The 104,964-nt window shown below is 32.1% G+C and overlaps 10 protein-coding genes and 1 long non-coding RNA gene across 23 annotated transcripts; 7 read left to right on the forward strand and 4 right to left on the reverse strand.

Moving 5' to 3' along the window:
• The first annotated feature begins 3,715 nt into the window (after window positions 1-3,715).
• LOC108476411 (ARM REPEAT PROTEIN INTERACTING WITH ABF2-like) lies at window positions 3,716-10,252 on the forward strand. The gene is made up of 19 exons (XM_017778627.2): window positions 3,716-4,125; window positions 4,812-4,969; window positions 5,461-5,633; window positions 5,719-5,839; window positions 5,923-5,997; window positions 6,098-6,192; window positions 6,334-6,409; window positions 6,630-6,737; window positions 7,334-7,462; window positions 7,557-7,625; window positions 7,788-7,847; window positions 8,012-8,135; window positions 8,256-8,395; window positions 8,646-8,709; window positions 8,825-8,904; window positions 9,096-9,160; window positions 9,262-9,379; window positions 9,481-9,605; window positions 9,889-10,252. The coding sequence occupies exons 1-19, from the start codon at window positions 3,882-3,884 to the stop codon at window positions 9,980-9,982; spliced, it is 2,118 nt and encodes a 705-aa protein (XP_017634116.1). The 5' UTR covers window positions 3,716-3,881; the 3' UTR covers window positions 9,983-10,252.
• A 1,288-nt stretch (window positions 10,253-11,540) lies between these two features.
• LOC108476265 (protein phosphatase 2C 70-like) lies at window positions 11,541-20,025 on the reverse strand. Of its 4 annotated transcripts, none has more exons than XM_017778428.2 (14): window positions 19,518-19,615; window positions 18,579-18,629; window positions 17,569-17,758; window positions 17,266-17,469; window positions 16,992-17,167; window positions 16,738-16,896; window positions 15,886-16,029; window positions 15,736-15,797; window positions 15,221-15,356; window positions 14,605-14,699; window positions 13,598-13,713; window positions 13,371-13,500; window positions 12,355-12,409; window positions 11,541-11,943 (listed from the first exon to the last, which is right to left on the reverse strand). In XM_017778428.2, exons 2-14 carry the CDS (start codon window positions 18,579-18,581, stop codon window positions 11,782-11,784), a joined length of 1,632 nt encoding a protein of 543 aa, XP_017633917.1. In that variant the 5' UTR covers window positions 18,582-18,629; window positions 19,518-19,615; the 3' UTR covers window positions 11,541-11,781. The 4 variants fall into 4 exon arrangements, with proteins under 4 accessions (XP_017633917.1, XP_017633916.1, XP_017633915.1 ...); XM_017778427.2 differs by having other exon boundaries at window positions 18,579-18,646; window positions 19,518-19,598; XM_017778426.2 differs by lacking the exon at window positions 18,579-18,629 and having other exon boundaries at window positions 19,518-20,024.
• LOC128290442 (uncharacterized) lies at window positions 11,816-12,406 on the forward strand. Its single transcript, XR_008280291.1, has 2 exons — window positions 11,816-11,967; window positions 12,061-12,406. It is a non-coding gene; the product is annotated as an uncharacterized LOC128290442 (long non-coding RNA).
• A 2,698-nt stretch (window positions 20,026-22,723) lies between the features above and the next one.
• On the forward strand, window positions 22,724-25,384 carry LOC108474687 (peroxisomal adenine nucleotide carrier 1-like). 2 transcript variants are annotated; one of them, XM_017776683.2, is made up of 5 exons: window positions 22,724-23,129; window positions 23,394-23,625; window positions 24,316-24,462; window positions 24,643-24,803; window positions 24,879-25,384. In XM_017776683.2, exons 1-5 carry the CDS (start codon window positions 22,987-22,989, stop codon window positions 25,159-25,161), a joined length of 966 nt encoding a protein of 321 aa, XP_017632172.1. In that variant the 5' UTR covers window positions 22,724-22,986; the 3' UTR covers window positions 25,162-25,384. The 2 variants fall into 2 exon arrangements, with proteins under 2 accessions (XP_017632172.1, XP_052881978.1); XM_053026018.1 differs by having other exon boundaries at window positions 22,725-23,129; window positions 23,517-23,625.
• Window positions 25,385-26,024: 640 nt separating this feature from the next.
• LOC108475433 (uncharacterized GPI-anchored protein At3g06035-like) lies at window positions 26,025-28,446 on the reverse strand. Its single transcript, XM_017777393.2, has 2 exons — window positions 28,202-28,446; window positions 26,025-26,833 (listed from the first exon to the last, which is right to left on the reverse strand). Exons 1-2 carry the CDS (start codon window positions 28,281-28,283, stop codon window positions 26,313-26,315), a joined length of 603 nt encoding a protein of 200 aa, XP_017632882.1. The 5' UTR covers window positions 28,284-28,446; the 3' UTR covers window positions 26,025-26,312.
• A 21,804-nt stretch (window positions 28,447-50,250) lies between these two features.
• Window positions 50,251-54,227, reverse strand: LOC108474398 (protein trichome birefringence-like 10). Its single transcript, XM_017776309.2, has 4 exons — window positions 53,174-54,227; window positions 51,951-52,340; window positions 51,013-51,171; window positions 50,251-50,907 (listed from the first exon to the last, which is right to left on the reverse strand). The coding sequence occupies exons 1-4, from the start codon at window positions 53,614-53,616 to the stop codon at window positions 50,541-50,543; spliced, it is 1,359 nt and encodes a 452-aa protein (XP_017631798.1). The 5' UTR covers window positions 53,617-54,227; the 3' UTR covers window positions 50,251-50,540.
• A 10,811-nt stretch (window positions 54,228-65,038) lies between these two features.
• Window positions 65,039-68,822, forward strand: LOC108476080 (ATP-dependent (S)-NAD(P)H-hydrate dehydratase). 4 transcript variants are annotated; one of them, XM_017778150.2, is made up of 12 exons: window positions 65,039-65,225; window positions 65,360-65,630; window positions 65,781-65,857; window positions 65,951-66,060; window positions 66,144-66,267; window positions 66,993-67,055; window positions 67,158-67,321; window positions 67,888-67,949; window positions 68,067-68,133; window positions 68,209-68,274; window positions 68,368-68,496; window positions 68,574-68,822. In XM_017778150.2, exons 2-12 carry the CDS (start codon window positions 65,399-65,401, stop codon window positions 68,599-68,601), a joined length of 1,122 nt encoding a protein of 373 aa, XP_017633639.1. In that variant the 5' UTR covers window positions 65,039-65,225; window positions 65,360-65,398; the 3' UTR covers window positions 68,602-68,822. The 4 variants fall into 4 exon arrangements, with proteins under 4 accessions (XP_017633639.1, XP_017633640.1, XP_017633642.1 ...); XM_017778151.2 differs by having other exon boundaries at window positions 65,382-65,630; XM_017778153.2 differs by having other exon boundaries at window positions 65,442-65,630.
• A 286-nt stretch (window positions 68,823-69,108) lies between these two features.
• Window positions 69,109-71,620, reverse strand: LOC108476081 (nuclear transcription factor Y subunit C-3-like). Of its 2 annotated transcripts, none has more exons than XM_053026019.1 (2): window positions 71,462-71,620; window positions 69,109-70,160 (listed from the first exon to the last, which is right to left on the reverse strand). In XM_053026019.1, exon 2 carries the CDS (start codon window positions 70,131-70,133, stop codon window positions 69,357-69,359), a length of 777 nt encoding a protein of 258 aa, XP_052881979.1. In that variant the 5' UTR covers window positions 70,134-70,160; window positions 71,462-71,620; the 3' UTR covers window positions 69,109-69,356. The 2 variants fall into 2 exon arrangements, with proteins under 2 accessions (XP_052881979.1, XP_017633644.1); XM_017778155.2 differs by having other exon boundaries at window positions 69,109-70,142; window positions 71,462-71,616.
• A 5,057-nt stretch (window positions 71,621-76,677) lies between these two features.
• Window positions 76,678-83,857, forward strand: LOC108474533 (stem-specific protein TSJT1). Its single transcript, XM_017776486.2, has 5 exons — window positions 76,678-77,015; window positions 81,069-81,309; window positions 82,133-82,253; window positions 82,339-82,448; window positions 83,573-83,857. The coding sequence occupies exons 1-5, from the start codon at window positions 76,813-76,815 to the stop codon at window positions 83,624-83,626; spliced, it is 729 nt and encodes a 242-aa protein (XP_017631975.1). The 5' UTR covers window positions 76,678-76,812; the 3' UTR covers window positions 83,627-83,857.
• Window positions 83,858-85,044: 1,187 nt separating this feature from the next.
• Window positions 85,045-87,923, forward strand: LOC108475331 (uncharacterized). 3 transcript variants are annotated; one of them, XR_008280292.1, is made up of 5 exons: window positions 85,054-85,439; window positions 85,553-85,621; window positions 86,466-86,572; window positions 86,654-86,818; window positions 87,622-87,923. XR_008280292.1 is itself a non-coding variant. In XM_053026023.1 (4 exons), exons 1-4 carry the CDS (start codon window positions 85,136-85,138, stop codon window positions 86,680-86,682), a joined length of 495 nt encoding a protein of 164 aa, XP_052881983.1. In that variant the 5' UTR covers window positions 85,045-85,135; the 3' UTR covers window positions 86,683-87,200. The 3 variants fall into 3 exon arrangements, 2 of the variants coding, with proteins under 2 accessions (XP_052881983.1, XP_052881982.1); XM_053026023.1 differs by lacking the exon at window positions 87,622-87,923 and having other exon boundaries at window positions 85,045-85,439; window positions 86,668-87,200; XM_053026022.1 differs by lacking the exon at window positions 87,622-87,923 and having other exon boundaries at window positions 85,056-85,439; window positions 86,654-87,200.
• A 1,043-nt stretch (window positions 87,924-88,966) lies between these two features.
• Window positions 88,967-93,980, forward strand: LOC108474557 (DUF21 domain-containing protein At4g14240-like). Of its 3 annotated transcripts, XM_017776522.2 has the most exons (13): window positions 89,105-89,498; window positions 89,629-89,705; window positions 90,677-90,760; window positions 90,846-90,959; window positions 91,186-91,269; window positions 91,365-91,436; window positions 91,598-91,665; window positions 91,894-91,981; window positions 92,087-92,160; window positions 92,739-93,096; window positions 93,346-93,392; window positions 93,487-93,568; window positions 93,665-93,980. In XM_017776522.2, the coding sequence occupies exons 1-13, from the start codon at window positions 89,237-89,239 to the stop codon at window positions 93,713-93,715; spliced, it is 1,461 nt and encodes a 486-aa protein (XP_017632011.1). In that variant the 5' UTR covers window positions 89,105-89,236; the 3' UTR covers window positions 93,716-93,980. The 3 variants fall into 3 exon arrangements, with proteins under 3 accessions (XP_052881980.1, XP_017632011.1, XP_052881981.1); XM_053026020.1 differs by having other exon boundaries at window positions 88,967-89,498; window positions 91,894-92,160; XM_053026021.1 differs by lacking the exons at window positions 89,105-89,498; window positions 89,629-89,705 and adding an exon at window positions 89,888-90,110 and having other exon boundaries at window positions 91,894-92,160.
• The last annotated feature ends 10,984 nt before the right edge of the window (window positions 93,981-104,964 follow it).

Here is a 104,964-nt window from a genome sequence, read left to right on the forward strand (position 1 = left end):
CTAACACGTTAATCTAACTATTCAAATACAAACTACGATTAACCCCTTACAATATTCGCCAACCACACCTACAGATCATAGTAAGCTTATAAGAAATCAATAAGCAACTCATTAACAAATTTTTGTCAATGTTTACCACATAATCATAATTTCACTGCAAGCTGTCTTCCTGAGCAACAGTCACTAAATCATTTATAACTGGAGCTACGAAACTCCAAATCAAGTGCCGTTAATTTTCCCTGAAAATAGACTCATATATCTTATATCCATAAAATTTTCAGAATTTTTGGTTTGGCCAATCAATACCAGATTTTTCTCAAAATTTCGCATGTTTCACTGTTTGACTAATCTGACCACTCTTCATTACGAATCAAATTTCTCATTGTACAGAATTCAAAATATGTTCTCGTTTATTTCATTTGAAACTAGACTCAACAAGCTTTAATTACATAATTTATTCAGCTTCTAATTCATCTCCCACAATTTATGGTGATTTTCCAAAGTCACGTTACTGCTGCTGTCCCAAGCAGATTTATTACCAAATTCACTCTTTCACGCATAACTTGCATGCATGTTATTTAAACATGTATATCACCAATCAATCATCACATATCTATGATTTTACTTAAGTATAATCTCCATTTCATCATTTTAAAGCACAACATGTTAGCCGATTTTTTCCCTTAGCATCGAAGGCACATGCATGCTCATTTGTTTGGCTCAACTTCACCTATCTTCCATTTTTCATCAAAAGAACATGAAACAACAACTATTTCCTTCATTTTAATTCATGACTAAATGCTCACAACACAACTAAAAACCAAAATATGCTTCAAGAGTTAAGGTAGAATCAAGAAGAACTCATGAACCTCAAAATAAAAGCAAACTACCAAGAACTTACCTTCAATTTTTCTTCCCCAAGTGACCGAACATTCAAGAGCTTTCTCTTCTCCTTTCTCTTCTCTAACTTTAGGCTATGATGAACAAAGATGGACAAAACTTTGTTCTTTTCATCCCTTTTTTTTAATAAAATTTCATATTTCATCCATTTAATTCTTTAATACAAAAGACATGAAATTCCCATCATGGAACATTTACCTAACCCATTATCATGGAACATTTACCTAACCCATTATCAATTTGTATCAATTTGTACCATAAATTATGGATATCAAGTGCACATTTTGTCTACAACAACATGATGACCAGCCACTACATGTAAAATGGGAGGTTTGTCATACAAATCCTCCTATTTTGCACTCCTATTTATTTGGCCACTTCAATTTAGCCTATAACATTTTCAAACATTTTCACATAGGTCCTATTTCATAATTTCACCCCCTTTTTCTTATGGAACAAAAATTAACTAAAATTGCCGGGTTCTATCTTAAGCTTGGGCCTTCTAGAGGCCCACTAACATAATTAAACCTATGCCAATATGAAGAGTTTGATCAAAATGAAGCTGATTTTATTTGTAACATTCCACTGGCCAGGGACCTTATCCCGGCACTATGTTAACTACAAGCTTCTTATTGGCTAAAGATCAAGCTATGGATGGCATGGACATGTATGAAGAAAGCTGTGAAACACAAATTGTGCCTAACAAAGTTAAAGCTTTTTGGGTGAAAAGCTTGTTATGGGAACCTTCCTATTGCTGCAAAAGCTATCCTCATTGTTGCTTAAAGTGGACAGTTCTTGGAAAGGTATGGTTCGAACAGAATGTGACCTCTATTGTTGACTGGTTTAAAGAGGTTGCCCAAGTTTTAAACCAATGAAATGTTTGATACTTTCATTATTTTTAATATGGGTATGGGAGTGTGATGGTAAAATGTAAAGTGAGATCTAGAGCTAGTAAAACAAGTCGAGCTTGAAAGTTTGTTAATGTCAATTTGAGTCTGAAAATGTTTAAACTTAAGAAAATTTAAGTTCGAAAAAACTCGAGATCAAGAAAGCCCAAGCCTGAGTTGATTCTAACTTGAAAAAAGTTCAATTTAAATCTGACCGTTTGCTAACTCTAATGAGATCAAGGTCCTATAGCAGACTAGACCTGTTCATAGACTTGAAGGCCCTTTCGAAATTTGAAAAGATTTGAAAAAAAATATTAGGCTTGAAAAATGTGATTGAACAAAAAAAAATGCCTATTTAAAATGTGGGACGAACTCGGGTTTAAACATTTAAGGCCCCAATCTTTTTTAATTTATAATATTTTATATTATGTTATATATTATATAATTTATAACACATAAAAATTAAATCTATAGTAATATATAATACTATATAATGTAAATATTAAAAAATGTTAAGACAATTTAATTATAAAATTTAATAAATAAACACTACATAAAATTATTAAATATTAAATTAAAATAATACAAGCCATTTGAGTTTTAGCTAGATTGGCATGGGCTCGAGTGCGTTGAAGTGCATTATTATCTTATTTATGGGTTGAGGAGTGACTATAAGTTTAGTTCTAAGCATTATATTAAAAAGAGCAGATATAAGTAAAATTTATAATAATATTATTCAAAAAAAATTTAAAAAATACAAACATATTTTTAATTAAAAAATATTGTCGTTTAAGTAAAAGTTTAGGCTCATATTCCGGGTCGAGCTAGGTTTGAGCAAGTATAAAATATGTTAAAATCAAGTTTAGGCTCGGCCCTACCGACCTTAATAGCAAGCTTCATCATATAGATTAATACATAACTTATAATTAGAATTGATGAAACGACTCTAATCGAGATGAATTAAGATTAAAGTTCAAAATTTGAACCTAAATCTTTTCAATAATATAATGTATCTTACTATTACATTTAACATTAATTAATTTTTCACAATTTAATTATAAATTATTATTGAATAAATGAAAGTTATTTCAAATTTTCTTTTAATGTATGAAACATAGTCAATTCAAAATTCGATGACTATTTTCTAAAAGAAAAAGAGAAAAAGAGAGCCCGATGTTTATTCTAATAGGGGCAAAAAAAGTTCAATCAAGGCAAGAAATAGGGAAATATCGTGCCCGGCCGGTTTTAGATACTACTTTAATATTTTCTTCAAATTACAATTTTGATCCTTCTATTATCTTAAAAATTAAAATTTAATCTTATAATTTAGTTTTACATAGTTTAATCTCATTTTTTTATAAAATATCATGAGTTAGAGTAAACCTTTTCTTTTCTAAGTTGATGAATTAACATGAATTTAAAAAAAAAAATTAACTTTGACCAATGTTTTTATAATTGGTCTAGTAGTTGAATTGATCCGAGCAGTTGGTCCAGTTTGATTAAATAAATTATTAAAAAATTCATTAAAATAAAAATATTAGAAATAGAAAAATATAGTTCAATCGCGATTCAATTGGTTTTTAGACCAATTCACTTGATCCATACTGGTTTAAAAGTCAATCGATTCAACCTCCTCTGAACTAGTGTATCGACCTATTCCTGATCGATTGATTGATCGATCTGGTTATAACAACCTTGATTTCAACATAAAATAAATAGTCCATGTTTGGGATTATGAGTTGGAAAGGATTTTTCTAAAAGAATCATGACCATATGTTAACGAGGTATTAATTATTCGGATTAATTAATTACATTATATAAATAGATAAACTGAATTATAATAAAATAAAATACAAAAGATGAATCCCAAATTTATAGTATAGTATAAGGACCAAAACTAAAAATTTACCTTCCTTTTCTTTAAGAAGACAAGACCATAACGGAAAGAAAAGGAAAGGAAGGAAAAAAAAAAAAAAAAGCTCCGCTCTTTTTTTGCTAAATCTCCAAAATACCCCTGATCCACACTGTTTCTTTTCAAATCACTGGTCTCATTTCCGATAATAAACCTTTTCCTCTCTTTGGTTTTCCTTCTTGATGGAGCTTCAGAGGTGCGAGGAACAGGGCCTGCAAGAACGAAAGGGGCAAAAACGGAAACTGGAGGAAGAAATTCAAGAGGATAGAGATGCTACTCCGCTACCTACCGGCGACGCCCGCCGTGCTCTCTTGGCCGAAGTCACCGCTCAGGTTAAGGTCCTCGACTGCGCCTTCTCCTGGCACGAATCCGATCGCGCCGCCGTCAAGCGTGCCACTCACGTGCTCGCTGAGCTCGCAAAGAACGGTAAATATTTTTGAAATCTCCAGCTTCCGATCTCAGTCTTATTTACACCTTTTTTTAATTTTGTTCTGTTTTTCACTTTTTTTTTTGAATTTTTGGTATTAGATATGACTAGTAAAAATGTAGGATATTCGGTACTATCCGATCTTTTTTTATTTTTGGAAATTCGGATAATGGAATAATTTTTTTTAATTCGAATAGAAGATTTACGTTTTAGATTCCGATTTATAAAATACGAAAAAAAAATTATAATTGCGGAGAAGTTCGAGCCTTGTCAAGTAGTCTTTATTACTAAAAATTTAAGCTAGTAATCCAATATTACAAATTGTAATGATAACATTTACTTAAAGTTAAATTGTCAAGCGTAATGAAACATAATAATGTTTTAATAGATACTTAATCCGGAATTATTTTTATTATTTATCTTTTGTATCTTAGAAGTAGACTGTTGTTAATTATGAGTGAATTTGAACTTCAAATTTCTTTATTGTTTGATTTTATCTTTTAACTGCTTTCTATATTCAAACAGATAATGCTATCTAAATCGGATCTGGATAGTAATACTAATATTTTCTATCATAATGGGATTCGCATACAGATGCTCTAATAGTAAACATCCGAACAGCTGCCATCCCTTTTCAGGATGATTGGTAATAAATGTTTTCTTCTTTTAATATTCTCTTTTGCAGAGGAAGTTGTTAATGTGATAGTTGAAGGTGGTGCGATTCCAGCTCTAGTTAAGCATCTGCAAGCACCTTTGTCTGATGAAGGTGACCTAAGCTTGAAGCCTTTTGAACACGAGGTTGAAAAAGGAAGTGCTTTCGCTTTGGGACTTCTTGCTGTAAAGGTGATTTTATTGAATATTTATATTTTTACAAAAGTAGTCATTATTTATATAGTTTAGTATTTATTGTAGTTAAAGACTTAAAGTTTTGAATTATATATTGGAAATTTTCTTCTTTCATGGTAAGCATGATTTTTTTTTTAATTTCTTGTTAGTAGCATTAGTAAATATATGAAGTTTTCTGTAAAATGTTATTTTGGTTAAAAAGTATGTTACATAAGCTGATTTTAAACTTCCAGAAAGTTTGAGGTGTGAAAAGAAAATGATTCTGGTGCATAGAGACGGCATCTGTTCATGCTATTATTATGCAGAAAATACTATCTAGATTTATTGATTTTATTGCTAAGCCACCAAAGCTTGGTTATGTATTTAGTCTTGTAATTTTCTTTGGTTTTACATGATTTATGTTATGCTAGTGACGCAAATGCAAATAAATTTAGCATTCACTATTGTTAATCACTGAATCTGCTATTTATTACCTTTGCTGGTAACAGCCAGAACATCAGCAACTTATAGTTGATTCTGGGGCCTTGTCGCATCTTGTGAATTTGTTGAGGCGATACAAGGATAGTTCTACTTCTCGTGCTGTTATCAGTGTCATTAGAAGAGCGGCTGATGCTATCACCAACCTTGCTCATGAGAATAGCAGCATTAAAACCCGTGTCAGGTTTGCTAAAATTGTGCTGTTTTTATTTCAAGTTATTTGTTTAACTTCATGTTTATTCCAATAACTATCTTGATTTGTTTGACAGGATGGAAGGTGGAATTCCACCTCTTGTTGAGTTGCTTGAATTTACTGACACAAAGGTGCAAAGAGCAGCTGCTGGGGCATTACGAACCCTGGCATTCAAAAATGATGAAAACAAGAATCAGGTAACTGACCTGCCTTTGGAAGTTGAATTTGATAAAATTGCCTTCAATGTTTAGTTAATGGAGTGAATACTATGGCTTTGCAGATCGTTGAATGCAATGCTCTTCCTACTCTCATCTCGATGCTGAGATCAGATGATGCTGCCATACACTATGAAGCGGTAGAATTTTATTGAAACACAAGATAATTTTGCAAATTCCACTGGGTTTTAGTAATTTTTACCAGCTGTAGCGTTAAAAAAAAATCTCGTCACCTTGTAGGTTGGTGTGATTGGCAATCTGGTGCATTCATCACCAAACATAAAAAGGGAAGTTCTCGCTGCTGGGGCTTTGCAACCTGTCATTGGTTTGCTTACGTATGTTACTATGCTTCAGTTTTTTACTTTTCTTTTACTTGTTATAGCATGAGTTTTTAGTTGTTACTTTTGGGCTCTTCTCTTGTGTTGCAGTTTATCAAGGTTCTCCCTTATTAATTAATTTGTTTTGTTGGAAAACAGCTCCTGCTGCTCAGAAAGCCAAAGAGAGGCTGCTTTGCTACTTGGGCAATTTGCCGCAACCGATTCTGATTGCAAGGTGAAGAGTGGATTTTCTTTTATACTTTACTAGGTTTAAGATACTTCTTCCTTGTTGACTCTGAAATTACTTTCCAAACATTTGAAAGAATTTTGCTTTTCATATAATTTCTGCTGTCCTTGTAGTGATTAAGAGGAGCAGTGATCCCTATGTTTACTTAATTTCCCTTGACCATTACTTTTTCATTGTTGCTTCTTTTTGACATGCGCTCTGATTGCAGGTTCATATTGTACAAAGGGGTGCTGTCAGACCCTTGATTGAAATGCTTCACTCTCCTGATATACAGCTCAAAGAGATGTCAGCCTTTGCTTTGGGGAGGTTGGCACAGGTTATTATTGTTATTTTCTTGGCCGTATCATTTCAAGTTTTTATCAATGCTGTAAATGATGTGTAATGGGCTTTATCTTCATACCCTGCTGATCTTTGTCCTTTTTCCCGAGCTAGTAATTTATTTACTCCAAATATTTACTTTTTTATAAAAAAGACTGAAGTTAATTTTACTTAAAGGATGTTTCCCTGTTTTGAAAAAACTAGTTTACACAAAATTGGTTCCATCAAATGGACTGCTTGTTCTCTTGATTTTGCGGTTGTTATAAGTTGTGCGATGATCATGGCTTTGCAGGAAAATAGCCCATCATCTCAATCCTTGTTTTCCACCGAATTAACTATCCTGCATCTCAAACGTTTCAGGATATGTTTTGCATCTTCCCAAAAGGCACAATCTGATTTGTTTTCTCCATGGTTTTTCTTGTTTAGGCGGTTTCTTTTACACTCAGTGAGGCCTTTTCTAGATGTGTAGGTTTAAAATTTCCAATAATTGTTGTCCTATGCTGCCGAGAAACTTAGTACTCAACTAAAGTTCTTGTTTCTATAAACTGGAACTAGCAGATAGCTCAATCACTAAAAAACAATTTTTGGTGTCAGGACACGCACAATCAAGCTGGTATTGCACATATGGGTGGTTTGGTTCCTTTGTTGAAGCTTCTAGATTCAAAGAATGGATCTTTGCAACACAATGCTGCATTTGCTCTTTATGGTCTTGCAGATAATGAGGTATGGTACCTTGTTATAGTTGTGACCTGGGAAATTTGTTCTTCTTTTTCTTTTTTGGAGTAACACTGTTTTATTATATTTTTATTTGCCATAGGATAATGTATCCGACTTTATTAGGGTGGGTGGTGTCCAACGGCTGCAAGATGGAGAATTTATTGTTCAAGTATGTCAACCCTCTCAGATATTGCCTCATACTATCCCCTTAGTTTTCATGCTGCTAATTACTTAATTGCTGCATTATATCCACAAGAGCTCAAAACTTTCCCTTCCCACTCTGTGTTTTTATTCGTTTTAACTGATTAAATATTGGAAATGGTATTGTTAGGCAACAAAAGACTGTGTAGCCAAGACGTTGAAAAGACTAGAGGAGAAGATTCATGGGCGAGTAAGCATTTTCATTCCTTTAACATCCTTTACCCTTATTTATTTAGTATATTTTCTGTTTGGGCTGTTGAATGACCTAGCTCTTTGTTGCTCTTTTATGTTTTAGGTCTCATTAAATGTGTATCTTTACTCTCTGATGTTTTTGGTTTTAATTATCTTTTGTAGGTTTTGAATCATTTGCTGTATCTGATGCGCGTAGCCGAGAAGCCTGTCCAAAGACGAGTGGCTTTTGCTCTAGCTCATCTTTGTTCTCCTGATGATCAGAGAACTATATTCATTGATAATAATGGTCATATCCTTTTACCCTTCTTCCGTTATCCCAAAATCATTCATTCATATTGCATTAATGGAGCACACATGTTGTGTTTTTGTTGCTTCGGGAGGTTGATTATTCTCTATTTTCATGCAGGACTTGAGTTGCTTCTTGGGCTTCTTGGTTCTACGAACCCTAAACAGCAACTTGATGGTGCTGTAGCTCTGTACAAGTTGGCCAACAAAGCTATGACGCTTTCTCCTATGGATGCTGCTCCCCCTTCTCCAACACCACAGGCAAGTTTGAAAAAGTTGGTTAATATAGTCCCATGCATTTCGAAATGTACTCAGGAACCAAATGAAAAACCAATAATCGTGATTATAAGAGTTCTTTTTACAGATTTTTTTCGATGTTTGTTTATGTGATCATTTCAAACTGCAGAAATGGAATGAAAGCTTTCTGTTAATTAGTTCAGATGTAGGGGAATACTTTATGCTTTTGGAAGTTATATATTAAGCTTCTGTTATATCATATGATTTAATGCAGGTCTATTTGGGGGAGCAATACGTCAACAATGCTACATTATCTGATGTTACTTTCCTAGTTGAAGGTTGTTTAACAATCCGCTTGCTTAAAGCTTTGATACTTGCTATGGAGAAACATTCAATGGTGGAAGAAATACAGCTTTTGTTTTAATTAAGATTTTTTCCTCTTTTCTTTTGCAGGTAGGCGGTTCTATGCGCACAGAATCTGCCTTCTTGCTTCTTCAGATGCATTTCGTGCTATGTTTGATGGTGGTTATCGGGTGAGTTCCCTTCTGTGGTGTTTTAATGTTCCAGTTGGTTGTCCTTCCTCTTCCAGATCGGTGCCTAGGGTTTCTCACCCCCTTGGTGTTCGGGTTAAAATTATGTTCTTATTTTGTTCTTTGTTAAAAGTATTAGTACTCTAATTCTAAGTTTAGCTTTGAACTTAAAATGTAGCTGGCTTATTTTGCAGGAAAAAGATGCACGGGATATTGAAATTCCAAACATTAGATGGGAGGTTTTTGAGTTGATGATGCGGTATTACAAATTCTTCGATCTGGATATATAAACAGTGGATTTACTTCATTTTGTTTATTTTGATCATCATTTTATGTAGTTGACTTCGTTTCTTTGTACAGATTTATATACACTGGATCAGTAGATGTTTCATTGGATATTGCACAAGATCTGCTCGGAGCTGCTGATCAATATCTTTTGGAAGGGCTTAAGCGACTCTGTGAGTACACCATTGCACAGGTAAGCTAAAAATAAGGTTGTCTATATATAGATATTTCGAATTCTTTTGCTGCTTTGAAATCTGGAATTGATGTTTGATTACATCTATGCTTGGGTTGAAGGATGTAACCCTGGACAACGTTTCTAGCATGTACGAACTCTCCGAAGCTTTTCATGCTATATCACTGAGGCACACTTGCATTTTGTTTATCTTGGAGCATTTCTCTCAATTGAGCGACAGACCCGGGTATGTATTTCAGCCACATCTCTGCATTTAGCAGTACAAAGAACATCATACAGTATTTAACTACTTGTTTTAGTCATCATACAGTATTTAACTACTTGTTTTAGTCATCCGTGTGCGTGATAATTCCTTGATAAATTCTTTCAGTCAGTGTAGTACCATCATACAGAATTTGGGCTATTTGAAGTAGGTTTGACCGTCATGTTGGTATTGATTTTGTGTTTTTGCATATTAAAATCTATGACCGACAGCTGAAAGTTTTCACTCATGCTAAATATTATCGCAGGCACTCACATCTGATCCAGCGTATAGTTCCAGAGATCCGCAATTACTTCGCGAAAGCGCTTACGAATCCTAACCCACATAACCAGCGGCTGTAGAAGGCTGGTTTTTAACTCATCTCTAACAAGATACGTTGATGTACAGAAATGTAGTAGATGTTGTTGATGTGGAGCCAATTGAAGGTTCTCTAATTCGTTTCTTTGTAGCACGGTTCGTAATCGTTACCGATGCCCGAGTTGTTTCGTGGTGTTTGTAGAAAACAAGGTGTAAGTTTCTCGTTTTAATTCATTGTCTTGTCTGCATTTAGATGTTTACACGAACAAAAACCTGTATCACGATTTGTTAGTTATTGGACTTTGCTTTATTAACTTCTGTGTATATCCTTACGTCGAATCTGATCGGAACTAGGGCATATATTGTTTCATAAACTAACAAGATCTGTAGCTTTAAAGGTTTACACACAGTATCTTTGAGGATCACTTTCAAAAGATAGGTGTAATGATATGGTCTACAAAAGTTAGAACCTAAGGTTATGTTATATGGTTTACAAAAGTATGATTGGATGCATATATGAATCTTGTTTTGGAGGGTCGATTCTTGATCGGGCCTCCAACAACTGAAGGTATTGTCTTTTGGGAATTGTCTTCTTATTCTGTTGAGAGCTGGTATGTGGTAAACGATTGTCTTGAGGGTCTAGTTCACAGAGTTGGGAGTGCCTTGACTGTGCATGGGTGTACAGTCACTCACCAAGGGGAAGTGGTACCACCTTCCCCAAAAGGTGACCTATATGATATAGGTTATGGGTTCAAACCCTATCAAGGGTAAGGCGCTCAAGCCCCCTTGATGGGTGATGGTATGCCTATGTGCAGCCGATGCACTCTTGGCTCTGTGAACCAAGTTTTTAAGGTAGCCGCTCTCAGCACACTAACTATCGATCAAGTACGCGACTATTTTGTGATTTTTTAGAATTGAGTGATCAAAAAAGAAAATTTATTAATTGTTAGTGACCATTTTGTATAGTTGTGTGATAAAAGAAAGTTGAAATATAGCCTACTCAAAAACCTTTACGTGGTGTTAAAAATGGGTAAACTACACCTATGATAACTAAACTATTAGTAATCTTATTTTTAGTCTCTTAACTTCAGAAAGTTACATAATGATTATTGAATAATTCAAAATTTTTATTTAAATCATTAAACTATTCAAAATTTGTAAATCATTGAGATGTTAAGTTTTTATTTTTAAAGACCAAGTAGTTAATTTCAAATAACAATTCAACGATCAGTATAATTGAGTAATTCCCATTGACAAGTAAAGCATATTTTAGACGAATCAAACCGTCTTTGAGAAAAAAATTATTTGAATTTTAATTTGTAAATACATAATGTTTAAAATTATTTGATAAAAAATTAAACCATAGAAGATAACTTTCAATTGATGGGTGCAAACGAAAAAGACCAACTTATTGTAAACTCAACTATGAGATATTTTTATAATTTCATAAGTGAGAGAGCAATTAAAAGTCGCACCAAATTAATAGAATGCTTAAATACAAATACTAAATTGCATACCATATAAATGCGTCAAATATATCTCAATTATTAATACCATTCATTGACAAGACGTGCCATATGAGACCCGCAAGTGAAAAGAATATGTTGAAATGTTGTCAAGTTCCGTTGATTAAATGCTGCACTCTTTTTGAGTTCTTCAATACAAAGCAACCTTTCAGTTATATACATTAGAAAGAAAAAAAAAAGTACATTCCATTAAAGCAGCCATCATATAATGGCTAAGGCCTAAAAGGAAGGGCGATAGCAAAATAGAAAATACATTAGGAAATAAAATTAATAAAAAAATTTCACACTAAAAGAAAGAAGGGGCTTGAAAATCACATTTAGGGACGGACTTTACAAGAAGAAACTGTGGAACTGGAGTCAAAATCTATGAAAATAATAGAGGTGTTGTCCTTTGTGCGCTGAGTTCTAGCCTCATTCAACATGACTTCAGCAATCTTCTCTGCCAAATTCTCCGTTTCTGTCGAATGTCTCTCCCTCGCCTACACAGTCAATTATAAGATCAGGTTAAAATATAAATTTGTTGTTTCGGTTTCGGGTCATTCAGGTTCGGTTATCGGTTTTTCAGGTCAAGTCATTTCTAATACGGGTAATTTCAGTTTTGAGTTGTTTCAGTCTCAGGTCATTCAGATTTGCCTATTGATTTTCCAGAGCTAGTAATTTCAGGTTTTGGCACTCAAGATTGGGTATTTCGGGTATGAATCATTCCGACTTCAGATTATTTCAGATTCAAGTAATCTTTGGTTTGAATCTTTTCTGGATTCAGGTTGGGCAGGTTCAAGTTGCTGACTTTGTACGGTTAAATCGGGTAGGAAGATTCGGGTTAATCAAGTTGGGACCACAAGTCTAGAAACTGTATATTGTATCTAATGTTACAATAATAACAATAATACCTGTACAACTAACTGAATTGCCTTCTTAAAGCTAACAACATCCCACAATCCATCACTGCAATCAGTGCACAAATCAGATCCACATTTCAACTATGTCAAACAAAATGTCCAAATAATAAAAAAGAGTCCAAACAAGAAAAACACGAGAAGGCTGGTTAGGAAAGGTAAATAAAACAAAAAGGTGTTAATGACAAGCTACAATGGATCATATTATGCGAGCTAAACCCAAAAATGTAGATAAAACATGGCTTTAGTGACAGACTATATTTACCCGGACTCGGAAGTTAATGTCTGTTGAGGGGAGGTCGACTTCTTCCAGAGAAATCTTCAAAGTGTCATCTATCGAAAGCCGACAGCTAAATCAAATGTTACCATGCTCCTCTCAAGCACTTGGACTCTCACTAGAGTCGAGAGATAAAACCCCGACTAGGGACAGCACCAAACCATTGAAGGGTTAGTCGGCTCCCAACAAATGACATCTAAAAGACATTTCCGGAAGGAGATGGCCTCTACTCAACAAATGCTTCCCTCAAGACGACCTATAAGCTATAGGTTGGGGGTTCAAACCCTACCATAGGCAAACGTCCACATTTCCTTTGGTAGGTGACTATGCACTGATTTTGACAAGGTGTCCTGCTGTATGAACCTATCACCTCAGGCACTAGGGCTTTCTAGAGTCGGGAGACAACGCCAACTAGGGGACAATACCGACCCGTAGAGAGGTCCACTGGCTCCCAACGGATGACAATTAAAAAACTCCAAAACGAGTTGGCCTCCCCTCAACAATGTCTAATATGGATATCCTTTTGATATAGGTATGCTCAAAATATTTTTATGGGTTTTTCATAGATTTGGAAGATCAATCCCTCTATCCTAATGTACAAATCTATGTCAGACACAAATGCTTTAGGAAAAATGAAGAGTCCAGATAAAGTAGATGACAAAATACCACTAAAACAATGGCAATACATTTTAGCGTACAAAAATTCCCAACAGTGACAGATAAATAGAATCACCTTGCCAGTAGTGCAAATGCGCCACTTGATTTTTTGAGATGCACGACTTGACTTATATAAGGCTCGGAACTAAAGCGAGAATCTTGCTGTTTCACAAATTTGTCTCCAAGCATCCTAGCGAGGTTCAAACCTGAAATGGAATGGTCAAATATGCAAATGATGTACCTTAATTTTGCGATGCTGCTGAATCCTGACCGAAATGGCTAGATGCTGAAATTTGCACTTACCACATAACCGTGTTTCCCCATCTTTTAATGGTTCCCCTATTCCTTCAATTCGAAGTCTTTCAGAACAACTCGTTACTTTATGGTCTTCAGTCATCTTAATCTGTTTACCGTCCATGCTGTCATTAAAATTGTATTGGGTCATAAGTACAATAACAGAAGCTATCATCATAATAACCATTTTGTTTTTAAATAGACGATGAGAAGATAAGAAAATTATACCAAAAAATAGAAAAAGGGACAGAATTCTGCACAAGGTAAGACAGAAATAAGATAGATTGACAGTACAAGAAGCATCCGGCAAAGCAATCAAACTACAATTGTCACTATTATCAGTACTTCAATATAAAGGCATGGTTAGATGAATCGGAGACTAGAATGACAGCACTTAAGGTATGTTTGTTTGAGTGGAAAAGAAGGATGAAAACGGGGAATGAAAAAAAAGAAAAGAAAATATACTTTGAATGTCTTTGGTAGGAATAAAAAGTGAGAGAAAATAAAATAAAAGAGATAATTATTTTCTATCATTTTTCCAATTGAAATGATAAGAGGCAAGAAAATGAGAGATGTAAGTTAGTTCAAAATTATACATTTTTCCAAAGTTCCATTTCTTTCCTCTTATTTTTCAACTCTACCAAGCAATGAATGAAAAAATATACTTTTTCTTTCTATTTTCCCATTTTTCCTACCAAACACACACCAATGGAAAGAAAACATATATTTTCTACCTTTCTATTTTTCTACTCCAATTTTCCATATTTTCCATTTTCTTTCTATTCTACCTAGCAAAACCTTAGCACAAGTAGCTTCTAACATATGCCAATAGCTGTCTTTATGAATTGCTGAAAGCAACCCATCCTGTATTTTTAACTTTCAAATCACAATATTCCTAAGAATAGCAGACAACTAATTCAGAGTGAACCCATATTTTACACAATGGAATTTGATCGTAAAATAACAGTCACCTTACAGCTCCTACGACTTGGAATAATAAGAATAGAAACACTTACTTTATAAAACATGCAGAATCTCCAACATTTGCACATTGTGCAAAAAAGTTTTCATCAGCATCAGCCCAAACCAGAAGCAGTGTCGCTGTACAGCCCTGCAAGTAAAAAACTATGATGATAGACAAAAAAAACCAATTTCAACGAAGGCAGAAAAAAAGGTCCATAATTGAAAATAAACAATTAAATCTAGTGAAGACCAAAAGGCCATGAAAAGTCCAAAGAAGTGAAAATGCAATAGCTAGAATATTTATATTATTATTCAACAATAAAGAGTTCTAGCATAGTACAAACCATTACAAAAAGGGAAAGGATAAATACAACATACAAAGGCGTTCTATGCTACATGCACTCTTCATTTTCCTTAAAATATCTAGGTCTGGTGCCTGCGTTCGACACATTTGGACATGAGTATAGACTATCATCTTCCAAGTAAATGGAAAAACTTCAAAAAAGTTTAAGTACACTTGTGTTGGACACATACCCATATCAGATACCCCCGTTGTCCAGGTTAACATAGAGGATATTAAGGTGCATTCCGATGCACTATGAGAGATTAGCCAATGAAAGGGCAAACAGAACCGCAAAGTAAATAAGATAAAACAGGGGAAGGAAAAACCTCATAATAGTTATTCATAGAAGCTTCTGTCTGAGAGAATGCATCTCTGAGAACATCAGAGGCATCTTGTTCTGACACAACCCTCTCTCTTTTTACAGAGTCCGTTAAAATGGTAGCAACCATCTCAGGCAGAATCCTAGACATCAAATTCTTCAAATTTTAGTAAAATAGTTCCTTAAAAATCAAAATAATGGCTAACAAAAGGCAGAATTACTAGTATTTTGTCCTATCAGAAACCTTAGATCTGAAATTCAAAGCTTCAAACTACAGGAGAAGAGCAATTCAGGCATTCAGTATGGAACTTGCCAATTTAGAAGAAGTACGAGACAACACAGAAGAACATGTATATACATGTATCAAAGAGTACAAAAGAAAAACAAACTCTAAAAAATATGAGGACAACATTAATTTTGTATAGCCATAACACTCCATCTGTGGATACGGTGGGAAAACAAGCACATTACTAGTCACAAACCCTGGCAAGAACACACTCAAGATGAGAACAGAAGACTAACTTGCTTGCAGATTTAGCTGCACCAACGCCACCATGTCCATCACAGATACCAAAAACTCCAAACTGCAATATCAGCACAAAGAAAATATCGAATTCTGTTGCTTCTGGTAGAAGCAGAAAAATATCAACTAAAATATCAAAAATTGAAAACCTGATTAATGCCAGGAAGAGGCCAATGATAATAGCAAACATCTTCCATTGGAAGCTTCTTTCCTCCTCGACGTAATGACATAGGGTCTGAAGTTATACCAACTCCAAAAGGGACCAGACGCTCATTGTGGGATGAAATATGGACCTGTTACAGGAGAAAAATAAAAAAGCAATCAGTAAAAATAGCTTCAAATCCAATATGCCATGCATTACAAACAAAAATGGTCATATTATATGCACTGACTGCATAAAAGAAATTACTTAAACAACAAAAGAATCCATCAGAAAACTCAAGCAGTTAAGTGAACAATCATATCCACAATCCCATTACCATAAATGATCTTCTCTTATTGATTGGACAACAATCTATCTATCATAACTGATTTGCACCATTGCTGTTCAGTTCCTCAATTTATCTTAGCAACATAGAAGAATAGTTATGGAACATAAGCAGATGAGAGTTCCTTGGGAATAAATAAAAAATTTTCAACAAATAGAATTAAAAAAAAAGTTAAGTATTTTTAGAATGTCAAATGTATATATTGCTTGTGGCATTTGACACGATTTCTTAAAAGGTACTTAACATTAGTGAGATGATCCTGAGTACAAAAAGGAAAGAAAGGAAGTCATTTCCAAACTCATGTTCCCAGATTACGACAATCTCGTCAAACTGCTAAAATAAAATTTTACTAGTTTGCAAATACTCCAATATCCTGAAGAAGTGAATAAAGAGAAGATCTTGTTCATGCAAACTCCAATACATATAGATATATTACAATTTATCTAGAAAAGTTGACATTTTTAAAAGCAAAAGTGCCAGAACTACAAGTAAATTGAAAAGCAGTTGGCTTACATAAATGTTTGAGGTTGTGCCAACTGTTATTGTGTCTCCACTTGCAAGTTCCACTGGGTCACCCCATAGCCTACTTCCAGGATCAGGATGATGAATTGGACGAGAATTCAACAGTGTTCCATTCAGACTACCCATGTCCACCAGCTCCCATCTCAATTTCTATAAAGTTTGTACACATTTAAAACACTTAGTGAACCATACATACATAATGCAACAAAATGCAAATCATGTCATTCAACTTATAAGGAGTTTACATTTAAATTCCAAGTTATCATTGCATGCTTTCCAGAAACCTCATAATCCTTTAATAATAAATAACTTGGAGGAACTCTTCCAAGGGTCAATGGTAGCCTTGCAGTGCTTGTTGACAGTACAGAACAATGAAGTCCACAAGAAGGACCCGAGACAACCTGAAGAGAGAGGCAACTTCCTGCACTTCTAACAGAAAGATATAATTACATGCTTCACATATTCAGTCTAATAGAAATAGACCAACATATTAATCTCCTTATAGAAAAGGAAAATTACTTTGATCACTGATAGCGTCAGTGTTGGGCACAGACTCTTGTGGTCTATCATTTTCCGTGCCAAATCTCAAGTTTTGACTTTGGTTTTCTGGTCTACCATGTGTTTGCAGTTCAACTAAGTGCTCTGTCACCACTCGACGCTTTAGTGTCTGACCAACCAAAATACCATCTAAAGGATCAGATACATCTCCAACCACGCTATCACCTGTACAGAGCAAAACATTAGCATTCGTGGTTGCCTAAGCCGAATAGTCATAAGTATAAAGAGAAAATTAACAAAAGATGGAGGCATAAAAGTTAATACCCAGAGCCAAACGGCGAGATGCAGAGGAAAGCCGTTGTTTGTGAACAAGTCCCTGAGTACGAGGTGGCCGCAGAAGAGCTGCATTTAGGTGACACTCTCCATCTAAATCATAGTTTCTTGTCAAATCATTGCTTTGATCTTGAGCCAGATCTACATCATTTGATACAAGAGGTCTCTCCAACTCACCAACCTGGAATAAATGTAAACTGTCAAATATATGACGACCATAAGAGTTTCAAACAGAAACAAACCATAAAAGTTTCTGGGTTTTTCCTTTTTTTTTGGGGGGGGGGGGGTGTGGACTAAACGGAAAGAAAATAATAACCATACACAAATGTTATCACAAGTTTCAGATTTAGATAAAGAAAAACTCAGCAAGTTTAAAGAAAGATCCCAAGTCTTCCTTCCATAACATGCAGTTTGTGTTTGGATTGATAGGAGAAAAGTTAAAGAGAAACAGAGAGAAATCAACTAAAGTGAAATTTAATTTCAATAAAGTTGTGTTTTGATATATGACAGAAGAAATGAAGAAGATGATGAGTAAATTATATGATATCAGGATTGTTGCTCCATCTTTTACTTAAATAAGAGGATATAATTGGAAAATCAGTCTATTGGCTGGTTGGTTTCATTACTTCCAATCCAAATTTCTCACTTACTGAGAGTTCAAAAACGAATTATAAGATAAATTGTAAATGAAAATGAAATTAACCACTTTTCTCTTCTTGCAAGCTTTTGCATCCAAGCAATAGAATTCAACAAAGGACTTGATGGAAAGTGTGGAATGTCACTTCTTAAAACTAATGTTTGATAAAAAATTTATTCCTTCCATTGAAAAGGAAAAACACAAATCCTAAACTACCATAATGGATCCATAAATATTTCTAAAAATGATAACTTAAAAAGTACCCTAAGGATAGGCATTTATTCTTAGCAAATACGCATTAAGTGGTCAGTTATTGTCAACAAACTCAGAATGAATGTCATGGATCTCTGAGCATATTACCTACCATATTAAATCCACCAAATTACTTGCCATAACTGATATTCATTGTTGAAATCTACAATTTCAAAACAGCTGGTGAAAAAGAGTACATATCAAACGTCATATCCAGTACTCAAGAATCAAATTGACATTTCAAACAACTAATATAAAACAGATAACATTTTACACATCAATCATCTTTTGATCCACTTGAAAAGTGGATACTCCTCTAACATCAATATAAAATCTACGAACAGGCTGCATTGATTCATTGCACACAAAGTAGCTAACATATGAATCAACCTAATAATCTTCTAGAAAATCAATCTCAAAATCAACGTGCAAGAAAAAAAAACTGTAACCACCAGAAATTATCAAATATGTACTAACAAATAAGACCTCAAAAAAAAAAAAAATACAGCTCTACCTAAGCTCAAAAGGAATGATCCGCAATCTCGAATTTACAATCATACAAAAACAATGCTGATGAAATAACTAATGAGATTTCTCTTAAGATCTAAAGAAAACTTTGCGTCAGAAAAAATGAAATAAATCTTTTGATCCGCTTGAAAACCATATACTTCTCTAACATCAATATAAAATCTCGAATAGGCCGCATTGATTCATTGCACATGAAACAGCTAATATACGAATCAACCTAATGATTTTCCAGCAAATCAGTCTCGAAATCAACTTTTTTTTTAAAAAAAAATTGTAACTACCAGAAATCATCAAAAATGCATATTAACAAATAAGACCTCAAAGAAAAATACAAATCCAGTTCCACCTAAGCTCAAAAGGCGATGATCCGCAATCTCGAATTTACAATCATTAAAAATGAAATAGATTTCTCTTACGATCCAAATAAATAACACTTCGCGTCATAAAATATTAACAAAAAAGAAAAAAAAAAGAAGGGAAGATGATATTGAGGATGGAAATGAACGAAGAGAAGGAGGTGTACCTTGATAGCGCGACAGCGAGAGGGGTAGGAGAAGAAGCGCCATGGTTTGAAGACGAAGACGACGACGACGATGATGATGATGATAAGGATCAACATAAGGAGAAGAAGGGTGAAAACGACAATGCTTTGTAGCATCGCCATCGTCGTCTCGCGCTCTCTCTCGTCATAGATTTCGGATTGGGCTTCCCTCTTGGCGTGAACCTCGCTTTGAATTGGTCGCCTCCTACCTCACTGCCTCCAATTTCTTTTTTCTTTAATTGTGTTTTTTCCCCTGAACGTCTGTGATAAAAATTTATCCAATTGATATATTTTATGAATTATTTATCAATATGGTTTTTCTTCCCCCACAAACGTTTGTATTTGGATAGGGCTGGCTTTTTTTTTTCTTTTTTTTTTTTTTATGTTCGGGTCTGTGCAAAAAAGTAGTTAATATTTTAGATTGATCTGAGATAGCGGTGGAATTTCAACACTGTTAAGCTTGAGCTCAATATTTTACTTGAGTTCGATTCAATATATATTTTTAAGTTTGAACTCGATTAATTTCATTTACAATTTTTATACTTAAACTTAAATTTAAGTTTTAATTCTAAAATTAAGCATAAAGTTAATTATATATATTAAGCGTATTAATATAATTTAACAATATAAAAATATAAAAAGGTGACTCAATCGATAATTAGAACTTGAGTTTAACTCAATAATTAATTGAAAATTATTACATCTAATAATCTATTATACAAAAATAAATGTGAAATTAATTTGATAAGCTTGCAAGATCATTTAATATGAAACCGATTTTGATTTATTGGTATGAGACAATATCACATAACGAAAATTGTCCACTTTTCACTACCTAAATTCTTCATAACGTAGGGAAACATGAATATTAATGGGTTTGGTTTTTAATCCATTATGGGCTAACCCAATTTAATATTTTCAATTTTATTGAGTTGAGTTCGAGTTTTTTTAAGTTAAATTTAATTAGTTTATATATACCGATGTCTTATTTATATTTTTTATTGAGTTTCGTTATAAAATGTGAGTGTAAATATTTTATCTAATATCGACTCAAACTTAACCCGACTCATTACCATATCTAATTGTGATTCCTTTGCTATTTTTCTAAAAGCACAAAGTTAAGATACAAGTGTTTGTTCTCTCTTAGCATGTTTTCCCATCGAGGCGTTAGTTGCCTAGGTGTCTAGTGGCTAATGTACTATTGAGTTTTGGTCTAATTACTTTTGTGTAAATGAAACACTCATGTTCGTAAGTTATTTAAGATTTATTCTAAAAAATTTAAATTTAATTCGATAATTATTGAGTTGAGATTAAATTATCAATTGAGTCAAATTCAAGCCTACTAATATTTAACTTGCACAATTCACGACTCTTATCAAATTTTTTATATTTTATATTATTAAATTACGATATTATCCTTAATATATTATTAACCTTAAATACAAAATTGACAAACAAGTTCAATTTAGCTCAAACTTAAAATAAATGTTTGATTGAATATAAGCAAAATTGAGTAAAATTTGACTCATATTTTAGATTTAATTAACTTTAAAGAATAGTGAGTTTACTATTATATTTAGAAGTGCTTGTTAAACCAAAAGCAACCATAATTATAATATATAAAAAATTGAAAAGGTTGGCTTTTGGCTTGTGATCATTTATTTATATTAATTACAAATTATAAATATAATATATATTCAAATTAAATTTACAAATAATTTATATTAATTATTTAAAATATATTTAAAATTATATTAATATATCACAAATTGTAATATAACTTAAACTACATATTTGTTAACGAGTTAAAATATATTATAAGTTTTTGTATTTTTAATAAATTTAAAATATAATATCTATACTTTTATTTTTAAGATTTTTTTTAGATTTTAAAATTTAAGTACAATTGCTAAATAATGTTTTATCTTGATTTTGTTATAATGTTATAACTAATATTTATTTTTGTTTTTATCATATTTATATTAAATTTAGATCGATAAAAATAAAACAATCAAATAAAATTAAATTTAAAATTTTACTGATAAAATTATTTTGTTCAATTCAAATTTATTATAATATCTTAAAAAGTATAAAAATTAAATTAAAAATTAAATTTCAAATTTAAGGAAAATACTATTTTAACCATGTCCATATCAAAATAATATCTGTACTATAATCTAGTGGCAGTATCACCCCCCATACACACCAAAAGGGACCGAAGAAGATGGCGTAAGCCAAGAGGCCATACTGTTTATTTACTTTTTGTAAATTTAGATTTTAAATTTTATATATATATTTAGAAATTTATTCTATTTACTTTTTATATTTTAAAATTCAGGTCTAATCATAAGATTATTAAAATTATTTTATTAAATTTAAAATTATTATAATGTTATTTTTAAGTTAAATGGCTATTAAGTAATTATTTCTTTTATTTCAAAATGTCACACCAATAAATTTAAGAAAAAAATCGACAATATTAAAAATTAGATCTAAATTTTGAAAATTAAAGAGATAAATTCCTAAAAATAAATTTATAGGGACTAAATTCAAAAGTTATGAAAATTCTAAAGACTTGTGCCATATTTTGACCTTTTCTATTAAGCAGAATCAAAGATAGGAGATAAATGAAAAGTGGTCAAATTCTGCTATTAGTTCCTATACTTTGCACAAACTATGGATTTAATTTTTGTATTTTAGTGTGATATGTTTTACTCTCTCTAGTTTTGGAATTAGTCAATTTTAATCTTTATACTTTACGAATTTCAATATTTTAGTTCTGACCCACAATAGCGGCTAAATTCATTTAGTTAAATTCTTCTATTAATCTTATACTATATGTAAAGTTGTAGATTTCTCATATTTTTCAATTGGACCGAACTTAGTCCCTACAATTTTTGAATCTCAAAATTTCATTATTGACACAAACGACAACTATTAAATCTATTAACTAACTTTTTCTTAAAGTATTACGTAGATAACATAATATTACACAGTGAATAATATATTCGCCACCTCAACATTTGGAAGTAATCTAACTTATTGAATTTAACCTATATCGTTTAGTCAGACTCGACTTTCAAAATTCGAAAAGTATAAAAATTAAAAATGATCAAATTAAAGTATAAAGACTAAATCTACAATTTATATATAATACAAGGACTGATAACAAAATTTAACCTTGGTAAGCAGAATCAAAGTTAGGAGAAAAAAGACACACACACACAAAAAAAAGGCATAAAAAATTAGCCTCCATTTCTCCTTTCATTTTCCCAAAACTTCCTTCTCAACATCTTTCTTTCTTTTACAATTGAACAACTTGGAACTCTGTATAAATCCATATCCATCTTCCCAAAATCTTGAGTTTCATACTCTCTTTTTTTTTTTTTCTCCAATTGAAAAAGAAAAGAGCTGTACAAATTTTGATGCTAAGAAGATAGAGCTAAAAACGATGGCGTTTGATCTAGAATCTTTGGCAGAGGCAACATCAGGAGCCATTGGAGCTCTTGTCAGCACCTCCATTTTATACCCACTTGATACTTGTAAAACCAAGTATCAAGCTGAAGTTAGAGCTCACCATCAACAAAAATACAGGTCCATTGTTTTAGATTTTTTTTTTGTTTTCGGGTCCCACCTGAAAATTTTTGGATATTTTAATTTACTACCTTTTTTTTTAATGATTGTTTGGGATTTTATTGGAAGACTAAATGATTTAGGATTTGGAAGTTTAATTTTTTGAGAAATTTTTTTATTTGGGTTTGACTTGTTTTCAGTAATTTAATCATAATTTGTTGCAGTTCTAGAATTAAAGAGCTGCTTTGATTTGGTGTTTTGATATATATGCATTGATTCATACAGGAACACTGCTGATGTTTTGTGGGAAGCTATAGCTAACGGTCAATTTCTTTCATTGTACCAAGGTCTTGGGACCAAAAATTTGCAGTCTTTTATTTCACAGTTCATCTATTTTTATGGATATAGCTTCTTTAAAAGGCTGTACTTGAAGAAAACTGGAAACAAGACTATTGGGACTAAAGCAAATTTGATTGTTGGTGTTGCTGCTGGGGCATGTACTGTTATAATTACACAGGTACTGATGTTTTGATTGTTGTGTATATGTGTATATATAGGCATATGTATATATGTATGATCAGAACATTACTTGGGAGTTTGGTTTGCATGTGAGCCATTTAAGAACTTTGTATTCACTAATAGAACTGTGATAACCATGTAATGAATCTTGTTCAGTTATTAGATGGAATTATATATTAAAACCATTGCTTTCTTTTGGAAACCGGAAGTCGAAACTTGTTTGTTTAGCTACCAATGAGGCCTGGTTGTGGTGGCAAAGATTGAGGCCTTGAGTGCCCAAGTTCGAGTGCCACCTTGTGAAAATTATGTGTAAGCTAACTAGCTAGTTAGTTTGAGTTGAATTAAGTTATTCAGTTCAGTGCTTGCAATGATTGATTCTTATCAGAATTGTTGATATAATTAGTTAGTTGTAACTTCGAAAAGGGCGAAAATAGTCTTGTTTGTTTAGCTAGAAAAAGGACTTAATCCTTGAAAAAATCAATCCATTCACATTTCTTGAATTCAAAAGGAAAAGGATACATAGCTATCATCCATAATAGATTCTTTAGCTACAATGTATGGGAATTCGTATTTCCATGCAAGCTTCCTTATCCTCCTTGTATGTTTTATGGTTCCCTTATTATGCCTAATGAACATCCCAATTTTGTGTTACTATTGGATATTGGGATCTAACTTTAATATACACCAGCCCTTGGATACAGCATCCTCGAGAATGCAGACAAGCAAATTCGGGAAATCCAAAGGACTTTGGAAGTTGCTTTCGGAGAGCTCTTTGAGTGAAGCATTTGATGCTCTTGGCATATCTCTTCTCCTCACTACAAATCCATCCATTCAGGTACTTGACCATGCCTTCTGCAATATAGGGTTGTATTAATAGCAAGTATATTGAGTGTAGTTCTATTGTAAACCGATTTCAAGATCCCAAATATCGTATCGTTTTAGCATCATTTTGTTTTCAGTTGATGGGAAAAATTAGGATATGACATTACAATGTCTTAAACTTAATTTTCTGCAGTATACTGCATTTGATCAATTGAAACAAAGGCTACTTAAGAGGCAGCTAAAGGAGAAAACCAGTAGAAACTCATCCCCCGAAGCTCTTTCAGCTTTCTCTGCATTTGTACTCGGTGCAGTCGCAAAGTGTATCGCAACTTTCGTGACTTATCCTGCTATAAGGTACTTTGTCAATTCTATCTGGGATCCTCTAGCATGACGTCGAACTGGATAATGTAGACCTCCTTTCCTTGGCAGGTGTAAGATCACGATTCAGGCTGCAGACTTGGACGACAACAATGAAACTGAGGAAGCTGAATCAAAAAAACAAAAGACGGTTTCGGGGGCACTCTATACAATATGGAAAAGGGAAGGGCTGCTCGGTTTTTACAAAGGAATAGAAGCACAAATCTTGAAGACCGTTCTAAGCTCGGCATTGCTTCTAATGATAAAGGAGAAGATCTCAAAGACCACATGGGTCTTATTGCTTGCACTTAGAAGGTATCTTTTCATGACCCAAACTAGATTAAAGAGTGCTTAATGAAACTTTTTTAAAGATTCATGTTTCAACAACAATAAGTTGTTCTAAACAGTACAATTGTTTAAAGATTGTAAGCAGCCTGGAAGTAAACTTCGTTTTCTAGATAGCTTCAACTTGGATTATTTTCGATTTTACGATCAATTGTCAAGTTATATACCTACGTTCGAGTACCATCTATGTAAACCATGTTTAATCGTGAGTTGAATTGTTTGTACGAATTAAATATTCAATTTAGAGCTTATATACCTATGTTCGAGTACCATCTATGCAAACCATGTTTAATGGTGAGTCGAGTTAGTTTTACGAATTAATTATTCAGCTTGAGCTTCCTTGTGCATCCAAGGATAGCTTTTAGTGCAAGTAATTATAACTTTTAAATTCATAATCAAGAATTTGAGGGTATCTAAGTAAAAGTACCATAGAGGCCCTTATACTAGAAGTTAGATTGTATTTTGTCATCTCTTCTCAAAAAATGAGAAAATTAATACATGTACGTTAAATATAAGAGAAAATTTATGATTCTATTAAAAATTAGTCTTTGTATGACAATATGCAATATACGTAGCATGCCGCATGTCACTGTCTTATTGTTTCGTCAGCCATGTTAATTTTTAATAGTACAAATGAGTGAAAATTTTAATTGAAATTACTAGTTTGCTCTTTGATTCAGGGTGCAGAGATTAATTTGCCCATTTTTTGCGTAGTGGGTAAAATGAAATCTAATTCTAGTACAAGAGCCTCTATGAGACTTTTACCTAGTATATGAGTATCCCACATCTAATGATGATGATTTTGTGAAAAGTTTTTTGTTAATAATTTTTTTTTCGGATGTAAAATTGAAATAAGATTCGAATGAAAAATGATTGTCAAAACTTTGTACGAACTTGAAATAACTTGAAAATATCGTAAAACACGTACAAACCTGAAATGTCTCAAACTTAATATGCTTAAGGTCGGACACGAAATAATCCAAGGTCTAAAATATCTCATTATTTTTAACCAGACAAAACCCACACCGAAAACAATAAGAAATTACCTATCTAACCCGGAATCATATGAAAATTTTCCCAAAAAGGGAAAAAAATAATCCAAGCTTATTATTAGTACATGAAAACATATGATTTTTGTGTAGTCTTTAAAGGATTAGCTGCTCATAACATGTAGAAAGCAGCCATGAGGAGCAATAGAAGGTGATAAATTATGATTATCTCGGAAACTGAATTGGCCGCACTAGTAGTAGCAGTAGTAGTAGCCGTAGCGTAGTTTCCTTCAGCTGTATTGGTTGTTAGGACAACAACTATCCAGTCTCCTTCGGAACCGATCCCGATTCCTGTATACTTGGTTTCATTGAGGTTTTCGGAGTATTGAGACTGCGTAAAATTAGTGAGCACAAGACTAGGAGCCAGGTTCGGAACACAAGCAGGCATTACTGCTCCGTCCCTTGTGACAGAAACATTCAAATGGCATTTGGCTAAAATGTTTGGATAGTTGGCAAACTGTGGTTCGGTGCCTGGGACTGTGTTGGCGCCTGTGGAGTTTGTGCAAGGTTGGTTCTTGAATTCTTCGGCTAGTTCATCGGCAAGGCACTCGGCGTTCTCATTTGTTGTTAGGCTTGTCAAGTTTAACGAAGCTCGGTAACTATTGATGCCTTTAAGAAGATCATCTTCCTCATCTGTTGATTGTCGAGACGAAATCTGATGATTAGATACGTATTGCAGATGCTAACAAAGTAAATGCAAGACAGTGCAACTCATGAAGTTACTCAAAAATCGAACCGATTAATCCATAACAAGGCGAGTCATGTTACAGTATACGAGAAAAACATTTCTTATATCAACATGATTCATTCAACTTCACAAACACTTTCCTCATGAACATCATCTTAGAATGGGGGAACTAGTAACTGTTTTCTGCAGTCAGAGAGTAACACGAAAACTTCTAGTTCCAAGAGAGAACTGAAGGACTGGCAATCTCAAACCCAGATTCTAGCAATATGGCAACACACAACATACATTTACACGAATCAAGAGATAGTAACTGAGAGAATAATAATAGCAGAACCGACCTTCCGAAGACCCTGACATACACATCAATTATGGCAAAACAAAAACAAGTTCAATCTAGGAGATCTGCTCAAGATCCTTCGAGTGGGGGCCTATATGAACCACAATTTGCTAGTTCATGTTAGCCTATTTCAGATTAGGAGCTCTCTTCAACAAGCTCCATATACATATATCGTAAATCAAAGGTTCATTACAAGATAAGAACCATAACAAGGGCAAGACATTATCGATAGAAGTAGGTTTTCCCGTGAACCGCCGGAAATACAATCCGTAACTCTTTAACAGACTTCAGTTTCAGACAAAACAGGAGAGCTATAAAGATGATGCCGATAATTACCTTGCGGTTGTTCTCATTAGCTAGATTTTCTCACTGACCGGACATACCCAAAACGGCATTACACTTTAAGTTCAAACCAAGCTTTGAATGTAAATACTTGAACCTATTACCTCAAATCTTCTTTTAAGGGACTGAAATAACACTAAGTATGAACTTCCACAAGTTGCTAAGCCAGTAAATTTCCAACAAAGTTCTAATGCCGGATCTATTCAATGTCGATATAGATCAAGTTTTTCATGTAACTTTATGTTCTAATCCGACCAAGAACAAGAAACAAGTAACGATGACAAGCAGGATGAATTGCAACTATCCATGTTCTTCAAACAACAAAAGACCAACAAAGAAAGGCTATAACAGAACACCAATTGAAACACATTTAGGTAAATAATTAGACAAAAAAAAAACCTACAAGATGCATCCAAATGGGTTCATAAATATGGATTTGCAAGCAGAACATATAAGAAAAAATGGGAAAAAAAAGAAGCTAATACCTGCATTGAATAACCACTTAAGAAGAGTAAAATTTACACAGATTTCAGAGAAATTAACAAGGTCAATGGTCAAACAACACTGCTTAAGCAACAAAGCAAAGCACCCAGATCCAGAAAGTTAAAAGAAGCAAAAAAAGAAGAAAGGTTACCATTGTCACAGAAAACAGGGGAGATGATGAAGAGAATGGAAAGGAGCAATGGGAAGAAAAAAGAGATCTTTGAAAATGCCATTGCTTGATGATGATGGTGAGGATGGTGAGATATTTGAGATGGGAAGTTTTTGTCTGAAAGGAGAGTGTGTCTGAGGTGGAAGCTTTGTCTGAAAGACGAGGTATGACCAAGAGGGACCGACACAGAGATCACAACAGAGTTTTCAGACCTTAGCCTTTCCTTTTGGGGTAAACTACACTCCAACCACTAAACTATTAATAAGTTTACGATTTGGTCATTCAATTTCAAACGGGTACAAAATCATCATTGAACTATTTGAAAATTTTCAATTAAATTATTAAACTATTTGAATATTTTTATTTTAGTCACTAGGTTGTTAAGTTTTTTTTTTTCAAAATCTGGCTAGTGAGCTCCAAGAGACGATTTATCAATAGAATCGATTTGATAGTTAGTGTCAGAAATCAGATAAGAAAGTTGTTTAAATTTCAGTCTGCATATTTGTGACTTTTAAAGATGTTTTATTAAAAAAATTAGTTAAATTGTAAGAAAAAAAATAAGGAAGAAGAACTTTCGATTGATGCAAGCGATGTGAATAAAGAAGCCATATAACAATAATTTTAACAACTCAATGACTTAAAATGAAAGTTTTAAATAATTTAGTGACCATTTTGTAATTTTTTAAACTTTAATGATCAACACATAAACTTATTAATAATTTAGTGATCTTAAATGTAATTAAAAAACCATATATTTATTTAAAAAGATCACATGGGCAGTACTTTAATTTCATTTGTTAGAGATTTACAACAACCTATGAAATAATTCTTTTTAACATTTATTTAATAACTGTAATGTGATTCATTCAAAGGGGTATTCTTCGATCCAATACATATAATGTAACATTCTGAAATAGGGCCTAAACGGAACAGTGGTTGCGAAACCACAAATTTAGGGTAAAAAATATATATATATATATATATTATTATTTTGAGGTTCATGGTATGATTACATGATTGTGTGAAAATTTCGTGATAAAATTCTATGCATAAAGTGCTTAAATTGAGGTTAGGGACTAAATCGAATAATTTGCAAAACTTGCATTCTAGAAGTTTTAGTATGAAATTATTTTGGAATATTAATTAGGAGATCTTAAATGGTAATTTGACCAATTTTAAGTTCATGGACAAAATTAGGACATGGAATGAATTTTTGAAAGTTTAGTAAGGAGGGCATTTTGGTCATTTGGTTATTAACATTAATAAAAGGTGAAAAGATGATAAAATTGTATCATCTTCTTCAAGTTACCAGCAGAACCTTACCTCTCTCCATAGCTGGGGTTTATTCAACTTTCAAGCTTCATAGTAAGTGATTCCAAGCCCGCTTTTAATGATCTTTACGTTTTGAAGTCCCTAGCTCGATAAAGCTTATGCTAGCAATAATTTAAGTTAGGAATCAAATTTGGAAAAATACCCATAGGTGAAATTTGTGTATTTTGATGTTTTATGATGGAATATGAGGTTTTAAATTATGTTAGACAACTTGTGCTACTTGGTTTTAAGTGAAAACGAGTAAAAGGCTTAATCGGTAAAAATACCTAATAGTCATAAGTACATGTTAGTGTGTGAATTTGATGTTGCCATAGAAGGAAAATGATCAGCATGTCATAAAACATAAGAAAATAGGATGAAGTTTAATTTACGAGCCTTGGGGCAAAAGTGCAAATATGTGAAAGTTTAGGGCAAAATGTAATTTTTCCAAAGTTTGAGTAAAGGGTTGTTTTGATAAATGTTGATATTAAATAAGCTAAATTTGCTATTATAGATCAAGAAGAGCGAAATTCGAGAGTAGATCGGGAAAAGAAAAGTAAAGGACTAAATTGTAAAGTTTAGTCACATTTTGTATCGAGGTAAGTTTACAGTAAATAAATGCAATATTCTTTTATTTTACATTATTATTGTCAATTTCAGCATTTATATATTTATGTTATGAAAATATTTAAAGTCGAATTTAAGGTGAAGTGACAGAGGAAAAGTGTTAGAAAGCCCTGTTGAACCCTAGGAATGTTAGGATATTAGGGTTGACAGATGAACGAAATGAGCCATGTAAGTCCATATTAGAAATATGGCTTTGGAGACAGGATTGAGCCATGTAAGTCCATATTATATATGGCATTGGAGACAGAATAATTCATGTAAGTCCATGTCAAAGACATGGCATTGGCGAGATATTGATAGACAGAACGACCCTAGTATCCTTAGCATTCCAAGTGGTTCAACGGGTCAGGATACGAGTTAAATTACAGTGAATTAACAGCAAAGGAAAAGTAGATTATACTTATGAAAAGGAAAGGTCGTAAGAAAGAAGGTAAGGAATAAAGAAGAAGATAGAAATTGAGAAGTAAAGAAATTTATGATGTTAGATGATATTATGCATAATTATCCATTATGTTGAATGTTGTGATTTATTTGCTTGTAAGCTTACTAAGCCTAGTGCTTAATCTCTTTATTTTCTTCTTCTTATAGTACTTATCTAGCCACTCGGGATCGAAGGAAACGTCGGAGGCCGATCACACTATCAAAGAAATAACTTCAGATAATTAGACGTTTTGTTTTGTGTATGGCATGTATAGAAACTTAGCCACTTTTGGTATAATATGAACAATGAATGATGTGTAAATACTTGCTAGTGATTAGCTAATAAAATGGCCGATGATATGCATGTTTATTAATATGTATGATTGAATGGTGATTATCACATGAAAATTATGAAAATGTGAAAGTAACCTAAAAACAGATTCAAGTAACAGCAATGACGTAACTTTGAAAAATCACTAAAATTTTATAAACATAGTTTGAAGATGAATAATATATGAAATTAAAGCTTATTATGTCTATTTTCTTATGGAATAAGAAAAATAGGTAAAGGTATTATATTTCATGATATATCTGAGTTTTAGTGAAACAGGGTCAGAGCAATTTCTGGAACCCCTGTTTCAACTTTGAAATTCACCATAAATTTTACAAAACTAATTAGAAGGTATACTTTATATGGTTATAATCCTTGTTGAGTCTAGTTTTAAGAGAAACAAACGGCTTAGTGATATGAATTTTGTACAGGAAGAAACATGGTTCGTAGTAACAAGAGGTTAGTGCAGTCGAGTTTTGAAACAGGGAAACTTTAACTAATAAACTGTACTAATTGGCCAAGTCAAAATATATGAAAAAATTAGTAGATAGATATATGAGTCTAGTTTCAGGAAAAATTTACGGATCTTAATTTCGAGTTTCGAACTCAAGATATGAATTTTAGGCGACTCACGACGCAGAATGGCAGCACATTCGAAATGCTTAAATAAACAATTTAAACCTATTTAAGGGATAGAATAAGTTTAGTAATGCCTCGTGCTCGATTCTGGAAACAGTCTCGGGTAAGGAGTGTTACATTTATTGGTATCAGAGCAGGTTTAGTCGGTTCTCGGAACAGTTAGTGTGAGAAAAAGTCTAGCTATACATGCCATACTTGTATTTTGATAGTGTGACGACTCGACGATTTTTTTTTTTAAATATTTTGTTTTATAGTAATGGATCCCAAGCAGCCGGTGATGATGATGTAGAAAGTAATGCGCCTGCTTCCACAGAAGGGGCAGCGCCATCTGAGAATAGGCCAGTAATAGTTGATCAGGGAGGAGTGACTCGAGAAGCTCTCTTCCGAGCTTTGAATGATTTATTTGCCGAGTTCGTTCGTTTAATCCGGCAGCTAGACCTCCACCCCTCATGATTCTCGGGCTACCCATGTAGCTCAAGCTTCCCCAGTCACAGGTACAGTGGTAAGAGAAAAACCACCAGTTGATAGAATCAGGAAACAAGGGGCAGAAGAGTTCCGAGCAACAAAAGATGATGATGCAGAAAGAGCAAAATTTTGGTTAGAAAATACTATCAGAGTCTTTGACGAATTATCTTGTACACCCGAGGAATGTATGAAATGTGTAGTATCACTTCTTAGAGACTCAGCCTACTACTGGTGGAAGACACTTGTATCAGTTGTACCGAAAGAGAGGGTCACTTGGGATTTCTTTCAGGAAGAATTTCGTAAAAGTACATCAGTCAGAGGTTTATTGACCGAAGAGAAAGGAATTCTGAATTGAAACAAGGCAATATGATTTGGACCGATTATGAGCGTGAATTTGTCGTGCTCAAGAATATGCTCAAGAATGTGTGTCCACAGAGGCTATCCTGTGTAAAAGGTTTGAGGATGGGTTAAATGATGATATCCGACTGTCAGTGGGTGTCCTAGAAATAAAAGAGTTCGTTATTTTAGTTGAGAGAGCCTGTAAGGCAGAGGAGCTATTAAAAAGAAAAGGCAAAGTTGAGACAGAGACACAAGATACAAAGAAGAGACAGATGAGCGATCATTTCGTGCTACATCCAAGAGGCCCAGAGAGTTTTCTACCAGATCTAGCTTTTCTACAGGCAATCTAGTCGTAATAGAGGTAGCAGATTTAAGGATTCAAGGCTCGGACCACCTCGACTACGAGTGTAGGTAATGTCGACAGGTAGATCGTGGTGTCCACGGTGTGGTAGACTTCATTATGGTCCTTGTCGGGCGGCGAAAATGTTTGCTATAAATGTGGTGCTCCAGATCATTTTGTACGAGAATGTCCGTAAGTGGCTAGCCGAGAGGTAACACAGAGTGCTAGATCCTAAATGCTCCTACTAGAGGCGATCATCGAGGCAACCGGAGTAGGAGCAAGTAATGTGAGGTACCTCTAGAGATTCTACTGTGAGACCGGATGTTAGAGCCCTGCAAGGACTTATGCTATTCGTGCACGCCAAGAGGCATCCTCCCCGATGTGATTATCGGTACATTTTCTACATGATATTAATGTCATTGCTCGATTGATCCGGTTCAACTCATTCTTATGTTTGTATGAAATTGATGCCTAGTATAAGTATGCCTATAGAATCTACTGAATTTGTGATTAAAGTATCGAATCCATTAGGCAAGCATGTATTAGTAGATAAGGTATGTAGAAATTGTCCTTTAATGATTAGAGGCTACTGCTTTTCCTACCGATCTCATGCTATTGCCATTTGATGAGTTTGATGTGATTCTTGGTATGGATTGGTTGACTACACATGATGTGATAGTGAATTGTGGAAAGAAATTCATTGAGTTGAAGTGTGAAAATGGTGAAATTCTTCTAAGTTAATTCGTAAGAGTCGATAGTTCATTTCCTATAATTTCATTATGTCCGCCGTAAATACTTGAGAAAAGGGTATGAAGCTTATCTTGCTTTTGTGTTGAACACTAAAGATCCGAATTGAAAATTGAATCGATGCTCGTGGTATGTGAGTTTCCGATGTGTTTCCTAAGAACTACCGTGTTTGCCTCCTGTTAGAGAAGTTGAGTTTGGTATTGAGTTGATTCCGTGTACCACGCCCATTTCTATTGCTCCTTATAGAATGGCTCTATTGGAATTGAAAGAATTGAAAGCTCGATTGCGTGAATTAATGATAAAGGCTTTGTAAGACCCAGAGTTCACCATGGGTGCACCAGTGCTATTTGTGAAAAAAAAGACGGATCGATGAGATTGTGCATAGATTATCGGCAACTTAACAAGGTAACAATGAAAGAACAAGTATCCATTGCCTAGAATTGATGATTTGTTTGATCAACTGAAGGAGCTACTGTGTTTTCCAAGATAGATTTGAGATCCGGATACTATCGATTATGAGTTAAAGAGTCGATGTCCCAAGATCGCTTTCCGGACTAGGTATGGTCATCATGAGTTCCTTGTGATGCCATTTGGCTTGACTAATGCTCCTGCCATTTTATGGACTTAATGAACCGAATTTTTAGACCATACTTAGATAAGTTTGTAGTTGTGTTCATTGATGATATTTTGATTTATTCTCATGATGAGACCGAGCATGCGAGCATTTGAGAACGCTTTACAAATTCGAGAGATAATCGGTTGTATGCCAAGTTCAAGAAAAGTGAGTTCTTTTACGAAGTTGGTTTTCTTGGACATATTGTCTCGTGAAGGTATTAAGGTTGATACGAGTAAGATTTCAACCATTGTTGATTGGAAGCCTCTTAGAAATGTATCGGTTAGAAGTTTTCTTGGTCTTGCGGATATTATAGACGATTTGTGGAGGGATTTTCCATGATAGCTACCCGCTGATTTAGACCTGCTACGGAAGGATGTTAAGTTTGAATGGATGAGAAGTGCCAACAAAGTTTTGACAAGTTAAAGGCATTGTTGACTAAGCTCCTATCTTAGTACAAAGGAACCGGGTAAAGAGTTTGTGATTTACAATGATGCATCCTTGAATGGGCTCGGTTGTGTACTCATGCAGAAGGAAAGGTAATTGCTTATGCCTCTAGACAATTGAAGCCACATGAGAAAAATTATCCGACACATGATTTAGAGCTAGTGCTATTGTATTTGCATTGAAGATTTGGAGACATTATTTGTATGGTGAAAGGTGCTTGATATTTACCGATCATAAAAGCTTGAAATACTTGATGACTCAAAAGATTTGAATTTGAGGCAAAGAAGATGGTTGGAATTGCTTAAAGATTATGAGTTAGTGATTGATTATCACCCAGGTAAGGCAAATGTAGTTGCTGACGCTTTAAGCAGAAACTTTTATTTACATTGCGAGCTTTGAATACCAATTTAGCCATGTCGATGATGGTTCTATTTTAGCTGAATTTAGAGCTAAACCGATATTTCTTGAAGAGATTTGTGAAGCTCGTAAAGATGATAATGAGTTACAAGCTAAAAGAGTTCAATGTGAGTCGCATAGAATCGATTTCGGATTGGTTCGATGGTTGTTTGATGTTTAGAGACGAAATTTGTGTACCAAAGAATGATGAGCTTATTCGGAAGATTTTACAGAAGCACATAGCGCTTCTTTATCTATTCATCCAGCAAGACAAAAATGTATAATGATTTGAAGAAATTGTATTGGTGGGTAGGAATGAAAAGAGATATTTCGAGTTTGTTTCTAGATGCTTGATCTCGTCAACGTAAAGGTGAACATCGTACCTCGTGATTATTGCAACTTTGTGCTAGTTCCGGAATGGAAATGGGACAGAGTTACTATGGATTTTGTGACAGATTGCCGTTAACACTCGAAAAAGAAAGATGCAATATGGGTTGTGATTGATAAGCTAACTAAGTCGGCTCATTTTATCCCAATCCGTATGGATTATTCACTTGACAAGTTGGCCGAGTTATACATTTCGAGATAGTTGACTACATGGAGTGCCATTATCGATCATTTCGACAGAGATCCAAGATTTACTTCACGGTTCGGAAGAAGTTACAAGAGGCTTTAGGTACGAAGTTGAGTTTTAGTACGACTTTTCACCCTCGAATCGATGGTCACCGAGAGAGTTATTCGTGTACTTGAAGATATGCTTAGATGTTGTGTATTAGAATTTCAAGGTAGTTGGGAAAATACTTACCATTGGTAGAGTTTGCCTACAATAATAGTTATCATCAAGTTTGAAGATGGCACCTTATGAAGCTTTGTATGGACGTAAATGCCGCACACCTTTATATTGGATGAGCTTAAAGAAAGCCGATTTACGGGTTGATCTAGTTAAAGAAACGGAAGAAAAAGTGAAAGTTATCGAAATTGTTTAAAAGCGACTTCGACGAGTGCGTAAGTCGATGCGATTTAAAAAGAAAAGAGATCGAATATCAAGTTGATGACAAAGTTTTTTGAAAGTATCCCGTGGAAGAAAGTTCTCGATTTGGCAAGAAAGGCAAACTAAGTCCACGCTTTATTGGACCGCTTGAAGTGATTGAGAGAGTCGGACCATTAGCATATCGGTTAGCTTTACCGATTGAGTTAGAGAAGATTCATAATGTATTTCATGTGTCTATGCTACGTCGTTATCGCTCAGATCCGTCACATGTGATTTCTCAAACAGAGGTTGAGATTCACCAGACATGACTTACGGTGAAGAACCCAGAAAGATTCTAGCTCGAGAGGTAAAGCAATTAAGGAACAAAAGTATTGTACTTGTGAAAGTACTATGGAATAGACATGGGGTAGACGAGGCTACATGGGAACCCAAGAGGCTATGCTAAAACAGTACCCATATCTCTTCACGGTAAGATTTTCGGACGAAAATCCCTAAAGGGGGAGAAATGTAACATTCGAAATAGGGCCTAAATCTAATAAAGGTTGCGAAACCACAAATTTAGGGTAAAAAAAAATATATATATATATATATATTATTATTTTGAGGTTCATGGTATGATTACATGATTGTGTGAAAATTTCGTGATAAAATTCTATGCATAAAGTGCTTAAATTGAGGTTAGGGACTAAATCGAATAATTTGCAAAACTTGCATTCTAGAAGTTTTTAGTATGAAATTATTTTGGAATATTAATTAGGAGATCTTAAATGGTAATTTGACCAATTTTAAGTTCATGGACAAAATTAGGACATGGAAGGAATTTTTGAAAGTTTAGTAAGGAGGGGCATTTTGGTCATTTGGTTATTAACATTAATAAAAGGTGAAAAGATGATAAAATTGTATCATCTTCTTCAAGTTACCAGCAGAACCTTACCTCTCTCCATAGCTGGGGTTTATTCAACTTTCAAGCTTCATAGTAAGTGATTCCAAGCCCGCTTTTAATGATCTTTACGTTTTGAAGTCCCTAGCTCGATAAAGCTTATGCTAGCAATAATTTAAGTTAGGAATCAAATTTGGAAAAATACCCATAGGTGAAATTTGTGTATTTTGATGTTTTATGATGGAATATGAGGTTTTAAATTATGTTAGACAACTTGTGCTACTTGGTTTTAAGTGAAAACGAGTAAAAAGGCTTAATCGGTAAAATACCTAATAGTCATAAGTACATGTTAGTGTGTGAATTTGATGTTGCCATAGAAGGAAAAATGATCAGCATGTCATAAAACATAAGAAAATAGGATGAAGTTTAATTTACGAGCCTTGGGGCAAAAGTGCAAATATGTGAAAGTTTAGGGGCAAAATGTAATTTTTCCAAAGTTTGAGTAAAGGGTTGTTTTGATAAATGTTGATATTAAATAAGCTAAATTTGCTATTATAGATCAAGAAGAGCGAAATTCGAGAGTAGATCGGGAAAAGAAAAAGTAAAGGACTAAATTGTAAAGTTTAGTCACATTTTGTATCGAGGTAAGTTTACAGAAAATAAATGCAATATTCTTTTATTTTACATTATTATTGTCAATTTCAGCATTTATATATTTATGTTATGAAAATATTTAAAGTCGAATTTAAGGTGAAGTGACAGAGAAAAGTGTTAGAAAGCCCTGTTGAACCCTAGGAATGTTAGGATATTAGGGTTGACAGACGAACGAAATGAGCCATGTAAGTCCATATTAGAAATATGGCTTTGGAGACAGGATTGAGCCATGTAAGTCCATATTATATATGGCATTGGAGACAGAATAATTCATGTAAGTCCATGTCAAAGACATGGCATTGGCGAGATATTGATAGACAGAACGACCCTAGTATCCTTAGCATTCCGAGTGGTTCAACGGGTCAGGAAACGAGTTAAATTACAGTGAATTAACAGTAAAGGAAAAGTAGATTATACTTATGAAAAGGAAAGGTCGTAAGAAAGAAGGTAAGGGAATAAAGAAGAAGATAGAAATTGAGAAGTAAAGAAATTTATGATGTTAGATGATATTATGCATAATTATCCATTATGTTGAATGTTGTGATTTATTTGCTTGTAAGCTTACTAAGCCTAGTGCTTAATCTCTTTATTTTCTTCTTCTTATAGTACTTATCTAGCCACTCGGGATCAAGGAAACGTCGGAGGCCGATCACACTATCAAAGAAATAACTCGGTATAATTAGACGTTTTGTTTTGTGTATGGCATTTATAGAAACTTAGCCACTTTTGGTATAATATGAACAATGAATGATGTGTAAATACTTGCTAGTGATTAGCTAATAAAATGGCCGATGATATGCATGTTTATTAATATGTATGATTGAATGGTGATTATCACATGAAAATTATGAAAATGTGAAAGTAACCTAAAAACAGATTCAAGTAACAGCAATGACGTAACTTTGAAAAATCACTAAAATTTTATAAACATAGTTTGAAGATGAATAATATATGAAATTAAAGCTTATTATGTCTATTTTCTTATGGAATAAGAAAAATAGGTAAAGGTATTATATTTCATGATATATCTGAGTTTTAGTGAAACAGGGTCAGAGCAATTTCTGGAACCCCTGTTTCAACTTTGGAAATTCACCATAAATTTTACAAAACTAATTAGAAGGTATACTTTATATGGTTATAATCCTTGTTGAGTCTAGTTTTAAGAGAAACAAACGGCTTAGTGATATGAATTTTGTACAGGAAGAAACATGGTTCGTAGTAACAAGAGGTTAGTGCAGTCGAGTTTTGAAACAGGGGAAACTTTAACTAATAAACTGTACTAATTGGCCAAGTCAAAAATCTATGAAAAAAATTAGTAGATAGATATATGAGTCTAGTTTCAGGAAAAATTTACGGATCTTAATTTCGAGTTTCGGAACTCAAGATATGAATTTTTAGGCGACTACGACGCAGAATGGCAGCACATTCTGAAATGCTTAAATAAACAATTTAAACCTATTTAAGGGATAGAATAAGTTTAGTAATGCCTCGTGCTCGATTTTGGAAACAGTCTCGGGTAAGGAGTGTTACATTTATTGGTATCAGAGCAGGTTTAGTCGGTTCTCGGAATGCTTAGTGTGAGAAAAGTCTAGCTATACATGCCATACTTGTATTTTGATAGTGTGACGACTCACGATTTTTTTTAAATATTTTGTTTTATAGTAATGGATCCCAAGCAGCCGGTGATGATGATGTAGAAAGTAATGCTTTGCTTCCACGTAAGGCGGCGCCATCCGAGAATAGGCCAGAATAGTTGATCGGGGAGGAGTGACTCGAGAAGCTCTCTTCCGAGCTTTAAATGATTTATTTGCCGAGTTCGTTCAATGCGAATCCGGCAGCTAGACCTCCACCCCTCATGATTCTCGGGCTACCCATGTAGCTCAAGCTTCCCGATCACGAGTGCAAGTGGTAAGAGAAAACCACCATTGATAGAATCAGAAACAAGGGCGAAAGAGTTCCGAGCAACAAAAGATGATGATGCAGAAAGAGCGAAATTTTGGTTAGAAAATACTATCGAGTCTTTGACGAATTATCTTGTACACCGAGGAATGTATGAAATGTGTAGTATCACTTCTTAGAGACTCACCTACTACTGGTGGAAGACACTTGTATCGCTTGTACCGAAAGAGAGGGTCACTTGGGATTTCTTTCAGAAGAATTTCGTAAAAAGTACATCATCGAGGTTTATTGACCGTAAGAGAAAGGAATTCTCGAATTGAAACAAGGCAATATGACGGTGGACCGATTATGAGCGTGAATTTGTCGTGCTCAAAATATGCTCAAGAATGTGTGTCCACAGAGGCTATCCTGTGTAAAAGGTTTGAGGATGGGTTAAATGATGATATCCGACTGTCAGTGGGTGTCCTAGAAATAAAAGAGTTCGTTATTTTAGTTGAGAGAGCCTGTAAGGCAGAGGAGCTATTAAAAAGAAAAGGCAAAGTTGAGACAGAGACACAAGATACAAAGAAGAGACAGATGAGCAGATCATTTCAGGCTACATCCAAGAGGCCCAGAGAGTTTTCTACCAGATCTAGCTTTTCGGCAGGGCAATCTAGTCAGAATAGAGGTAGCGATTTAAGGATTCAAGGCTCGCACCACCTCGACTACGAGTGTAGGTAATGTCGATGAGGTAGATCGTGGTGTCCACGGTGTGGTAGACTTCATTATGGTCCTTGTCGGGCAAAGTAAAATGTTTGCTATAAATGTGGTGCTCCAGATCATTTTGTACGAGAATGTCCGAAGTGGCTAGCCGAGAGGTAACACAGAGTGCTAGATCCTAAATGCTCCTACTAGAGGCGATCATCGAGGCAACCGGGAGTAGGAGCAAGTAATGAGGTACCTCTAGAGATTCGTACCGTGAGACCGGATGTTAGAGCCCTGCAAGGACTTATGCTATTCGTGCACGCCAAGAGGCATCCTCCCGATGTGATTATTGGTACATTTTCTCTATATGATATTAATGTCATTGCTCGATTGATCCGGTTCAACTCATTCTTATGTTTGTATGAAATTGATGCCTAGTATAAGTATGCCTATAGAATCTCTGAATTTGTGATTAAAGTATCGAATCCATTAGGCAAGCATGTATTAGTAGATAAGGTATGTAGAAATTGTCCTTTAATGATTAGAGGCTACTGTTTTCCTACCGATCTCATGCTATTGCCATTTGATGAGTTTGATGTGATTCTTGGTATGGATTGGTTGACTACACATGATGTGATAGTGAATTGTGGAAAGAAATTCATTGAGTTGAAGTGTGAAAATGGTGAAATTCTTCGGTTAATTCGTAAGAGTCGATAGTTCATTTCCTATAATTTCGTTATGTCCGCCGTAAATACTTGAGAAAAGGGTATGAAGCTTATCTTGCTTTTGTGTTGAACACTAAAGATCCGAATTGAAAATTGAATCGATGTCTCGTGGTATGTGAGTTTCCGATGTGTTTAGGAAGAACTACCGTGTTTGCCTCCTGTTAGAGAAGTTGAGTTTGGTATTGAGTTGATTCCGGTACCACGCCCATTTCTATTGCTCCTTATAGAATGGCTCTATTGGAATTGAAAGAATTGAAAGCACGATTGCGAAATTAATGATAAAGCCTTTGTAAGACCCAAGAGTTCACCATGGGTGCACCAGTGCTATTTGTGAAAAAAAAGACGGATCGATGAGATTGTGCATAGATTATCGGCAACTTAACAAGGTAACAGAAAAGAACAAGTATCCATTGCCTAGAATTGATGATTTGTTTGATCAATCAAGGAGCTACTGTGTTTTCCAAGATAGATTTGAGATCCGGATACTATCGATTCTGAGTTAAAGAGTCGATGTCCCAAGATCGCTTCCGGACTAGGTATGGTCATCATAAGTTCCTTGTGATGCCATTTGGCTTGACTAATGCTCCTACCATTTTTATGGACTTAATGAACCGAATTTTTAGACCATACTTAGATAAGTTTGTAGTTGTGTTCATTGATGATATTTTGATTTATTCTCATGATGAGGCCGAGCATGCGAGCATTTGAGAACGCTTTACAAATTCGAGAGATAATCAGGTTGTATGCCAAGTTCAAAAAAAGTGAGTTCGTTACGAAGTTGGTTTTCTTGGACATATTGTCTCGGTGAAGGTATTAAGGTTGATACGAGTAAGATTTCAACCATTGTTGATTGGAAGCCTCTTAGAAATGTATCGGTTAGAAGTTTTCTTGGTCTTGCGGATATTATAGACGATTTGTGGAGGATTTTCCATGATAGCTACCCGCTGATTTAGACTGCTACGGAAGGATGTTAAGTTTGAATGGATGAGAAGTGCCAACAAAGTTTTGACAAGTTAAAGGCATTGTTGACGGAAGCTCCTATCTTAGTACAATTTGGACCGGGTAAAGAGTTTGTGATTTACTGATGATGCATCCTTGAATGGGCTCGGTTGTGTACTCATGCAGAAGGAAAGGTAATTGCTTATGCCTCTAGACAATTGAAGCCACATGAGAAAAATTATCCGACACATGATTTAGAGCTAGTCGCTATTGTATTTGCATTGAAGATTTGGAGACATTATTTGTATGGTGAAAGGTGCTGGGATATTTACCGATCATAAAAGCTTGAAATACTTGATGACTCAAAAGATTTGAATTTGAGGCAAAGAAGATGGTTGGAATTGCTTAAAGATTATGAGTTAGTGATTGATTATCACCCGTAAGGCAAATGTAGTTCTTGACGCTTTAAGCAGAAACTTTTATTTACATTGCGAGCTTTGAATACCAATTTAGCCATGTCGATGATGGTTCTATTTTAGCTGAATTTAGAGCTAAACCGGTATTTCTTGAAGAGATTTGTGAAGCTCGAAAAGATGATAATGAGTTACAAGCTAAAAGAGTTCAATGTGAGTCGCATAGAATCGATTTCGGATTGGTTCGATGGTTGTTTGATGTTTAGAGACGTAATTTGTGTACCAAAGAATGATGAGCTTATTCGAAAGATTTTACAGAAGCACATAGCAGTTCTTTATCTATTCATCCAGCGATACAAAATGTATAATGATTTGAAGAAATTGTATTGGTGGGTAGGAATGAAAAGAGATATTTCGAGTTTGTTTCTAGATGCTTGATCTCATCAATGGTAAAGGTGAACATCGGTACCCTCGGGATTATTGCAACTGTGCTAGTTCTTAATGGAAATGGGACGAGTTACTATGGATTTTGTGACAGGATTGCCGTTAACACCTGAAAAGAAAGATGCAATATGGGTTGTGATTGATAAGCTAACTAAGTCGGCTCATTTTATCCCAATCCGTATGGATTATTCACTTGACAAGTTGGCCGAGTTATACATTTCGTAGATAGTTGACTACATGGAGTGCCATTATCGATCATTTCGCATGAGATCCAAGATTTACTTCACGGTTCGGAAGAAGTTACAAGAGGCTTTAGGTACGAAGTTGAGTTTTAGTACGCTTTTCACCCTCGTAATCGATGGTCACGAGAGAGTTATTCGTACTTGAAGATATGCTTAGATGTTGTGTATTAGAATTTCAAGGTAGTTGGGAAAAATACTTACCATTGGTAGAGTTTGCCTACAATAATAGTTATCATCAAGTTTGAAGATGGCACCTTATGAAGCTTTGTATGGACGTAAATGGCGCACACCTTTATATTGAATGAGCTTAAAGAAAGCCGATTTACTGGGTTGATCTAGTTAAAGAAACGGAAGAAAAGTGAAAGTTATCGAAATTGTTTAAAAGCGACTTGACAAAAGCGTAAGTCGATGCGATTTAAAAAGAAAAGAGATCGAATATCAAGTTGGTGACAAAGTTTTTTGAAAGTATCCCGTGGAAGAAAGTTCTCGATTTGGCAAGAAAGGCAAACTAAGTCCACGTTTTATTGGACCGCTTGAAGTGATTGAGAGAGTCGGACCATTAGCATATCGGTTAGCTTTACCGATTGAGTTAGAGAAGATTCATAATGTATTTCATGTGTCTATGCTACGTCGTTATCGTTCAGATCCGTCACATGTGATTTCTCAAACAGAGGTTGAGATTCACCGACATGACTTACGGTGAAGAACCCAGAAAGATTCTAGCTCGAGAGGTAAAGCAATTAAGGAACAAAAGTATTGTACTTGTGAAAGTACTATGGAATAGACATGGGGTAGACGAGGCTACATGGGAACCCGAAGAGGATATGCTAAAACAGTACCCATATCTCTTCACGGTAAGATTTTCGGACGAAAATCCCTAAAGGGGGAGAAATGTAACATTCGAAATAGGGCCTAAACGGAATAAAGGGTTGCGAAACCACAAATTTAGGGTAAAAATATATATATATATATATTATTATTTTGAGGTTCATGGTATGATTACATGATTGTGTGAAAATTTCGTGATAAAATTCTATGCATAAAGTGCTTAAATTGAGGTTAGGGACTAAATCGAATAATTTGCAAAACTTGCATTCTAGAAGTTTTAGTATGAAATTATTTTGGAATATTAATTAGAGATCTTAAATGGTAATTTGACCAATTTTAAGTTCATGGACAAAATTAGGACATGGAAGGAATTTTGAAAGTTTAGTAAGGAGGGCATTTTGGTCATTTGGTTATTAACATTAATAAAAGGTGAAAAGATGATAAAATTGTATCATCTTCTTCAAGTTACCAGCAGAACCTTACCTCTCTCCATAGCTGGGGTTTATTCAACTTTCAAGCTTCATAGTAAGTGATTCCAAGCCCGCTTTTAATGATCTTTACGTTTTGAAGTCCCTAGCTCGATAAAGCTTATGCTAGCAATAATTTAAGTTAGGAATCAAATTTGGAAAAATACCCATAGGTGAAATTTGTGTATTTTGATGTTTTATGATGGAATATGAGGTTTTAAATTATGTTAGACAACTTGTGCTACTTGGTTTTAAGTGAAAACGAGTAAAAAGGCTTAATCGGTAAAAATACCTAATAGTCATAAGTACATGTTAGTGTGTGAATTTGATGTTGCCATAGAAGGAAAAATGATCAGCATGTCATAAAACATAAGAAAATAGGATGAAGTTTAATTTACGAGCCTTGGGGCAAAAGTGCAAATATGTGAAAGTTTAGGGGCAAAAATGTAATTTTTCCAAAGTTTGAGTAAAGGGTTGTTTTGATAAATGTTGATATTAAATAAGCTAAATTTGCTATTATAGATCAAGAAGAGCGAAATTCGAGAGTAGATCGGGAAAAGAAAAGTAAAGGACTAAATTGTAAAGTTTAGTCACATTTTGTATCGAGGTAAGTTTACAGTAAATAAATGCAATATTCTTTTATTTTACATTATTATTGTCAATTTCAGCATTTATATATTTATGTTATGAAAATATTTAAAGTCGAATTTAAGGTGAAGTGACAGAGGAAAAGTGTTAGAAAGCCCGGTTGAACCCTAGGAATGTTAGGATATTAGGGTTGATGAGACGTAACGAAATGAGCCATGTAAGTCCATATTAGAAATATGGCTTTGGAGACAGGATTGAGCCATGTAAGTCCATATTATATATGGCATTGGAGACAGAATAATTCATGTAAGTCCATGTCAAAGACATGGCATTGGCGAGATATTGATAGACAGAACGACCTAGTATCCTTAGCATTCCAAGTGGTTCAACGGGTCAGGATACGAGTTAAATTACAGTGAATTAACAGCAAAGGAAAAGTAGATTATACTTATGAAAAGGAAAGGTCGGTAAGAAAGAAGGTAAGGAATAAAGAAGAAGATAGAAATTGAGAAGTAAAGAAATTTATGATGTTAGATGATATTATGCATAATTATCCATTATGTTGAATGTTGTGATTTATTTGCTTGTAAGCTTACTAAGCCTAGTGCTTAATCTCTTTATTTTCTTCTTCTTATAGTACTTATCTAGCCACTGGGATCGAAGGAAACGTCGGAGGCCGATCACACTATCAAAGAAATAACTCGGTATAATTAGACGTTTTGTTTTGTGTATGGCATGTATAGAAACTTAGCCACTTTTGGTATAATATGAACAATGAATGATGTGTAAATACTTGCTAGTGATTAGCTAATAAAATGGCCGATGATATGCATGTTTATTAATATGTATGATTGAATGGTGATTATCACATGAAAATTATGAAAATGTGAAAGTAACCTAAAACAGATTCAAGTAACAGCAATGACGTAACTTTGAAAAATCACTAAAATTTTATAAACATAGTTTGAAGATGAATAATATATGAAATTAAAGCTTATTATGTCTATTTTCTTATGGAATAAGAAAAATAGGTAAAGGTATTATATTTCATGATATATCTGAGTTTTAGTGAAACAGGGTCAGAGCAATTTCTGGAACCCCTGTTTCAACTTTGAAATTCACCATAAATTTTACAAAACTAATTAGAAGGTATACTTTATATGGTTATAATCCTTGTTGAGTCTAGTTTTAAGAGAAACAAACGGCTTAGTGATATGAATTTTGTACAGGAAGAAACATGGTTCGTAGTAACAAGAGGTTAGTGCAGTCGAGTTTTGAAACAGGGAAACTTTAACTAATAAACTGTACTAATTGGCCAAGTCAAAATATATGAAAAAATTAGTAGATAGATATATGAGTCTAGTTTCAGGAAAAATTTACGGATCTTAATTTCGAGTTTCGAACTCAAGATATGAATTTTAGGCGACTCTGACGCAGAATGGCAGCACATTCGAAATGCTTAAATAAACAATTTAAACCTATTTAAGGGATAGAATAAGTTTAGTAATGCCTCGTGCTCGATTCTGGAAACAGTCTCGGGTAAGGAGTGTTACATATAATTGGGAAGGCTTGGTTTTGCTAGAGACATTGTTCCCTTCTTAAAACGCTCCAATCTGGAGGTGGATGAATCTAGAAAACCGACCATCTCATTTTGTCTCTCAACTTAAACGAGAGTTCGAGTGCTTAAGGTTAGTATGTGACGTTAGATGTCATTTAAAGATTTAAGAGTTCAAATCTTACTAAGGACGTGATGCACACGTCCTCTTGGTAGGTAGTCGTGCACCACACGTGACCTGATCTGATGAGGCACTCTTACTTTATGAACTTAGTCTCAAGTACTCAGGCTCTCATCAGAGCCGAGAAACAAAATTCTAACTCAACCTGTTGAACCCAGACATACAACAATTCAAAAACTGCTTTGAATAGAGTCAATCTCTCCCCAACGTTCCTCAATAACATCTTCTCTCCGTGTCATACTTCGAGGTTAATAAATTTACAAACTATGGCTTTTTGTTGGATGTTAATGCATAGGGATTCAACATTCAAAATAGCGGGTATTGGTAGCCATTTATCATCTCTAATCCAAGTCATAAAGTCATTCCTAATTCTTCATCTTGCACTATTCAAGAACGATTTTAACATTCCGAAGACTACTCTTAAATAAAAAGGGTTATAGCCCAACTTAAGACTCCATAAAAGAGTTGTTTAAGAAATAGTAAGCTTTTAGAACCTTGTAGTATAAAGAATTCATTTGATGGGTATGTCAGCTATCCTTATTTAGCAATTACCATAAGGTTGAATGGGTATGTTTCTCGAAATCCAATACCACTCATAACTTTTGGTTTGCAAACTTTATTCCATTTGAGCCAAGAGATGCTTTTACCCTTATCTTTGATTTGTCACCAATAACTATACGCCATCCTAGTAATCTCGACACAGAGTTTCAAGGAAGGGGAAGCATTGTACAGTATACACGAGGATAGCTTGTAAAACAACTTTTATAAAAATTTCTCTTCCATTGAAAGAAAGAAATTTGTCGAACCAACCTCAACTCTATCTCTAACTTTATTAATAAGATTTTTAAAGATATTTTTCTTTTCATGATCTGTTGGGAGTATGAGGTACATCTCTAAATTAAAAATTCTTTAGACCCGAACAGATTCTGAATCTCTTATCTTTCATGAGTTTTTTTTGTTTGAGTTAAAAAACAACATCAATTTCTCATTGTTGATTTTTTATCGTAAGTTATCCTCGTAAGTTTTTAACATACCCATGTGTTTTTCCTTACTAACCTTATATGTTGTAGCAAACCTTAGACTATCATCAGCAAAGAGTAAGTGATTGACCTACAAGCCATTTTGGCATGCTTGACTCTCCATTCATCCTTGAAATCATAATATTTCTTAAGCAAAGACAAGTAAAAAAAAAAAAAAATAGAAACAATGAGAGGGCATCTCCTTATTTGAGCCCTCACAAGCATGTGAAGCCTTCAGTAATGTTGTCGTTAAGGATAAAAGAGTAAGCTTTACTTATTTTGTATGTCATAAGCTTTACTCATTTCAAGCTTTAATAATATATATATTTTTCTTTTCTTCTTTGATTTAATAAAGTGTTTAAGTTCATAAGCTAACAATAACATTATCCATAATTATTCTTCTCTAGAAAAAAGTATTTTGATTTTCATTAATGCATCGTGAAAGAATTGATTTAAGTTTGTTGACAATAATCTCTGAAACAACTTTGTAAATCACGTTACAAAGATTAATAAATTTGAAGCAGGTTGTGTTACAAAGATTATCAACCTTTGGAATCAGAAAAATTAAGGTTTGATTGAATACTCACAAATTAAAGCCTCCAAAGTGTTCACATAATCATTTCCAATGAAATTTCAAAACTCATGATAAAACATAGCATACATAGGGGATCTATTTAAAGTCCCAAAGCGTTCACATAATCATTTCCAATAGAATTTTGAAATTTATGATAAAACGTAGCATACATAGGAGCGAAGCTAAAATATTTTAGAGACCGAAATTAAGTTATGTGTTTTTATGATAGCTAAAATATATCTCACTTATTATTAAGTCACATATTTATAACTTTCAAAATATTAAATCAAATTTTAACATTTTAAAAACTGAACTATAATTTTACTATAAATTAATTTATAAATTTTGAAGAGTTTTAAAATAAAATTCCTCATTTTAAGAAATCATAGCTCCTACCTACCTCTTTATTCGCCTCACCCAAGATAAAAATAAATTGAAGTAATATAATGTTTTCTTTTTAAGATAAGATAGAACATATTATTAAGCTTTTTTTTTCATAAAATTATTTTTCTATATCTATGAAAATTTAAATTTCTTTGTTTTTGCCTTTTGGAACTCTTGATTTTACATTAAACAGTAACAACAAACTTACATGGAACAAATTTTTAATATAAATTTTATGAATGAATACATTTTATTAATTTTATTAGTTTGTAAAAAATGTACAAAATGTATTAAATGACAAGAATTCACGTGGTACATATATAATAATAATAATGTATATATAAACAAAACAAAATAAGTAAATTACCAAAATCATTTAAAAGACAAAAGTTAAAAACTTCTTTTCCTTCAATGATTACAGGCAGGTTCCAGGTTGTTGATATATTGATGTGGTCGGTTCAAAATTATATTATATATTGTCTTTTTTTTTCATAAAGCCAAGTATAATTAATAAAAATTGTCCATGTTAGCTGAATTAAAATAGATATTATTATTAATACAAGGAAATATAAGTTTAAGTATATTAAAATATATTATTCTTTTATTTCAACAGGAAACTTCGTTTTTCAATTGGCCATTGCTTGAGTGGAGGCATTCATCGTTGAGGGGATGCGAGTTCTTCGATAAAAAGAGTGAGAAATATTTCTTGAAAAGGAGTTGAAAATTGATTGTGTAATCTCTGATATTATCTTGATCCGACGAGCAGACATGGATTTGAATATTTGAAGACAGAAAGGAGCTTTAAAATTTATCAAATAATAAATATATTATTTAACTCAAGTAAATTATGAGTAGAGTGACAAAATATTTGCATTTAAGTATAAAATTGGCATTTATTTCAAATTTAATTACTTGATAACACTTACATTTTACATTTCATAATAAATAAATATGTTATTTACTATGAAAAACTATCCACTAAATTCTTCAACGAAATATGTCTAAAAATTATTTATTTTATTTTATATATAATTAAAAATTCTATTATACGCGACGCATATGAAAATCAAAATTTATAGTATAGATATGTATTTAAAAATAACACATAGTAAATAATGAAACGTATGATTTGAAGCTAATTAATCATAATAATATATGAAATATATATTATATTAAAATAAAAAATATTAAATTATAAGAAAATAAAATTTAAACACATAAATACATGAGATAAACAATGCTAAATGCAATACAATAATTTATAATGGCTTTATCATTAATTGTAAATTAGTGTCGAATTGACTCGTAATACAAATTCAATCAACAACATTATTAATACTAAAAATCCTATCACACACGTATGAATGTGGAAACCATGTATTTAGAACACGTGTGTTAAAAACAATATACAATAAATAATTAAACATAAACACAAGTGTGTGTTAAGAAAATTGAAATACTTTACTTAAAAATTATTATTAGTGTAACGAAAAAGAATTTGTTTATAAATCCATTAAACACGAGTTTAATCTCTAGATATATTAATTTTAATTCTTTTATTTAAAAATTATAGTAAAAATTATAGTAAAGTATGAAAAGACAAAAAAAAACTATTAAAATAGAGTATATAAAATAAAAAATAATTATATAAAACTATAATTCCACGTCACTCTTACCATTTTCTTATTAAAAAATAAAAATAATATAAAATTACAGTTTGATACCATTATTCCTCTTACCCTGTATACTCTATTTACATCCTACTAAAAAGCTGTCACAATCATAAAATACCAAATATCACAGCCATCGCACACATATTTAGTGCTCACCAGCTATCAAATCACTAACATTTTTATTTATTTATTATACAAAATTAATACGAAAAAAAATTAAAAAGAAAAAATAATTACATTTTTTAATTATTTTTTCTTAGGATACCCAATTCAATGGTATAAATTTGTCATACAACTTTATTCCCAAAATTGAGGGTCCTTCAATCAAATATTATCTAAAAAAAAAAGGTAATATTACATTATCTAACACTGCCAAAATGATGGACCAACAACCTGTGATCCTATTCCAAAATTCATTGTAAAAATTTCTTCTATCTTTCTGTATGGGTGATGGTGTATTTAAATTAAGAGGTTTCAACAATGGAGAATCACACGCCTTTGTTGCTTCATAATGTTGATGATGAGTTGAATATGTGATTGGTAGATTGCTTGAGGAACATGGCATAGAGTAGCTCGTTCCATGCGTCGGGCACTCCGGGTAAGCACCAGTGACTGCAGTCTTGCCGATGAATCGGTGCCGGGCTTTCCTTGGGACCTAAATAGTATAGCGATGCGTGCCCGTCTTTCCTTGGTGCTGTCATTTGAGTGATGTTTAATATGTCAAATTTTATTCTGTGGGATGTGTTTGAGTGAGGTGATAACACGTCCTTTACTATTTCGAGAAGTTCCCAAGTTTCCGATGGCACTAATGTTGTTCCCAGCTCCGGCAACGTCTCGAGGTGGCAGCTTCCCCCGGTTTTCCAATCCCCTCCTCTGCAAAAGTCATACGAAATTGCGCCGTGAACTTCACGGTCGATTTTTGACCTCAAATGTTCGATTCTTCAAAACAAGGATGCAAAATAAATAAAACTGACAAACCTGAAATGTACGGGAGCGAAAGTGCGGAAGTAGACCTTGGTCTTACTCATATTCACCTCGTTGCGTAGCCACTGCATCACAGTCTCCAAAGACCTTTGATACGCATGTTCTATGGTCATCTCGGGTTCAATTTTTTCCCCGACTTGAAAGTAACATCCCCTGACACACACAAATGAGAAGTTTTTAATATAGATTAATTAGTTCCTTCCACCTACATCAACCATACATTAACATATGATTACTACAAGCACCTCAGTTTCTATTCACGATCGGGCCTTCTCCGTCATACCATTCCTCCTTTTCATGTATGGTATAAGAAACAAAATCCAAACCAACATACATTGAACTAATATGCAACCCAAATCAACAACAGAGAAGATGTAGGGTCCGTTGTTGTTAAATGTTGAAATTGTCATTTAAAATGGACCCATGCATGCATGCAGGCCACCAAAGTTCAAAACTACCTTCTCTGTTTAGTTTCATCTACAATATATATGGGACCCTCTTAGATATCACATTGGCATCTAAGATACGTACATACATGCATGCATGGTCCTACTAAGGTAGAAGCAGATTTCATACTTGAAAGTATAGAAGAAAAAAAGCTCTTTCCAAAAGCAAAGTTGTTGAGCTGTCACCATACCATGCATTATCATTTCAATTAAAACCCTAAATTTCTCATTCTGAATGTAAAAATTATCAACCATAAGGGCCCTCCATTTATCCTAATCTACAAAAGCTGCACCCATTCAGTCATTTTCACCATAGCATGCTTGAGAAAGACTCATCTTTCATTGCATAATTTTACTAACATATTAAAGCATAAATCGGATACCAACCCGATAATGTGTTCAATCAAATCAACCTGCTTATAAATAACAATATATAGATTAGAAGATGATAAGGAATATCAAGAGGAAGGAATGAAAATAGTTTACCCTCTAACGGTCTTCTCGTAGTTCCACCAATGGCCGGTGTTGAAGACTAACAAATCGGCATCTTTCCACCTAAATGAATTCCAATCCATTCGATCCAACTTAAGGGTTGTCTTGATGTTTTGCGGAGACCCAGCAGGCGGCCTGCTTTGTACGACAAGGAAAGGAGATCGATAGTACTCAACAGTACAATTGTAATCCTTGAACTTGAATATCAAGAACCCTTTATGCTTTGTAATCGGATTGCCATTCACTTCATATATTGAATCTTTATTAGCAACTGCAGAAGCAAGCATGCAGAGGAGTGATTCCCATTGGTTTCTTCCAATCGAATCACCCACGAAAACCAAACGCTGGTTCCGCAACATCTCTAACATCACTTTTCCATCAAACCTGCAGTTTACAAAAGAATGCCATTAAAGAGCTTCAGTCAATTAACCAGGAACTCTTGGTGAAGAACCGACACACCCTCAAGGTTTTGTCTCTCGGCTTTGAAGAGAGTTTAAGGGCGCCTCTTGAAGCCATTGAAGAGCGAGAGCACATGGAAATTCATGGCCACTAAAGATCAAGCAAATGGAGGGCGGTTCGACCCCAAGACCTCTAGCATATAGAGGTCTGTATCTTACAAGTCATAGGTTCGAACCATGCCATGTGCTAGGTTTTAAACGGCCATGATACCATACACTAGACGCCCCTAAGCTCTCCTTAGAGCCGGAGGAAAAACATTTCAGGGTGCATTCAACGCAACAATACAATACCTTTCCATAACCGACGCGATATACTGTAATCAAAACTAGTATTAGAAAACAAGGTTTAAATGTGAAAACAAAATCAATTACTACACAAATAGAAAGCCAATTTTGTCATCATTGTTTAATTTTAAAAAGGCTATATATAAGTCCACGATTGAGGCTTATCTACCGTATAAAATGGCCACGAAAACTACATGAATGGAACAAAACAGAAACCAACAAGGATGATATTGATATAAATGTAAAAAGACAAAAACTTTATCAAAAATCACGGGAAACCACATCACAGATTGACTTTACCATCAACCATTTCTTAATCAAATTTGCTTTGCATATCAAATAGGAACCAAATGAAACGGGGGTCATTTTCATTGTGCAGAGAGTTTCTAATACTTCATGATTAAGCCACTAAACCGATAAAATTATTGAAGGAAAATAAGCACTGCATATCAAATAATGAAGAATAATAAGAACCTGGGGAGGTTACAATGCTTAGGCTGCCATCTCCATTTAGTGTAGAACAAATCTGGCCGTCCATTTTCAGTACACCTAAACCCTTCATCAAGAAAGCTACAATCACGAGATTCATAAAGGGGGTACGTTTCATCCCAGACCCAATCACCATCAAACACGTCACATCCTTCACCTTCAAAACTCAAGAAATCAACTCTTTTAACAATCTCACTTGAAGAAGAAGAAGAAGACCCATCTAGTTTAAGCCACATGAATCTATCTGACTGAGTTGGAACCCTATACCCTTTAACCACAGCTCTATAATCCAAGTAAAAGAAACAACAAATCACACAAACAGCAGCAAGAAAGAAGCCAAGAACCCCAACAGACGGCTCAAAGAGCCGTAATCTCTTGAAGCTGGGCATGGGTTCATTGTCTTCCTGCTGAGAAGGACCTTTACACATTTGAAAAAACTAAAAGGAACTTGAATCTGGGTATTGTTTAATTCGAAAAAATGATGAAAACCCAAAGAGAGAAAAGAACAGTCAAAGGGGAAGGAAAGGGGATTAAGGTTTAAAGAGCATAGAAGTGTGCTTTTCAAGCAAAATAGAGCATTTTCATGTCCAATGGTGATGAACCATATTTCTTTTCTTTTTTTTTTTTGGCTTTTGGGTTCTCTTTGCTTGGTAGGTCAGTTTTGTTTATAAGTTATAAATGATGGGCAACAACAAAGAGAGAGAGAAAAGGATCAAAAATTAAAAAAAAAATGGGTGTCGATGAAGCAAGGAAGCATTCATGGTGGAGTTAATATACTTTCTTTATCTTCTATCAGTTTTCTTTTCTTTCCTTTTTTTCAGAGAATCATAAAAACAAGAACTTGTAAGCTACTGGGAAAATGGATTCGTTCGAAATTCAAGAATCAAAAAACAACAAAACAAATTCATAAAAAAATAAAGGGAGAGAGAGAGAGAGAGAGAGAGAAATTGTTGGTTTAAAAACATGGGGTCTAATAAAGATGGAGTTTTTCTTTTTTTCAGTTTCAATGTTTTTTGAAAGGTTTAGTAGTGGTAGAGAGTGGGGAGTGGGGACTTGATTTGCTTTTATTTCTTTTATTCAAAATATGCCGTTACTCCATATACTTTGGCATAATTAGAGATTTAGTCCCTACATTTAAAAATTAAATTAAATCTCTTTTATTTGAAAATCTAAGTCTAATTGCTAAAATTGTGTTAAATTTGCAATTAAAATTTACCAATTTTAGTATATTGATTTGGCTACTCTCATATGATGTAACGTAGAAGGAAAGAAAAGACTTCTTTTAGAGATTTGAGATAAATTTATAAAATTTTAGTGAGGTTAAAATTAAAATTAGAAATTTAAATAAAATTACAATTGAAAGTTTTAAAAATTTAGCTTTAAAAGTAATTTTATCATTTAACTAAGTGAGCCGAGGCCCTTGAACAATGAAAATATCAAATATTTCGATGAAAAATATTAATAATTGAACCATAATGTTTATATACAGAAATATGATTATAAGGATTAAATCTTAAATTTTGCTAAATTATAAGGATTAAATGCATATTTAAACTTTATCTTTTCCATTTTACTGGGGTAACGGATAGGATTGAATCCCAGTTTCCACTGAGCACGTGGAGGACAACTATACCTCATTCAATCTTTCTCAGGTTATGTCTCAACATTTATCCTAATTGGTTCGTGGACCACGCGTGCAACAGAGGAGGGTGACAAGTGGTGGCCTCATTACAATGATGGTTAGTCGGTTAAATTACAGTCAGAGGGACGGAGAGACAGACGAGAGAGGTTGCCACGTTGGCATTGAAAAGAAGACAAAAAATGAGTGTAGAATTTTCTTTGCTAAATGGGAATCTTGTTTGTCTATTCATTTGTCAACAATATTTAGGTATCCTTTAACCTATTTTTTTCTTTCAAATTATGTTTTAGTACTTTTACTATTATTAATTTTATTTATAAAAATTGAGATTTTTTTGTCCTTAATTGAAAATTTAATGTAATTTTAAGGGTTAAATTTGAAATTAACTTTTATACTAATATTTTTATAAATTAAATAGAATTATTGATAAGAATCAAACTTTAATACTTACTCAAAGTGTTCATAAGTACTTAATCAATTATTACAGTCATTTAATATAAAAAATATTATGTAATTTAATTACCATTTTTTGAGAGTTTATAAGTATAAATATTAGTACACATATTGGTCATAACCATCCCTATGCCCAATATGTCTCAGTCATTATTGGATCTATTTCGCTAAATCTTAAGGAACAGATGAGTCACTTACCCCAAATAATTAGGTCATTCCAGCAAGAGATTCATCTCTCATCTCTCATCATTTACATATCTTGTAGTCTAGTCATTTTATATTGTATTATCGATCTAACAATGAATTGTATAAAGGATCAGCCAGTCAAAGATGATACGTGGTAAGAAAAGACTAACCTATATAAATACTCAAAATATACTTGCTCCTCACTCTAGAACTTTTAATACAGTATCTTATTCACCCTCTCAACTAGTCCTCCGTTTCAACCTCTCTACTCTACTAAAAATTGTATAACTCTTTGCCCAAAGAAGGTGAATCATTGCTTGTCTCCTCTTCCCCACTTTTCGGTATCAACAAACACAATATAATCATAAGTATAATACAATTACAAATACATGTATGCAGGGGCGAAGCCAGAACAAATTTTTAAGGGGGCCGAATAAAATTTTTTTTATAGTCTATATCTCTATAATTTTTAAAGGATTAAATTAAATTTTTATAATTTTAGGAGGGCTAAAGTGTAATTTTACCTTTAGTAATTTAAAATTTTTAAAAAAAATCAAGGGCATAAATTGAAATTTTCTATTTTAGGGGGGCTAGGACTCCTGCCAGCCCCCCTACATCTGCCTCTGCATGTATGAACAACTATAAAATATAATCATACTGATACAAAACACAAATTAATAAAAAAATAGAATATAATCAAATAAAATTCATACATAACAAGTGTGCATGATGAAATTAGAAATTGACACGTGATGAGATTTGAACCCAAACATTTAAAAATTCAAAATCTTGACCTTTACTAACAATACCAAAACTTTATTAACCTAATTAAAGCATTTGTGATTGGGATGTTTCTATTAGAGTATTTTTAATAAAAAGAAGATCTTTCTTTATTAATAAAAAATTAAAAAGTCAATAATATAAGTTTAATTAACCTACTTTTGCTTTCAATATAAGTTTAATTATATATAGTCAACTTAACTTAGTTGTTTCTATTTGAGTTGTTCATGGGTCAGGTCGGGTCCTAACAAAATTTTAAATTTGATTGATAGGTTCGAGTTCGGCCCAATTTAAAAATTGGACTTAAATTTTTGTCCAAGCCCCACCCAAATTAAAGCTTGTAATATTGATCCTCAATCAATTTTTCTTTAATTTTCAAAATATTGAACCTTAAAACAATATTGATACTAGACAAGGTATCGATACTTTGTTAAGGTATCCAAGCTGGGCCAGGCTGAGCTCAGGTAAAAAAAAGCTTGCTGGAGACTCGACCCGTTTTTAAATGGGCCTTATTTTTTTACCTAAATCCTCCCACTTTTTGAACAAGACCCAACCAAACCCATAAATAATTCTAACTTCTATTACAATTAAATATTTTCTTAAGTTTTGTTTTGAAACTTTTTAATTATTTGGGTGAAGAAAGTGAAGTTTTGGTAGAGTTTTTACTTTTAACATGTACAAGTTAACAAGGTGTACATTGGGTGAGTTGCTATATTTTTAAGGGATTTCATGCAATAAAATTTCTTTGCTTAAATTATAATCACCAGAAAAGTGTATGTATCGTCTCAAAAGAGCAACATGATCAGTGTCTTAATCTTTATCACCCTATTAACTATTAAAGTTGCTATAGTTAGGCAGTAACAAATTGATCCTATATTTTTATCAGGTAGATAGACATGTTTGATGGACGAAATATAAGATTTTTAGACAACCGTTTTATAGGTTTAGGCATTACGGAAAATTTATAAAACAATTTAGAATTTTCAACGAAATTTTGAATGTAACTTTTACATGGGTTATAAGAATTTCAATTGTGTAGCAAATTTTTTTTATTTTGAAAACTACCATCTTGATTAAGAAATTAAATATTAAATTTAGTGATAATACAGAACTAAACTCATAATCTAATTAAACGTTAGAAACCAGACAATCACGATTCTAACCTCAACTTTTATCAATTGTACCATAGCCTCATTAGTAAGTCAACCTCATGCTTAATCGAGTTTCCAACACTATCAACAATTTGGACTAATTTCTCAAACTACCATCATTAGTAGGATAAAAAAAATTGTTAAATTAAAGTGCATGGATTAGATCTCAAATTTAGCAATAATTCATGGACTAAACTTAGAATTTAACCCTTTTTTTGTTTACTGATTTTATTGCCTTAACCAAGTAGAAAATTTAATTGGTTTAAGATTTTTAGAGGAAAATATTGTATAAAATAATGGCGCCATATCATTTGTATCTATTTTTAATTATTTAATATCATATCAATATTTTTATCATGAAAAAATAAATCTAAATAAAAATCTTAAAATCTAAAATAAAATTACTGATATATATTAAATTATTAAAAAGTGATAATATATCTGTTTCATACAATATTTCTCGAATTTTTATTTATTTGTTTACATGTTAAAACATAATTGAAAGCCAGCATTGAACATGTTTTCCAGCGTTCATACAATTAGCTAAAGTGAGGGCAACCCAAACACCCAAAATTTTCATTAATAGCTAGCAAAACACGTGTTGGTGTCTCATTTCTGCAATTAATTTTTGAGATTCCAATAGATTTAATTAAATCAATTATTATAATCACGGAATTAAATAATTATTTTCAACAATCAATTTAATCCAAGTCAACTAACCAATCAAAATAAATTTTAGAGAGGAAATTTCAAAATTCTTAAATTTATTTATAATTTAGTCCTTGAAGTATACATGTGTTGTATTTAAATTTTTCTTAACCATTATATTTTTAGTCCCTAATTTAACAGGTATTAAAAAAAAAGTTTAAGCTATTTTGGCCAATAAAAAGTGTCACGTGACATTCTCTCATAAAAATATATTTGTCCTTTTATCAAAATGTAGACCTTAAAATTTATTAAAATGAAAATAAATATATAAAAATTCAAAACGGATATAATTTTATAAAAATAAAATTGAAAGAAATTATAATATATAAACTCTAAAATAAATATGAACTACATAAATATATAAAATTCAAAATAAAAATTTAATTTTTCCCTTTTGACTTAAAAATATATTTATTAAATTAAATTAATAAAAAATTCAAATCTTCTTGATCACCACATAGTCATATCCATATCGCAACTATTATCATAATACACCCAAAAATCAAAAAGTAAAAACATGAAATGTCACGAATCTAATTTTCGGTTCAAGCAATTGCCTCGTTGATGTAAATGGTGAAAGAGAAGCTTATGAAAGGGAATAACATTAAAAAATTACAAATAATCAATGGTGAAAGTTACCCAAATTTTGAGTTGAAATTTAGAAATCGGTTTGTAAATCTAAAAAAATCTAGTCTTTTTTAAGAAAAATGAATGTTAGAAATGAAAAGAGAAGGTAAAAGAATAAGATAATGGTGAAATTCGAACTCAAATGGCCACTCGTGAGTGGCGACTAACAATAGAGCATGGTGGTCGGCGATAGTTATCCATTTGAAATTTTTATGTTCAATTTGAAACTATAAAGAATATTGATTTTAATTAAAAGAATACTGATCATATCTACTCTTTTTAAGACAATATTTATAGCTACACATAGCCCCTTCTCAACCCCTTAAATAGGAGGATAATATGTTTTAATGCACTAGAACCCACATCGTCCTACACTGACAACAATATCTATATCAATCGAGCTAAAACTCAATCGACTTTTATTTTTTTATTGAATTGGATAAATTAAAATTTTTTTTTTCAGTTCATAAAATACTAAATATTAAATTATATGGACTTGATTGATGAGATCCCCATTTTTAATGGCATACACAAATTGTCCCCTAGATGGAGTCCTAAATTAATTTACACTCAAAGTATGTGATCTAACATAATTTAATTTAATTTTGTACTCTTAAATCAGTGCATTGGAACTTTGATGGAAGTGTTTTAAAATACCAAAGCATTGGAGTTGAGAAGCAGAGTTTCCAGAGAGAATATTTTATATTTATAGTGATTTTAAGAAAAAAAATCAGATTATATATATATATATAATCCCTTCCTCACATTGCCATGTTATTGATTATTCATTAATTTAAGTATGGAAACACATTCCAAGAGATGCTTCCAAATAGTGTATGGATCCTTTTACCATTTCAGATTTAATCAAATTTAGAGTTGAACCGAATTAAATTTTAAATAGGAGCTTAAGGTTGTTGAATTCATAGTAGTTGGTATTATTTTGTTATTGATTGTACGAGTTGATACGAACTTTGAAATGATTAATTTTTATGAATCATAAAACAAACATGAATTTTACATTACTTAAAAAATATTTTTAGGTTTAAGATCATATTATAAATACCTTGTTATGTGTAACACCCCGTACCCGAGACCGTTTCCGGAGTCGAACACGAGGTGTTAACGGACTTAATTCATTAATTAAACAGCTCATACAATTCATTTTAAAATTTCCAGACAAGCTGGCTAACTGCATCACAGTCGCTTTAAAAATCATATCTCGAGTTACGAAAATCGAAATCCAATTCCGTAAATTTTTCCTGAAACTAGACTCATATATATATCTACTAATTTTTTTCTAGAATTTTTGGTCGGGCCAATTAGTACAATTTATTAGTTAAAGTCTCCCCTGTTTCAGGGTTCAACTACTCTGACCTCTGTGTATTACGAATCAGATATCTCCCTATACAGACCTTCAATGACTATGCCGTTTGTCTCTAATAAAACTAGACTCAATAAGGAATCTGTACATATAAAGCGTGACTTCTAATTATCTTTTAAAATTTATGGTGAATTTCCAAATTCAGAACAGGGATCCAGAAATCGCTCTGGCCCTGTTTCACAAAAATTTAAACATCTCATAAAATATAGCTCATATACCTGTTTTGCTTATTCCATATGAAAATAGACTCATCAAGATTCGATTCCATAACTTATTCATTATTTAATTCCATTTCTACTATTTTTAGTGATTTTTCAAACTCACGTCACTACTGCTGTCTGAATCTATTTTATGGTAAATTTTACCTATTTCATGGTTTCCATGGATTAGCTAGCAATTTGACATACATAATACCAAATATGATCATGATTAGCCATTCCAATGGCTAATCATTCCAAGCATTTCTATTTCCATACCACTCAATAACCATATCATAAGACCATACATATAAAATGATTATAATGCTATACATGCCATACTCAAAATATACAAGCCATTATGCCAAGATGGTATACGGATAGTGTGGCGTGCCTCCGACCGCTTCCGATTTCGAGCTGGCTTGTCAACACTACAAGGAATGAAAAGGAGGAGTAAGCATAAATGCTTAGTAAGCTCACATGCAAATAGCAAGTAACATAACCATATAAGCAAACATAAAACATCATTTGCATAATCATCACCAAGACATTCATATCACCTTTTCATTTATCATCTTACCATATTGTTGTTATATCGAGTTTTCAACCCGAGGGTTAAGTACATACCTGTTCAAAGTATCCATTTCACAACACTTACCAATACGTCCCTTTCATCTTGAGTATTCCTCCATTTCAGTAGAACTTTACCCGTTGAACACATCGGAATATAATTCGGATACATGGAAAGTTTGCACATAAGTGCCACATATGTAGCCAAGCTACCATGTAACCCGCCCATAAGTGAACTCGGACTCAACTCAACGAGCTCGGGCGTTCGCATCCATAAGTGAACTCGGACTCAACTCAACGAGTTCGGATGCCTAGTTACATCTCACGAACTCGGACTCAACTCAACGAGTTCGGATGCCTAGTTACATCTCACGAACTCGGACTCAACTCAACGAGTTCGGACGCTCGCATCCATAAGTGAACTCGGACTCAACTCAACGAGTTCGGATGCTCAACCATCCTAGTGACATGTCACTTGTATCCTAATCTATTCCTAAGGTTCAAACGGGCTTTTTTCCTCGATCTCACATCTTTGCCGTCTTCCATGGAATATCGAAATCGATACTTCGGTGATAGTTCATACTCATCAAGTAATTCACATAATTACATATTATCAAACAATTATCACAAGTATAATATTTCATAATAATTATCATATCATTTAAAAACATTAAAACATTTAAAATAATAACTATGTTACCAACATTTACATATGAACTTACCTCGTATGCTAAAATGGCTATTTTTACCATTTCGTCCACAACTTGGTATTTTCCCATTTTAGCCCGAATTTCAGTTTTCCTTGCTAATCGAGCTTGGAAGCTTGAAAACCCTAGCCATGGTTTCTCCTTGCTATATTCGCCATGGGGTTGAAGATGAGCAAAATTGGCTTTTAATTTTGTATTTTAATTCATTTTACCCTAAATGACCAAAATGCCCTTACTACTAAACTTTCCAAAATTCCTTCCATGTCCTAATTTTTGTCCATAGACTTAGAAATTGGTAAAATTACTCTTTAAGGACCTCTAATTAATAATCTAATTCAATTTTATGCAAAATACTTCTAGAACACAAGTTTTGCAATTTATTCAATTTAGTCCCAAATTTCAAATTAAGCACTTTATGCATAAAATTTCTTCACGAAATTTTCACACAATCATGCAATCATATCATAGACCTTAAAATAATCATAAAATAATTATTTCTATCTCGGATTTTGTGGTCACGAAACCACTATTCCGACTAGGCCCAAAATCAGGATATTACATTATGAGACCACCTAAACCTCGCCAAAAACGATACCTCAACAAAGTTAAAAGATACAAGAGCATATATTCAGGATACTTGAAATCCCTTAAGAGTTATCTTGCCAAAGACTGGTGTTAAGCCTTACTTTTCATGACTTACACATAGACCTCACTTAGCCTATTTTCATCACATCACTGTTCATCTAGAAGTTATTGTGCCTCCTCAGTGGCTGACCATGATGAGACCTATGTTATACATATGTTAAGACCTCAAGTTAAGAGAATGTCACATGCACCTATAAATTCTTCACTCCAACCTAGAGAAGGAATCATCCTCTTCTTTTTCCTTCTTCAACCTCTTTTATTCCTCTCCTCTCACTTAAGAATCAGATCTCAAACTCTATCATCTTCTACTCACAGCTCTCTAGATGTCATTTGGTGAACTGTCATCTCATTTTCCTCATCTTTTTTCTCATCAATAGATCACAACTTTGATTTTTTTTTCCTAATAGCATGTGTAAATTAATATTGATTGGCCTTCAGTAAAGTCTATTTTTCTTATTTTCTTTTTGAAATATACCAAAAATAACTTAATATAATTTATTTATTTGTAAATTTTGTTAAAACCATATAAATATAATAATATTTTTTTCTTTAAATAACACACTTGTTAAGAATAAATACAAAAAATCAAAAACATAACGTTGTTGTCAAAGGTAAGGATTGTAACACCCGAATCCGAACCGATTTACTCCAAATAGAATTGATTTTGTTTTTCTTTTTTTGAAAAGTGGATATAGGGTGGGGTAAGGTGGATTTTTTTTAGACGATGAGTATAGAGTAATTATGGTTATTGCTTGTCTCGTCCTGCCCTACCCCATTCCACTTTATGAAATTACCATGTTATTCTTGTATATATATAATTATTAAGAGAGTAAAAATGTAATGTCTTATTGACTGGCTCTCACAACCCTCGTGAACAATGAGAGAAATCAACACTAGTACAAATATAACTATCGTAGCCTACTGTAAGTGTGACAGGTTAATTATAATTGTAGTGCTACAATGGAACATCATAATATTCCAATGATCGAACTCAAAAGAATCAGCGATTTCTATTAAAAAATGCATGTAAGAAAGGAGTCTAGCAAGCTACTCACTAATTTCTATAGTACAACAATGTATAATTGGATTTTAATTAAACTAATTAACTATCTAGCACTAAAGAAGATTAAATCGTAGAGCATACAAAGTTATAAAACTAACGATTTAATTAGCAAAAATGGTTGGTTGACTTCAACATGGTTGATTAACAATTGAATTAAGGATCTAAATTACTTAAACTCCTCAGATTTACCTCTTGATCTCAGTCTTATCAAGTTAGACAAATTAGTCCGATTTATCTCTTGATATTGTTCGACTAACTTAGGATTAACAAATTGGTTATTAATAAGATCTCCTCTTGGTTTCACTTATCTTAATTTTTCCTTAGGTGCGTCAATCCTAAGTTTTGATGTTAGTTCGATTTAGTCCAATTTATTACAATTTAGTTCCTGACTCAAAAGTTAGATTAGCCACATTTCCATCAACCAACCTTTTTAAGTTTAGTTACCCATACTCCTACTTAAGCAAACAAGAACACAATAATAGCATAAAATGTGCATAAATAGAAAATACAATAAAAATAAAAATAAAAATAAAAATAGGGTTTTTCTCGAAAAAGCTTAAAAGTAAACAACAATGGCAGCAATGGTGAAGTAAACTAACACTACTAAAGAATAGATTTCTAATAGTAAAACTAAAATGAAACTGAGTTACATTGAAACTAAAGAGTGAACTGAATTTACAAAGAGTTTTTAAAGCATTAAATAAGGTCAATAAAGCTAAGCTACATTAACAAATACTTAGTTACAACTAATACCCTAAATCTATATCTAAAATCTTAAGAAAAATAAAGAAGAAAACTATTCTAACCCTAAGCTAAAGATGAGAGGAAACCTAAACTAAAAGCTCTACTTTCTTCAATCAATTTTGGGCTTTTTAAAGATGGTTAAACCCTATTTTTATGATCAAAATGTACTTGGAGGTTTTTTATTTGATTGGTGTTTCGGGTGAACAAAAACTACCCCTGATGTCATTTTTTGTCCTTTCAAGATTGTGATGTCGCGATACCTAAGCAAGGATGTCGCGACATCGTCGACAGTATGCAAATTAAGGGTTGGGGGGTTGGATTTTGTTGCTTCATGGGAAAAGCCCTCGTCGTGACGTCATGCGTGTTTCATGTCCCGGGAGCTTTGTTCTCTTCATTTCATGTCTGTCTGTGGTATTGCGACTTTCATGCTTCGATGTCGTGATACCCCTTCCTTTGGTGATGATTTCGCTCATGTTTGGGTCACCATTGAGCTTCTACAACACTCAATCAACCGTTAGGGTCCAATTGGTGCATTTGACCAAGTTGGATCTCATAATCAATACAAAATGCACACTAATAACTTATTAATACGAAAGGTTAAACTAATTAAAAGCACAATAAAGACATCAAAATTGCTCGAGAATAAGCGTTTTAAGTATAATAGAGAACCTAATTTGACATATCAAATTACGACAGATCACTTATAAAAAAAATATTAAAGGTAAGTAGGAAAAAATTAAATTGAAATGAAATGAGGTGAGGCAGAGCTAGGTAAGTAAGTCTTGGCCCTTTGGTCAAAAGAAAAATTTTAATTAATAGTCTCTCTCAAGTATAGATTATTAATTTTAAGCTTTTTATTCATTTGAATAATGGAAAAATTTTATAATTTTGGCCCCTCAAAATTTTAAATTTTTATCTTGACCCCTTGATAGTATGCTAAAGTAAACAATAGGGACTAAATTTCGAATTAGACCAGGTACCAACACTAGAATTTGATCCTCCTTTTTATCGGCGCACCCTGTTTTGTCCGACCCAATCTAACCGCAGATACACAAAAAAGTATACATTACGTGTTAAAAACCCAATTTGAAAAAAAAAAATTCAGCTCATAACTGAAGGCTGAAGAGTAAGAGAGAGGGCTGAAGCTGATCCATTTTTCATCCATAATTTACATCTATAATTTCAGGTGAATTTTTGCATAAAGTTTCAATTTTTTTTAATTAAAGTTGCTTTTGATCAGTACTTTGTGAAAATTGGAATTTATATTTGTTAATTTTAATAGCTGATGCATGTATATATATTGTTTATTGTGGTTCACAGTTTAGAAAAAAATAATTTGCAGCCTTTTCTTGATTGCTGATGTTTGTTAAGCATGGAATGAATTCTGGGTTTTCATCTTTAGCTTCATCAGCGGTTTTAAGGAGGCAACAGTTTCTTATAAGATCTCTAAATGGGTACAGTGTCAGTGACAAAATAAGAATGGAAGCTGTGAAATGCTTGAGTGGAGGAGCCTCTTTAGAGGCTAATGCTGAGTCTGTTTTGAGAGCAATTGCCCCATCACTTGACCCTACTAGACATAAAGGCCAAGCTGGTAAGCCCTCTCCAATAATAGGTCACCTCTCTTTTTTATGTATTTGTTTTAGGGTTTAGGGTTTAAGGCCAAGCTGGTTGAAGTTACTTGAGGTTTTAAGAATGTCTTTAATTGAATTGGATTTGATATGGGAATCCATTTCTTTTACAGGGAAGATAGCTGTTGTCGGAGGGTGTCGTGAATATACCGGTGCACCTTACTTTGCTGCTATTTCAGCTTTGAAGATTGTTAGTGAATATATATACCGGTTTCCATTCTAGCATTGTATCTATAAATGACCCTTCGGTTTAATTGTGAATATCTTTTTCTTCCCCTTGCAGGGCGCAGATTTGTCGCATGTTTTCTGTACAGAAGGGGCTGCCACAGTTATAAAAAGTTACAGTCCTGAGTTGATAGTGCACCCTATTTTAGAAGAGTCATATAATATTAGGTGATCTCTGTCTCCATTTACAAATTAATCTTTCAATAAAAATTGGTTTAATTTCTGACTGTTGTGCTGTTTCAATGTGAAAGTGGTGTTAATGATGAGGGCAAAAGAGATATCTCAAAGAAGATTCTTTCCGAGTTTGATAAATGGATGGAAAGATTTGATTGTCTGGTTGTTGGTCCGGGACTTGGAAGGGACCCATTTCTTCTGGTGTGCTTTTCTCACTTAAGATACATGCATATGCATTTTTTATTTCTAAATACTTTTGAGTACCTTTTCAATCTAGTTTGTAGTTGTGTACGAGGAATGTGCATGTTAGATGGAAGCTTTTCAGTTTTTCCTTAATTCTATTTGGGGAATGTTCAAGTAGTATCGTGGTCATTTTTCCAGCTTGTACTTATGAGAATTTAGCTTTTAGCTTTCATGGATAAAAACATGCGATATATGGCAATACTTAATGGTCCAAATGCTGTTAAAATGCATCTTTTTGTGGAGTTACATTCGTCCATTGATTGTGAACATGTTTGTTCTTTTGTTTAGCTGACCATTAACCGGAATGTATATGACAATTTTGCTTTAACTCTGAAGGGTCATAATACTGTTTGGCTTTGGTCATAGCCGACTTAGTAATGCCATGCTTGGTTCATTGACCGAGAATTGTCAATGCATATGCTTTAAACCCAAGCAAAGCCTTTGCGGAATGCAAAATTCTTATTTTAATCTCGAGGAAAAATGGTTTCTAACCCTCCCCCCCTCTAACGTGAAATGAATAAACCTTTTTCTCGGAATATATGATTAGAGCTAAGTGCAAGTGACTTGTTCCTTGACAAGCTAGATATTTTCGATGCAAATATTCTGCAATTGTTCTTGGTGACTGCATGGATTCCTAGGAATAGCTCTTTCATAATCACTTTCATTTTGCGTAATCTTTTCAGGAATGTGTGAGCAAAATCATGACACGTGCAAGGCAATCAAATGTTCCAATAGTTGTAGATGGGGTATGTGATCAGTAAATACGAGTATGCGGCATTGTCTGGTGAAATTTCATGCTACATACCAGTTTCTATCTTGATTTCCTTTTAATTACCGTTATTTCCTAGGACGGACTCTTCCTTGTGACAAACAGTATCGAGCTTGTTAGTGGCTATCGCTTAGCTGTCTTGACTCCGAATGTGAATGAATATAAGCGCCTGGTTCAGAAAGTTCTAGGTTGTGATGTAAACGATCAAAACACTCATGGGGAACTGCTCTCTCTTTCGAAACAGTATATTCCTTTTGCAAGTTCTCTTTTTTCACATTTCCCCCCGTATATGCATTTAAAGCAACGATAATTTATTATTGTCAAGATATTTTCTTTGTCATGAATATATAGGATCTAAACCTTTTTTTTTTTCCTTTGTGGTGAAAGCCTCGGAGATTTCCAGTTATTATTATATCTTCTGTCAGTATATCAACATTGTTCAAACAAACCAGCATGCTTATGGATTTATCTTATAGCTGTCGGGCTGTTGAGATTCACTCTGCATATTGTTTTTATCCAAAGCATTGGTTAGGAAAGAAAACCGATTACGTCCGTAACATATAGTGACAATAGAGAACGTCTCTGCATTTTTCTTAGGTATAGTCAATGTAAGTAAGAGCTATTTATACAAGCAGTGTAGTATATCCCTTTAGAATTCTTTCACTTTTGAATGATGGACTTAGAATATCGAGACCACCTTCTTTGGATTTTCATTTGTAGTGTTGCATTTGCTATACTAGGTACTCATGCAATAAATTTTATTGCAATATCCCGAAAATTTTCTAATTTGAAGTGCCCCTATTGGTTAGGATCGGTGGTGTAACGATCTTAAGGAAAGGAAAGTCTGACCTCATTAGTGATGGTGAAAAAGGTATGGAACCCTGACTCATAAATGTATTATTCTCTAAAAACTATGCTCTTTATTACAACATGAGTCAGGAACGGATTTCTGAAGCACCCTATATATGTTTTTTGTTTGGAATGCTAGTCCAATCGGTAAGCATTTATGGATCTCCACGGCGCTGTGGTGGCCAAGGTGATATTCTTTCTGGAAGGTAATTGATTCATTACGATTTCCTTTCAGTTTGTGCATTGTACATTCCATTTGATCATTTTGGCTTTTCTACCAGTGTTGCGGTATTTTTATCTTGGGCTCGTCAATGCAATTCGGCCGCCGAAAGGGAATCAACTATCAGGTAGTTCTGGCTCCAGCTAACTCACTGTCATTGCTCTTATCTTCTCTACTACATGTTCGTTGATTGTTTTCTTAAAACACGGTGTCACTACAGTCGAACAAATCCAACCGTGTTGGGTTGCATTGCTGGCTCAGCTTTATTGAGGAAGGCTGCAGCTCTTGCTTTTGAGCATAAAAAAAGGTCAACTCTTACTACCGATATCATCGAACACTTGGGGCAAAGGTACACTCTCCTATCATGAGTATCAGTTTAAAGTGAAATAAAATTTCAATCTTACCAGTTACTTCCGAACAATGCAGTTTGGAAGCGATTTCTCCTGTATCTTGATAATAGACACCAACACAGATGTCTGTCCCCATATGCACTCAGAAGGCTGTTTCGATGACAAAAGTATAGCGCGCTAAAAACTTTTCTTTCATGTAATGGAATATAATAATATTTCAGTGTTTGCATGGAATGTTGATGAACATAATGTAAAAGGTGAGAGGATTCTATTATAGGTTGGAGAGCAATGAAGATCTCTACTATTTTATCTTGAGGTGATTAAAGTACCTTGGTCCTTAACCCGTTGACCATTCGGGTACTTTCACTTTCTAGCGTCACATCGCAAGCCAATATTGTCTTCTTTTGAGTACCTGCAAGTCTCTCAAGATCCCTCCATTCGGTCTGGCAGGTCAGGTGGGTACTTGAAGAAGACAATACCAGTTTGTGATCACTATGCCAACACAGTGCAACTACCCAGGGAAATGATAGTATTAGGTTGGTCGGCGAGTCGTGACGGTTGTACAGGCATGTCAAAAACATCAACAATAAAGATGACTGAATTCACCTATGTTGGTCCGATTTAACATTCATAGTTATAGATATGATTTTCCAAATATATGAAAAACATGTCACTTCGAATTTACAAAAGCAAAAGTATCTTTGAACTGTTACACTATATATATAAAACTAAATTGTAATGCAATATAGCAATGCACTGATATGTTGTAGAATTCAATCACATACTGATATACTACGGATATGATGATCAATTCACTTGCACTGTCCTTTAAGCTCTTGAGTAGACATTAAGATCACATTTATGAATCCGGAGGCGGTTGCTGCTGCTGCTGTGGCGGCCATACTGGCTGACCGGCATAAGGGCCAGACTTTTGGCCATAAAAGTTGGGATCCATCACCGGCTTACCTACAGTCATACCCGGAGCACCAGCCTGGGGAGCGAGTTGAGGCGGCATGTAGTAGTAAGGAAGACCATCAGCCGGTCCTTCAACTCTCGGAACAGATGCGAGAACCTCATCTTTTATATCCTCTCTCGGGACGATATCAACCAGAAAATCGAATATATCGGTCCTCGTAATTGCTGCTCCGATGTCATTCTTCTGAAGGGTCCTCCTCTTGTTTTCCTCGGTGTGATTCCATGACCTCAGTGTCAACTCGAGAATGAACATTTCACATGCCCTGGCAAACACGACCAGAGCTTCGGCTGATATCATCCTAACATCCTCATCTGCCTTCATGATCTTCTTAATCCTGGCCAACGGTAAGCTATGGTTTTTAAAATCCGTAGCCTGCTCAATTTCTTGATACTGATTCGCCCAAAAGCGCTGGAGTTGTTGTTGCAATTGCTGCTGTTGTTGTTGGTGGATATGCTGATAAGCAAGTTGCTGTTGTGCCAGCTGGGCTGATGAAGCAGAGGGGCCAGCAGGCTGAGTAGGAGGACGGACTGAACCGACTGATCCAGGAGTCGAGGTTCCCATCATTTGATTCGGTTGATAACCGGTTATTCCATAAGGAACTGCCGCTGCACTACCAACTATGCCCATTGCAGAAGTCTGCCCATGGCCTTGCTGATCCATAACCACAAACTGCAGAGAAAACCAAAACTACTTGGAAATACAATGATGGCAGAGGACTGCTTTAACAACAATATAACCACAAATTACTATCCTAAAAGAAAATAAAGTGTATAAAAATGGATTTCCAGAACCTAGAGAACTCGAATAAGAATCACTTTTGATCTTTGATGGAAATCAAATTACCAAAATGTCTTTTAACTAATTCATACTCAATGGTGAAAGAAAATGGTAAGAATAGCAGACAATCAAGAGATTTCCGGTATTTAACAGGTAAAAACTCAATAGTTAGAAATCCTACATCACCATTTGTCAAGTTGCTGATCTGGGTTAGTTATGCTTTACAAGCTTATTCTTCGAGTCTAGCTAGTACAAATAGAAGGCTGAACTTAAACATATTTAGTTGCAAGTCCTAAACCTAAAGCATCATGATACCGGAATTAAACACTTGGGACAAATCAGGGAAAAAACATCTATCTTTGGTTAAGCATTTGCCGGTTATAGCTGCAACAATAGATCAATTTTGGACAAGTTAGTTATAGCTAGGACTATGGACTGAATCCGGTATTTAACTACTGACAAATCAGGGAAAAAACATCCATCTTTGGTTAAGCATTTGCCAGTTATAGCTGCGACGATAGATCAAATTTGGACAAGTTAGTTATAACTAGGACTACGGACTGAATCCGGTATTTAAATAGTAAAAACTCAATAGTAACAAATCCTAGCTTATAAATGCAGTGCGATTGTCAAGTTGCTGAATCTCAGTTTAGTTACCTTTTTACAAAATTGTTCGTTTGAGTGACTAAAGTTTTTGCTAGCACAGATAGAAAACTGAACTTAGACATATGTTACAAGCCTAAAGCCTCATGATAACGAAGCTAAAGTCCTTATCCATGACAGAAGCCTATCTAGTTGTATGGATTAAATTCAGATGCCGAAAAAGTTGGCTAGATACATTTGACAACAAAAGAAACAATATATTGATGTCAGAGTTAGATTGCTGTCGTTTCCTTGTAAATTCCGCTAATCAATCCTAATTCATAATCCAAAAGCATGGAAACAGTCTAAATATTCTAAAATAACATGAAATTAATTCGAATCATTCAAGAACCAAAACATCAAAACCAAACCAAAACATGCACAGAAGTTATACATAACTACATAAATTATGAATAAAATCAAAACCAAATGAAATTGCTTTAACAAATCTATATTTAAGAAAACATCAAAAAACTAAAAAATTCAACGGAAAATTTAACGATGATCGAAGAAATAAGTTGAGCTATAAAATTAGAACTGTAAAGAAAAAAAAAGGAAAAAAATGGTACCTTGTGCTGCTGCTCGTTGTTTGGCTTTGGATCAGTTGATTTTGTTCATAAATTGGAACCCTAAATGGGAAAAAGAAATTTGAGAGAAAGGGAAATTATTGGTCGATTAGTGGAGAGAAGAAGCTGAAGACTGTGTCATTATTATTATTATTATTAAAAGAAGTGAGCAACTTTCACTATCTCTCCCACTCACAACGCGCGTTGACTTTCAGTTTGACTTTCTTTGTCTTGCCTTTTTTACCCCTCCTTTTCTTTCCTAATTTAATTATAGTTTATTTTTATTTTTATTTTTTGTGAATTGAAAAAATCTATATTGATTGTACTATAAAATGTAATGTCAAATTTAGCGTTTAATGTATATATATTTTATAAAATAGCGGAATAAATTGAGAAATTGAATACCTAAATTTAAAGTAGAAAAACCACTCCAAAGAGGAGGATAAAAAAACCACGGGTAAAGATAATTTTACTATAATGACAAAAGAACGAAAAGTACAAAAGATGGAGATAAAATAATCTAAACTGATAAGAGTTTGATTGAAACAAATAAACAGAATTTAACTGAAAGATTATTTCTCAAATTTGATTGAAACAGGAGTCATACTCAACAAATATCCACCTTGACTCATATTTTCACAACGCCATCTTTGCCAATGCTCACCACGAGTCTATCTCGAACTATGCAGGGAATTAACTGAGTCGAATACATTTTATATTTGCCTAAATTTGATATGGCCTAAAATATGGGCTTAAAATTTTGCCTTACCCCCTCATATTTATAAATAATTAACCCAATCCTATTTTGGACTCACCCATATTATTTTTATAAATAAAGATATATTTATATTATTTTTAATTTAATATTTAATAATTTTATATATTTTATATATTAAATTTTATTTATATTCATCTTAACACTTTTTAATGTTCACAAATCCATAATATTATTATAGATTTAATTTTTATGTGTTATATATTATTCCAAATTAGGGAGGGATCCACTTAAATTGATGTAAACCTAAAGTCGTTTTACACCCTTCCGTATATTTCTGCAAGATTAATCTTTTAACAATCCAACCGTTAAATTTATCAATATAATTCTACTTATCAATATTAATTGAATAGTTGAACTTTTTTTTATATAAAACAAATGGTTAAAATTTTGTATTTTACGTTAAAACTGGCGGGCATGGTCCATATAAATGGAATATGAAATTTGATGGTTGGAATATATGAAAGAGTGTAACACGACTTTAGTTTTACATTAGTCTAAGTGGATCTCTCCCCTTACATAATATAAAACATTATAAACTAAAAAAATGGGTTGGGTCAAGCCAAGCTCGGCCCTTAAATGTTCAAGTCGTAACTCGACCTATATTTTAAACGGGCTTAATTTTTTTGCCTAAACTCATTTTTTAGGTCTAATATTATTGTTCAAATCCTCCCAAATTTCAAGTGAGCATTTGGGCTTGGGTGGGTAACTCGACCATGAACAAGTATAAATTTATACCTAAACTCGTAAAAGATGGATTTAGAAGTGCATTTGGTTCAATAAATGTAAGATTGCCTTTGATAATAGAATTATTATGTACAATTACTTAGCACATTATTGGGTGTTTTAATTACCATATTTGGCTCATTTGATTGAAATTTATGATTTTATTATTTGATTGATGAAATGTAAGATTATCTAGGAAACACATTTTCATAAGCTCTCCTAGTAATAAAATTTATTTATTTTAAACAAGTTTAGTTCTTTTAATGTTTATTAGTCTCGATTTCCATAAATTTATCATAAATTATGATGATTATTGTTTTTATTACAATTTATATATTAATAAGTAAATATATGATGTTGAAATAAATTTATAAATCACAAGTATAACAATTGATGAATCTTAAAATAATAATTTAAAATAATGTAATAATCAATAATAAACAAGATTAAGAATAATGATTTTATTAGACTTATATTTTATTTAAATAAAATTAAATTGATTAATACAATAAAAGCAAGGGTAAATTTGTCTAAAATGTAAGATTCTGGTTGAAATGTAATACAGTCAACCCTCTTTGTAACAATCATCTGCTAAAACAACGTTTTGTTATAACAGTTAAGTTTCTAGTAGAGCCAATTTTTTAAATTTTATTTTAACCCTCCATAATAGTTTTTCACTTATAACATCAACATTCATAGTTATGAAGTACATTATTTATTAAATTAATTTTCTATAACAACATATTGTTTAAAATTTTAAGTAAAATTATAGCTATTTCATATAAGCAAGCCTATTAACTTTAATTTATTAAATAAAAACGATGTTAATTAAAATATTATTTTAATAAAATGTTCAATTTTAGATGAAAAGTTCTATTAGTCATATTTTATTAAATGAAAATAATATTCAATGAGTGAAATTAAATATATCAATTTAATAAACTATTAAGTTCTCTAACATTGATTGAGTCTTAGCTTAATTGGCATTGATATTGTTGCCAGTGTAGAAGGATGTGGGTTCGAGTGCGTTGAAGTGTATTATCCTCCTATTTAAGAGTTGTGAAGAGACTACGGGTCCTAAAAAATAAGTAGTATTGAGACTACCCTAAATTTCGAAATTTGTCACTGGATATCACATAATTAAAGTTTATCAGCATGTCCCGCGAAAGTATAATTGACTGATAGATTACATAGCCAAAGTTATTCTTAGTGATCTTAATAAATTATCGACTTTTGAAGACTTACTCGATCATGTTGAAGGCAGTTGTTTTCTATAGATAAATAAAAAAAGGTTATCGGACCCGCCATTACAGCTAAACTTTCCCTCAAAAGATGGATTCCTTCATTGGTTTCAGGATAGAAGATAAACAACTTGTTTTTAAATATACTCATATAAAGACATTAGATATGCTCCAAATTCTTGATTCTATCATGCAACATAAAAATTCCATCCATAATTTATAAGATAATAATAATATTAAAGATAATTTAGGTTGAAATAAAATTGTAAAAATAATAATTAATAATTAAATATATATAAAATTGAATTAATAGATATTAATTCGCCAATAAATAATTTTAATAGTTTTATTTATAAAAAATATTGTATTAATTCGACAAGTAGAGTTAAGAAATTGCTACTGTCTCATTTATTTTATATACATTTTTATTTGGGATAAATATTTTTTTTTTCTTGAACTTGCAATTAGTTTCACTTTGGTATCTCTACCTTTTTTTTGTCCACTGTGGTACTTAAACTTGACGACTATGTCCATTTTGGTCCCTTAGCTTGAATAATGTAAAAGTTTAATGACCGTGTCACATCATAATTTGAAAATTAAATAATTTTTAGTACTTTAATAACCAGATTGGTGGTTGAACAGATCAAACCTCATTTTATCGATTCAACCAATTTGATTGGTTCGGACACTAGACCAACAATAATTAAATAAATAATTAAAAATTTATAAAAAATTAAGCTTATTCAATATGTTTAACTATCAATTTTTTTCTTGGTTTTCGATTTTAGTACCCCTTTGTCCAGCATGTTATATCAATCAATTTTCGATCCGTCTAATCCAATCCTGTTCCAGTAATACAGATCACATAATCAAATATTGACAAAATCCAAATTCATGGAATTTTCTTACTAAGTTTAAAGACTAAAGTGGATCAAAAGAAAAATACATTTATCAAAAACAAAAATTTATATTATTCTTTTTTATGTTTAATATTTTAATATGCTCGATTCAACACTTATCATCATCCCAACACTGCACGTAAAGTTTAAAAAGTCGGTTTACCAAATATCTTTCTTTAATTTAATTAGTAAATGCATTTCCTTAATTGTTCAAAAGAATAATCATATTCCAAATGCCAATATAACGAGGATACTATCATGGGCCCCCGCAACCTCCTTTATTGAGTCACGACCAGAGCATCTAAGCTAAGAATAATCGCCAGCTTGGTAGGACCTGATGCCACGTGCCGCATCTTCATTATTTAGATTGTTAACGTATGCCTTATTTTTTTAATACGAAAAATTAACCCAATAAAACTGAAAAAATGTCAGAAAAATAAAGAACAGAATCAACGAGATACGTGTTTACGATAATGCCCTCGTTTTATATAATGGTTTAATTTCATCAAACGTCACCCGAAGTCCCAAACTATAGTTGGGCTTAGATTCTAAATTAATTTTTAAACTTCCAAATGTTCTCAAAGTATCAGTATAATATAAATTAAGTCCTTCAATCATTATGATACAAGCTTGAGTGTTAAATAGACTTGTTCATCACCCAAGCCACCAAAAGGCTCATCCGAAAAGTGAGAGAGTTTGGACAAAAATATACTCAAAAAAATGGGCTTGAACGAGCCTCAGGTAAGATTTTTGACTCGAGCCTAGTTCGAATTTACAAAAAACAAAAAAATTGCTATTAATTTTTTACTGTTTTGTTATTATTTTTTACTTGGCCCGGCCTAACCCATGAACAATTTTAATGCTAAATGCTAGTCTTGATTTGACAATATAATATATTTAAAACACATAGCCATGTTATTTATTACATGAATAACTTAAATATAATATAAAGAACAGTGACATTAATATTTACAATTTTATAAACATGTTAAATATAAATTGTTCATGCCATACATACAAATATGTTTATGATTCGGTCCACATGTTTTAAATAGGGTTAATAAATTATTCGGTATTTTAAAATTTTTTGTCCCAATTTGATACTTAAGCTTGATTTTAATGTTCACTTTGGTACATGGATTTTTCAATTTGATACTTAAGTTTTTCTTTTTGTCTTAGCTAAGTACTTGAGTTTGGCTTCGATATTTTATTTAGTACCCTAGCTTTTTTTTTTGTCCCAATTAAGTACCTAGGTCTTTTTATTAAAACACACGTGTCAAACGTTCATTGGGTCACATGAAATCATTTGGTACGATCTAGGCACCAAATTGAATATTAAATACAAATTCAAGTATAAAATGATATAATTAACCTTTTAAATATGATAGCCCGCAAATCTGAGCTAAAATTTAGAGTTCTTTTGCGTTCAATTTGATGCATAGCCATAGACTAACACAAAGACTTTGAGGATTTAATTAAGATATATTTTGAAGTTCAGGGACTAATATATAATTTAGATTAAACTACTGAGGACATTTAATGAAATTAACCCATATATTTGTATTTATTTCCTATAAATGCAATTGCGTCCCCGCCCATTTTTGTTTATTCATTCCTATATTCGAGCTCTGTATAGATTCTTCTAGTTCCGACCAAAAAAAGAATTGCTCATCTTTCCTTCAGAGAATATTTGTTTTGAGTGAAAAAAAAAAAATGTTGGGAGTATTCAGCGGAGCGATAGTGTCCCCGCCGGACGAGCTGGTGGCGGCCGGTTGCAGGACGCCGTCGCCTAAGATAACGGCGGACGCTCTTGTGAAACGGTTCATCGAGGCAAACCCCTCCACCGTGTCTATGCAGATCGGAGATCATGTCCAATTCGCTTATTCTCACCGTAACGAGTCTGCTTTACTTCCCAGGTAAAAAATATCAATCACGTTGGATCTTGACCATTGGATCATTTAATGATCAATAAGGCTAAGAAACCGTCGTGATTTTAATTTATTTCATATGTTTAAGTGAGATTAAGAGCAAAATTGTTCGAATTTAAAAATTTCATCTCTAGCTTCTTAAGTTGATCAAAGCAGTGTTCACTGTTTCAATTAAAATATCATTATTTACAATATAATTTTAGTTACTAATAAAATTTTGTTCATGAAAATTTTCATCTGTAGCTTCTTAAGTTGATCTAAAGCTTCGTAATCCCTGAAGATTTTTTAAAGGAACTGAGAAATTTATTGTGATTAATTTAATTAATCGGAGGCTGACGATTGTTTTCTAGATAAACAAATAGAAAATTATAAGTATTACGTAATGCTTAGCGTTCAATTTATTCTGTTTTTTAAAACAGATTCAACAGCCAATTATATGCCTGACATTAAAATTTTAGCACTTTTCCATAAAATTTGTAATAAATGATTTTTAAATATTTTTGTATGAACTTAAATTTGAATTGATGTCACGTAATAGATGTTAAAAAATTGATATATACAATATTATATTTATTTAAAATGAAAATTTAATTTAATTTAGATATTTAAAAATATTAAAATATTATATTATTTTTATAGATATTTTTAAAATACATATTTAAAACAACTGTTATTTAGTTAAACTTTCATCATTTAGTTAAATTTTGCACATCACACCCATTAAATAGATTATTTTAATAATTTTATATAAATTATTAAGAGAGATTAATATTATCGTAATAATATTTTTATTTATAATATATATTAAAATTTTTAATTAAATTGGTGATAAATTAACTCAAATCGTGTCTTTAAGTGGAAGATTGATTTATGTTATAGATTCATTTATTTATAAATTAAAATTTAAGAACTTATTAAAATATAATTCAAAAGATTTAGAGAAAAGTTAAAAATTAAAACTTACTTATGTGTGCAAAAAATTTAAGTTTTTAAAATTTAAAATAATACAATTTAAAAGATTTTCTATTAGTTCAACATATATAAAGTTATAATAATTAGAATAGAATCATTACACGTGTTGATTTAAATAAAGAATTTTGTATGTAGAATAGTAGTTTAGATATTTTTCAATTGAATTGGTGTTCATTTGACTTGTGATACTGATTTAATTAGTAGAGACAAATTTGAGCTTTTAAATGAAAAATTACCATATAAGTTACTATTAAATGATTAAATTAAAATTAATTTATGATAAAATTATATTTTGACCTCCAAAATGAAGAAAATTATGTTTAATCCCTTAAAAATGATGAAATCATAAATTAATACATTATAAAATTATATTTTGATATTTGAAAATTTTATTATTTAATTTTGGTCCATTAAAAAAATCTGTGGATTTGCCCATGTCAATTAGGAACTTAAATATAACGTAGTTATAAAAGAAGAGAGAAAAAAACATGTAAAAATATCGCAGAGACACTTGTATAAAGAGTTGAATTGTATTTTACTCTTTTTATTAAAAGATGAGTAAATTAACCATTGTATGATAGAAAAAGGTACAAATTGGTCATTTTGTTAAATATTTTATCTGTATTTGTTGTAAGTGATGATTTAATTTTTTAAAATAAAATTATGTAAGTAAGATAAATTAAAGGATAAATAGGATTAAAGAAATTATGTTTTCATTTTCCCATTTATCCAAAATTTTTAATATATCATGTTGAATTTTTCGTTTTCTAAAATAAAATAAATTTCATGTTGGATTTTTTTCACATCATCATTTAATTGTGGATTTTAACAAAAAAATTAATTTATAATTATTTTTATAGTATAGAGATTAATTAATTAATTTTATTTATAGTCAATAAAATATCAACAAATTATAGCGAACATAAAATTCATTTTAGTGGAAGTCCTTTTTCCGTAACACTATAGACTCAGATGACACAATCACATCTATATTTGTTTTGCGGACCACAGAACCAGATAACTCGGTCCAACGTAAAGTCATAATGATTTTTCATTTTCCTTGGTGGGTGGAGAGGGGTCCGGTGATTGGTTTACGTGTGGCCATATGTTGATGACATTAAAGTATGGATTTTGAATTGGATTTTTTAGATTTAATTTCAACCATACACGTGTCTAACATCCAGGACATCTGATTGTAACTTATGAGTATAGTCACCACTAGTAATAGTGGAGGGCCAGATGAATTGGTACATAAAATTGCTATTTCTTTATTTTATGATATTGATGGGAATAAAATTTGGATTAGTATCCTATAAGGGAAGTGTTTTCAATTTCCCAAATAAAACTAATAATTTGATACATAATATTTAATTTTTAATTTTTATATTATTATTTAAATATTAAATTAGTTTTATAAATCAAAATTATTTTAATTTAATTTATTTTAAAAAATTAATAAATAATTTGATATATGATGAGATTGAACTCGTGATATTTTATTAATAAAATTTTAATTTTACCATTCAATCAAACTTTTGTTTTAAAATAGTTTATACATTTTAATTTTATTTATATACTTTATTACCTCCACCAATAATAGTTGATTTAATATTCTTAATTTGAAGTATTTATTTATTTAAATTTTATTTTATTCAAAATATAATTTTATTTTTCATTTAATATCATACATATTACATATGTTGTTATTAATTGGTTTCAAATTATATGTTATTTTTAAACTGCATAATAAATTTTTGGTCCTCCGACTTATAAAAAAATCATTTTAAACCTCCATTTAATTTTTACCTCTTTTAGATCTTGAATTTGTATTTTGTCAAATCACCTCAAAATAGATAGAAAAAATTAACATTTGTTAACATTACTGATGTAGTATATATGTGGATTACCATATAGATGACACACTAGCATTTAATTAATTTTGTAAAATTTAAAACTATTTATTTTTATAATTTTATAATAATTTTAAATTTTAAAAATAGTTTTATAATTTTTGAATTTTAAAATTTTAAAAAGTAATTAAATATTGATATATCATTCTAAATGTATGCAACATCAACAAAGTTAAAGAAAATTAACTTTTTATTTAGTTTGAGTGATTTGATAAAAAATTAGTTTAAGAGTTAAAAAGACAAAAATTAAATATAAGGCCAAAATGATTGTTTTGTAACGTTAGAAGGCTAAATAAATTATTATGTCTTTTAAATACACCTCTATATTTTAAATATGCTGGTTTACTTTTTAATTTAATTTAATTTTATATTTATTATATATAAAGTTGTTTTTCTTTTCAAATTTCTTGCATGGCAATGACCTGTGGTGGGTGGGGGTGATAAATTGATCTGGATAGCATAAAGGATAAGGTTGCCCAAATAGGATTGGGACCCTCGTGGTGGCCAGTGATTTGAGGCCAAAAGGGGGAGTGATATGCTTGTTAGGTTATTGAAAAGTTGAAATTATTTTATCCACCTTTATTATCATATTATTTATGGTATATTTTAAATTATTTAATGATATTTTAATAATTTTTTATATCTCCAATTCTGAGTCTAAATACTAAACTTGAAACTTAAAACTCTAAACTTTAAATTAACTTTAGAGTTTTAAGTTAAGGTATGAGATTTGTATTTGGGGTTTTGGATTCCGAATTCAAAATTTGAGATTCGGGATTCAAAATAAAAAAAAAAATTACCAATATTGTGTATGAATGACATGGACAAAATTATTAAAATATAATTAAATAATTGGAAAGGAACTATGAATGATGTGGTGGAAATGATTTATAAAATAAATTTTACTGAGGAGATAACGGTTAAGTTTTAATATAATAATAAATTATATTTAATTATGAATTTCATCTTTTATTTTATAAAAAGTGAGAAATTGGTCTAATTATCAGTAATATATGAATCTGAACTTCTAACTTTTATTAATTTATTAAGTATAAATTATTAAATTGTTAATTTTTAAGTAAATAATTTTATGATGAAATTTTAATGTTTTATCCAATGGGACTAACTTTTTCAATTTCATAAAATACGTTAATGGCAGGTCATTCGCGGTGAAAGATGAAATATTCTGCATGTTTGAGGGGGCACTTGATAACTTAGGGAGTTTAAAGCAGCAATATGGACTTGGTAAGTCAGCAACAGAGGTGGTATTGGTGATAGAAGCTTACAAGGCTCTTCGTGACAGAGCACCTTACCCTCCTAGCCATATGGTTGCCCATCTTAATGGATCCTTTTCTTTCATTGTCTTTGACAATTCCACCTCCACCTTGTTTGTGGCTTCTGTAAGTTCAATTACTCTCTCTCCTTAAGCTTTAGATGTTGTTTTAAACCTATTAATTTTGGTCTAAATTTTAAAAAAATATTAGATACACTCAAATTTATATATGATTTTACTTAATTAGACAGCAATTTAAATTTTTTTAACTCAAATTTAGATTAGAGGCGGAGATAAAAAATTGTTTTAAATGCCTCTTGTTTTTGTCCGTGGTCTAGATTAATTTAATGGTGGACTTGAAGTAACTAAAACATTTAATGACTTGTATGCGTAATGACCTGGCTTGAAATTTAAAATCTCAAACAAGTGGTCTGAACTTGATTTTAAAATTTACTTTAACCCTAAAGTTGATTGAATCTCAAATTATTTGAATAAAAATGATTTAATAATTTTTAATATCTTGTTGAAGAGAGGTCTGACTCCTTTTCAAAAAAAATTTCAAAGTTATGTCCGTTTGGAGCTAGTAGATCTAATTAAATGGGTTGGTATTGTCCTCAAGTCGAGTTGAGGTTTTATCTCTCAACTCTATTAAGAGCTCGAGTTAAATGTAAGGTTCATAGAGTAGGAGTATTTTGTTGGATCGAATGATGCATGGCACATGATCACCTACCAATAGGATCCAAGAAAGTGCTCTTGTTTTATAAACCCTACCTTTAGTACTTATACTCTCAATAGAATTAATAGACAAAACCCTTGGCTTGAAGATAATATACTAACCCCATGGACAAACAACACTTCAAATTTTTTTCTAAAAAAGGTCCTCCTTTTAAATCCGTTGACAAGTTGGATATTAATTTGAGAAATGTTTGGGGGTGGGATGATATTGGCAGGATCAATTTGGTAAGGTTCCTCTTTACTGGGGAATCACGGCTGACGGACATGTGGCCTTTGCTGATAATGTTGATTTGCTGAAAGGTGCCTGTGGCAAATCTCTTGCCTCTTTCCCTCAAGGTGGCTCCCCTAAAACCTTTTTTTTTCTTTTCTCATTTACAGTGAATTTGACAATCACTAATTAATTAAGTTCATTTTTCCACAGGCTGTTTCTTCTCCACAGCAGTTGGAGAACTAATGAGCTATGAAAACCCTAAGAACAAAATCACTGCTGTTCCTGCTAAAGACGAGGAGATGTGGGGTGCTACATATAAGGTAACATGATTTTATATATATACATATATATTGCCTCGAGTTTAGGTTTTAATGAAATACTTGTGTTTGATGCATTAATATTGAAATATGACTTTCAAAAATATTTTAAATTATAAAATATTTTAAATTATATATAAAAAAATTAAAATATTTTGATTATATCTATCTCAGACAAATATTTATGTCCGATACTTATATTTAAATATAAATAATAAAAAAGTTGGTCCCAAAATTTATGGTGTACATAGGAGTATGGTACATGTGATACCAACAGAAATTGGTTCACCAAAAAGGTGGTTTAAAGGTTGAAAAAAAAAGGAAAAAGAAGAAAAAAAGGTGGTTTAAACTTTAAAGCTTCTCATCTTTTGTTGATAGCAGAAGAAGAATGGTACCCTATGAATAAAAGTAAAGGGACCACTACAACTTGTACTTTACTTGTATCATTATATGCATCACATATATTCCTACGTAAAGGAACCTGAATTTAGCAATTTTTTTTCAGTTTACTCCTTTAACTTTTTTTATCTATACTAAATTTAAAATTTAATAATTTTTTAAAAAAATTAATCCTTAAATTTGAATTTCATTAAAGCATGTCATGGCACTTTGAGAGTGTATCACCTCATCACTTAATTTTTAAAATAAATAGTTTCTATTTATTTACTAGCATAAGCAAACAATTTTAAGATTTTGTGGTGAAAAATATTTGTAACTTGTTTACAAATAACAAAATGGTAAGGTATTATGAAGATTCCTCTAGTATGAGTCGAATTATATTTTATTTTTTTTATTAGTCTTTGTATATTAGATCAAAGATCAGATTGATTTTGTTGTTAAAAATTTTATCCGTTTGTACTATTAGAAAGTGACGTGACCGACGGAATAATCAAATAATGACACGTAGCGTGTCATGTGTACTTTATGCTAACGTACAAAGATCAGTTTTTAACAATAAAAATGGACGAAAACTTCAGTAAAAATGACCAATTTATTTTTTAATCTAACGTAAATGGGACAAAATCACGTGAAGTGTCATGTATATATCATGCTGACGTAAAACAACCAATTTTTAATGATGCAAACGGATGAAATTAATGTTGTGTGTGTTGGATTGTAAATTGCAGGTGGAAGGGCCAACAGTTGTTGCAGGCACCGAGTCTCCTATGCTCAGTTTCTAAATCCATGTGAGAAATGGTAGTAACTCTGTTTGTAACTATACTTATTATATCGTTGTTGTTGAATATAATATATAGGGTTTTGATCTTCTGTACAGCTCAAACTTGTAGTGTAATAAAAGTTTGAGGGTCCTAAATTCGATATAGACCTTATTAAATAAGAAGACTACAAAGGGACTTCATTTTCTACATCGTGTATCTAATTTTCTTTTTGATGGAAAAAATATTATATCACTTTGTTGTTCTTTTTTTCTTTAGTAGAATATTTTATTATATAGAAAAGTCAATTATATTATAATTATTAATGAATAATTTATTGTATAGACGTAATTTTATATGTTAAATTATCATATAAAACAATATAATCTTATAAAAGGATATTTCATTAAAAGATATATTGTTACGGAAAAAAGTGACGAAAATATATAAAGAAAATTTTCATTAGTTAAATTTTCACAATTCTGTTTAGGGTGTTGAGGTTTTGTTTTATCTTGAAAATATATTAAAGCTTTAAGTAAAGTGTTTTATTTATCTCAAAATTGTTATATTTTATTAATATTATATTTACTTTTCTTATTTGCATATTAATTTAAATTTAATAATAATGTGAGTGACGTAATAATAATTAACATGATAAGTAGTTTAATATCATTTTAAAATATAAAATATGTAATTAAATTTGAAAAATAAAAAGATGGGGAAATAAGAAGGGGTTAATGTTGCAATATTTCTATCCTCTTTTGTTGGTGAGTTTGGGCCTTTGTTGGTTGACACTTAACAACCAAATTTTTTTTTTAATTAGATAAAGGAGTATCGGCCATCAGTGTGCCAGCACTCTAATTTTTTTTAAAAATATTAGTATATATTTATACCAATATGATACGGTTTAAAAAAAACATACATGAGTGTTGGCCATCTAATGTCTAAAACCCCAAAAAATATTTTTTAACAGAAAAAATAGTGACACCGACCATCTAGTTCCCATAACTTAATTTTATTGTTCATTTCAGGTTATTTAGATGATTGTTTTTAAATTAAGGTCATTTAAGTAATTAAAATTTTTTGGGTTATTTGGATAAAATAGCCTAACTCTACTATATTTATTCCTACAAATACAAGAAAGAATCACCTTATTCAAATTGGATCGAGCTAAACTTACTAAAGTCTAGTTTAGAAATGTTTCTTAAAAGGAGAATAAACTAAAATTTTCAGCTTTTGAAAAATGTACTTTTGGGTTAATTTTTAACTTAGTTTGGAAGAATACTTCTAGGATAAAAAATACTTTTGACAAGTATTCCTAATCCGACCCTAAGTCGATGGATAGCTCAATTCTTGAAAAAAATTTATAAAATATTATTTCCTTGTATTTTATAAAGAAATAAGTTTTATACTCTTTTTCCCTTTTTGAGGGAAAATACACATCCCTTGATAGAAAAGGATGTTTTAGCCTTTTAGGCTTTTGTCCAACCACAAATATGAACCCATCAAATTTTGAGGGCCAAAAGAAAAAAAATGTTTCAATTTGGTCATAAAAAATTCTCAAAACAAAAACCCATCAAGGCTTTGGGCATTTGTAATTTTCTTTTTTCTCCAATGGCAGTACTTTGGTCATCTTCTTCAATTTCACTACCGCTTCCCTCCCTTCAGCCTCCAATACCCTCCACAATCACCTCAAAATGCTCCATCTCCAATCCCCATATCCCCAAAACCTTTAGAATAGGCTTCCCATATTTGACCCATCAACCCCTTTGCTGTTCTTACTCCACTTCTCAATCAGAACCTCCTACTTCTCCTTCCACTGGGGTTTTCATCAAAGGTTTAACAAAAAAAGTTTCATGATTTGTGTTTTTTTTTTGGATTTTTGGTTGTAATCATTTCATGCAGCTAATCTGTTTGTGTTTTTGTCTGCCTACATTTTTGTTATCTTAGGATTGCCTCAGTCAACAGCTGAAGGACGTCTCAAGAAAGTGTTTTCACAGTTTGGGGAGGTTAAAGAAGGTGAAAACTTATTAATTTCTTAAGAATGTTACTTAATTTGAATCATTTGATGTTCATCCATGGAATAGTTCTAAATTCTAGGAAAGGTGGTGTTTTTTTTTTCTATCTAATTAAGATTCTAGAAATATATTTTTGAATAGACTCATGTCCTTGAGACAGATTGTTGCTATGTTAGTCCATACATATCCAGACATGGATATGGGGTACGATCTTCCAAATATATGGACAAACTTAGAAAAAAATTTAACATATTCATGTTGAATACGGACCCTTATCCAACACTCATCCTCGAGTCAAAGTGACATAGGATTATTTTGTAGTAGATATTGCTTGAATAAAATGTTATTTATGGAGAAGAACTAGTGGCAAAAGAATTTAGTATAGGCATAAAGCATAATTTTGTTTCTGAATGTGACAGTTTTCCCATTTTAATCCTTGAATTCTTTTTATTTGTATTAGTATTGGAACTTCTGAACTTTTTCCAATCTGATCCCTAAATTTGGATTTCATTAAAAGGATAACGTGACACTTTTAGATTGTACTACATCATCACATGGAAGCTTTAAATTTTTTGTAAAATCTACATAAAGTACAAAAAACTATTCATAATATCAAAATGTCACGTCATTATACCTTAATAGGATCCAAGTTCAAAGACCAAATTGAGAAAAGTTATTAAGTTTTGAGCCTAATGTAGACAGAAAAAGTTCATGGACCAAGGTGGTAAGGGTTGCCAAGTTCAGGGACTAAATGTTAAGCATTGTTATTTTCATCCAGATGGAGATGAACTTCAGGTTCTTTTATATCGTGGCTCTTTCTTCAATTGTTTTGTATGATATTGCAGTCCATGTTGTGAGGGAAAGAGTATCCAAGCAGTCTCTAGGATCCGCTTTCGTTTGGTTCGATAACGAGGAGTCTGTGCGACTAGCTGTTAACGAGTTGAATGGGAAGGTAGCATTTCTGGCAATTATGGTGACACTCATCTCATGGTTCCCTCCCCCATCTCACATTCATCATTACCGAATTGTTTAGTTTTTCGATGGCAGGTTCGTTTCGGTTAAAATTGCTGTACCTGGATTGTCGAAGAAACGGGGAAGGACAACACCGTACAAGTTCTAAACTTTCCATGGATCATTTTATGCCGACAAAATAGCAAAATGGCCTTGATTTATTGACAGATATGGATAGCATCGACAGGTAAGAACTAAATCAAGTGCTCAAGGAGGTGATATGCAGTCTTTACCATTCTGAACACTTGAAGTTTTAGTGTACAGATTACACAAATGCAAAAGACTAGGGTTGGATTAGGGGTCTAAGTGTTGCATTAGGGTATACTCGATTTATTTCGGGCTATTTTCATATATTTGAAAGATCATATAGCAATCTTGTATCTGTTTATCTGTCTGACATAGGTGTCGGACACGAGTATTATACGAGTAAAAAAACCCGGGTTAATATAACCCTAAAGCAAGGAGAGTTAAAATATTAAATCCTATATCATGACTTTCCATTGTAGAGATAGTTTGTGTAGTACTTCCATTTTCTTTTCATAATTTCATATCTGAGTTACCTTTTATAATTCGAAATATTTCTTATAATTACTTTTTAATTTATGGTAAGGAAAATTTTTCAGTTTTGTCATGGGAATTTTATGATAGTAAATTAGGTTATTTATTATAATTTATAAGGTTAAAATATGTTTTTCTTGCTTTATGTTCTTTCCTTTTCTGTCTTTTTTCCCTTTCTTACTGGTTAGATCACCTATTATTGATTCGATTAATTTGTCCAGTTTAATTAAATAAATTATTTAAAAAATCATAAAAATTATTACAAAAATATAAAAAACATGTTCAACTGGTTTTTAATCTGGTTTAATGTACCAGTTCGCGAGTTAATTAATCTAATGCTTTATTTTTTTCTTTTTCGGATTAGTACCTCAATCGATTTCCGGTTCAATCTAGTTTTGAAAATCATGGTGATGACAGACTTTTTTTTCTCAGAACTCAGCCTCTTGACGATGGATAGAGTGTCTTGGTAGGTTGGGTTCAGAGATTTGACCTGTGGTTGGGGATTTGTTGTTATGCTTTGCATTTACATTGTGAGCTTGGTTACAATTGGACTGTTCTTGTAATGTTCTATGCTGGCTTTGGCTACCAATATTATGTGCGTACGCATAAATCATCCTATTTTGGGTAGCTTGTTCAGCTCAACTTGGCCTGACCTAGGCTAAAAATTCTGGTAAAATCACCTCTCTAGTCCTCAAATTTCGATATTAAGCAATTTGCCCATTGTTAGCTTATAATTTATTAGTTTTATTATATTTTTCTAAATTGGGTTAATGTCATTTACTCGTAAAACAAACAAAACTAGTTTAAGCATTTTATTTACTTTTTTTAGAATAAATTACAATCACAATTATAATTAGAATGCAATGGGAATAACTACAATTATTATTTATTATCATAATGAATTATTAGACAAATAATCAGAACTCTAAAATAATTTATACATGATGAAACTTTGAACTTAAAACTATATTCTACTTGTTGAATTTTAAACTCTACAAGTAAGATTTAAACGGTGATACATGTTACATTTAAATGTAGTAAAAAAATATGTGAGAGTATTTGGAATTTACTTGTAGAGATAAAATTTTTAGGGTAAATTGCACTTAAGGTTACTAGATTATTAGTAAGTTTATATTTCAGTTATTCAATTTCAAAAAGTTACAAAATGATTATTGAAGTATTTGAAAGCTAATAGGCTGTTAAAATCACTGCTATAACCGCTTGTACTAATTGAAAGCTTTTCTTCCCTTTCTTTTATGTAGTTAAGTTTTTTTTCATGAAACAACTTTGAAAATCATGAATCTACGAACTAAAATCCAAACAATTTTCTTCTCTAATCTTCAAGACTAACCTTTAGATCGATTTGGATATAAGATATGCCTTGTTACTCGTTTATGGTACTGATCCATCGCATCAATCTTCAAATCGTCGCTTGTAGCTCGCTAATCAAACTTTAAAATAAAACTTAAAGCTTAATGACTTAAATAAAAACTTTCAAAAATTTAAGTGACTTAAATGAAAACTTGTGAATAATTTAATAATTATTTGGTAATTTTTAAAGTTGAGTGACCAAGAGGTAAACTTAATAATAATTTATTAAACTTGTATTTTCCTAAAAGGTAAATTAATAATTGTATATTAGATCAAAGATTAAATTAGTTTTTTTATTAAAATTTTATTTATTTTATTATTAAAACTTACTTGAAAAATTGCAATTTCATTCATGATATAAAGAGGGGATAAAGAGCTTTATAAATTAGGTAGAATTGTTCCATTTCACCCACGTGTTTCTAACTAACCAAGCATCACCGTTGATTCAGTTCTCACCGGTATTTTCACCGAATCCCGTGAAAACGACCTAGTAAAACCTTCTCATACCGCCACGTGTCCTCATAAGATTCCCTCCTTTTTTTGTTCAGTTTATATACACCAATGAAATAAATTTGAAAAAAAGAGTTTTTTTTGTTTTGTTTTGTTTTGTTTTTGTTTTTGCTGTTTATCGTTCTCTCTTCTGGACTGTTCCCTGGTGATTGAAAAACAAGCCACAATGCAACCGATAAATTCTGTGTTGGTGGCGGGGATGCTGTCGAGGACTGCGACGACGACGGAATCCGTCAAAGGATTGGAATCCGTTGGGGGAGGTTTGCCGTTCGGATCTCTATGGTGGTTCATATACGCTGGCTTTTCTTGTTTTTTCGTACTCTTTGCGGGGATGATGTCAGGTCTCACTCTCGGACTCATGTCCCTCGGTCTCGTCGAGCTCGAGATTCTACAAAGAAGCGGCACTCCCACTGAGAAAAAACAAGCTGGTAGAAGGCATTACTTTTTATTATTATTATTTGAAAATGATGTGAAGAAATGGTTCCGTTTTGAAGTTTTGATTATTATTAGATTGGATTTGAGATCTTGTTGTTGTTGATGATATGATGATGTTTTTAGCTGCTATTTTGCCGGTGGTTCAAAAACAACATCAGCTTTTGGTGACTTTGCTTCTTTGCAATGCTGTTGCTATGGAGGTAAAAATTGATTTAACGACTTTTTTAGTTTAATTAAATAAGAATTTAAGTCGAATTATGACCTTTTTTTGTTAATTTATTTCATTCTCTGATGCAATAGTACTTGATTAAAAAAAGTTATCTAATACGAATGATTAGATGTTTTAAATCACAAAATGAATTTTTGAGTTGATAATTGAGGTTAATGTGGTTGCTTTACGTGCAAGTTAGACAAACTTTGCATGTGGACTCCATCAACCCATGTGGTAATAAACAAGGACGTGATTGAATGGAAAGGTTTTAACAGTAAAAAATTATAATTATAGCAATAATAGCTGCCGATGGGAACAGCAATGAACAGGGGAGAAAAACGAAATGGGAAAGATGGCATCTGTGATGACTGATGAGTAACACTGAGAGTTAATGGTGTCAGGCTAAAGTTAATATTAAATGGGTTTAATCGTGGGATTCGGCATTTAGGTTAAATTTTATAATAAAAAGAAGGAAGTCCAAAATTTAGGTTTAATCCAAAATTTTTAATCCAAAGTTTGAGCCAAAGTTCTTATTTTTTAATCCAAATTTCAGTTTCCAGTTCATTTGTCAGTTCAAATCGGTTTTTACAATATAGTTATATTATATTGGTTGAATCGTGGGATCAGTCGATTTCCGGTTCAACCAGTTAAATCCGATTCAACGAGATTGCCACCGCCACCATGTACTTTTTGCTTGAATTTGGTTATAAGAATGGGATTGGTTTAGCCTAAAGTTGTTAAGAATTGGTAGTTGGTTCTTTTTCTAATGTTGATATTTAACTGATGTACCTTAGTAATTAGCTTGTTAGAAACATAGAATTGTTGTTTTATTTATGCTTCCAACGGGGGTTGATGCTAGGAAATGATAATGAAGATGCTCTATGAGTAGCTATTACATTTACTGATAATCTTCAAGAATGGTTGACTTTCTTTGACAGCTTTGATATTTCCATTTTGCAGGCCCTTCCTATATACCTGGATAAGCTTTTCAATGAGTATGTTGCTATCATACTTTCAGTGACCTTTGTTCTAGCATTTGGTGAGGTAGGCTCTTCTAACTTTTGTACTACATTAATTTGGCATCAATCAGTGAATCCTTGACTATGACTGTTCCTTTTAACTTTTTAAGGTTATACCACAAGCACTTTGCACCAGATATGGGCTTGCTATTGGTGCAAATTTATCAGGACTGGTGCGGGTCTTAATGATTCTTTGCTTTCCAATAGCTTATCCCGTTGGAAAGGTATGATAGGTTTGCACTCTGTTAACTCCCTACTGTAAAAACTTTATTATACACTAGATTTGAGTATTATGTAGTTTCTTAGAAATCACGGAGCGGATCGATGCAAAATCCATGTAACAGCTTGGGTTTTGCGGAAGGAAAGAGAGAAAGGAAAAAAAGAAGTTTTGAGTTTGAACATAGTATCTATAAGAGTTGATTTGTCTTCTCATTTGTGTATGTTTTCCAGGTTCTGGATTGGATGTTGGGGCATAATGAAGCACTATTTAGGCGGGCTCAACTAAAAGCTCTTGTCTCCATCCACAGCCAGGAGGTAAATACAATATGATACTGAAGAAATTTTCCATTGCATTCCATGTCTCTTTCTTCATATCATGATGTAGATTGTTTCTTGAACTAATTATTTAGGCTGGAAAGGGAGGAGAGCTCACTCATGATGAGACCACAATTATTAGTGGAGCACTAGATTTGACTGAAAAGGTATGCACCTCAATGAAACTAATGTCATTGATGGCCATATGTAATATTGATGACAAAATTAACTAACATAGAATTTTCATGCTAATGTCTGGGATCTGTTTGAAACAATTTCAGCATCTTTTAACTTTTTGGTCCCTGTTTTGTTGTAATTATTTGGACAGACGGCTGAGGAGGCTATGACACCTATAGAATCAACTTTCTCTTTAGATGTCAATTCAAAGTTGGACTGGTAATTTTGCTCCTCAATTCATATTGTAGTTAATATAAGAAGGATTAATACATCTGTTGGACCATCGATAGCGCGTTGATATTGTCTTTTTGTCAGCACGATGCTCAAACAACATTAATCCATCATTATAAGTGCTACATTAAGCGCAGTTGTGTTTACTAGCATTGATTATTGCTTTTGTTTCTCATGCATTCCTAAATGTTTAACCTCAAGTTCAATTTACCTCAGGGAGGCAATGGGTAAGATCCTTGCACGAGGTCATAGCCGAGTCCCGGTATACTCGGGGAATCCCAAAAACATTATTGGACTTTTGCTGGTATGTGTTAATTTGATGGAGTCTCTCATCGGAAGCTTGGCTGATCTTGTTGGTTATTTTTACTCATTCTTTATCTCAAATGTCTTGTTTGAAAATTGGAATAAGGTGAAAAGCCTTCTAACTGTGCGTCCAGAAACTGAGACACCAGTCAGTGCTGTTTCCATCCGTAGAATTCCAAGGTTTGTTAGTTTTCATAAATTCTTTTCTAATTTTCTTTTTATAATTTTTATCGAAGTCACCCGACCAGCAAAAACTCAAATTCAGCTTAACTTAATTTGATCACAAAAGTCAACAATTCGAATCTATCCAACTCAAACCCAAATTACCTAAACTTGAAAAGATCCAACTCGAAATGACTAAAATAGAAACAACCTGAACTTGCAATGATTTAAACCTGAAATTATCAAAATTTGAGATAACTAGAATCTAGAATGGCGAGAAACCCAAATCATCCAAATCTAGAACAACCTGAACTTGAAACTGACCTGAGATAAAATGTCCTTAAGAATTTTTACTTTTGATCTGTTACAGATGAACTTGAACCAAAATAAATCCAACTCACCGAATTGACAAATCCGAGAAACTCAAATGGTCTTGACTCAAAACAATCTGAACTTGAAATTGACCAAAATCTAAAAAGTTTTAAGGTTTGATTTGATTCAGACTTACCTTACCTAAAACCAATCCGATTCATCCAATTATAACTAAAAATAAAAAATGAGGTGGCATCTAATTCATGAATGGACGTTTTCAACAGGGTTCCATCTGACATGCCTTTGTATGATATATTGAATGAGTTTCAAAAGGGCAGCAGTCATATGGCAGCTGTTGTTAGAGGCAACTCTAAGAATGCTTCTGCTACAGTTGATGGAGAAAAAAGTGAAGAAAACAATAGAGTCTCCAATGCAGCAGAATCCCAACTGACTACTCCTTTGCTTCCCAAACAAGACGAGAAGCCAGAGTCCGTAACTGTTGACATTGACAAGTCTTTCAAGCCTCCTTTATGCAAGTATGATGCTGCAACAAATGGACCGTCTATGACATCAGAGGATATTGAAGATGGTGAAGTTATTGGTATTATCACCCTAGAAGATGTTTTTGAAGAACTTCTACAGGTAAATTTAAGTCTTCTAAACTCGAACTCGAAAATTAGATCTTTTCAATTCAATCTGATTTGATAACTCAAACTTATCTAACCCAAATATGAAATCACCCGAACAAAAATTGACAGTCTGCCTAATTTAGATGGATTAGATCCAAAACAATCTGATTTGTCGGATTGATAAGTCTAGTTAATGTTATCTTGTTTTATTCTTGACTGTGTTTAATGTTAATGAGCTGTTGGATTTCTTTACAAAACACAGGAGGAGATAGTGGATGAAACAGATGAATATGTCGATGTGCATAAAAGGTAAATTGGTGTGCTACAACTTCCAATATTCTCTTTGGTTACCTCCAAAAGAATAAAAATGTGTAACAATGGATATGCTATATGTATATTGCAGAATCCGTGTTGCTGCAGCTGCTGCTGCTTCATCAGTGGCACGAGCACCGTCAAGCCGGCGGCTGACCGTTCAGAAAGGAGTGGTAAGCAAAACATAGTAAAATGCTTTGAAACAAATTATTCAAAAAGGAAAAAAAGAAAAAGAAAACATTGATGGGTTGATTCTTGTGTTTCTATAGGAAATACAAAGTAAACAAGGACAAGGACATGCCCCAAAAAAGCTTGTGTAAGGTGATATCTTACCCCACAAGGTAATAGGACCAGCTGAGAACAAGTGCCCGAGGTACGAGTTCTGTTTTTAATTTTGGTTTCTAACACTGCAAGGGTGGAAAAAGGAAAAGGAACATAAAAAAGCCTTGTTCATTAAGTTTGGTTCCTATGTCTAGAAATAAATTTCTTGTGCTTAATGGTTGATCTAAATTTACATGCAGGACACGAAACATGTAATTAAAAATCCAAGATTTTATTTATTTATTTATTTTTTGGGTGATGATATATCGAATTGGCCCTTGGGTTACTTTGGTTTGCCTCATGAACTGAATTTACTTGGGTTACTTTGGTAGCGTGAATTTCTCCATTGCTCCTCATTGACTCATTCTTTCAAACCATAATATTGCCTACATATTGGTCTGCCATGTAGGCTTGTTTAAGCTTTAACAATCCACATATATATATATATATATATATACACCAAGGTAAGAGAAAAGGGTTATCTAAGTTTAAACTCAAGATCTGATATCAACAAGACTTAAATAAGGTAAGTCATTTATCACTACATCAGTGGTTAGTTGATCATTTTAGATTTAGGTCAATTTCGAATCAGATTTTTCATTCAAGTTTTTCAGATTTGGGGCATTTTAAGTTTTGTCATCAGGGAACACTCAAATTCAATTATTTTGAGTTTGAGCTATTTTCGATTTAGCCCATTTTTAAGATTAAGTTGAATGGATTCGAATTATTTATATTTTATAATCATATTTAATCGGGTTAAGTATGAATTTAAATTAATATGATTAAATTTTCGGTTTAAAATCTAAATTTACAAACATATAATTATATATAAACTCATGAAAAATTCTTTTTTCCTCTTGCAATGACAAAGTCTTCCTTAAACTTTCTTTTCCCAATACAATCGAAGAGGGAAGTGGTTACATATAAAAATTGTATCTAAGTTGGTGATCACTATGGTGCAAACTATTTGAGTGTTAACCAAAATAGGAACCAAAGTCACATGGTCTGTTAGAATGAAAAAGTTAAAAAACAGTAACAACCATTATCACATAAAATGAAGAGAGGAAACCTTAAACTCAACAACTTTATCTCTTTATGAAAGTGTTTCATCCAAACTACCAAAAAAAAAAAAAAAGGGAAATTGTTTGTAAAGAGGTAAAGTAGGCTCAGTTCGGGGGTTCCTCTTTTCATTTTAGATGATAACGATTGAAACAATAGAAGATTTACCTACTTCAAAATTTCCATGTGATATGATTGATTCTTTATAATTGCTTTTTTAATTATTTTTCATTTAACAATTTGTATCATTTTGATTCCTTAACTCTTTAAATAAATAGATATATGACAATAATATTAATACTAATCGAACTAATACACAATAAAGTAAAAATATTTAATTTAAATAAATAGTAAAGAGTTAAAAAGTTACTAATTAAATGCACAAACAAGTACTAGTAGGTGATCATCATTTAAATCCTAAGAGCTAACACATATGAATTTTTCCATAGGGATGATTGGTGAAGCAGGTTACTCATTTTTGGAAAGGGGTTGTTAAGTTTAAGAAAAAAAAACATTCATTCACAACAAAACCAACATGAAAAATGCTAGAAAAGGCAAAAAAAAAAGAAAAAAAAAGAAGCATGATAATTTTACAATATATTTTACAAAAATCAGTATACATTCTAGTTTCTAACTACCCTAAGCCAAAAATTTCAACTCTTACCTCGTTAGAAGCTACAACTTTTAAGTATATAACGCCTGCTGAATCTAAAAAGGAAGCGAAAAAAAGAGAACAACAACAGTTATTTGAGCTTTCCATTGTTGAAACACATAGTTATTAATCCTCCCAACGTAGAAGCAACACAGTGCATCTCCATATAATGTAGAACCTTGTTCGCTGCTCTTTCACCAACCTCGAGCACCTCCGCCATAGCCGAAGCTTAGGGATCCCTGTGACTTTAGGGCTGCAACCAGATGCTGCCATGTTCAAGCAGAGACTCGGCATGTATATATATATATATGATTATAAAGGTAGAAAACTTTGGGTTTATGGTGTTTTTATGATTGTTGAAGCTGGGTTTTGTGTGTTTGTTTATGGGAACATGGGACTATATATAGAGAGAAGGGAAGGGAAGGGTGTGTGTGTGTGTGTGTGAGCGAGAGAGATGGTATGTACTTTGGGTGATTGGAGAGAGACAAGTGTTGGCTAAATGTGGGTTAAGATGGAGAAGGCCCCTTTCAATCTGTGCTTGACAAATCAACCCTGGAATATGCATTCACTTGTACTATATATGAAATGGAATTCTTTTACCCATACACAGTAAACTATTGTTTGTACATGAAATGGCAAAATTGATGTTTTGAAGTTAATTTGATTAAAGATGGGTTGGATGGACGGTAGAGTGTGGTGTATTTAGTTTACTTTTTATTTCACGCTATAATAATTAATTTCATTATCACTGTTATTTTTATACTAATTACAGGTAAATGCATCACCTATCCAACCTCACTTTAAATATCATTTACCTTAATTTGAATTTTAAATTTTTTTTATTAGTAGATTGAGTCTTAACTCGATCGGTATCAATATTGTTGTTAGTGTAGGAAGATATGGGTTCGAGTGTGCTAAAGCGTATTATCCTTCTATTTAAGGGTTGGGAGGGATTTTAGTTAATTTTAGACATAGTATAAAAAAACAGATGATAAAGAACATATAATGAAATTGATCTTTTAAAAAATTATTATTTGAGTTTGATTGTTTCAGATTTAAATTATTTTAGATTGATATCATATTTTTATATCTTTTATCATATTGTCTTGGATTTAAGTCATTTTAAACCTAGATCTGTATTTTTTGAGATTAAATAAAGTTAAATTAAATTTAAATTTGAAAATAATTGTATCATGATTGATATTTTTATTAAATATTTTAATAAAACATCTATTTAAATATAGATTTGACATTTAATGATAGACAACTAAAATGGATATCACAGTTTGACTTGATTGTTTTATAACTATTTAAAAGCTATATCCCAAACCTTACGTGACTTCTCAATTTAGAATATAAGAAGTTTGGTTATAAAATAAAGGTCAAATCCAGCTATTAGTCCCTTGTAATGTATATAAGTTGTGGATTTAGTCCATGAATTTTAATTTGATCAAATTTTAATCTTTGTATTTTTTGAATTGATCAATTTTAGTCTCTATAGTTTTAAATTTTGAAATTTATGTCATGACCAAATAGTAGTGGTTGAATCCGTTTGGTTAAAATTTGCTATTAGTCATGTACTATGTGTAAAGTTTGTAGATTTACCTCATATTCTTCAACGTGATCATTCTTAGTTTTAATATTTTTTGAAATTTAAAATTTCAAGCTTGATGCAAATGGTGACAACCATTAAACCTACTTATCGACCTTTGTGAGTTATATATAGAAATAACAAATTAACATTGTATTACATTTGTATTAATATGTTTGCTGCATAAAATTTTAAAATTCAAAAAGTAAATAAATTAAAAATGATCAAATTAAAATATAAAGATTAAATTCACAACTTACGTACAATACAAAGATAAATAATATAATTTAACCTAAAATAACTAAGTCTTGTCGTCAATGATGTGCTCAAGTGGCAACCTCTCGAGTGTTGTCATCATGACCTTGTTGTACAATAACTATGATATCATGTGTTTACTTTTCAACAATCACGATATTTGCTTGTTTAACTATTACGAGCCACTTTCGCTCAATGAATTTGCTAGAGTTCTTGGCTAGGAAAGAAGACAAATTTTCAATCAAATGCAATATCTAACTCATGTGATATACCCTTAGCCTGCGAGTCTGTAAGGCTCTTGATAGAATCGAATCACATCAACCGTCAAATTTAGTTTGAAGAAAAGATTAAAATAGTATTTAGAATCAACTATACATTATTATATAAACATGACAAATTTACTTCAAATGTTTTTTTTTTAAAGAAAAAAAATACTTAAAATGTTAATTAAATACTAATTTAAATTATGTAATTTTTATTTATTTATAAAATATATAAAAGATAAAAAAAAAACACCCTCACAGTGTTAGTGTAATTAACTTAGTTGGATAATTTTTGTTAATTTATACATTTATACATTACTTCAATAATTACAATATAAAAGTCTTGGCTTGAATAAACCGGTAGTTAAATTTTTTTCAAATACTCAGTTTTGCATGAATTTGAATTGTGTCACCTTTATTTCCCACCCTTAATATTGTATCGAAAAAATAATTACAACATACAAGTGAAAATATTATGTATTTTTTTATAATTTTTAATTTAAAATTCATAATTATTTTTTAAATAAAATATTTTGAAAGAAAATTTAATTGTTAAAAGGGCATGGCTCCTAGAGCATATGGCTCCAGCTATGCCTCCCCCTGTCTGTATAACAATTATTTGTCCCAATTACTGTTTTGTAAGTGAACATAAGTAGACCCACCATTAATCATTTTTTATAGTTTGGTTTTATTATTAATAGAATTTTTATAATTATTTTATGTTTCACAGTAAATAATTTAAAATGAAAATAAAATTATTATCATAAAGATATTTATTATATCTTCAATTATAATAAGGGACGAAATTAGAAATTTTTTAGGACTTGATTAAAACTTACCTCATTTGATTTAAGACTCGACTCTTAATATAAATAATGTTATAATATACTTTAAGTTCGTATACTTTTCATACATTTAAAATTTATCTTATCTACGTTTATTTTTAGGAATTTATAGTTCATCTACTTTTGAATTTAAAAATTCAAGTTTAATTGTTAACATCAATAGTTTTTTTTATTAAATTTGTTGGGGTAGCATTTTGAAATAGAAAAATATTAATCACTTCGTAGTCATGTAAGAAAAAAAAATGACGTGGTGATGAACCTAAATTTCATGGAAGAAGTTTAATTGTGTTAACAATTGGAGGTAAAAGTATCATGGAGGCCTCTATACTAGGAATTAAATTGCAGTTTAGCCTTTTTACTAAAAAATGAGTAAATTAGTCATTATAGGTTAGATTAAAAAGCAAACTGGTCTTTTCTGTTAAAAATTTCATCCATTTTACTGTTAAAAACTGGTATGGTTGACGAGTGTCACACAATTACACATGGCATGCCATGTGTATCTCATTCTAACGCATAGAACCAGTTTTTAGTAATAGAAATGGATAGAATTTTTAACATAGGATCAACTTGCTCTTTGATTTAATATACAAAGACTAATTTACCCATTTTTTAAGTAGGAAAGAAAAATTATGGTAAAAGTACCATGAAAGCCCTTGTATTAGGAGTTGAATTGTGTTCTATCCCGTCTACTAAAAAAGGGGCAAATTAGGCCTTGTATATATATATATATATATATATATATATATTTTTGATGTTTTAGTCCTTGTATGTTAGGTTAAAGAGCAAAGGGTTCTTTTGTTAAAATTTTTATCAATTTGTACTATTAAAAACTAGTCCCTCTATGTCCGCATGAGATACACGTGGCATACCACGTTTAATTGTTTGACTATTCTGTTAGTCACGCTAATTTTTAACAGTAGAAATGGATGAAATTTATAACAAAAGAATCACTTTACTATTTAATCTAACATACAAAAACTACTTTACTTAATTTTTTTAGTAAAAGGGACAAAATGCAATCTGACTAATAATATAGGGATCTCTATAGTAATTTTATCAAAAAAATACAATCTAACTTTTAGTACAACGGTTCCCATAGTACTTTTATCACAATTGGATTTATGTTCTTAAAATTGAAATGTAAATGAACCAAATTCCTAAAAATAAAAGTACAAAAACAAAATTACAAATATATGAATAGTATAAAAATTCAAAAGGTAAAAAGACCTCTCTAGTCCCTCTCAATTTCAAAATCAAGCAAATTGGTCCTTCTCAAAAAATAATCTTTTTTTAATTTCGAAAGTGAGCAATTAAGGACAATTAATTATGACATTAATGTCTTCCGTCAAAAGTTTCGCCCCCCAACTCTACGGGGAGTCATGTACGGTTCACAGAGGTAGGCACCTCGACCATACGGAGACGTACGATCACTCACCAAGAGACTCTCCATGTTGGGGGGACAGTACTTTCCGTTATTGAAGGATTGAATCGACATCCACAAGAACAACAATTTGAATACCACTATCAGAAGAACCGATTCTCCTTAACAACAAAAGATTAAATTACTTTGATATTTTTTAAAGGAACTATTTTTCTCAATATTGAGAGTAGTAGAGAGATTTTTTTTAAAATTCAAAACCAGTCTTATGTTATTAAGTCAGATCGAGTTGGATTTCTTTTGCTAACCCAAAATTGTAGACCAAGATTCCACTGACAATGAAGGGTCCACTTCCTAGTTTCTACCATTGGAACACAACAGAATCACGTGCGCAGTTTCTCTCTCATTTTCACAAGCTGCTGCTTTGATTCAACTTCAACAGTATATACACCTTTTTTATTTTAATCAAATTACAAAAATCTTGCCGGCCATTGATGAATTGATTGCCAAGCTTTTCTTAACCAGTTCTCACATTAAGCTTATCAAACATCAAACATTATCTCCTACAGTTTCCATAAACCCTACATTTTCTTTTTTATCCTTTTGCGAGACCCCCATTTTCTTTAAGCTCCCTCAAGGCCAAAGACAAGATTTGTTGGATACCCCATTGACCCCAAAATTTATTAATTAATTACTCAAATTGTGGCTCATAATATCTGCTTCCATGAGAAAGAAGCATTTATTATTGTAGAGTTCCTGGTTGGACCACTAATAGATTATGAATTTTTAACAACAATATTTTTGTTTGGTAGCTTAATTCCATGTATTAATTTAGGGTTTGAGGTTTAGCGGTAGGGTCAAATATTTTTATTTAGGGTTAAAATAAGTTTTAACATTGTATTAACTTATATTTTTATGATTTTTAAAGTGATTATATTGAAATATTTATCATTTTTTTAGTCAAGGCTCCTACCTTCCTGACCAATCTTTCGGTTTTTATTGGCATAGGTAATTCATGCATTTTTTATTTGAAAAATATGGCATTTACTTACTATCCTTAAAGTATTAATATTGTATTAGGTCCTTTCGTCAGCTTAGCTATTAATCTAGGTGTTAAATGTCAGTTTGGATTTAAGCTAAGCATATTTAGAAAATGTGGATCAAATTGTAAACATATGTATATTTATGGCATTAATAGTTTGGATCTAAAAAGACATTATGAATAGATTTTAATTAAGGCTAACACATCAGATACGAACAACTTATGAAGTAGGTGCACACATCAGATACGATCTGAGTTGTCATTGAATGCCTAGATCAGTGTCTAGGTTGACGAAGAACTTGATTGATATAATATTAATACTTTAACGAGTCAATCAATTAAAATGTTTCGAAACTTTAAAACCAATTTAAAAGATGGATTATAATTTAAAGATGTCTAATCCAATTAGACAAAAAAAAAATGAAATGGCAATGTGCTAAATGCCAATTTCACATATGGATATGCATTGTAGAAGGGTGATTGTCCTCTATCACATTATAACAAATCAAGGCCTTGATAAGCTGCACACTTCCTTTATATCCCAATGTCAAGCTCAAGGTGGATTGTCAATGTTAGTTGACACTTTTTTATCCCTATCTTATTTATACATGATAAAAGATAATGAAAGCTACATTTGTTGGACCCTAATTTTTAGTTTACTGATTAAAGGTGTTCACTTTTATATATATCATAGAATCAAATTGTAAAAAATACTTATTAATTAATAGTGTCTGTGATAATAACTTTTTTTTATCTATAAAACTTGAATCTAAAACTTTACTTAAAAAAATTGAACTCCTTACTACTCGAACTAACTCACATCGAGACATGTTTGTTGGAGTTAATTGGTCAATAAGTGTTATCCTTAAGCTTCAATAATGATTATAACTAAAGATTTAGGGTCACACCCTGATAGTCAAATCATGTCCCATTGCCATGCAAAAGGATAGCAAGGAAAACCCCAATAACCTTATCTTAAAAACCAAAGTATATAAAAGATAAGATCTTTAATACTAACTTATAAAACAATGTGGCCCTTTTTAAACAGAAATTTGATCGACTGAGTCCAGCTAACAATGAATGAGACCATGTTGGGACCTTATTGTGATTAGACCAATAGACACCATACGTGTGGACCAAAGAAATGTAATACACGTTAGACATATATGTAATCACAATGTAAGCATACATGTAGTGGAAAAAAAAATCAAGAGATTATGCTTTACTAAAGGAGAAAATCTCCAAGTACTTATTTGTGTTCCATTTTGTTGGGAGATTGGATAGTCAATAATAGGAGGCAAGTGGTTTTTATCCTAAATGTTGAATGTGACTATGTGAGACCCCAAGATAACAACATTCAAATTTTCTCAAAAAGGAAAAATAAATTTTGGGTCCCTTTAAATAGATAGTACATTTATTTACAATTAGTGTAAAAGTAGCGGTAACGATAATATTAGATCATATTATAGCAAAACTATAACGTGAGATAAAAAAAAAACTAAATGCATCATACTAAAAGTAAACGTCCATCCAAAAGGACCTTTCATTAAATAAGAAATTGTACATAATAGAAAAAATTTAAAAAAAAACTAGAATCAAATAAGCTTAAAAAATAGAAGTATAAAAGGACACAAACCTTAGCCTAGTCTCATGAAAATGACATATATTGAATTTTTAAAATTTAAAAGTGATCAACAATATAAATTTTTAATAAATACAGTAAAAATATTAAGTTAAATTATTAATAATTAAGAACTAAAGTTGGAATTGTACTATTTTTACCAAAGAGTTTTACTTTAAACACTTTGACCTGAAGAGGTAAAAGTTTACAATTTTACAGCACCCAATCTTGTAAAATTGAATTTTTACCTATTTATTAGAACCAACATTAAAAAAACTTAGATTTTACTAAAATGTAGTCGATTGAGTCTTAGTTTGATTGGCATAGACATTGTCATCAATATAGGAGGACGTGGACTCGAGTGTACTGAAGTGCATTATCCTATTATTTAAGGGTTAGAAAGGGGTTATGGTTAGTTCTAAGTATTATGTCAAAAAGAGCAGATATGAACAGAATTTATAATGAAATTATTTTTAAAAAAATCTACTAAAATGTAGAAAAATTTAACTTGAATAGAGTAGAATTTAGAATTATTTAAATTAAAAAACTCAAGCTCTTAAAATACTTTAACCCAATTGAAATTTTAAATAAAATAATTAAAATTTATTTTTTCCAAAGAATAAATTTCAGTATCAATCTTAATAATATTTTTAAGTAATTATCTAAAAATTAATTTAATACTATTTGGTGCTAACAAGTATTTGCTGTAAGTGGGGTGTACAGCCCAAAAATGGTGCAAGCCCAAAATAGGCTCAACTACATTAGAGCTTACTTTAGGAAAGCTCATTGAATATCCAATCCAATTTAAATGATAAAGCAAAATACAACATAAGAGAAAATAGTTTTCCAAAATTAATTTTCAATTATTCAATCCAGTCCAATCACGATAAAACTGTTCATGGGCTAAGCTACTTACCTAGGCCCAAAAGTCTATTTAAAATTTAGAAGGGTTTGGGTAAAAATATTAGACTCAGAAAATAGGCTTCGATAAAAGAATTAGGCCCGTTTAAAATATGGGTTGGGCCTAGAATCAAATGGATTGGTCATCGAACCAGTCGAACGAGGAATCGATTGGGGTACTAGTCTAGAGAAATGCATTAGACCGATTGACGCAAGAACCGAAATGGACTGGTTGAATCGAGCTAAAAATTTAGATTGTTTTTTAATAATTATTTAATCAAATTGGACAATTGAATCGATAACTTGATCAATTCAACCATCCGTCTATTTTAAAAATCTTGGAGTAAATAAATAGTTGGATTTTTTGAGTTAAGTGAAGTAAAACTTTTACAAATGAAATAATTAAAATTAACTACTTAGCAAAAACTACTTGTAATATTTAAAATTCAATTAATCACGGGAGAAAAATTCAACTAATCACAGGAGATACATTAAATGATAAGAATCTTTCTTAACTCAAACCGGTGGTCGAGGGTTCGATCTTCTCTGAAATGAAGCTGCTTTAAATTTGTGGCAAGCATATACCCCTTAATATAAACTTGGGTAATCTATAAAAATAGTCACTTTTGTTTGGCTCAGGTTACATTTTAGTCACTTATGTTTGAAATGTTACATTTTAGTCACTTATGTTATTATTTTGTTATGAAGTAATCACTCTACCGTTAAGTTCCGTTATCTCTCTAACGGTAATCCTACGTGGTAGTCCAACTAGATTTTAGGTGCCAACTTGAATTACTAAATGGGATAAAAATAGATTTTTAATTAAAAAATTTAATTAATTAAAATATTTAAACCTAAACCTTAACTAAAAAAACTATTCATTTCCTCTTTTTAATTTTTCTTCCTTTTCTTTTGTTCAATAGGTTTTTTTTTCATTTGACTGGAAAAACTATTATTAAGATCAAAATAGTTGAAATCAAATTGACTGCTTCATAAAGATTTAATGGAGGGTTCAAATATGTCTTCTTTATATTTTTCTATCTCTTTTACTTAATACTGAAAAAAAAAGATTGGATTTTTTTATTGTTTAATGAAAACCCTAAATTAAAATTTTTAATATTTTCTTCTACTTTTTGAAATTGTTTGTGAACATGAATTTTATGAACTTGAGGAAACGATTCAATGATATGAAATATCTACTCGACCATGATGGATTTACTTGGGATGAGAAGCAACAGATGATAATTGCTGATGACCATCTCTGGGCCATTTATCTAAAGGTGCTGCTTGACCAAATTTTCTTCCGCACAAAATTTGTAATGTTGCTAATCTTAGCTTACATGTGTCTTCTGCAGGAACACCCCGATGCTCGATCATAGCGGACCAGAAGATATACTTGAACCCTCCATTGAATCCATCTTTATAAAGTAGTCAATTTAATTTCAACTATTTTGATCTTAATAATAGTTTTTCCAGTCAAATGAAAAAACAATCCATTGAACAAAAGAAGAGACGGAAAAAAATAAAAAAGAGGAGATAATAGTTTTTTTAGTTAAGGTTTAAGTTTAAAAATTTTTATTAATTATTCACCAAAAAAATTTTAATTAATTAAAATTTTTTAATTAAAAATCTATTTTTATCC

The sequence above is a fragment of the Gossypium arboreum genome, chromosome 3, assembly GCF_025698485.1.
Source record: "Gossypium arboreum isolate Shixiya-1 chromosome 3, ASM2569848v2, whole genome shotgun sequence".
Lineage (NCBI taxonomy): Eukaryota > Viridiplantae > Streptophyta > Magnoliopsida > Malvales > Malvaceae > Gossypium > Gossypium arboreum.

Bases quoted from the DNA above. Each gene is read 5' to 3' on its own strand.
- LOC108474557 (XM_053026020.1), top strand. From the start codon at position 89,237: ATGCAACCGATAAATTCTGTGTTGGTGGCGGGGATGCTGTCGAGGACT. The intron at 90,960-91,185 runs GTATGATAGGTT...TATGTTTTCCAG, and splicing joins TAGCTTATCCCGTTGGAAAG to GTTCTGGATTGGATGTTGGG. The intron at 91,437-91,597 runs GTATGCACCTCA...TTATTTGGACAG, and splicing joins CACTAGATTTGACTGAAAAG to ACGGCTGAGGAGGCTATGAC.
- LOC108476265 (XM_017778426.2), bottom strand. From the start codon at position 19,658: ATGGCGATGCTACAAAGCATTGTCGTTTTCACCCTTCTTCTCCTTATG. The intron at 17,759-19,517 runs GTACACCTCCTT...CATTTATTCCAG, and splicing joins CTCGCTGTCGCGCTATCAAG to GTTGGTGAGTTGGAGAGACC. The intron at 16,897-16,991 runs GTAAACTCCTTA...CAAACTTTATAG, and splicing joins TGATAACTTGGAATTTAAAT to AAATTGAGATGGGAGCTGGT.
- LOC108476081 (XM_053026019.1), bottom strand. From the start codon at position 70,133: ATGGATCAGCAAGGCCATGGGCAGACTTCTGCAATGGGCATAGTTGGT.
- LOC108474533 (XM_017776486.2), top strand. From the start codon at position 76,813: ATGTTGGGAGTATTCAGCGGAGCGATAGTGTCCCCGCCGGACGAGCTG. The intron at 77,016-81,068 runs GTAAAAAATATC...CGTTAATGGCAG, and splicing joins GAGTCTGCTTTACTTCCCAG to GTCATTCGCGGTGAAAGATG. The intron at 82,254-82,338 runs GTGGCTCCCCTA...ATTTTTCCACAG, and splicing joins TCTTGCCTCTTTCCCTCAAG to GCTGTTTCTTCTCCACAGCA.
- LOC108476080 (XM_017778150.2), top strand. From the start codon at position 65,399: ATGTTTGTTAAGCATGGAATGAATTCTGGGTTTTCATCTTTAGCTTCA. The intron at 66,268-66,992 runs GTGTGCTTTTCT...TAATCTTTTCAG, and splicing joins GAAGGGACCCATTTCTTCTG to GAATGTGTGAGCAAAATCAT. The intron at 67,950-68,066 runs GTATGGAACCCT...TTGGAATGCTAG, and splicing joins CATTAGTGATGGTGAAAAAG to TCCAATCGGTAAGCATTTAT.
- LOC108474398 (XM_017776309.2), bottom strand. From the start codon at position 53,616: ATGTGTAAAGGTCCTTCTCAGCAGGAAGACAATGAACCCATGCCCAGC. The intron at 52,341-53,173 runs GTTCTTATTATT...TGTAAACTGCAG, and splicing joins AAGCATTGTAACCTCCCCAG to GTTTGATGGAAAAGTGATGT. The intron at 51,172-51,950 runs GTAAACTATTTT...TGTGTGTGTCAG, and splicing joins TACGAGAAGACCGTTAGAGG to GGGATGTTACTTTCAAGTCG.
- LOC108476411 (XM_017778627.2), top strand. From the start codon at position 3,882: ATGGAGCTTCAGAGGTGCGAGGAACAGGGCCTGCAAGAACGAAAGGGG. The intron at 6,738-7,333 runs GTTATTATTGTT...TTTTGGTGTCAG, and splicing joins CTTTGGGGAGGTTGGCACAG to GACACGCACAATCAAGCTGG. The intron at 7,848-8,011 runs GTAAGCATTTTC...TATCTTTTGTAG, and splicing joins AGGAGAAGATTCATGGGCGA to GTTTTGAATCATTTGCTGTA.
- LOC108475331 (XM_053026022.1), top strand. From the start codon at position 85,136: ATGTTTCAATTTGGTCATAAAAAATTCTCAAAACAAAAACCCATCAAG. The intron at 85,440-85,552 runs GTTTAACAAAAA...TTGTTATCTTAG, and splicing joins CACTGGGGTTTTCATCAAAG to GATTGCCTCAGTCAACAGCT. The intron at 86,573-86,653 runs GTAGCATTTCTG...CGAATTGTTTAG, and splicing joins TTAACGAGTTGAATGGGAAG to TTTTTCGATGGCAGGTTCGT.
- LOC108475433 (XM_017777393.2), bottom strand. From the start codon at position 28,283: ATGGCATTTTCAAAGATCTCTTTTTTCTTCCCATTGCTCCTTTCCATT. The intron at 26,834-28,201 runs GTAACCTTTCTT...GACAATCAACAG, and splicing joins CCCTGTTTTCTGTGACAATG to ATGAGGAAGATGATCTTCTT.
- LOC108474687 (XM_017776683.2), top strand. From the start codon at position 22,987: ATGGCGTTTGATCTAGAATCTTTGGCAGAGGCAACATCAGGAGCCATT. The intron at 23,130-23,393 runs GTCCATTGTTTT...TGATTCATACAG, and splicing joins CACCATCAACAAAAATACAG to GAACACTGCTGATGTTTTGT. The intron at 24,804-24,878 runs GTACTTTGTCAA...TTTCCTTGGCAG, and splicing joins GTGACTTATCCTGCTATAAG to GTGTAAGATCACGATTCAGG.